This window comes from Salmo trutta, chromosome 22 (assembly GCF_901001165.1).
Source record: "Salmo trutta chromosome 22, fSalTru1.1, whole genome shotgun sequence".
NCBI classification, from domain to species: domain Eukaryota; kingdom Metazoa; phylum Chordata; class Actinopteri; order Salmoniformes; family Salmonidae; genus Salmo; species Salmo trutta.
The window spans coordinates 13798526-13926675 of record NC_042978.1 but is presented as its reverse complement, the minus strand read 5'-3'; the positions used below and the strand labels follow the sequence as shown (position 1 = coordinate 13926675).

Genomic DNA, 128150 nt, shown 5'->3' with positions numbered 1-128150 from the left:
TCAAATAGTATTGAGGGTATTTCAATTACTTTCAAATACATTTTTAAGTAGGCTTGGGCGGTATCCAGATTGTCATACCTTCATACCGACCTTGTTCATACAGATTACTGCATTCTTGGGAAAGAGCAAGAAAGGCATTTCACTGTACTTGTCCACGTGACAATAAATTTGTGCCATTCTGAGATATTCAGTAATACCGGCACTGAACACAAGTGGCGCTGTTTTCAATCCGAAGGTTAGCAATGCTAACAAGTACATGTCAAATGCTATAGTGAATGCTACCTAAATGATAATGAATGCGCGCTAACATGTTATACAGTCTTCGAGATAAACTATTTGCAGGACATTAAGTTATACAAGTCATGAAGTTATACAAGTAACAAAAAAAATGCTGCATGCACAAACCAAATATTAGACAGCAAGGCTCTTGATCAAGCAGGGGATTATGTTACCAATAGGAGCTTGACTGCAATAAACTAACCACTTATCTAGATACCTAGCTACTAAGTTAGCAAAGCAAATGCACAACTGCAGAGCATTTAGCATATTTTAGACAGTTCATAGTTATAAGATATCTAGCTGGCAAACATTTAGTTGGAATTCCATGCTGTAACTAGATCACCTGGTGTGTGCTGCACAACAGAGTGACTCAAGGCTCCAGTCTCTCTTCCTCTTCTTCTTCTTTAGGATTTGGTTTGGCGGATTGCATCCAATCTTTAGGGGCACACACCGCCACCTACTGTACTGGTGTGTGAGGCCATTCACACATTCAACACCATAGTGCCCTCAAAGCTCATCACTACGCTAAGGACCCTGGGACTAAACACCTCCCTCTGCAACTGAATCCTGGACTTCATGACGGGCCACCCCAGGTGGTAAGGGTAGGTAACAAAACATCCGCCACACTGATCCTCAACACGGGGGGCCCTCAGGGGTGCATGCTAGGCTAAATCTGGCGAGTGTAGAGAGTATAGGGAGATTGTTATCCACGTTGCTCTCCATGCCGTCCCAAGCAGGGCTGCGTCACGTCATGCAAGGCTTTTTTTCGCTATACCAGACTTGAGTGGGTTGAGTCACTGACGTGATCTTCCTGCCCGGTATTGCGCCCCCTTGGGCTCATGCGATGGCGTTATATCCTGCCTGGTTGGCCCTGTCCGGGGGTATCGTCCCCCGACCCCCCGTCTCAGCCCCCAGTATCTATGCTGCAATAGTCTTTGTGCCGAGGGGCTATGGTCAGTCTGTCCTATCTGGTGTAATTCTCCTGTCTTATCTGGTGTCGTGTGTGAACTTAAGTATGCTCACTCTAATTCTCCCATCTCTCTCTCTCTATCTCCCCTCCCAGAGGACCTGAGCCTTAGGACCATGCCTCAGAACTACCTGGCCTTATGACTCCTGGCTGTCCCTGTCCCCAGTCTCCCTGGTCGTGTTGCTGATCCAGTTTTTGCTGTTTTGCCTATTGTTATGGAACCCTGACCTTTTCACAGGACGTGCTACCTTGTCGTGCTGTTGCTCCAGTTTCAACTGTTCTGCTTGTGGCTATGGAACCCTGACCTTTCACAAGTCGTGCTACCCTGTCACCGAACCTGCTGTTTTTGACCCCCTCTCTCTCTCTCTACCACACCTGCTGTCTTGCTCGGCTATGAAAAGCCAACTGACAAATACAATCACTTTTTGGGCTTAGTTGTGGTCAATTTGCAGTGTATAAATTATTATAATTATGTTTCAGCCCCCCGGCAATCCACTCGTAAAATCAGCCCGCGGTTGAATCTAGTTGCCTACCCCTGGTTTAAGCTTTCAATACCAAACCAACTTTGAGAGGTTCAGACTGACCCAACTTAGATTGCTTTTATTCATATTTTTGATCATATTAATACTTTTTCAACTATAACGATTTAAAATCTGCTTAGATTAACATGGGTTTGAATGCTCCATGGACCTAAATGGGAAATACATCACGTTTCAGTCAGGCCAATCACATCAAGATTATGATCAGTGATTAGTTCATTGACTATGACTGCCTTGAAAGTGAGGGATCTAACATTAAGTAGCCCTATTTTGAGATGTGAGATATCACAATCTCTTTCAATAATGATTGGAATGGAGGATGTCTTTATTCCAGTGAGATTGCTAAGGCAAACACCACCATGTTTAGTTTTGCTCAACCTAGATCGAGGTATAGACACGGTCTCAATGGGGATAGCTGAGCTGACTACAGTACACTGAGTGTGCTAGTGGCAGACTCCACTAAGTGGCAGGCTGGCTAACATCCTGCTGCCTGGCCTGCACCTATCTCATTTTGGAGCTAGAGGAGTTAGAGCCTGGTCTATGTTGATAGATAAGATGAGAGCACCCCTCCAGCTAGGATGGAGTCTGTCACTCCTCAGGAGGTCAGGCTTGGTCCTGTTTGTGGGTGAGTCCCAGAAAGAGGGTAAATTATCTACAAATTCTATATTTTGGGAGGGGGAGAAAACAGTTTTCAACCAGCGATTGAAAACTACTCTGCTGTAGAGCTCATCACTCCCCCTAACTGGGAGGGCCCAGAGACAATTACTCATGCCGACACATCTTTCTAGCTAATTGACACACTTGGTGACCTCTGACTGTTTCACCCTAACATCGTTGGTACCGACGTGGATAACAATCTTCCTATACTCGCCAATTTTAGCCTAGCCAGTACCATCTTCAGATTAGCCTTTACATCGGTAGCCCTGCCCCCTGGTAAACAGTGTATGATCGCTGGATGATTCTTTTTAAGTCTAATATTGCGGGTACTGGAGTCGCCAATGACTATGGTTTTCAATTTGTCAGAGCTAATGGTGGGAGGCTTCAGCGGCTCAGACCCCGTAACGGGAGGAGTAGAGACCAGAGAAGGCTTGGCCTCTGACTGACTCGTTGCTTAGTGGGGAGAGCCGGTTGAACGATTCTGTCAACTGAATGAGCGACAGCATTTTTTTCCAGAAGCCTTGAGAAAATTCTCAGGCTGCGGGGACTGTGCGGAGGGGATTTAGACTGCTATCTGTACTTATTGGTGGCACAGACGCTGTTTCATCCTTTCCTACACTTAAATTGCCGTTGCCTAACGATTGCATCTGAAGCTGTGCTGCAACACGGCTATCCTCACTATAACACGGAACCCAAACCGGCTGTGCGCGTGCGCCATCGTGCATACATTTATTTTGTCCCCCCACACCAAACGCGATCACAACACGCAGATTAAAATATCAAAACAAACTCTGAACCAATTACATTAATTTGGGGACAGGTCGAAAAGCATTAAACATGTATGGCAATTTAGCTCACACATGCTAGCTAATTTGTCCTATTTAGCTAGCTTGCTGTTGCTAGCTAATTTGTCTTGGGATATAAACATTGAGTTGTTATTTTACCTGAAATGCCCAAGGTCCTCTACTAGGACAATGAATCCACACATAAAACGGTCAACCGAATCTTTTCTAGTAATCTCTCTTCCTTCCAAGCTTTTTCTTCTCTTGACTTTATATTGCGATTGGCAACTTTCATAAATTAGGTGCATTACCGCCACTGATCTCATTCGTCTTCAGTCACCCACGTGGGTATAACCAATGAGGAGATGGCACATGGGTACCTGCTTTTACAAAGCAATGAGGAGATGGGAGAGACAGGACTTGCAGCGCGATCTGCGTCAGAAATAGAACTGATTTCTATTTTAGCCCTTGGCAACGCAGACGCTCGTTGGCGCAATAATTGTATAACAGATTTCTAAATATATTTTGCAACGCTCACGTTACTACTTAGCTTTTCGGTTGGTGGAAGTCCTGTAGAACCATGTCCAGATAAAGCGTCCAGGTGAAAAAGTTGAATGAAAAAAGTTGAGTGACAAAAAACTAAGACTTTAGTAAATGCATTAAAAGTAAAAAGCAAAAAGTTTGGCAGATAGCCAAGTAGCAACAAACAGCACGTCATGATGTGTGATTTGTCCAATTTGTTTTATTTTTTGTCGCCGCAGGAGGCCTTTCTGGTAGGCCGTCATTGAAAATAAGTATTTGTTCTTAACTGACTTGCCTAGTTAAATAAAGGTTACATATTATTTTTTTAAGCACAGAGACAAGTCCGTAAGTTGAGGGTGGAGCTAGACTATTGACCATAACTACTGACCACAACCCAATGACTGTATATAAGAATGGACAAAGTCATCGATCACGTGACACCATTCATTCCTATGTGAAGACTCAATAGCACATTGAGGCCAAATGGAGTCGGTTAAGTTGGCGTCTCATGGAGACATAACATGTGCAGTTTGAGCTACTAGCTAGCTGCTAGCTCAGTGCTGCTTCTTCTTCTCATTGACTAACTCAGGTTGAAAGCCGGCCGGGGTACTGCAGGCAGCCATTACCAACTAAATTATCCTTATAACATCCACCTTCTATTATCCACATTCTTCTGTATACGATTTTAAAATAATCGGTTCAAGTATATACAGTTGAAGTCGGAAGTTTACATACACATTAGCCAAATAGATTTAAACTCAGTTTTTCACAATTCCTGACATTTAATCCTAGTAAAGATTCCCTATCTTAGGTCAGTTAGGATCAACACTTTATTTTCAGAATGTGAAATGTCAAAGTAATAGTTGAGAGAATTATTTATTTCAGCTTTAATTTATTTCATCACATTCCCAGTGGGTCAGAAGTTTACGTACACTCAATTAGTATTCTGTAACATTGCCTTAAAATTGTTTAACTTGGGTCAAACGTATCGGGTAGCCTTCCACAAGCTTCCCACAATAAGTTGTGTGAATTTTGGCCCATTCCTCCTGACAGAGCTGGTGTAACTGAGTCAAGTTTGTAGGCCTCCTTGCTCGCACACTCTTTTTCAGTTCTGCCCACAAATTTTCTATAGGATTGAGGTCAGGGCTTTGTGATGGCCACTCCAATACCTTGACTTTGATGTCCTGAAGACCAAGCTTTAACTTCCTGACTGATGTCTTGAGAGTTTGCTTCAATATATCCACATAATTTTCCATCCTTATGATGCCATCTATTTTGTGAAGTGCACCAGTCCCTCCTACAGCAAAGCACCCCCACAACATGATGCTGCCACCCCCGTGATTCACGGTTGGGATGGTGTTCTTCGGCTTGCAAGCCTCCTCCTTTTTCCTCCAAACATAACGATGGTCATTATGGCCAAGCAGTTCTATTTTTGTTTCATCAGACCAGAGGACATTTCTCCAAGAAGTACGATCTTTGTCCGCATGTGCAGTTGCAATCCGTAGTCCGGCTTTTTTATAGCGGTTTTGGAGCAGTGGCTTCTTCCTTGCTGAGCGGCCTTTCAGGTTATGTCGTTATAGAACTCATTTTACTGTGGATATAGATACTTTTGTCCCTGTTTCCTCTAGCATCTTCACAAGGTCCTTTGCTGTTGTTCTGGGATTGATTTGCACTTTTCGTGCCAAAGTACGTTCATCTCTAGGAGACAGAACACGTCTCCTTCCTGAGTGCTATGACGGCTGCGTGGTCCCATGGTGTTTATACTTGCGTACTATTGTTTGTACAGATGAATGTGGTACCTCCAGGCGTTTGGAAATTGCACCCAAGGATGAACCTGACTTGATTAACCTGGTTTTTTCTGAGGTCTTGGCTGATTCGTTTTGTCAAGCAAAGAGGCACTGAGTTTGAAGGTAGGCCTTGAAATACATCCACAGGTACACCTCCAATTGACTCAAATTGTGTAAATTAGTCTATCAGAAGCTTCTAAAGCCATGACATCATTTTCTGGAATTTTACAAGCTGTTTAAAGGCACAGTCAACTTAGTGTATGTAAACTTCTGACCCACTGGAATTGTGATACAGTGAATTATTGGGAAAATTACTTGTGTCATGCACAAAGTAGATGTCCTAACCGACTTGTCAAAACTATAGTTTGTTAACAAGAAATTTGTGGAGTGGTTGAAAAACGAGTTTTAATGACTCCGACCTAGTGTATGTAAACTTCCGACTTCAACGGTACATATTTATGTAGTTTGTAATTCTATAATGTTTCATGGAATTTTTGTGGTAAGAAAATATAATATATAATTTTCCAATTATGTTTTTAACAGCTCCATGTATTGTCAAATTGAAAAGAAATTGGGAGCGCCGCTCCTCCCGCGGTATGCCTTTACAAAAAAAGATAGCAGTTTTGAAACTGCAGTAGAAGTGCAGTAACTGCAGTCGACTGTGGTATTTTGGACGCAGTAATAGCAGAATAACTGTTATACTGCACTCTAACTGCAGTTACACTGCAAAATTAGTGCAGTAAAGAAAACAGTGTTATTTTGGATGCAGTATTTACAGTATACTGCAGTTATACTGCACTCTTACTGCAATCTTTTTTCGTAAGGGCGGCATCACTACATCCCTGCTACCGACCACAACCACACAACTACTGACCACTACTACTGACAACAAATACGGCTCTAGTCTGCACTACCTATGGTCTAGCTCTGTTCCTGGGCGTAGCTAGATTGTAGCTAGCTCTGGTTCACACTCTCTGGTAGAGGTCGACCGATTAATCGGAATGGCCGATTAATTAGGGCTGATTTCAAGTTTTCATAACAATTGGTAATCGGTATTTTTGGCCACCGATTTGCTGATTTAAAATTATTTTTTAAAATGTTTTTATACACCTTTATTTAACTAGGCAAGTCAGATTAAGAACACATTCTTATTTTCAATGACGTCCTAGGAATAGGGGTTAACTGCCTTGTTCAGGGGGGATTCGGGGATTTGTTTTTGCAACCTTCTGGTTACTAGTCCAACGCGCTAACCACCTGCCTTACATTGCACTCCACGAGGAGCCTGCATGGCAGGCTGACTACCTGTTACGCGAGGGCAGCAAGAAGCCAAGGTAAGTTGCTAGGTAGCATTAAACTAATCTTATAAAAAACTATCAATCTTAACATAATCACTAGTTAACTACACATGGTTGATGATATTACTAGTTTATCTAACGTGTCCTGCGTTGCATATAATCGATGCGGTGCCTGTTAATTTCTCATCGAATCACAGCCTACTTCGACAAACGGGTGATGATTTAACAAGCGCATTTGCGAAAAAAGCACTGTCGTTGCATCAATGTACCTAACCATAAACATCAATGCCTTTCTTTAAAATCAATACACAAGTATATATTTTTAAACCTGCATATTTAGTTAATATTGCCTGCTAACATGAAATTGTGTCACTGCTCTTGCGTTCATTGCCTGGCTCGTTGCGAACTAATTTGCCAGAATTTTACGTAATTATGACATACCATTGAAGGTTGTGCAATGTAACTGGAATATTTAGACTTAGGGATGCCACCCGTTAGATAAAATACAGACGGTTCAGTATTTCACTGAAAGAAAAAAACGTTCTGTTTTCGAGATGATAGTTTCCGGATTCGACCATATTAATGACCTATGGTTCGTATTTCTGTGTGTTTATTATATTATAATTAAGTCTATGATTTGATAGAGCAGTCTGACTGAGCGGTGGTAGGCACCAGCAGGCTCGTAAGCATTCATTCAAACAGCACTTTCGTGCTTTTTTCCAGCAGCTCTTCGCAATGTATTGCAATGTTTATGGCTTCAAGCCAGTCAACTCCCAAGATTAGGCTGGTGTAACCGATGTGAAATGGCTAGCTTGTTAGCGGGTGCGCGCTAATAGCGTTTTAAACGTCACTCGCTCTGAGATTTGGAGTAGTTGTTTCCCCTTGCTCTTCATGGGTAACGCTGCTTCGAGGGTGGCTGTTGTCGATGTGTTCCTGGTTCAAGCCCAGGTAGGAGCGAGGAGAGGGACGGAAGCTATACTGTTACACTGGCAATACTAAAGTGCCTATAAGAACATCCAATAGTCAAATGTATATGAAATACTAATCGTAAAGAGAGAAATAGTCCTATAATAACTACAACCTAAAACTTCTTACCTGGGAATATTGAAGACTCATGTTAAAACGAACCACCAGCTTTCATATGTTCCCATGTTCTGAGCAAGGCACTTAAACGTTAGCTTTCTTACATGGCACATATTGCACTTTTACTTTCTTCTTCCAACACTTTGTTTTTGCATTATTTAAACCAAATTGAACATGTTTCATTATTTATTTGTCACGTTCTGACCTGTAAAGGTGTTATTTGTTAGTATTTAGTTTGGTCAGGACGTGGCAGGGGGTATTTGTTTTATGTGGTTCAGGGTGGTTGTGTGTATGTGTCCATGTAGAGAGGGGTATTTGATTTATTAGTCCAGGGTTTTGGTTATTGTTCTATGTTAGTTTATTTCTATGTTCTGTCTAGTCATTTGTATTTCTATGTTTAGTTAATTGGTGTTGGGGCCTTCAGTTGGAGGCAGCTGTCTATCGTTGCCTCTGATTGAAGATCCTATAATTATGGGTGTGTTTGTATTGTGGATTGTGGGTAGTTGTATTCTGTTTTGCGCTTGTCACGTGACAGAACTGTTAGTGCCGTTTCCGTTAATTGTATACGTGTTTATTTTGTTTCTCTCTTCTTCTATATTAAAAAGAGAAGATGAGTATACACTTCCCTGTTGCGTCTTGGTCCACGACACACGTTACATTATTTGAGGCTAAATAGATTTTATTGATGTAGTAAATTAAGTTAAAATAAGTGTTCATTCGGTATTGTTGTAATTGTCATTATTACAAATAAATAAAATAAATGTAAAAACAATCGGCCGATTAATCGGTAGAGACTTTTTTTTTTGGGTCCTCCAATAATCGGTATCGGCGTTGAAAAATCATAATCGGTTGACCTCTAATCTCTGGTCTGCACTAACTAGCTGTGGTCCAGGGCATAGATAGTAGCTAGCTAGCTCTGGTCTGGACTAGCTGTGGTCTAGCTCTGGTCTGCACTAAGAAGTTCTGGGCCCGCTCGGGGCCAGGGTGTAGCTAATAGCTAGCTCTGGTCCACACTAGCATTGGTCTAGCGCTTATCTGCACTAGCTCTGATCCATGGCATTGTTAGCTAGCTCTATATACCATTAGCAGGATGTGAATGCGGGAAGTTTACCCTTCAATCTGTGCTGTGAATATGTTTAGTTAAATTGTGGGATTTGTTGAGCGTTCCCTCTGCATAAAACTCGCTCCCCTCCCCCGACTAAAGCATCACAATGCCAGGCATCCATTGTGAGTGTACCCATGAGTTAACCAGTAAAATTGACAGGTTTGAAATCACTGATACAACACTTTCAGAATGTTAAATTAGTACTGAATGCAGGTAAAGCTAAGTATATGTTGTTCTCTAGACCGCATAAAAATAAGTCTGATGATTTAAGCATATGTATTTTAGACGGTATCCATATTGATCATGTCCGTGCTTACAAATATCTGGGCAGCGACATCATCTATATGAACTCAGCTACCACTTCATTAAAAACGTTAAGATGCAATTTATCATAACGCACTGCGCTTTATTACGGGCGACAATTTTAGTACTCATCACTGCATTCTCTACCAGAAAGTTGGTCGGTCGTATTTGATGTCACATAGGTTGATATTCTGCTATGTTTTCATTTATAAAACCCTTTTACAAAAAGTCCCACTTTACCTAACATCATTACTAAACTTTAGACAAAGGCATTACCACACCCGGTCTCAGGGATGGCAAACTCTGGAAATTCCTTTGGTCTCTACTGAGTTAGGTAAATCAGCTTTTAGTTTTCTTGCACCTTATTTGTGGAACAATCTTCAAAATGTTCATAAATTTGATGTTCGGGTGCCTCTAGGGCAATTCAGAAAGCTGATTGAGGACCTTATTAATGATGAATGTGTTTGTTTTTTATGACCATGTTTTTGTTTTTGCTTGCATTTTGTATTTATATTTTGGTGTGTGAATCTTGCAGCCTGCCAACCCCTGCCAGGGTCACCGAGCTACCTTGTCTTTGGCACACTTCATCTAAATACATGGAAGCTTATCCAAGATGTGTGCTGAGCCTAGTGGCAGAGGCCTTTAAGCTTTCTCAATATCCATCTCCTCATGTCCAATTCACAAATGAAATTAAATCAAATTGTATTGGTCACATACAAGTTTTTAGCAGATGTTATTGCGGGTGTAGCTAAATGTTTGTGTTTCTAGCTCCAACAGTGCAGTAATATCTAACAAGTAATATCTAACAATTTCACAACATATACCCAATACACACAAATCTAAGTAAAGGAATGGAAGTAAGAATATATGAACAAGCAATGTCAGAGCAGCATAGACTAAGGTAGAGTAGAATATTATAGAATACAGTATATAGATATGAGATGAGTAATGCAAGATATATAAACATTGTTAAAGTGATTAGTGTTCCATTAAAGTGGCCAGTAATTTCAAGTCTATGAATATAGGCAGCAGCCTCTGTGTGCTAGTGATGGCTATTTAACAGTCTGATGGCCTTGAGATAGAAGCTGTTTTTCAGTCTCTCGGTCCCAGCTTTGATGCACCTGTGCTGACCTCGCCTTCTGGATGATAGCGGGGGGAACAGGCTGTGACTCAGGTGGTTGTTGTCCTTGATGATCTTTTTGGCCTTCCTGTGACATCGGGTGATGTAGGTGTCCTGGAGGGCAGGTAGTTTACCCCCGGTGATGTGTTGGGCAGACCGCACCACCCTCTGGAGAGCCCTGCGGTTGCGGGCGGTGCAGTTGCCGTACCAAGAGGTGATACAGCCCGACAGGAGTTAGTTCAGTTATCTTTGGTTTCTTGGGTACAGGAACTACGGTGCCCATCTTGAAGCTTGTGGGGACAGCAGACTGGGATAGGGAGCGATTGAATATGTCCGTAAACACACCAGCCAGCTGGTCAGCGCATGCTCTGAGGATGCGGCTAGGGATGCCGTCTGGGCCGGCAGCCTTGCGAGGGTTAACATGCTTAAATGTCTTACTCACGTCGGAGACGGAGAGCCCACAGTTCTTGGTAGCGGGCCGCATCGGTGGAACTGTGCTTTCCTCAAAGCAGGCGAAGAAGGTCATAACATTACACATCATTCACCATGTGTCCCCATGTATACAGAGACAGTATAATTTCCCTGCAGTTACATGTGCTGGTGCCTCTCAGGCAGTTTAAATTATTGACTGAGGACCTCTATGTAGTTGAATGTGATTGCTTTTATATAGTATGTTTATTATGTTATTGTGTGCTGAATTATATTGTTTTACACACATATATGTGTATGGTTCATTATTCTGTTTTTATTGTAATGTATACAGAGCTCTCTTGTAAAATATATTTCTTATCTCAATGTGACTCCCTGTTTGGATAAAGGTTAAATAAAAATGAATATGCAAATCTTTGCGAAACGCCGAAGTTGATTGGAGTCGTTAGGTGTCCTGGGACAGTGATTGGTCACTGTACAAACGACACAGATCTGAGCTCACGCGGGCGTACGTCTGCGTGACGCAAGTCACAGTTGTCTACAAATTGAGGGCTCGCGCCTCTTTATCAATGGAATAGTAAAGACAGCTGGGCTCTGCCACAACACTGGAGAAAAAACACCGAAACTTCAACAACTCCCTACCTCGTATTATTTGGGTTATTCATTGTGAGTGTCACTTTAGCTGGGACTAGGCGCAGAAGTTTCAAAGCCTACTCAAAATGAAATACGTTATAGGAATTGGCGGGTAAGTTAAGTTTTTATTTGTCTTTCGAAAATCTGTTTTATTATATAATACACATGTATATTTTGAGTAGAACATTTTATAAATTCATTAGTTGATTAAACGTAACATGGGTGTCAAAATATAAACACTAACACATGCCATGTTACTTAGCTAGCTAACGCGTTACGTTAGTTGGCAAGGGGGTAACCTACGTTAGTTACCTATCAACGTTGAATTTCTAGTCTAACATTGTTATTTATAAAAATGTAAAAAAAGTCACGTTAAGGATCCAGAAATTAATTTTTTTACTAGGGCAATTTATTAACGACAGGTAGTGTAGGTAGTTAACTGGGGATTTGGTCTTAGCAAATCGCCTGCCACATTTGTATGTTGTCGTAGTCGGGCGGGAGATTTAAAATTCCAGCGCGGACTTTCACATTGAACACATTGGAGGGAGTCTCAGTTTCGAAATTTGCAAACGTGAGCGCAATTCTCCTTGCTGGCAACTTGTGTTATACATGTTTATTAAGCATGAATATTGCTTTTTGCCAGCTATGTTTTACTATAATGTAAAAATTTGACTTGGCTGAATATCAGGCTAGCTAACGCTAAATGTAGGACTGGCAACGTTCCGCGTTGTTTTCAAAGCTTTTGACTAAATTCAGAGATCCACTTAGCAAACTTACCTAGCTCGTTATAAAACGTTTGCTTGCAAACGTATTCAGAGTAGTTAACATTTGTTGACCTTGCTATTTTAGGTAACCAGCTATGTGCCCTGTCCCGCCACAATGGTTAGGTTGCTAGCTACTGCAGATATTTAAGTAACTTACTGCAATAATACCTGCAAGGTATGCGGATGAGTGATGTATAGACCGCTCAGACTTTCAATACACGGACGCCTTGCTAAATCGCATGTCATGTTTATCTATTTTCAGTGTGACTAATGGTGGGAAAACCACTTTGACGAATAGGCTGATCAAGTCGCTACCTAACTGTTGTGTGGTGCATCAAGATGACTTTTTCAAGGTAAACTTGGTCTGCTAAAACGTCTCTATACAGTGTTGTATTTGCATGACCTTGTTAAGGGAAAATATCCCAAAGACTCACACATTAACCAATAGCCATGATGCATGCCGTCTATGGTCACCTGTTCTCCCTTTTATTAGATCTGCTAGTATGCTGTAAATTAACCTGGGACTGACATGATGCATAGCCTAAGACTCTGTCAGTTGTCTTTTCACACACATGCCTTGCTTATTGCCACCGTTTTTTTTTTATTAAACTGCATTAGCCTGTACAGAATCAGAACTTGTGCTGAGTAGCTCACTGCTCTTGTGCTTTGTTTCCTGTTTTATTGATGTCTCTGGTTATATATGGATTCTCAATGCTCTTGTGCATGTTATACCTGCATGCTTCAGCTAAGTGTGCACGTCTTGCAGTGTTCAGCATGTAATGGGATCTGCCCGTATTCAGATCAGCCTGTGCTTGCAGCAATGTTTTATTGGTGTTATTTCAGAAACCTGATCAGATAGAAGTCGGTGAGGACGGCTTTAGACAGTGGGATGGTAAGCCTGGATTTCACTGTAGGAGACTCATAACTGATCATTGTACTTGTCCATTAGTGTAACAAAGCATCCCTAAAAATGTCATATTTGATAGTACATGCATAAATATTAATACTACCCTAGAGCACAATTCCCATTAAACAAGACTGAATACATTTCTTCATCCAGGTGTGTCCCTTTTTGCTAAACTTCTTTCCCCTATGCCTTTCTTTGTTCTATGCAGTGCTCACAGCGTTGGACATGGATGCCATGGTGAACACGATTCGAGGCTGGAGTGAGAACCCAGTGAAGTTTGCACACTCCCACGGTGTCAACGTGTCCCCTTCCACAGAGGTTGCCGACCCAGAGCAGCAGATCCACATTCTGATCGTAGAGGGCTTCCTTCTGTACAACTACAAGTGAGTTCATCTGCACCACTGCTAACTGGAAATGTACTTGCTAATTGGGGGAGGAGAGTAATCAGCTGGTTTGTGCAACGTGTTCAAATAGCTTGTCCCTTATTCCTATGACAACTAATGCTTGCAAGCTCTCAAACTGTATTTGAAGAGTTATGAGGACAAATATTTGGACCAGTGTCTGTTCAAGTGACACGTGTGGGCTGGGTTGTCAGCTAGCTAGATTAAGTAAGAGAATTTCAACTGAATGGATGTGGTCTCCAGGAGTGCGATCTATATTATGGTACCTCAATTGTACGTTGGTGGAGAGTTGAGTAGAACTACAAGTTGTTCTTCCCTCCCCAGACCCCTGATGGACGTGTACAACAAGTGCTACTACATCTCCATTCCATACGAAGAGTGCAAAAGGAGGAGAAGGTGGGAATGGGGTGACTTCAGATCACTAATATTCATATGTAGCTATAGTAGGGTCATCGTTCTGGCCAGATAAATAATTGAAAGTTGTGCTAAATTCATAATTGTTTCCTTTTTTTAAAGTACAAGACAATACACTGTCCCTGACCCCCCTGGCCTGTTTGAAGGCCATGTGTGGCCCATGTACTTGAAGCACAGGAATGAGATGGTCAAGAGCTCTTTAGACATTGGTATATATACATGTTTGCCTCCTTTTCCATTTGTCGGTGAAGGTTATTAAATTTCAGCTTTGCAATTTGTTTTTTTGTAGGAATTTTGGTGCTAGTAGCTATGACTTCCCTTTGACAAATGTCCTGATCAATGTTTACACTTTGCTCTAGCATATCTGGATGGCTTGAAATCAGAAGAAGGGATCTACAGCCAGGTGTATGAGGACATCCAGAATACACTGTTGAATTGTTTATAGGTAAGAGGTGACACCGGTGTGTCTGACTTCTGTCTTTTAAGTGTCGATGCTAAATTGAGTAAACTTTACTTTTCTGTTTGTACAGCAGGAACTCCATCTCCAAACCTGTATAGACCTGTAAATAGCATCAAGACTGAAGATATTTTTTTTAATTAAAGCATTTTTTTCTTATTGTGTAAGTTATATTGAAGGAATGTTAACTTGTGTTTTACAGAATCATTTGTTTGTTTTCTTATCTAATCTGTTAGTCCATTACTTGTGTTAATCAAACCACTGCCTAGTATGTGAGGGAGAGGGACAAACTCTGACCCTATGTCAATTCAAATATTTTTGTAAGGAGGTCAATGTGAATGGGTATATTATGAAGGCACTGATATAACATGGCTGCACATGGCATTTTGATAACTTTGAGAAAAATAATTTCTTTATTGGAGTTGTGCCTCTGCCCTCTCATGGGCTAGAAGGGTCCCACCTGAACTGGCTGCTTACCTTCTATCTTTGAGGACATGTATTTCCTTTCAGATTAGAGCGGTCGCTTGACTATATAATACATCTGTTACTATATACTTGGCTTTGTTTGGCAAGTAAATTGTCCCTTTCAATTTAAAATGGGTTATTCATGTTTTTCAATATTACGCCTGTGTCCTGTCTTTATTTACAATTCTCAACTTAATTGTGGTATGAGTAAATTAAGTTTACATAGACCATAGCCAAATACATTTCAACTCAGTTTTCACAATTCCTGACATTTAATCCAAGTAGAAATTCCCTGTCTTATGTCAGTTAGGATCACCACTTTATTTTAAGAATGTGAAATGTCAGAATAATAGACTGATTTCTTTCATCACATTCCCTGTGGGTCAGAAGTTTACATACACTCAATTTGTTTTTTTAGTAGCATTGCCTTTAAATTGTTCAACTTGGGTCAAATGTTTCGGGTGGCCTTCCACAAGCTTCCCACAATAAGTTGTGGAGATTTTGGCCCATTCCGCCTGACATAGCTGGTGTAATTGAGTCAGGTTTGTAGGCCTCCTTGCTCGCACACAGTATTTCAGTTCTGCACATACATTTTCTATAGGATTGAGGTCAGGACTTTGTGATTACCACTTCAATACCTTGACTTTGTCCTTAAGCCATTTTGCCATAACTTTGCAACCAAGCTTTAACTTCCTGACTGATGTCTTGATGTTGCTTCAATATATCCACATAATTTTACTTTCTCATGATGCCATCTATTTTGTGAAGTGCACCAGTCCCTCCTGCAGCAAAGCACCCCCACAACATGATACTGCCACCCCTGTGCTTCACGGTTGGGATGGTGTTCTTCAGCTTGCAAGCCTCCCTTTTTCCTCCAAACATAACAATGGTCATTATGGCCAAACCGTTCTATTTTTGTTTCATCAGACCAGAGGGCGTTTCTCCAAAAAGTATGATCTTTGTCCCCATGTGCAGTTGCAAACCGTAGTCTGGTTTTTTTGTGGCAGTTTTGGAGCATTGGCTTCTTCCTTGCCGAGTGGCCTGGGTTATGTCTCGTTTTACTGTGGATATAGATAGTTTTGTACCTGTTTCCTCCAGTATCTTCACCAGGTCCTTTGCTGTTCTGGGATTGATTTGCACTTTTAGGACCAAAGTACGTTCATCTCTAGGAGACAGAAAGCGTCTCCTTCCTGGGCGGTATGGCGGCTGTGTGGTCTCATGGTATTTATACTTGTGTACTATTGTTTGTACAGATGAATGTGGTACCTTCAGGTGTTTGGAAATTGCTCCCAAGGATGAACCAGACTCGTAGAGGTCTATGATTTTTTTTCTGAGGGTTTGGTTGATTTTGATTTTCCCATTGCTTGTCAAGCAAAGAGGCACTGAGTTTGAAGGTAGGCCTTGAAATACATCTGCATGTACACCTCCAATTGACTCAAATTATGTCAGCCTATCAGGCTTCTAAAACCATGACATAATTTTCAAAGCTGTTTAAGGGCACAGTCAACTTAGGGTATGTAAACTTCTGACCCACTGGAATTGTGATACAGTGAAATTAAATCTTAACAATTGTTGGAAAAGTTACTTGTGTCATGCACAAAGTAGATGTCATAACCGACTTGCCAAAACTATAGTTTTGGAGTGGTTAAAAAAACGAGTTTTAATGACTCCAACTTAAGTGTTAGCTAACCCTTCTCCTAGCCCGACTTCAACTAATTATGTCACTGCCTGACCGATGGTGCTCCTCTCTGTGAGTGTTGTGCCTTGTGTCTACAGTCTTTCTCTTATCTGTTAAGCCCTTTTTGGAACAAATAATTGTATTTGTTTAAGGACTGATCCTAATTTACAGCTACTGAACTTGTCAACGATTATAACAGTCATTGCTATACCACAGTGAAGTACCAAAAGTCTTTCTGAACAAAATGCTCCAACTCCACCTTGTTTGAGATACATTTACAAAACTGGTTTACAGATGACAAGGGGGGTTATTTACATATAATATTAGCTGGTGCAATGAACATAAAAGATGGAAATAATTAAACTGATCAAAAATGTGAAATTGTTTGAAAAATACAATCATTTATGGTAGCTTAACACTTTACAACACAAAGTGGTAATAACACGGCAATATTATGGTTTCTCATAGCAACAACTGGCAGCTAACATAGTGACTTTTCAGAGTTCTACCTGCAATGTGACCTGTGCCCCATTGACCTTAAATAAATAAAACCTGTTGACATGGGGGAAGGGCTGTAGGAGACTGATATAGTAACCAGCCGTTGACACACATCCAGTTAACGCAGCCAGCTAACCTTGTAATGGTTGCCCTCTGAAAGACAGGCCCTCAAAGACACATTGCTAAAAGGCTCTGAGTGCTTGTGGACATAGACAGGCGGAGTGTTTATATTTAGCTGGGATTCCTGCAGTGTCAGGGGAGGACATATTGTACTTGTATAAAGATGGACACCCTCTAATCCACAGCATGACTAGCCTGTTGCCCATAGCTACCCTTCTGACTGACAGGCAGCTCCCTACCCTCAGCCTCCTCTCATAGACTAAACATAACATAGTAAATGTAAATCCGGGAAACTCAAATTGGTATGATATGTTACGTTTGGTATAGTTACATAAGACAAATGGTTACTTATGGGAAAAATGAAATGGTCAGGGTGGATAGGTGGGCGTGTAACACGAATGTCTAGCAACCCAAAGGTTGCGAGTCCAAATCTCATCACGGACAACTTCAGCATTTTAGCACCTTTTTAACTACTTACTACTTTATAGCTACTTTGCAACTACTGAGCATGCTAGCTAACCCTTCTCCTATCCCTTTTAGTGAACCTTAACCCTTTAACCTAACTCCTAAATTTAACCCTGAGCCTAGCTAACGTTAGCCACCTAGCCCGAATTCGTAACATAAATGTTTTGCAAATTCATAACATATAATACGAATTGTAATTCTTAACGTATACGAAAAGGGTGTTGGACTTCAACAAATTAGAACAGTACATACCATGCGAAATGTAACATATACCAAATGGAGTGTCCCAGATTTACGTACAGAAATATATGAAATGCTCTGAGACCAGGTTGCAGTCAACCTTGCTTCTCTTCCAGCAAAAGTACACAATGCATCAGAGGGGGACAAAGCAGGGGAACGGCGAGACCTGCTCTCTCAATCATGGGCTCTTATGAAGCCACTCTACACCCTCTCAATCACGTATATAATGAGTGGAAACAGAATGACGCACAATAAACCTCGTGCTTTACCACAGAAACCTACTGTCCCTATCCTCTGTCACCTTGAAACATAATGGCTGGACAACTGTTGCATCTAAGTTGCACTGGCACAGAACTGAGCTGTATATTTACTCTATTAAATCCAATGTATATGTTATAATGGTATACCACAGAAGTGGTCGTGGAGGCATTTTATGCACAGTATATGCAATAGCTTACATAATCTTCTGATCATACTATTCATAACATACAGGCATTCATACTCTACTGTATACTGCCATCGGACAGGGATAATTAGATCTCTTCAGTTACAGACTATTCTAAGGCTCCTGCACTGTAACAGATCGGACGTGAAGGCTTCATGTAACATATCTGACCAGGACCGTAACAAATCTGACCTGTTAGGTATCACATCTCTGAGGAAGGAATAGTTCACGCTGTTTGACAGCAGCCAAGACTTCCATAATGATTCTGTCCAATCATCAGAAACCATTAAGTGAGATACAGATCAGTTTCACGGTCTTATGTAACTATATAATTCATGTCTGGGTAATACTGGCAAAAAGTATTGCATGTTTGTTCTTCACTGCAGATGTATAAATGAGGGTTTATAAAATAAACCCTCATTTAGATGTCAACCTTGTCATCCATCATGGTGCTCTTGAAGTAAATTAAGTGTATACTCATATCATATTCATGTGTCCCATTATGGCTCTGTGATCACATGGATGGTGCCATTGAGGCAATCTCCATTTTGAAGTAGTACATTTTTTTCTATTACATGTACGAGTTGGCAAACAAACTGAAAGGGTGCATACTGCCACCTAGTGTTTGCTCATGAATATAATTCATTGGCAGATCCCTCCTGATGACCGGATGGAATCATGTGATTCTTCCTCAACCAATAGGAAGTCCCACCCAGTTGAAGCCTTCAGTGGCAGTCAATGTCCATGCCCAAAAAGGTTTTATCCATCTAGAGTCCTCTGTCTAACTCTATGACTGCTACCCTGTACGGAACAGCATAGGGTAAACCTGACAACAGGTCCTATGGCAGGCATTTTGTAGTCTTACTTAACCGAGTCAAGTGCACTACGTTTTTTAAACTCAGTAAATAAACAGGCTACCTTCCCTAGAGTTCCACTAGAGTTCCACTGCCATCTTGTGGCAAGGTTTATGTGGTGGTAATCGAGTTAGTAGATTAAAGAGAGTCAGAGAAACAGAACTCGATAACCCCTATTGTTATCCCTCAGCTGTATGGTATGCACTACAGTATTTCAGAGAGGTAGTGCGAGGTAACTCAAAGCCCACTGTGTGATTTTACCGTGTGGCATTTACCGTTCAAATAAACCGTGTGAATGGATCTCACAGAGCCATGCAGCCGCAGCGCGCGCCACCTGCCTGTGTGCTTATTTTCCTGACGCAAATAGCTCCTACTATGACACATTTTCTACTCAAGTATTATGAATGCTTTCAATTTAATCCACGTATAAAACGTATTGCTTATGATGACGATTAGTCACTTATGATGACGATTAGTCACACGATTAGTTCCCAATTAATGCCGAAAGGTGTGTCATGATATTTGACAAAAAAATGTATCAAATTTGGATGACCAATCAGGGACACAACTAAAATCACTTTATTTACTTTTAGATATCTTGCCTTTTCAGTACAAAATCTCAACGTGCATTGAGAAAGGGCTACCTACCACCTATACGCAAAGTGTAAATAGTTATATAGACTGACGGTTAAGTTAAACATGGCATTTGTAAAATAAGCCCTTGCTCCTGTCTGTGCATGCGTAGAAAAACTAATTCTATGAAAGTAGTGCCTACATTTCCACCTTCCAAGTAGTTATACCTGACATTCACTGTGGAGATGTGGTGCGCAACTGCATGACGGAATCAAGTGTGTGTACAAAACATCCCCCGTAACCCAGCATCACTTAGACTACATTTTTACAGAAGTTAATGTCACAGAGTTTGGTATAGTTCAAATAAGTTTAACCATGGAGAGGTTATTCTCTACCGTTCTGCCTGCTTTATGTTCGGGTTCGTTTAAGCACTGGACAGCTCCATTTAAGCACGCGAGACACAGAATCCAATGGGAGAAAAACGGTCGGGTGTATAGATTACACAGCACCGGGTCTGAATGTCACGCACCGGCCCAGGCGAGGAGACCACCTGCTGAGCTCTACCTGACCACCGAGAGGAATTTCAACAGTCATCACCCAACTTCTGCACTAAATAGATCCCCTAGAACAGGGCTCTCCAACCCTGTTCCTCGAGAGCTACCTTCCTGTAGGTTTTCGCTCCAACCCTAATCTACTTGATTATAATAATTAGCTGGTTGATAAACTGAATCAGGTTAGTTACAACTGGGGTTGAAAGGAAAACCTACGGTAGGGTATCTCTCCAGGAACAGGGTTGGAGAACCCTGCTCTATATAACTAGAACATTGCATCTTGAGGAAAGCATTCGATCGAAACCCAACATATGCTGAACAGTGAGTCAGACTTCTTGGTTCTGGGCTCCGATATTGGTCACTAGACCTTCGCCATAGGCCGCCAATGCACGAGCGCGGCCAGAAACATCCCCGAGGGCCATGGAGCCGGTGGCGGGATACCCAGGAGCGCGTCTGCCTCCCCAGGGAGGCACCGGCTCCACTTCCAACGGTACCGGTCTCGGGGCTCTCCAGGAGTTCTCAGGCAGTGGGATCCCGAGGGGAGGACGAAACCCTGCTCGGGATGATGTCAGCCTGCCGGTTCGACGACAAGTCTTTGCGTCACCAGTTAAGAGCGAGGAGATTACGCATGGTCGCGGCACAAACCAGGCGCGACACGAGAGACCAGAAGCAATAAGCATCAACCCAGGTACCCACATCTGGGTATGAATAATGCCGATGATGCAAACACTAGACAACGCGCCCAGCGCACTGCTCAAGCCTCCGATTCCATTTCCTCATCCAGACGCATTCCAGCTCCAGAATCAAATGCATCTCCAACTGCGCTGAGTGCGCTTTCTGACAATGGCGTGGACTCGCTCGCAGCCCCAGCAATGACTCGCTCGCAGCCCCAGCAACCAAGAACGATTGAAAGTAATAATATGATAGCTGATGATCCCACCGATCCAAATAAAAAACACCAAAATGCAGTTTCTATAACATGTACTCGTTTGGCTGGAGAAGCACAGCACCTGTGCGTCATCCACCGAGAACAGGCTGTGGCACCAGATTATTTCATAATGGTGATGTGACAATATACCTTATAGAGTATTTGCTTTGCATTATTTTTTACATCCATATAAAAGTACAGCATATTACAAATAATGTATAATACTCTCACAGTTCCATGGAAATCATACAACTAACATGGATGGCTTGTGATTTCTCTTCTCTGGTCTCCCAGACCTTGTTCCTGGCCCCTACTATAGCTGCTTATTATATCCAACGTGTACAGATGTATGCCCTGAGATGTGCTGGAGAGGAAAACGGTCTGTCATGGTAGGAGTTTATGTTTTATGATTGATTATGCACATCCGTTTAAGATCAATTGCGCTAAAACATTTACCTTGACATCATCTATGTATTACGTCACAAAGGACATCTACAGTTATTTGATTGATTAGGTAGAAATCAGACTGGTTGTATGGACCAGACTTGTTTGGCGTTGGCCGGCTCGGGAGTAATAGTATAATAATAGAGCGCCCATACAACCTAGCATCTGACCTAGATTTTCTCTCTCTGCTCTACCAAGTAAAATAAACTCCAAATGAAAGTCAAAAGTACCCTCCTCCTCAGTGTACTCTAAAGCATAATAGGTGAACTGATACTAACTTATTTTTATGTTGTTATTAAGTTGTCATCAATGATCATTCAAATGACTTAGTCATAATTGGGGCCAGGAGTTTTTTCTAACCAAGAAAGTTATGGTCAGGTCACACTGTCAGGAGAAACTCCTGGTCTTAGTCATTATGTAAAGTACATTATTTTGAGGTCAACATATCGACCAGGTGTCAAAGACTACAGGACGGAGGTTTTCCACAAAGGGTGAAGAACCAGGGGACAGCTGACTTCCTCCCAGTCAAACCCAGACACCAGTGTTAATGGAACAGCTGCCACCAGCACTACCACAGCATGGAGGCCTTCAGTAACTATGACCTGCTGGATGTCATCACAGGCAGGAAGGTGGCAGAAGGCCAGCTTCTGTCAGGACACCAGCTGTGACCCAAGAGTCCGCAGACGCTTGGCTTGCACCACGCACACACAAGCTCTGATCGTTTAATCGATCGATCAATCAACCAATCAATCAGTTTATGTGTTTTTCATCACATCTGCTTTTGCATGTGTTTGGTGCAGGGATTGGGTCCTGGTTGCTATGACACCTACAATGACAACAATGATTGACATCACAGATGTTCCACCTGGAAACAATATTATTTTTTTCATTTTTCCAAAATATATTGCCTAACTAGCAACATGTCATTGTCCTATCTTGCCTCATGATGTCATACCTGGTGATGGTGAACCCAACTATGCAAGTGCAGGAGTCGGATTTCTCAAACAACATAGTCTATGAACATTTGAACATCTTGGCCATGTTCTGTTATAATCTCCACCCGGCACAGCCAGAAGAAGACTGGCCACCCCTCATAGCCTGGTTCCTCTCTAGGTTTCTTCCTAGGTTCTGGCCTTTCTAGAGAGTTTTTCCTAGTCACCGTGCTTCTACACCTGCATTGCTTGCTGTTTGGGGTTTTAGGCTGGTTTTCTGTACAGCATTTTGTGACATCAGCTGATGTAAGAAGGGCTTTATAAATAAATTTGATTTGAAATTTGATTTGATAGTGAGGTGTGAGATCAGGTTCACAGGAACCTATGTCCACGCCAGGAACTGTAAGTCAGAGACTTTCCGTATATCATCTATGTACACATTTTATTTCTGGTACTGTGAAATATGTGTTTGTGTCATTGATTCCACAGGAGTTGATCCTAAATTGCTTTGATGGAGGGGGCCATTTTCTGCTACCATGCACTTGCCAATGATAACCAAGACAGACGAGTCTTGTTTACCATTTAAATGAGCCATACATACGGTTGAAGTCAGAAGTTTACATACACCTTAGCAAAATACGTTTAAACTCAGTTTATCACAATTCCTGACATTTAATCCTAGTAAAAATGCCCTGTCTTAGGTCAGTTAGGATCGCCACTTTATTTTAAAGAATGTGAAATGTCAGAATAATAGTAGAGAGAATTATTTATTTCAGCTTTTATTTCTTTCATCACATTCCCAGTAGGTCAGAAGTTTACATACACTCAATTAGTATATGGTAGCATTTCCTTTAAATTGTTTAACTTGGGTCAAACATTTCTGGTAGCCTTCCACAAGCTTCCCACAATAAGTTGGGTACATTTTGGCCCATTCCCCCTGACAGAGCTGGTGTAACTGAGTCAAGTTTGTAGGCCTCCTTGCTCGCACACGCTTTTTCAGTTCTGCCCACAAATTTTCTATAGGAGTGAGGTCAGGGCTTTGTGATGGCCACTCCAATACCTTGACTTTGTTGTCCTTAAGCCATTTTGCCACAACTTTGGAAGTATGCTTGGGGTCATTGTCCATTTGGAAGACCCATTTGCGACCAAGCTTTAACTTCCTGACTGATGTCTTGAGATGTTGCTTAAATATATCCACATAATTTACCTACCTCATGATGTCATCTATTTTGTGAAGTGCACCAGTCCCTCCTGCAGCAAAGCACCCCCACAACATGATGCTGTCACCCCGTGCTTCACGGTTAGGATGGTGTTCTTCAGCTTGCAAGCATCCCCCTTTTTCCTCCAAACATAACAATGGTCATTATGGCCAAACAGTTCTATTTTTGTTTCATCAGACCAGAGGACATTTCTCCAAGAAGTACGATCTTTGCCCCTATGTGCAGTTGCAAACCGTAGTCTGGCTTTTTAATGGCGGTTTTGGAGCAGTGGCTTCTTCCTTGCTGAGCAACCTTTCAGGTTATGTCAATATAGGACTCGTTTTACTGTGGATAAAGATACTTTTGTACCCATTTCTTCCAGCATCTTCAGAAGGTCATTTGCTGTTGTTCTGGGATTGATTTGCACTTCTCGCACCAAAGTACGTTCATCTCTAGGAGACAGAACGCATCTCCTTCCTGAGCGGTATGACGGCTGCGTGGTCCCATGGTGTTTATACTTGCGTACTATTGTTTGTACAGATGAACATGCTACCTTCAGGCGTTTGGAAATAGTTCCCAAGGATGAACCAGACTTGTGGAGGTCTACAATATTTTTTCTGAGGGGGATGTAGGCAGGGGGATGGAGCATTGGAAGTTAAGACCAGGTTTAGCCATTGTTCTCTCTCTTACGTCTGGCCTTCACAAGAGAAGGTCACTGTTGTTTTATTGGGTATCTTTCATTTATTTGGCGTGGGCTACGGCCAAACAGTAGCCTGTGTCAAGTTGGGTTAATAAACTGTAAATTCGTAAACTCAACGCTCTGTCTGGACAATTGTTCCTTTATGATCTAGCCAGGTCATTACAGTATCAGCAGCATAGCGTCTTGTTTCTTCTCTTTCCTGTTAGCCATGTGCGGAATGTCATTCACCTTTTTACCTTGAAGCTTATTAGCAGCGCACAATAAAGTCATATTGCATTCCGTCTTTGTTGTTCATTCAGTTAGCCTGTACTCAATTGAACTGTATTTATGAGATTATATGTACTATATATCCTTATGTATTGACATTTACATTTGTCATTTATCAGACGCTTTTATCCATTGCGACTTACAGTGCATTCGAAAAGTATTCAGACCCCTACCCCTTTTTGTTACAGCCTTATTCTAAAATGTATGAAATGTTTTTTTTCCTCATCAGTCCACACACACACAATACCACATAATGGCAAAGCGAAAAGTTTGTGTATGTGCAAATTTATAGAAAATTAAACAGAAATACCTTATTTACATAAGAATTGTAATGAATACTCAGGGAGAAAAAGGTGTAGGTTCACATGCAGAGTGCGGCAGGTGTTTATTTTGCCGTCGCAGAAGGCAGGAATCGTGATCACAGGCAGGCAATGGTCATACACAGGTAGGAAAACAGGCAGGTGAATCAAAACTAGGACTGAAAGCTATAACTGCTTCTCACAAACGAGCTAGGAAAAGGCTTAGTAGAGTCAAAACGAACAATACCTCACAAAGGCACAAACAGAATGAACTGAACTAAATAAGGAGCTGATGAGAGCAGGTGAGTAACTAACACAGGTGAAATCAATGAACAAAAATGAAAGAGAGGGCTGGGTTCAAGAACACAAAGAAACAGAACACAAGGACTACTAAACAAATAAATACAGAACCTTACAGGTATACAGACCGTTTACTATGAGACTCAATTTCTTTTATTTAACCTTTATTTAACTAGGCAAATCAGTTAAGAACAAATTCTTATTTACAATGACGGCCTACCGGGGAACAGTGGGTTAACTGCCCTTTTCAGGGGCAGAACAACAGATTTTTCCTTGTCAGGTTTAACTCAAGCTAAGCTCAAAACCATTTGGTTAATTTCTTAAATTATTTAAGATAACACGGCATGCCTCAGAGAAATGTATGAAATTATCTAACTTAGCACATTGTGTTTCTTTTGAAAGAGAAATTTAAGGATTGAGCATGGAAGTTGCCGTTTCTTGTGTTTTGCTAGTTTCTCTCCCAGTATGTCATTAAAACTGTCTCCCCTGGTGTCAACTCCATGTTGGATGTTTAGGAATTCTTGAACTGTGTTTACATTCAGCCGAAGTGTTAACCAGAGCCTCAGTGGTGGAAAGTACTTAACTAAAAATACTTGAAAGTACTACTTAAGTAGTTTTTGGGCGTATTTGTACTTTACATTACTATTTATATTTTTGACAACTTTTACTTCTACTGCATTACATTCCTAAAGAAAATAATGTGCTTTTTACTCCATACATTTTCCCTGACACCCACAAGTACTTGTTACATTTTCAATGCTTAGCAGGACAGGAAAATGGTCCAATTCACTCACTTATCAAGAGAACATCACTGGTCATCCCTACTGCGTCTTATCTGGCAGACTCACTAAACACAAATGCTTCATTTGTAAATTATGTCTGAGAGTTGGAGTGTGCCCCTGGCTATCCGTAAATAAATAAAACAAGAAAATTGAGCCGTCTGGTTTGCTTAATATAAGGAATTTTAAATGATTTATACTTGTAGTTTTACTTTTGATACTTAAGTATATTTTTGCAATTACACTTTTGATACATAAGTATATTTAAAACCATATACTTTTAGACTTTTATTCAAGTAGTATTTTATTGGGTGACTTTCACTTTTACTTGAGTAAGATTAAGGTATCTTTACTTTTACTCAAGTATGACAATTGGATACTTTTTCCACCATTGCAGAGCCTCTATCTCATGGTTCCCATTGCAAAATGGAAAACGTTAACTAGTCCAGAATACCCTTGAAATATTAATGACGGAAATTTGGGTGAAGTACTGTAACATGGTGGTGCCTGTTCTTGATTTTATGACAGGGAAATGCTGATCACGAGTTAAGTTGAAATGACTCCAAGTTAAGTACATTGCCTGATTTCCTGGTAATCTTACACATGCCATGGAAGTACAAGAGGCTCCTGTTTGATCAGCTGGATGGAGGTAATTCATTAAAGGCAAATGTCAAATTGGTCTATGGAATGACTCTGATGCTACTGCTTAAATTGCTCTATAAAAATACCTACTCCATGAAAAACCCTCAACACATCCCTTGACAAGAGGAAATACCTCTGGAGTATTTATGATAACCTTCTGCCGACTGGCGAGGAGGTCATGGAGTACAACCATCTCCCAAAATCATCAGTCAAACATTAAAAAGCTTGTTATTTTCATCATTAACCTTATTTTTCTACACACCATCTTTAATTTGATGTAGCAGCAAGACAGACACAAATAGGTAGAAGTGTGAAGAAGAACCATTCTGGATGGGAAAACAAGGAAACTAACTGTACACTGTTCTTGCCATAATATGGACTTGGTCTTTTACCAAATAGGGCTATTTTCTGTATACCACTCCTCCCTTGTCACAACACCACTGGTTGGCTCAAACACATTGAGAAGGAAAGACATTTCACAAATTAACTTTTAACAAAGCCCACCTGTTAATTGAAATGCATTCCAGGTGGTTACCTCATGATGCTGGTTGAGAGAATGCCAAGAGTGTGCAAAGTTGTCATGAAGGCAAAGGGTGGCTATTTTGAAGAATCTCAATTATAAAATATATTTTGATTTGTTTAACACTTTTTTGGTTACTACATGATTCCATATCTGTTATTTCATAGTTTTGAAGTCTTCACTATTATTCTACAATGTAGAAAATAGTAAAAATAAAGACAAACCCTGGAATGAGTAGCTGTGTCCCACACATCGACTCGGTATTGGTACCCCGTGTTTATAGCCAAGTTGTCATCACTCATTGTGTATTTATTATTACATGTTATTACTTTTCTCCCTCTCTGCATTGTTTACCAAGCATGTGACGAATAACATTTTATTTTATTTCCATGTGATGACACTCACACAAAAATTATTGTTGCTTTCACGACAACTGGGAACTCGAGGTCCGACTTTCCAACTGGGAACTTGGAGATCTCTGACTTCAGTGCGTTAATGACATCTAGGAACTTAGGGAAAAAACTAGCTCAGACTGAAAAATATCGTTTTGACCGGTCATCCAAGTAGGAATTTGTTATTCTAGAGCTCCAACTTTCCGACCCAGATCATTAACGCACTGAAGTCGGAGATATCCGAGTTCACAGTTATTTGTGCGCAGTTTATCTAGCAACCATCGATTTATATATACACTATACACTAGACAACTTTTAGGAGGAGCTGTATTGAATCCACCATGCCTCCATCTTAGCACTCCCTACAGCTGTAATCTTTTTTTTAGAAGCTATAGAAATGCATTTATTAATGTGTACATTATTTTTTACCACATGTATTATATTACAGACACCGTAATGCATACTTTTACATTGTATTATGTGAGCTAAACATAAAACATTAAAAATATATATAAAAACATATTCCTTAAGCATCATTTTTAGAGATAACTAATGTTACTATCCCCAGTAAAAAAAATAACTTAAATACTTGTAGTTGAAATTGAAATACTGTACAATTCCATTCATTCCTATGGAGGATCACAGCGGTTTGAGGCCCTGCATATCAGTGCTAGAGGCGTCACTACAGACCCTGGTTTGATTCCAGGCTGTATCACAACCGGCCATGATTGGCCCAGCGTCGTCATGGTTAGGTCGTCATTGTAAATAAGAACTTGTTCTTAACTGACTTGCCTAGTTAAATAAAGGTTAAATAAAAAATAAAATACTGGGGAGTGCCAATATGGCCGACTGGTGTCTTCAAATCCTCTCAAGGGCCAATACATAGCCTCTGTAATCCAGGGTTTATATACATCACTTCCAGCAAACCATTCAATATCAGTAGACCAAAATGGCCATCGTCAATAACTTGTCTTTTCTTGCTTTATTGTTTGTAACATTAATAGTTGCATTGGCTAGTGCCGATGACCGAACGAAAACGGTGGAATTCAACGTAAAACCCGGCGGAGAGGTGCACACGTTCTCCGAGAAAATGGTAAACGATATTAGCTAGTTAACGTTAGTTATGCTAGCTTGGTAGAGAGCTGTGATGCATGAAAGCTCGCAACAACATTCAGCTAGGAAACAGTACTGCTAGTCAGCTAGTGAAGTCGTGTATGCTGCATTGTGTGCTCAGTACAATTTTGTCGTCAAGGAGCTGTTTATCTTACTATTTATTAGATAATGTGTGTGGCACATATGCATACGAATTGACTGCTTAGCCAAAGAGGGTTAGCCAGCATGCTAACTTGCTGGATAATTCCCTGCAAGCTATCTTGTTGTGGAATATTCACATAGCTATGCTTGCTAATTAAAATAACAACCAGGCATATGATGGCACCACTCACAGTTTTCAATTAGAATTCATATCTAAAAACAACCAAGATTTTGAAAAGGCTTTGGTCGTCGCATGATGATGAGGAAACGACCTCTGATATGCTGACACGTCTCTACTAGAGTGCCACAAGGAGGCCATTCATTGGTCTAGAATTGAGCTATATTTCCCCCATGCTAATTTTCCAGAGTCAATAGCTGTGTTCGAATACTCATACTAACCGTACTATTTGACGTATATTGCTTATTGGTCATAGTATGGATATATTTTGTATTTTTATTTACAACAAATCAGTACAAAAGGGACGTTTTTTGAATAGATTTAACCTTTCTTTAACTAGGCAAGTCAGTTTATTTAATCTCTCTATATAATATATATTATCCAGTTTATTTTGTAACTCAATCAGTTCCATCTTCTCCTCCCCAAGAGGCTGGCTGGGGACCTCTGAGATGATCACCTTTTCCGCCTCAGCTCTTCTGGTCTGAGCAAGATGACTACCAGATTTCAAATGTTTATATATATCTTTTTTTTACCCCTTTTTCGTGGTATCCAGTTGGTAGTTAGTCTTATCTCATGGCTGCAACTCCCGTACGGACTCGGGAGAGGCGAAGGTCGAGAGCCGTGCGTCCGGCGAAACACAACCAACCAAGCCGCACTGCTTCTTGACACAATGCCCACTTAACCCGGAAGCCAGCCGCACCAATGTGTCGGAGGAAACACCGTACACCTGGCGACCGTGTCAGCGTGCATTGCGCCCGGCCCGCCACAGGAGTCGCTTGTGCGTGATGGGACAAGGACATCCCTGCCGGCCAAACCCTCCCCTAACCCGGACGACGCTGGGCCGATTGTGTGCCACCCCATAGGTTTCCCGGTTGCGGCCGGCTGTGACAGAGCCTGGACTCAAACCCAGAATCTCTAGTGGCACTGCGATGCAGTGCCTTAGACCACTGCCCCACTCGGGAGGCCGACTACCAGATTTTCTAAGGTCTTTGGCCACCTCAAATTGAAAGAGCTCCCAGTTCTAGCAATAAGATTTTTCTCCACAAGCCCTTTCCCAAAAGTGTGAGAGCAGATCTTTAACCTCACTTAACTATATAATTACTTAATACGGAGCAATTTAGCTTCCAGTAGTACAAATATTTGTAGTAACACACTATCAATACATTTGAATATAAGCCAAAAATCTATCCTGGATTGTCTGGAACCTGTTTTGTTACTCCAAGTCAATGATCCATCAGCCTGAAACCTCTCACCATATATCAGTAAGATCAAATTTTTCCATAAAAAGTATTAAACCAAATTCTGATAGATGGCCCCCAGGTAGGCCAACCAATCAGTTGAATTATCTATAGTAATGTTAAAGTCCCCTCCTATCAATAATAAGGAATTGGGACATTTAGATAACCAATGAAGTATGTGTTTCTCTACAGATTCAAGCAACTCATCATTCTCATGTTTGGTGTTATACCCGTAGAAGTTTACAGTAATGAGCGTAATGTCGTTGTAACTGATCACAAGACAAATCAAGTGATCAATGGGGTCACAGTCCGAGTGTAGAATATTACTACCAAAGGTATTTTTCATTGTAATGACTCCAGCAGAGCGTTCAGAGGCATGTGAAAGCCAAATACTGTTGCCCCACTGTGACTTCTAGAAGTTGGCATCAGCAGAAATTGAGTGTCTCTTTTTAATTTTTAATTTTTTTAAAGTTGTTTAGTAAATAGTATGGATATAGTTAGTATGCCTGAAGTTCCCGGATGTCGTACTACATTCGCCAAAATCCAAAGTATACAAGCAGTGGACACTTTCCGAGCTTTTGGACACTTTCCGTGGCTTCACAATATTTTCAGATTTGAAGAAAGTGGCGGAAAATATGCAGCCAAAGTCTGACGAAAGCAGATACAAATTAATTGCTTTAACTAATTATGATAAATGTCAAGGCAATGTAATAAAGTAATGCCTTTTCAAATAAGTTACGTTGCACGTTACGTTGTCTGACAATTTGTTAGCTTCGCTAGCCTTTACGAACCGCATAGCATATCATTACAGCAATTGCTTGTATGTACTGGTATGTTAGCTAGCTACCATCCTAACGCTAGTTGGCTACTAATACATCGAACTTGCCACTATATTAACTATATGCTATCTAACTACCATACGCTTATTGACGTGTATAATCAAGTCATTCTTAGCTTAGCTAAATGGTCTAGTTGTTGTGCATTCTCAATGGACATTGTTAATGAAGTAGTAAGATGTCTAACAAGCAAGCAAGTTGCATAGCCACAGCATCCACTCCCGGTAGACAGGTGAAGTGCTAGTACACTCAACTGAAAGGATACCGTTCGTTTACAAATGAATGTAGTATATACTCATTAAGTATGTTAGTATGGGTATTCGAACACAGCTAATGTTTTATGTTCAATCACAATTTTAAACTGAGTGGTTCGAGCCCTGAATGCTGATTGGCTGAAAGCTGCGGTACTGTATATACAAATAACTTGTACTGTTCTAATTACGTTGGTAACCTGTTTATAATAGCAATAAGGCACCTCAGGGGTTTGTGGTATATGGCCATATACCACACCTCATGTCTTATTACTTCATTTTAAACTGGGTAGTTTGGCTCCTGGATGCTGATTGGTTGAAAGCCGTGGTAAATGATGCCATGTTCAAAACAACTGGGAACTAGGAAATCTCCAACTTCTGACTTCAGTGCGTTTGACAACTGGGAACTTGGGGAAAAATAGTTTTGAACCGTCATCCAAGTCGGAAACTGGCATCTTTCTAGAGCTCCGACTTTCTGACGACTGACGTCATGATATGACCTAGTTTTTTTCCTCAAGTTCCCAGTTGTCTTAAAAGCACCATGAGACAATATGCCACGAGTATGATGCAAAACAACTTTATTGTTCTAATTACGTTGTTAACCTCTTCATAATAGCAATAGCGCACCTCAGGGGTTTGTGGTATTTAGCCAATATCACGTCTAAGGGCTGTATCCAGGCACCCCGTGCTGTGCTAAGAACAGCCCTTAGCCGTGGTGTATTGGCCATATACCACACCCCCTCGGACCTTATTGCTTAAATATACAATAGTAGCCTATACATTTGAAAATCAAGTGCCACTATTTATTACAAATTGGAGATCTTTGAAATAATGAGCTAATCAGCTACGGTAGCTGTAATTTCACTCCCAAACAATTAACACACATTCGTCTTGTCTATTAATTATGTTCATTCCTGGCTCCATTTAATCACCAAGAAAATGTAATTCATTTCTACAATTCCTACTTCTTTCAGAGAGAATATGAATGTTCATTTACTTATGCATCACAAGGGGGAACCAATGAGGTAAGTTGTATCCTAATCAAAGTCGAGGTTATTTCAACCTAATAAACAGGACATTTCATTCTAGTCTAGCGTTGAAACATAGGCTACCTGCTGTAAATGGATTAATAGCTTTCTAGTGTACAACTCAATTCGAAAATAAAACAGAAAGTACATTTCAACCTTTGTCATACTCCTCAGATATCTTAATATTCTAATAACATGTATTCATGTTGTGTTGTTTTAACAGCAATGGCTGATGAGTGTGGGCCTAAGCGATGATGACGGCCTGTTCTCCTGCTCAGTGTGGAGGTAAGCTGTAAATCAGAGGTTCCACTCTGAACAACAGACGTTAGGATGCAGAGATCCATGTACACTGAATTACTTACTCATTCAAGTGCTGCATGGTGGTTATTCACCACGAGATGTCCCAGGTCAATCAGTTCCAGTTTGTCATCTTGGCTTTGCCTAATAAATAACTAATAGCGGAATCAGACTTCTGTAGTGATTTAATCAGTCTTTTGATTTCTTCCTTTTTGCTGACAGACCCCAGGGGAAGTCCTACTTGTTTTTCACTCAGTTCAAGGCCGAGCTGAAAGGAGCCAAGATTGAATATGCCAGCGCATATGTAAGTATCCAACATACAGATGGGTAATCTAATTTGCTATCATATCTGCATCTCTACATAATAATGCATTGGAGCAGAAACATTGCGAACATGTCTTATTGTATAAAGAAGATAACATGTGTCCAATATCAGCATATCGTTGCTGTAGCATTGACTTGTCTTCCGGCTCAAGTGCACCATTTTCTGTCTGTGATAATGAGGTAAAACTGCACATCCCCATGGAAACACTTCTTCTGAGCTTCCAGTGTGTACCTACACATTGTCTGACTTCATATCCTGATTTACTGGCAAGCTAAATCAAAGCTAGTATAGGGTTTTATATGGGTAGAGATTATCAGAGAGATTTATGGCAAGCTAAATCAATGCTAGTATAGGGTTTTATATGGGTAGAGATTATCAGAGATTTATGGCAAGTCACATACTGTAGGTATGTGTTTATTTGGACAGTGAGGCTAAAACCTTTAATTTGGCTCTACATTCCAGCATTTTGGATTTGAGATCAAATGTTTGAGGCGACAGTACAGAACATCACCTTTTATTTGAGGGTATTTTCATACATATCTTTTACCGTTTAGAGATGAAAGCACTTTATGTATCTAGTCCCCCCATTTAAAAGGTGTCGTTAATTTAGAACTATTTTCGGCTGGCTGGCAGCCCAATTTTCAAACGCACACTTGTTTGCAATTCCGACCTGTCAGCGCTCTTCTGTTTTCAAACACTAGCACCAGGATTGGTAATTTACCTGAGCTCGCTTGCGCGGAGATGGGAGGGGTGGCAATATCTGAGGTGTGTCCTTAACATGCCAATTTCAGGCAGCGCTGGTGGGGATATTTTAAGACCAACCTAAAGCTGGTAACACGCATGGTTATGGCATGGATTTTGACAGCGGAAGCGCAGCCTATCCAGCCGTGACGCACATTCCCAACATGCACATCAAATGAGATTTTAGTGCACATAAACCTCATTTAGAAACATAATAAACTTATGTTCCCCCCCCCCCCCCCATTTAATTTGATTAAAAACCATAGCCTCCCCTTCTCTCAAAGGTTGTTTTTTTTGGGGGGGGGGGGTACCCAATGCGTTCACCAAGGAGCCGACACTATCATAAAGGGTTTGACTCATGCTTTATTAAAATATCAAGTTTGGGAGTTTATCCTTTTTACATTATTTTAGCCAGCTTATTATTTTGGATGTGCATAAAACCCCCTCCATGTAGGCTATATTCCCATAATGCAGTGGTGGAACAAGTACCCAATTGTCATACTTGACTGAAAAGTAAGAATACCTTGATTTAAAAATTTAAAAAAATACTTGAGTGGAAGTCACCCAATAAAATACTACTTGAGAAAGTCTAGAAGTATTTGGTTTTAAATATACTTAAGTATCAAAAGTAAATGTAATTACTAAAATATACTTTATAAAAATGTAAAAGTATAAATCATTTAAAATTCCTTTTATTAATCAAACCAGATGGCACCATGTTCTTGTTATTTTAATTTATGGATAGCCAGGGGCACACTCCAACACTCAGACATATTTAATTACAAACTAAGCATGTTAGTTTAGTCAGTCCGCCAGATCAGAGGCAGGAGGGATGACCAGTGTGCGAATTGGACCATTTTCCTGTCCTGTTAAGCATAAAAAACAGTAACAAGTACTTTTGGGTGTCAGGGAAAATGTATGGAATAAAAAGTACATAATGTTCTTTAGGAAGGTAGAAGTTGTAAAGTACAGATACCCCGAAAAACTACTTAAGTAGTACTTTAATAAACTGTATCAATCCACAATGGACTAGAAAAAATGTTCCGTGCCCCCAGCCGATTTGGAGTTGGTTGACAACACGAAGACATCAACAGAATTTGCGAAAATGGCAAGATGCCCATAAACTTCCTTCAAGTCATTGCGCTAACGCTATTTGGCATTGGCTCACGACACTACTAACTTCCTTCATACTGGACAGTGACATAAAAATGGTATCCATGACTTCATCTGACTCTGGGGAAGTACTGTATTTACAGGACCTCATTGCCAAAATCCCGAAGTATCCCTTTAAGCCATCAAAACCCAGCCCTTTCATTGAACTCATCATTCCTCCAGGGAAAAATAGCTACATTTTATAACCCTATCGTTAAGGTTTACATTGCATTAGGTTTGTTAAAAAAAGAGCCCTTAGTGTAGGCCTATTAAATCAATCATAGTAGCATCCACATTCATGTGGAAGTGTTCAGAAACATATTCTTATTTACAATAAGTTCTCAAATGACACGATACATTATTTACCATTCATTTCTATTGGGCACAACAAAATCTGAAACACGACCAAAACAAACTGCAAATGCATCCAACAAGTTTGTAGAGTCACAAGCCTGATGTAGTCATTGCATGCTAGGAATATGGGACAAAGTATTACATTTCACTAAATGTAACACTATGTGAATTAGTCCAAATAATTGACACCATCAAATGGGGGGGGGGACTAGATTGCCTACATAAGTGTTTTCATTTCTAAACGGTAAAACATATGAAAATACCCTCAAATGAAAGGTGACATTATGTATTGTCGCCTCATAGAAAAAACATTTTCTCAAATCCAAAATGCTGGAGTATAGAGTCAAATTAAAAGATGGAAAGAAATGTGAGTCGTATTCAGTATGTTTAGTAATTGCTTGCTTTTTTAAAGTCTACCAATATTGCCAGCAGGCATCCCAGCTAAAATAGACAAGCTAGCTACTCTAACTTAACTGATTGATTAAACAAGCTAGCTACTCTAACTTGATTGATTGATTAAACAAGCTAGCTACTCTAACTTGACTGATTGCCTGAAATGGCTTCTTGGTAGCTAGTTATGAGGTAGGGAGATTGGGAATATCTGGTCTAGGCAAAGCATATTTTATAACATTCCTAGGTGGCTAGTAGTATTAGAGAAACAACAAATGTAACAAAATAGTTTATTGGTTTTAAACAGGACAAATCTGAGGGGGAACATGCCCCTGTCCCCTGTTAAGGGCTCTGTAGGGGGGTGAATTTGAGAGAACTGTATATGTTGCAGTCAGAATACATTGTTAGCATGTTGCATGCAGATCTAACAATGTATTCTTCTCCAAAGTGAATGCTGCAGTGTTCAGAGTACAGGCATCGGTCTCAGATTAGTCGCGTCACATGTATGTTGCACACAGAGTTCTAAGGCAGTGATTCCCAAACCTGTTTGTGCTGCGACCCACCCATCGATCACCGTAAGCTTGTGATATCTCCCTCTGATTTACTAAGTAAACTAGACCAATGATTGTAGTCACGACCCAGTTTCTCACCACAACTCCACACGAATTAATGGCAACCCACCAGTGGTTTCCAAAACTCCATTCAGGGAAACGCTGTTCTGAAACGCTGTTCTGAGGAATCTGACAGGGGGAGGAGGCTTTGTACATCGCAGCACACACACACACCGCTCTACCACAGGGCTCTTGTTGAACAGCTGCCCTCGCAAGGACAAATCCCCAGACAGACGCTGTCATCAGAACAGCACTGTTCAACCTCTCCTCCTGCCGTCACTGTCCCCTGGGAAAAGACAGAAAGAAAAAAATGACTCACTAAACGTTGTGATGAAAATAACCAGCGCTCCTGAGAAGCAGATTAACTCCTCAACCTTGTCTCTCCACTAACTCTCCTTGCCTCTGCTGTGATGACTCTCTTTTTCCATCCACCCTCCCATTCCTTTGTTTGTTATTTATTTTCTCGTCAATCCCCTGCTGTCATCCTCTCCACAGTCCCAGACTGCAGCGGGAGGACAGAGGGATGTGACTTTGAGGGAAGATGAATTCACTGTGGGAGATTCTACAGGTGAGATGACTAGTCTGCTTACTGCTGATCTACTACACTCCATCTGTCTGTCACAGCAGCTCAAAACTGGATGGAATTGATGATGGATCTATAATTCTGCCATCATAGCTATGATATCCCAAACTGAAGATTTAATCTACAATTTATTGCAACAATCTACTGAATGTTGTTTTTGATTGGACGTTGTACTTGTTATGATGATGCGGTAACTCATTTCCTCTCCTGTCGCCCTTCCAGTGACCCACAAAGACGGGAAGTTCCGCGCTGAGCTCTCCAAACTGACCATTATTGGCCGGACACGACACGATGAGCTCTAATTGGCTGGAAATCTGAATGACTATTGTCATATCGTCCTATCGTGAGATCCAGGCGAGCTCTCAAGGCAGGCAATGTGCTCTACTGTCCACGACAGTGGCAAATGGATGGCATTTAAACAAAGGACAGCCTATCAGCTTGGTGGTCTACAACTTTACTGTTCAATAAATCTATATATTTTTGGGGAGTTTTTTTTTTTTTTTAGGAATATGGCTTTACTGTATGATAATGTATATGGGGATGTCTGATCTTGGCGGGTTTAGAAAGAAGTAGTCTCAGAGGATTTCTAAGTCTTATGCTAAGCCAGGGAAATGTGAGTAGTCTATTGTCTTCATCGTGCACACGTAAACACAATTATGGTTTTTCCAATCAGCTGCTTCTCTCTGCAAGTAAATGGTTAACCCAGACAGTAGGGCAGGGAGCCCAGTTTCTGTGTTTCTGATCTGCACGGAGCACCTGATTCAACCAACCAATCGTCATTCAATGCGGTTGATGACGTTTTACTCCTACCAACAGTCTTACTGAAGCTAGGTTGAGCTTTAGAACAGACACTCATTTGGCCCACCAGGATTAGAGATGTACTGTCTTGCCTTGATTTATGGGACAGGTAGCTAGCAGCACGTACCATATCCATCCAGGTTTATCCCTCTGTCCAGAGGAGGACCTTTGTGTTGATAGTGGAGTCCCCCTCCTCGCCAGCGAGAGTCCCTGGGGTCCCAACAGGAAATGCCACAAGGCGCTGACAGGCATCGAGAGACAAACAGAAAGTTAAATTTTTTTAAAAGTCTTTTCTACTGTGTTCTGATTCACAATGTGCAACGTATGCTCCAATAAAAGTCATGTCTGGGAATGTGAAATGTTTGTTCTCCTGTTTTGTTTTGACAGAGCTGTGCTTGATCAGAAAGTCCCTGCTGCGTGATGGTTGTCAGCTTGGATTACTTTCAGAAAAGTTGAGTGTGCTGATCTCATGCTCTTGTTTTACAGTGCACACATTGTCAGTTCAGCAGATTCCATAGCATTATATCCAGTGTAACTAGAATGTTCCACATAAGAATGGAGCTATTACGCTAAGTCATTCAAAAGGCTTAACGTTTTTGGACATCACAAATGTATGTGTGCACATCAGTCTTGGCAATACATTGTTTTCACTCTCTCCTCCAATGGCTCCTTTATTTGCCAATGTTTCACTTTTTCTGTTGGTTGAGTTGCATTCCATCTCAAACCAAACTATAAACACGTCATTACTATTGTCCATCTGTTACTACTCAAATGGTTTACTTTGAACTTTCCCGTGTCTATTTAAGCGTCAAAAAACATAGCCAGAGCCAACATTGTTTAAAATTGCATTGGCATGTATTCCTAATTAGAACCATGTTTCCAGTCCAAAAGCATCTGCTGAAGTCCATGTCAAGTCCACAAGAGGGCATCAAATTACACACATGATCTACAACATTCAATGGCACATTTAGATTGCTTCTGAACTACAGACACGATGATACGACCCAATGAGGGAGTCATGACGTCTCTCGCGTAAATGATCTCAGACAGTCTGGCCTGCATTTCCCTGTCTCTCTCTCTTCCTCTGTATCTCCTGACTGACATTTACAGGGAACAGATGGCGCTTGTGGAGGAGGGGGGGTCAAGCTAGAGGCAGTGGAAATGCAATTGCGTCACCACCACGGGCCCTTTGAAGGGTAGGACTAATGATCAGCTGTCCCCGTCTCCCCCCCCCCGACACACATCCAAGCACAGGGTAACCAAATCAGCCAAGAGACGTGACGCCAAAGAGACGTTCTCACTTCCTATTTGGCCCTGTCAATATCCTGCAATGTGAGCATCTGCATCGGGCCCTAGTCGTTACAAGTGCAGTGGAACCAGCTGTTTCCGTCTCTTATCCTCCTATTAAGATGTCAGAGCCAAGGCAGAAAGGGGGACATGGTGTCAGCACAAACGCAGCATGGCTTTGCTGACATATACTCACCCCGAGACGCCTCCCGTCGCCTTGGAAATTTGGTCTCTGCTCAATGTGGCGAGCCTTAAATCACCCTCTACTCCTGCAACTGTGGCTCTGTCCAGCCAACGGCCTCCCTCACACCGTGGTCGAGAGCAGTCTTCTTTTCACAGTGTATGGGGGAGCCTTCCTGGGATCCTTTCCTTTACTTGCCCGGTCAAAGTGTCCATTGTGCGGGTAAGGAGGAGGCTTGCGGCCCCTGGTCCCTGGAACTCTCCCTGGGCCGTGAGGGGCCATCTGGCCCTGGGTTAGCCCCAGTGATTTAGCAGATGTTGGCCTCAGCCCCTCCACCCTGGTCTGGGTCTCAGGGTCTCTGGGTGGTCTGACAGGGAGAGGCTCCACAATGGGTGGCCCTGCTTGGTTCGCTATGGTGACAGAAAGACCAAGGGCAGATGGGTGAGGAGGGGGACTACTTTTTTTTGGGGAAAGCCCAAGGTTGTGAAAGAGAGTAGGGTTGAGGGGGTAATGTAGACTGCTCTTTTGGGGGGAAGAAGCAGGGTTGTGTGGGTAATGCTGACTCTTGACTGAGGGAGCAGGGGTGTTGGGGTGAGGTGGGTTGGTACTGAGGGGGGAATGAGCAGGGGTGGGAGGGCGAACAGGGCTACTCCTATGAAGGCTGGGAGCAGGTTGGTGGGGGAGGCAGACCAGGCTGGAGGCAGGGTTGTGAGGCTGGAGTGAGTTAGTCCTGATGGGGGAAGACACAGCTGCCTCCTCCTGCCTGGCCTCCTCACCCCTGAGCCTCTGGTGGCTGCTGCCCTTTGCCACTCCACTGGAGCTGCTGTCGCTGGGCAGGCTGGGGCTGGCCTCCTCTTCACTCAGGTCAATGGACGAGGTCAGCAGCTCAATCTGCTGCACCACCTGTGAGAGGGATTAGGCTACATGGTCAGAGATGAGGCTGGAGAGACGGGGAGAAAATGAGACTGGAGAAAACGTTTGATCTGTGTGCTCGTGTTGTTGCTAGACTAATTGTTTTTCCCTCACTTAACTATTCAAGTTCTCTGGCGTCTTCCTTCAGGTCCCTGACCTGGTCTGCGAAGAGACTTTCCCTGGCCACACTGCAACAGCGTCGCAGGATGTTTCTCTACACATTAATACAACTTTGTAACGTTTGCAATACTCTCACTCTCGGGCTGTGCTTTCAGATGCAGCCAGATACTGTGAGGAGCCGATTTACGTGTCACTTTTACAGGATGAGGGGCAAGGTTCAGGCGGTTCAATAAATGGATTAAAAGCATGGTTCCAGCTGGTCCCCGGTCAGCATCTGGTGGTGGAAGGACTGGAGAGGAGACGGTACCCCTGCTGAGCATCACTTTCAACCATTGCATACATTAGGTAAATGGAGCATAGCGAACGCCACTTCCTACCTTTAAAAATTCAGTGAAATCTTCACCTCTGTGCTGTTTCATAGAAGGACTGTCACACTGTGGTGGATAGACACTTTGCAAGCAGTGATTCTGAATGCCAGTATTACAGTGTATATCAATGTAGACGCCTCTTTTTAATGATTGTAAAAGTAAAGTAGGGACTGGGATTATGCTCTTTCTGGGACGTGCAAAAATAGCCCACGGTACAACTGCTCTTCGCAGTCCCTTCAGGACCTGAAATAGCGTGATAATCTGTTTATACGAATATCAAAGGAACATCAAAAGATCCTAGCTGTAATATTTGTAGGCTATATGACAATACCAGGATCTCGCTCTCCCTCAGAAACAATTTAAAATCCTTCCATCAAAGACAGACCATAGCTGTAACTTATAGGCAAACATAAATGTCTTTACCTCCTTCATCTCCTGATGGATGTCCTTCAGGCCTCCTAGAACCTCCTCCAAGTTCTCCACCACTCTCCGGATCTGATCCCGGACAACCTTCTGGTGCTTCTTTGACCCAGTCAGGCCTGACCCACTCCTGGAGCCCTGGTCACCTCTGGGGGGCCTGGTTTGGATGTCCTCAGGGGCGGGACATGGCTTACTGGGACTCTGCTGGGGTCTGAGAGTGGGACCTCCCATATCTCTCTGAGGAATCTCTGTGGAGAAGATGACATGCAGAGAGCTGGGTCCATTGTAACCCTCCACAGGTCTAGTCAAGTCTTGCTGGTGTAGTTTGGTCTCTGGTCCGCTTACTGGTCTAGTCAAGTCTCTCTGACTGTTTTGGACATTCTTTTTGTTGGATCTCAAGGTGGAACTGAAACTCTGGTGTCTTGGTAAGCCCTGTGTGGCTGTAGCTGAATCCACCCAGCTGGATGTATGAAGGTCTCTCTGACAAGTCTGTCTGGAATAGCCCCAAAGCTGGTCCTCCAAACAAACAGGCACTTTACAGCCATCTTGACCTTTGAACTGTGTTGGCTGAGCGAGGACGGGGGCCTTCACGTACTTCCTGACTGAAGGGTGTAGTAAAGTCTGGCGGGCGTTCCCAACAAAGGAGCGTTCTGTGTAGTGGTCCCTGACAGACGCCCTGTGTCTCAGGCCTGGTGCTGGAGACTGGCCATGGCTCCACCTGGAAGGACTGCCCTCTTGGCTGCTCAAATCTGGCTGCACACGATGCTCCCACAAGCCGAAGCGCAGACTCCTAGCCTCTAGACCCAGTTCATTCAAATGGGGACCCGTCCTTTCCTTCCCATGTATGTTGTCCAACACCTCTTGTGATGTAAAGCCTACCTTCTTGACTCTGTTGGGATAGGTAAGGTTGGCGTCAGCCCGCCTGCACTGCCCATTGAGACCCATTTCACTGTGGTGGGCCCTGAGTCCATTGTGAAGCCAGAGGTTGAGATGAGGGTTGCTGTGTTGAAAGCCTCTGTGCTCCCCAGGAACTCTGGTGTCTGAGAACATGATAGAAGCAGTCCAGCAAGCCGTCACAGAGGAAGACTCCTTAAAGAATGAGCTTTTCCTCCAGCTTCCCGCCCTTGCCATTCACATGGAATGTTTTTCTCATTGACTTCTCTCTCCTGCTCTTTCCCTCTTTCTCCCCCCCAAAAATGTATTCCGATTATTTCTTCTTAGACCCCCACCCACTTGCTCTCTTTTCCTGTCCAAGCCTGTGTCTGCCTCTCACTCGCTTTCCCTCCCTGCATCTCTGGCTCAGTTGCTGTGGCACGCTTCCTGTCTCTCCCCCTCTCTCCCTGGCTCTCACTCATTCCCCCTCCCGCCCGCACTGCGCTGGCTCCCCTTCTCGCTCTTTCTTCCTCCCACTCTTTCTCACTGCTGTACCTCCCTCTCCCTCTGTACCTCTCTCTTTCTCCCTCTGTCACTCTCTCTCTCTCCCTCTGTCTCTCGCCCCTTTATATCCCGCTTGCGGAGGGAGACTAGTGGAACTTCAATCAAGATTCCTGTTTTTTAATCCCTGGTAGACGCTGTGTCTCCATGTGAGCCTCCCCACTCCAGCTCTCATCTGATTACTCCGGTTCTGGCTCAGCAGTCCATAGCAACACTGCACCCATAGCATACAGCAGTTAGTTACACAAGCATAAAAAACCCTGACCAGGTACAAGCTGTAACACACCTCCCCCAGCCTGTCAGCTAAAGGACTGCCACCAATGGAGCCGAGGCACCTCTTGTTGTTTCATCTTATTTTCTGCTTCTCTGACTTCTATTTGTTCCAATTATGCAGTGGCAGCTGCTATTTGCAGCTCATCTTGGCTTGCCAACTGTCTGGTTTAGTTGGCATGTGTCTGACAAGCCCAGAGATGCCTCCCAGGTGTCTGTTCACTCACTGTGCAACTCCCTCCTTGGATGCACCCTAAATGAGACAATGACAGCCACGGAGAACCCTGACAGTGGCCACGAGCTTCCTCAGCACAACAAACTACTCACGCGGAACCCCTTTAATGGCAAAAGGAAAATGAATGGAGAAATACTGCAGAAAGACAATGACATAGTCTGATAAATACATGTACTCAGTGATGGGGGGGGTCATTCCAGGGTAAGAAGATTCCTTCTCAAAACATGAGCGCCTGTCCTTAGTTGTTATCCACACAGCAGTGGTCAACTAACTCTGGGAGTAATAGAGGCTGTATTAATCCCTCAAACTCTGCTTAAACATAGCTCCCATTCCCCAACTGCTTCCAAATGACTGTTTCCTTTGTTTCAGTGAACAACTCTGGTGCACAACCACTCCATTCCCCATTGTTCACAAGGTCACTCATGTGAACGTAAACAGATACCAAAAAAAACACACACCTGGATTGTAGTGCTCTCATGTGCCGGGCTTTAGTCATCATGTAGCTACCTCTGATTTCAACCAATCACCCTCCCACTGTGTGCGGACCATAAATAACATCCCGGCTGCTAAATGCACAATGGTAGCACATTGTAAAGTCAATGTGGAATAATAAGTACGTGTCACGGTTGCTCGTCTCACAGCAGTTGACGTACGGTGGAGCCCAGTTCGAGACCTTCACTCCATCCACAGCATTATGGTACTGTGTGTTCTTATAGAGCCACCACAACTTCACAGGACTACACAGTAACAGAGCCACCACAACTTCACAGGACTGCACAGTAACAGAGCCACCACAACTTCACAGGACTACACAGTAACAGAGCCACCACAACTTCACAGGACTACACAGTAACAGAGCCACCACAACTTCACAGGACTACACAGTAACAGAGCCACCACAACTTCACAGGACTACACAGTAACAGAGCCACCACAACTTCACAGGACTACACAGTAACAGAGCCACCACAACTTTACAGGACTACACAGTAACAGAGCCACCACAACTTCACAGGACTACACAGTAACAGAGCCACCACAACTTCACAGGACTACACAGTAACAGAGCCACCACAACGTCACAGGACTACACAGTAACAGAGCCACCACAACTTCACAGGACTACACAGTAACAGAGCCACCACAACTTCACAGGACTACACAGTAACAGAGCCACCACAACTTCACAGGACTACACAGTAACAGAGCCACCACAACTTCACAGGACTACACAGTAACAGAGCCACCACAACTTCACAGGACTACACAGTAACAGAGCCACCACAACTTTACAGGACTACACAGTAACAGCGCCACCACAACTTTACAGGACTACACAGTAACAGAGCCACCACAACTTCACAGGACTACACAGTAACAGAGCCACCACAACTTTACAGGACTACACAGTAACAGAGCCACCACAACTTCACAGGACTACACAGTAACAGAGCCACCACAACTTCACAGGACTACACAGTAACAGAGCCACCACAACTTTACAGGACTACACAGTAACAGAGCCACCACAACTTTACAGGACTACACAGTAACAGAGCCACCACAACTTCACAGGACTACACAGTAACAGAGCCACCACAACTTCACAGGACTACACAGTAACAGAGCCACCACAACTTCACAGGACTACACAGTAACAGAGCCACCACAACTTTACAGGACTACACAGTAACAGCGCCATAGTAGACTACCTACAGTGCATTCGGAAAGTATGCAGACACCTTTTCTTTTTCCACATTTATTTGTTAAAGCCTTATTCTAAAATGGATGAAATAAATAAATCCTAATCTACACACAATACCCCTAAATGACAATGCTAAAACAGGTTTAGACATTTTTGCAAATGTATTAAAAATAAAAAACAGATACCTTATTCAGACCGTTTGCTATGAGACTCAATTGAGCTCAGGTGCATCCTGTTACCATGGATCATCCTTGTTTCTAGAACTTGATTGGAGTCCACCTGTGGTAAATTCAATTGATTGGACATGATTTGGAAGGATTGTCCGTAGAGCTGTGAGACAGGATTGTGTCGAGGCACAGATCTGGGGAAGAGTACCAAAAAATGTCTGCCTCATTGAAGTTCCCCAAGAACACAAAAGGCCTCCATCATTCTTAAATGGAAGACGTTTGGAACCACCAAGACTCTTCCTAGAGCTGGCCGCCCAGCCAAAATGAGCAAATCAGGGAAGGGCCTAGGTCAGGGAGGTGACCAAGAACCTTATGATCACTCTGACAGAGCTCCAGAGTTCCTCTGTGTAGATGGGAGAACCTTCCAGAAGGACAACCATCACAGCAGCAATCCACTAAATCGGGCCTTTATGGTAGTGGCCGGACAGAAGCCACTCCTCAGTAAAAGACACATGCCAGCTTGCTTGGAGTTTGCCAAAAGGCTCCTAAATGACTCTCAGACCATGAGAAACAAGATTATCTGGTTTGATAAAACCAAGATTGAACTCTTTGGCCTGAATGCCAAGCCTCACATCTGAAGGAAACCTGGCACCATGAAGCATGGCAGTGGCAGCACCATGCTGTGGGGATGTTTTTCAGTGGCGGGGACTGGGAGACTAGTCCGGATCGAAGGAAAGATGAACGGCGCAGAGTACAGAAAGATCCTTGATGAAAGCCTGCTCCAGAGCACTCAGGACTTCAGACTGGGGTGAAGGTTCACCTTTCAACAGGACAACGACCCTAAGCACACACAGCCAAGACAACGCAGGAGTGGCTTCGGGACAAGTCTCTGAATGTCATTGAGAGGCCCAGCCAGAGCCTGGACTTGACCCCGATTGAACATCTTTGGAGAGACGTGAACATTTCTGTGCAGCGATGCTCCCCATCCAACCTGACAGAGCTTGAGAGGATATGCAGAGAATGGGAGAAACTCACCAAATACAGTTGTGCCAAGCTTGTAGTGTCATACCTAAGACTCAAGGCTGTAATCACTGCCAAAGGTGCTTCAACAAAGTACAGAGTAATGGGTCTGAATACTGTAAATGTGATATTTCAGTTTATTTTTAATAAATGAGCAAAAAAAATGACCAGTTTTGCTTTGTCATTATAGGGTATTGGGTGTAGATTGACAATTTAAACAATTTTAGAATAAGGCTGTAACTTAACAAAATGTGGAGAGGTCTGAATACTTTTCCGAAGGCACTGTATATCCTGGTGGAGCTTCTGTCTCTGTATACAAGGCACAGAGAAATCAGAGAGAAGCAGGGTTATGTAAGAGTGTGGTTGAGACATTCCTCTAGACAGACCCCACATGTTTCGTCAAAGTGGTGAAAAAAGGGTTTCAGTCAGTCTGAAGCCCCCAAGGGCATGTTGGTAACTTTATATAGGCACTTGGACAGCAGAGATGATTCAAGTGCAACACAGTATAGCAACTTTAGTTGTTGCTGTCTCAGAAAATGACTCATTACATTTAGAAAAAAATGCTGTATTTTTCTGAGTATGCCTTAGTGACTGAATTCCCTCAGTTCTTATACAAGCACTGTCATTCCCGAGTCCAGCAGGAGGTCTTACCGCTGTGTAAAAGAACATGTTTGTCGGTTCCTGTTTATTTTTAACATTGTTTTTCTTTGGATGTCTCCCGGCTTACATCTTTGAAACAACCCGTCAGTCAGGTGCACTCAGAGGATGCACTAGAGCAGGAGAAAAAGAAGACGGAGGGTTTGAAAGACTGACTTCCAAGTACCAAGTAACTGTCATAACTCAACTTGTCAGAGGGGAGAGACTTTAAGCATAAAGGATGAGGCAAAGAGTTCACAAAATAAAAGCAAACATAGCCATTTTCTAACCCTGGATCTACAGTTGAAGTCGGAAGTTTACATACACTTAGGTTGGCGTCATTAAAACTAGTTTTTCAACCACTCCACAAATTTCTTGTTAACAAACTATTGTTTTGGCAAGTCGGTTAGGACATCTACTTTGTGCATGACACAAGTAATTTTTCCAACAATTGTTTACAGACAGATTATTTCACTGTATAACAATTCCAGTGGGTCAGAAGTTTATATACACTAAGTTGACGGCGCCTTTAAAACAACTTGGAAAATTCCAGAAAGTATCATAGCTTTAGAAGCTTCTGATAGGCTAATTGACATCATTTGAGTCAATTGGAGGTGTACCTGTGGATGTATTTCAAGGCCAACCTTCAAACTCAGTGCCTCTTTGCTTGACATCATGGGAAAATCAAAAGAAGTAAGCCAACACCTTAGAAAAAAATTGTAGACCTCCACAAGTCTGGTTCATCCTTGGGAACAATTTCCAAACGCCTGAAGGTACCACGTTCATCTGTACAAACAATAGTACGCAAGTATAAACACCATGGGACCACGCAGCCGTCACACCACTCAGGAAGGAGACGCGTTCTGTCTCCTAGAGATGAACGTACTTTGGTGCGAAAAGTGCAAATCAATCCCAGAACAACAGCAAAGGACCTTCTGAAGATGCTGGAGGAAACAGGTACAAAAGTATCTATATTCACAGTAAAACGAGTCCTATATCGACAAAACCTGAAAGGCCGCTGAGCAAGGAAGAAGCCACTGCTCCAAAACCGGCATAAAAAAGCCAGACTACGGTGGCCATCACAAAGCCTTGACCTCAATCCTATAGAAAATTTGTGGGCAGAACTGAAAAAGCGTGTGCAAGCAAGGAGGCCTACAAACCTAACACAGTTACACCAGCTCTGTCAGGAGGAATGGGCCAAAATTCACCCAACTTATTGTGGGAAGCTTGTGGAAGGCTACCCGAAACACTTGACCCAAGTTAAACAATTTAAAGGCAATGCTACCAAATACAAATTGAGTGTATGCAAACTTTTGACCCACTGGGAATGTGATGAAAGAAATAAAAGCTGAAATAAAATCATTCTCTCTTCTATTATTCTGACATCTCACATTCTTAAAATAAAGGGGTGATCTTTACTGACCTAAGACAGGGAATTTTTACTTGGATTAAATGTCAGGAATTGTGAAAAGCTCAATTTAAAAGTATTTGGCTAAGGTGTATGTAAATTTCCAACTTCAACTGTACATAGAAAAGAACCTCAAGCATGTATGAAACTCAATAACAATTCAGCATATGAACTGGAATGTAGTGCTGTGTACTTCATACATCAAGTAAAAGTGCTCTGTGGATTTCTGAGATTTGCTTGTATATAAGACAATACTGCAGGTGCATTACCCTTTCAGGACATTAAAATGATTGGAGCTACACAGTGGATGGCGTGGGACTCATGCCATTCAACCATTTTAGAGGTCTGAAAATATCCGCCAAAATTATTTTGGAGTGATCTATCCCTTTAAAAATCATCTCTATGGATGCAGTTGATTAGGATGCCAAGCTGTGATGTGTCTGGTACAGGGTTGGGGTGGATACTCATTCCATACAGTATAGTTAAACACATGACCTAAGTGAATGTGAGTGGACTGACTAATGAGGCCTGCACGGTTCAGCTGCCTCCCTTCTTAAGATGCACGACTTCTCCTTTGTAGTTGGTTCATTATGTACAAATTATAATCATGCCTTAATGGAAGGAAGCTTCATACCAAAATGTATTAAAGTTCACATTAATATCCACTTTGATAATCAAGTCAAGGACTGGCAGGTCCAAAGTTCAATTTTCAGCCTGACTATTGAAGCAAGTCAAACTGGGGAGAAAAACAGAATAAATGATTGGACAATTACCAGTACCCTTTCAAGTCTATACAATCATTCCTTTACAAGTAGGAACTAAATACATGTAAAAAATGCCTTGAGTGGCTAATCTAGCCTGACACGGTCTTTTGTAAATGATCAAAACCAATAGCTACGAATTAATTCACACAGCTGGCATTGGAGCTAAATGATAAAAGCTCTTCCCATTCACAAGCTGATAGAAAATATATTTCCTGAATCCTGACCAGGGTAGAATTACTGTAGCCGTATCACTGCTAAGGGGAAAGCTTCATTTCCGCTCCATTGGCCTCCAGCTTTACCTTTGACCTGGCTACGTCCGTTTGGAAATTAATTAAGAGGGAAAAAAGGACCCAAAACAACATTTTTGTCAGATAGGAAGGTTTGTGTTTAGTTTGGGAACATGGCTAACAATGTCCTGACCGGGCGGAAGGGATTTGCCTGACCCAATTCAGGTCAGACGCACACAGATTATGTTCTGATCTAGCTTCTGAAACAGCATTACGATGGAAAATAAGTGGTGCTTTATCAAGAAAAGACAAACAATTTATTTAAAAATAGGAGTAATCATGTATATTCGTCATGTCTAGTATCGAGAAGGCACACTAAAACAAACATATGTACAACAGCGTATAACAAATACAGAAAATATTTCACTATCCATTGGTAGAAATACAACATTACTTAAAATAATGTATCTTTTGTGAGCTAATGTCAAATGTATGAAGCAGATAAATTGGTCCGTATTTAATCCTCCAACATTGGGTCCAACACTAGTAAGTGTGTCATGAGCACAAGCTCTGAGACTTAAACCTGAGAACTGTTGTGATTGGAAAGAACAGCATCTTTGACATTTAAGAACTAAGCCATCTCAAGTATACTGGGACTTCAATTTTCTAGTCCTGTGAGCGTTCAGTTAATACAAATCCCCCAGATGTAGGAGGATGAAGTCAAATTGAGACCACGTCTTGAAATAAAACGGAGGGAATAACAAAAAAAAAACAATTTAAATTTGAAAACAATCATCAAGTGCATACCGATTACCCTAATGTTCCTTTGGAAAAGGTCCTTCTCGCGATTGCCGAGATTGCTTATCTCTCCCTTTCCTTTCTTTGGCAGAATTGCTACAGTACAAACCAGGGAGGTTTCTGTGACATTGAAGAGAGAGAGAGAGAGAGAGAGACAGCAGATCCTGGAGAACACAGCACTCATTACAACTCTCTGCTGCAGCTCCTCACAGGTATACGCTGTCACTGAGAATACTAAATGAGGCCACAGCGCAAAACAGTCTCCTAGACAGGCTCAGCCATACAAAAATACACAGATAGTCCTAGAAAATAAAATAACATCCATTATGTGCAGGGTAGTACTATATAACAAACTAAACAACAATCTAAATTGTTCATTAAAAAACAACTTCACTCCCAAATAGGACGTGCACCAAGCAAAGATGTGATCTCAATCCCATTAAATGGATGCTGGGGTGTTGGAATGGATTAGCTGTAGGTAGGCTATTATTGGCCTGGAGTGAGGGAATAATTAATAGAATAATGGAAGGAACAATCCGGTATTGTTTTAGTCTCTGCTCTAATCCATAATACTATGCTACGTGACGAAACAGCCTGGGCCTCACCAACAAAGGCAACCTACTTCCCTTTCCCATATCCTCCAGTCATTAACATGACTGTATATGGAGTCGGTCTCGGCTGCGCAGAAATCAAAGTGTTTGCTGGGTAGGGGTTTCGGTACAGCTCAGATGAAGTTAAAGAGCTGATGAGTCAGCAGCTCGGTGACAATTAGGTTGCACAGCACAATCAACTTCCTCCATGTTTATAGCCCCCATGACCCAAATTATACGCTCTTTGGTGTGATTGTAATAAAAACAGGTAATTAGGGCCAAAGCAGGAAAAAGGTATTTTGATCCAAACAAAGTGTAGACTTATTTAGGATATGGAGTGTAAATGTGATGCTGAAACTGGATTATTGGTCTGTTACGTGAATTATTGCAAAACAATTAGTGCTGTTTTAACCTCAAGTGGCACTCCTGTCTAACAACAGAGTCCCTTATGGTTGTCCTGAAGTAGGTTAACATCTACCATTGTCCTCTTCGCTCTAAAAACATTTCAGCCCATTCAATTGACTACTCGTACATATGATCTTAAGGCTGTGGTTGGGAGACCTTCCAGGAGACGGACAGCCATTGAAGAAAAGACAGTTCCAAGGCATTGGTGAAGTCCTATGTCCGGAAATGATTGACAAAAGCTTGTATTATAAATTCACTGAATATGTCCATGATGTTCCTTTATATAAAGAGGCGTAGAAGAAACTTTGGACTAACTAGCCTGGAACATCCTTCAGTGTTGTACAGTAATGTCGGAGGGGCAAAATGTCAAATGTCCACTATGCATAATGTTTGTCTATAAAATAAAATAAAAAAGCCAAGAAGGCAACCATGTGGTGAATGTCACACCACCAGGTAAGGCCTCAAAGGTCAAAGGGAAGGGGTCAAAAGGTCCTGTGGGGGGGGGGGGGGGGGGGTTAAAGGTTGCCCTCGTCCAGCATCTTATTGACACCGTCGCAAATCCTCTGCAGGTGGTTGCGGTACACCTCAGAGGGGCCGTAGAGAGCTGCCAGGAAGTCACAGTCTGCGAATTGGTTGAACACGTGGTTGACCCGCGAGTGGCTCTTGGCTGTCAGGTGGCGGTTGATGGCCTGGTGCAGCAGCTCACGGCACTCGTTCAGGATGGCGCTCATCACACGCCGGTCGAATGTGAACTCGATCTGGTGGAAGCTGACAGCTGTCATGGCCAGTGTGTGGACCTTCTTCCTGGAAAGGAGACGGTGGCCATTGTTGTTATGCATGAATCCTTAGGTACAGTAAAGGGCAAAGGACATCCCATTTCTCAGAGGGCCACAGTTTTTTTTCTCTCAGCCCAACACAATGATTGCTTTCATTAGGGCTGGAATAAAACCCTGTGCAAATTACAGCCCTCAACAACCAGGGTTGGTAACCCTAATCAAAGACTATTATACTCCTATTAAAGATGCACTCCAGGATCTTAAGCATAACAAATTTGTAACATAGTAAAAATTGGATGAAGTAGTACACAATTGGATGACTTAGTACACAAAAAAAAAAAACAGGGCCCCTTTTGCCTCATGAGCACCACTTTCAAAATCACTGGCTGAAATTATACAACAGTTTGAGAGTGCATCTTTAATGCTATCTACAGCCATAATGATTAAATACATCAATCATAAATCAACCTGAAGCCCTCGACCAGCACCAGCTCCTCCCCACTGAACTGGTTGTTGCGGTAGAGGACGCCCAGCTTCACCACCATCTTGATGAGGTTCTTGATGATCTTCTGGGCCTCCTTGCGGTTGCGTGTGTACTCCTTGGTGACGCGGTAGAGCTCGTCCAGCACCTCGCTGCTGGTGTCATCAATGAACAGGTTGGCCACGCTCTTGGTGGCCATCTTGCTCATCAGCTTCTTCTGGGCCTGAAGGGCCAGGCTCTTAGTACTGAAGGAGTCCATGATGACGTCTGGAGAGAGAGAGAGAGGTCATACAGATGGACACTCACTGGGTGACCCAGGTTTATTCGGCAAAAGCAATGTCGCAAAAAACAAATCTTTGCGACATGTGTAATGGAGAAATTTTCCAAAGATCGACAACATTTTTATCTGTTCGATTGTGGTGGTTTTGTCTTGTCAAACATTCTTTATTGCGACAAATGATGGAAACTGTGTCAAATAATGATTGGCGAATCATTTTGAAGAAGGTATGCGGCGCACGTGGTGTCATCACATAACTAGAAAAGCTCCACTCCCACATTTAATTCTAAATGCCTAAATCTGTTTTTTCCACTATAACAATTATGCTTTTTTGCAGGACAAGGATGGTCCCGACTTTCAAGAATGCCTGAATTGATTCGCCTTACTTTTATGGTTGGCTGGCAAGCTTCACCATCCAATTATTTCAGATCTACAGGAGTGCAAGTATGACCATGTCACGGACCGCGGCGATACGTTGGCACATGATAATTAGTAGAATATGGCAAATTAGTCAATTATTGCATTCTATCCATGCTGGCTTTCGCGGGCTACCTGAGACATGAAACAGATAGGTGGGATGGCATACACGCTGTCAACAATTTATTTTTGCGTGCAATTTGCCTAAATTGGTAATGGAAACACTTCAACCACCTAATTTTTATTCTACACTGTAGGTTTTTAGAGAAAAGGTGTATGTTTTTTTTTTTATTTTTTTAGGTATGACGTCATTATGTCCAGCTGTTTTTTTCATTGACACAAGATAGTTCAAAGGAAATGTACCGTAGCAGGCAATTGTCACATCTATTTTCAATGCCAACTTTTTAAATGTCTACAAAAAAAAATAAAAAAAATCACTGGACAAGTTAATGGAAACATACTGAAACCTGAAGGTGTATTTTCTTAATTTTGAATTACATACTTAGAGGAAATAACAGATGTTTATCTGGGATGCATTCATGACAAGATATGGGAAACATCTTTGCCTCTTGCATTTTTGGCCCCAGCAGATGATCCAAAATAATGTAAAAAAAAGAGGAAACATACTGCAGACAGACAATGAACAACTGTTTTATGCAAATGATCCCATGTGATCATTTCCTTTTCTCATCTGGATGAAGGCATTGAAGAGTCTTGCTATGGGTTCTGCACTACTAGCATCCATTCCGATAACTATGATGTCATGGGACATGAAAAACCAGTCCCTACAAAAGCTAGGCTAATCACAGAGATACCAGTGACATGATACAATAATGACATAATCAGATACATTATTTGACCGTATTAGTGATTTAAATACTTGGATGGCTCACAACTTCCTCCAGCTAAATCAAGACAAGACCGTGGTACTTATTGTTGGAGCCAAAGCACAGAGAGAGAATCTGGCCGCACATTTTAATTCATGGGCAATAAAGATAAAACACAGGTAAAAAAACCTAGGTGTCATTTTAGATTCTGAACTCAATTTCGAATCACACATTAGGAATGTGACCAAAATAGCTTTTTACCACATGAGGAACATTGCCAAGGTGTGGCCGTTTCTCTCTCAGGCTAGTACACAGAGAGACTAATCCATGCTTTTATTACAAGCAGGCTTGACTACTGTAATTATCTCCTGTCTGGTCTACCCAAGAAAGCTATTGGTCAACTGAAAAACATACAGAATGCTGCAGCACGGGTACTGACCAAGACCTGATGGAGAGCAAACATTACACCGGTTTTAAAAGCTCTGCACTGGCTGAATTTTAAGATTCTTCGATTCGTTTTAAAATCAATCCACGACTGTGCACCCCAATACATGTCAGACATGCTTTTAAGTTATGTACCCAGTAGGTCTCTCAGGTCCTCTGGCACTGGCCTTAACTATCCCAAAGCCTAGGACCAAGAGGCATGGAGAGGCAGCCTTTAGTTATTATGCCCTCGGCCTCTGGAATAGCCTGCCAGAGAATCTGAGGGGGGCCGACACTTTGGACATATTTAAAAGAGATGCTATAACAACTTTTTAGCTTTGCTTTTCCTCAGGGTGCTTTTTTATTCTCCGTTTTTATTGTTATTCTTTTGTTTTTGATCCTTGTATGTTTCTTGTGTAGTAAAACAATTATTATAAAAATATATATATTCTGTGAAGTGCATTGCATCCATGTCAGAAATGTGCAATATACATACAGCTTGATTTGAAGTTCTGCAAAGCAGCCAATGATAGGACTATCTCTTACTACTGGCTGAATACCCATTTAGAACACAACATCGTTTTTTGTGTGAGAATTGCAAAGGGAACAACTGAATGCATTCAACCGAAATGTGTCTTCTGCATTTAACCAAACCCCTCTGAATCAGAGAGGTGCGGGGGGGCCGCCTTAATCAACGTCATCGGTGCCCGGGGAGCAGTTGTTGATGTTGTGGGCAGGACAGCATGTTTTTTTTCTACCTTGCCAGCTCGGGGATTCGAACCGGCAACCTTTCGGTTACTGGCCCAACGCTCTTAACCACTAGGCTACCTGCTGCCTCCGCTAGGCTACCTGCTATAACGTATGCGTATTTGTGAAGAGACTAGCTCCGAGCTCTGTGTGTGTGTGCGCGTTTGTGTCTGTGTTACCTACCAAATGGCAATGACTCAGAGGAAGCCTCAACACACTGTGGCAGCTCATAAACAATGGGTCAGGAGGCCACAGGCTTTCACATCTTGTGCATTTCCCCGGCCAGATGAGCCCGGGCCCCAGACATTACATCAGCAGCGCCGCAACAACAGGAACAACAGGTTCAGGTTCAGCCTGCCTCAGCCCCTAATGAAGTAGGATGAGGTTAAACCTAGATACAGCTCTAACGTCAGGGTCTCATTTTATGGTTATAAGTTATGGAAGGTAAGCTGAGCCTAGATCTGTACCCATCTCTAGCATGCCACACGTCAGTATTTATGCCCGTTAAAGAGAAACATTCCATGCTACTTTAGTATCACCTCTAATATATGCCAGTATCCTAGCAATCTTTACTCCCTCTAAGATGAAAACGTCCAACATTTATTAAAATCCTAAAATGTGATCGGATACTAACCTGAGTGCTCATATTCACAAACAGCAATATTTGCAATGTGTTATTTAAGCAATAAGGCCTGAGGGGGTGTGGTATTTGGCCAATATAGCACGGCTAAGGGCTGTTATTACACACGACACAACACAGAGTGTCTGGACACAACCCTTAGCCGTGGTATATTGGCCATATAACACAAACCCCCGAGGTACCTTATTGCTACTATAAACTGGTTACCAACGTAATTAGAGCAGTAAAAATAAATGTTTTGGCATACCCCTGGTATACGGTCTGATATACCACGGCTGTCAGCCAATCAGCATTCAGGGCTCAAACCACCCAGTTTATAATACTGTATAGCAGCTGACCGACTGCAGAATGAAATGTGCCTGCTATGTGACTTGTGTGATTTCCACTCTTTTCAAGAATAACATTCGGTCTCCTTTGAGTGTCAGCGGGAGGCTTTTTCTTCCAAGGGAGTACCCATGTTACAAACCCGACAAGCTCTCCCTGCAACACTGTCAGAGAGAGGGATACTATGCCCCTCTATCAGTGCCTGCCACATTCAATCACAATGTGTCAATGACAATCTGAACAGGGATGCTTTGAGGTTAGCGACAGTACATCGCACGACACACAAAGAAAAGCTAAAGTTCACGTCTCTCTCTGCTGGAATGATGAAAAAAACATTCTGTTTTTTATTTTTATTTTTTTAAATACACCTTTCAGAGCCTGGAGAGTGATTTTCAGGGGGCTCATTAAATGTCTCTCCCATCAGAGAGAGAAGAACTGTCATGTAGTCAGTGGCTGATGACTAATACCTTAATGAAGAAGTTAAAAAAAAAGAAAAAAGCCTGTATTTGTCTTCCACCGCGGTCATTCCAAACACTTAACTTCAGATGTGATGGATACTCAAGACCATCTGAAGTTTTACTCAAAGCAAAAGAATGACACAACAAATTCTTCCCGGAGCTGGCAATCAGAAATGCAGGGAGATCCTCTCTCTCTCTCGATGTCTCTCTTTTTCATGAAAGGATCCTCTTGGGACAAGTGTTTAGAACGATGAAACGATTTTCTATCAAGAATTCCTGCCTTGGAACTGTGCAGTGTGAGTTATGGCCATATATAAGCTGCTGTGTGAACTGGGCCCAGACAGAGAAAGCTTGGCCAAGCTTGACTCCCATCTCAGCACTATTTATACAGGCAATGCTTTAATGGATTCAAAACAGAACAAGACGTGACAGCGACAACATTACTGTGTGTTCAGGCAAAATATACACCACCACCAACAACAGCGTAATTAATACTGGTTTTGTGGGAGCTGGACAGGCACTCTGGAATGAGAGACAAAATGATGCTTGCTTATCAACTGGATTTACAGTTTATCCAGAGAGCACTTAAACCAGTTAAAAACAACAACCAAGACCTTAGTCAAAGCAGAACAGGCAGGCAAACATGTCAACATGTACGGCTAAAAGGCACACATGACTCATAGAAATGAAACACTACCCTGGGCCTCTTTGGCAGCCAGGGATCCGGCCAGGCCAGCGTGCCCAGAAACACTCACCCTTCTGCAGGTGAAAAGTGTTCTCCACAGGCTCCATGCTGGGTGTGGTGAGAGGCTCAGAGAGGGTCTGTGGAGGGCCAAGCATGTGGCCCAAGCTCTGAACGTCTGTCTACTTACTGGTCTACCTGTCTAAAGTAGCGGAGCGTGGGGAACAAAAACAAAATATCTAAAATAAATTAAATTTAAAAAAAATTAAAAATCATAAATAAATGTAAAAGAAAATTTAAAAAAATAAATAAAATCGCTGGGGAAGACATATTGCAACCTGTGTGTTGTAATAATTGCGTTCTCTATAACCTGTTAATTTATATTCATTGCAACCGTGATATATAGACCTAAGGCAGAGACGATAAGACACAGTGGCAGAATAAATTCAACCACACCTTTGTTTTATCACAAACCAGATATCAACCTCTGTCCAGTGAAGTCCACAAAGCATACTGCATGTTCAGTAACAGACAGTTACATGACCTACAGCATGGTCAAGCAAGATAATGTTTCCGAACACTAAACAACTATTGATTTAGAACCAGCGTTACCGCAAGTCACAAAGAAAACAGGACCTGCCTCCACTATTCCAGCACCATTTCAACACCATCTCTGCTTAGTCTACTACAGTGACAACTAAAAGATACAAAAAACTAATACATTGCTCAGAGAAAGAAATGTTTAACAAGTAATATGTTTTTCTTCCTCAAAAAGATACACCCTTGTTTTCAATACCTTTCCATACCTCACCATGCGAGGATAGTGGCACTGAGCCTTTTTCGAAAAAAATAAAAATGTATAAGATTGGCAAACCATAATTTTTGGACTCCACTGTCTACATGCAAGACCCTACGATCTGTGAATCGTACAGACAACATCTTGGTATCTTTATAGTGTGCTCTAAAATATAGAGTATGGCTATATTCTGAAGAAAAAAATGTTTGCATTAATTTATTCAACAAATATTAGAAATATTTCAAAAGTACCCTTTGTGATTGGGCTCATTTTTTTGGACATTTTATGGAACAATGTACTCTTCAAACACATCAAATTTCTAGGGTAGGCTCTCTGCTACTTTTGATGAAATTATCTATTTTTGTACATACAAATTGACATTATTGGTGATTACACAAATCAAAGCCCTCCAAATAACTAGCAGAGGGAGTTCCCTTTGAATCCATTTTCCCCATTTACTGTGTTGGTGGTGCTCATAAAATGTATCAAAAATCGTAAAAGTAGCAGAGAGCACACACTGGAAATTGTATATACAGGTGCGTTCGGAAAGTATTCAGACCCCTTCACCTTTCGTTACAGCCTTATTCTAAAATGTATTAAATTGTATTTTTTCACTCATCAATCTACACACAACACCCCATAATGACAAAGAAAAAAGAGGTTTAGAAATTTTTGCAAATGTATTCTAAATTTAAAAAAACTGAAATATGACATTTACATAAGTATTCAGACCCTCGGTACCTTGTTGAAGCAACTTTGGCAGCGATTACAGCCTTGAGTCTTCTTGGGTATGACGCTACAAGCTTGGCACACCTGTATATGGGGAGTTCCTCCCAATATTCTCTGCAGATTGGATGGGGAGTGTCGCAGCACAGTTATTTCCAGGTCTCTCCAGAGATGTTCGATCGTGTTCAAGTCCATGCTCTGGCTGGGCCACTCAAGGACATTCACAGACTTGTCCCGAGGCAACTCCTGCGTTGTCTTGGCTGTGTGCTTATGGTCGTTGTCCTGTTGGAAGGTGAACCTTCGCCCCAGTCTGAGCGCTCTGGAGAAGGTTTTCATCAAAGATCTCTGTACTTTGCTCTATTCATCTTTCCCTGGATCCTGACTAGTCTCCCAGTCCCTGCCACTGAAGAACATCCCCACAGTAGGATGCTGACACCACCATGCTTCACCGTAGGGATGGTATTGGCCAGGTGATAAGCGGTGCCTAGTTTCCTCCAGACGTGAAGCTTGGCATTCAGGCCAAAGAGCTCAATCTTGCTTTCATCACACCAGAGAATGTTGTTTCTCATGGTCGGTGAATCTTTAGGTGCCTGTTGGCAAACTCAAAGCGGGCTGTCATGTGCCTTTTACTGAGGAGTGGCTTCCATCTAGCCACTCTACCATAAAGGCCTGATTGGTGGAGTGCTGCAGAGATGGTTGTCCTTCTGGAAAGTTCTCCCATCTCCACAGAGAAACTCTGGAGCTCTGTCAGAGTGACCATCGGGTTCTTGGTCACCTCCCTGACCAAGGCCCTTCTCCCCCAATTGCTCAGTTTGGCTGGGCGGCCAGCTCTAGGAAGAGTCTTGTTGGTTCCAAACTGCTTCCATTTAAGAATGATGGAGGCCACTGTGTTCTTGGGGACCTTCAATGCTGCAGACATTTTTTGGTACTCTTCCCCAGATCTGTGCCGACACAATCGTGTCTTAGAGCTCTATGGACAAATCCTTTAACTTCATTGCTTGGTTTTTGCTCTGACATGCACTGTCAACCTTTCCAAATCGTGTCCAATCAGTTAAATTACCACAGGCAGACTCCAATCAAGTTGTAGAAACATCTCAAGGATGATCAATGGAAACAGGATGCACCTGAGCTCAATTTCAAGTCCCATAGAAAAGGGTCTTAATACTTATGTAAATAAGGTAATGTTTTTTTTAACTTATAATACATTTGCAAAAATGCCTAAAAACCTGTTTTTGCATTGTCATTATGGGTATTGTGTGTAGATTGATGAGGGGCAAAAATTCTTTAATCCATTTTAGAATGAGGCTGTAACTTAACAAAATGTGGAGAAAGTGAAGGGGTCTGAAGACTTTGAATGCACTGAACTTGTAGAGTATATTGTTAAAAAAAATTTTTTTAAATGAACTAAATCAAAAAGGGTACTTTTGACATATTAACAAATTAATCTACTAAATTGTATTTCAGAATTTAGCGATACTCCTAATAGTGTGCTCTAAAATATGGAGTATGACGACACTAAGGGGGTTTTCACATATGAAATTCAGTACCCTGGTGGGGTTTCCTGGAGCGTTATTAGCAAAACACACATTGTACATGACGTTAGCGAGCTAGCTTGTTTACAACGGAGAAAACCGTTCCACGCGACTCGCGCTGCTGCGTCACAATACCTGGTACTCTGGTCCTGGATCTTGGACCCGCTACTCACGCAGGTCCAGGATTCATTTCAGCCAGAGTTCACATGTTGAGTCTGAACTGATCACCTCACAATCAGCTATTCACATGAAACATTTCCACTGTCTGGTAATGAATTAGGATTACTGGCTGCTGCATATGCATCCTGCATATGCATCTTTCGTCAAGTTTTTCCCTGTCCTCTCCTCTTGAGCTGTTGCATAAAAGTGGAGGTGCTAATGAGTGCTGGAAACTCAGTTTTGTATGGCTGTATGTGTGTGTGTGGTGCATGCATACATGGTTGTGCAGGTATATATACAGTGAGGGAAAAAAGTATTTGATCCACTGCTGATTTTGTACGTTTGCCCACTGACAAAGAAATGATCAGTCTCTAATTTTAATGGTAGGTTTATTTGAACAGTGAGAGACAGAATAACAGCAAAAAAATCCAGAAAAACGCATGTCAAAAATGTTATAAATTGATTTGCATTTTAACGAGGGAAATAAGTATTTGACCCCCTCTCAATCAGAAAGATTTCTGGCTCCCAGGTGTCTTTTATACAGGTAACGAGCTGAGATTAGGAGCACACTCTTAAAGAGAGTGCTCCTAATTTCAGCTTGTTCCCTGTATAAAAGACACCTGTCCACAGAAGCAATCAATCAATCAGATTCCAAACTCTCCACCATGGCCAAGACCAAAGAGCTCTCCAAGGATGTCAGGGACAAGATTGTAGACCTACACAAGTCTGGAAAGGGCTACAAGACCATCGCCAAGCAGCTTGGTGAGAAGGTGACAACAGTTGCTGCGACTATTCACAAATGGAAGAAACACTCCCTCGGCCTGGGGCTCCATGCAAGATCTCACCTCGTGGAGTTGCAATGGTCATGAGAACGGTGAGGAATCAGCCCAGAACTACACGGGAGGATCTTGTCAATGATCTCAAGGCAGCTGGGACCATAGTCACCAAGAAAATAATTGGTAACACACTACGCCGTGAAGGACTGCAATGCTGCAGCGCCCGCAAGGTCCCCCTGCTCAAGAAAGCACATATACATACCCGTCTGAAGTTTGCCAATGAACATCTGAATGATTCAGAGGACAACTGGGTGAAAGTGTTGTGGTCAGATGAGACCAAAATGGAGCTCTTTGGCATCAACTCAACTCGCCGTGTTTGGAGGAGGAGGAATGCTGCCTATGACCCTAAGAACACCATCCCCACCGTCAAACATGGAGGTGAAAACATTATGCTTTGGGGGTGTTTTTCTGCTAAGGGGACAGGACAACTTCACCGCATCAAAGGGACGATGGACGGGGCCATGTACCTTCAAATCTTGGGTGAGAACCTCCTTCACTCAGCCAGTGCATTGAAAATGGGTCGTGGATGGGTATTCCAGCATGACAATGACCCAAAACACACGGCCAAGGCAACAAAGGAGTGGCCCAAGAAGAAGCACATTAAGGTCCTGGAGTGGCCTAGCCAGTCTCCAGACCTTAATCACATAGAAAATCTGTGGAGGGAGCTGAAAGTTCGAGTTGCCAAACGTCAGCCTCGAAACCTTAATGACTTGCAGAAGATCTGCAAAGAGGAGTGGGACAAAATCCCTCCTGAGATGTGAGCAAACCTGGTGGCCAACTACAAGAAACATCTGACCTCTGTGACTGCCAACAAGGGTTTTGCCACCAAGTACTAAGTCATGTTTTGCAGAGGGGTCAAATACTTATTTCCCTCATTAAAATGCAAATCAATTTATAACATTTTTGACATGCGTTTTTCTGGATTTTTTTGTTGTTATTCTGTCTCTCACTGTTCAAATAAACCTACCATTAAAATGATAGACTGATCATTTCTTTGTCAGTGGGCAAACGTAAAAAATCAGCAGGGGATCAAATATGTTATTCCCTCACTGTAGTGTTTGAGTGGGTCTATTTGGTGTGTGTGTGAGCGAGCACAGTATGTACCACGGTATGTTTCAAATTTTAATGTCACATGCACAAGTACAGTGAAATAGCTTTGCGAGTGTGCCATCGCTCTCTCATCCTCCCACACTGTATCAAGGGTTGTGCACAGTGCCTAATAGGGAGACAGTGCCTAATAGGGAGACAGTGCCTTCACTCACAAACCATCCTTTTTTACAGTCTTCTCAGATCTAAAAGAGCCTGCTGCTGTTTAATAATGAACGTGGCTTCATAAAATGTATCACAGATTAATAATTGATACAACCAATTTAAAAAATAGACCAGGGTAAGAAGTTTGCCGTGATGCCACAGGTGAACCAGGAACAGGGCTGAGGGGCCAAACTCAAACAACATCAGGGACAAATGGTGGACAATAATATATGAAGAATGTGAATGAATAAGGTGGGCAACTAGGAAATGAAATGTGCAGGTGTGATGCAGCAGTGATATCCATGTCATAAGTCCGTAAAGGTTGAAAGTAAATACAAGCCAAAACCTGGGTAAGACAATAGCCTCATAAAGGTAGATAACTTATAAATGAACAACTCGCCTGTCGCGCTCACACACACACACACACACTCTTAATATGTTAGAATCTGTAGGACCAAGGGACATTATTGTATATTTGGATTTTTTTTATATATAGATATTTTAAGTGTGTTCTATTATAACATTGTAATGATGTTGATTGTTTTTTGCCCAGGGACTACAGATGAAAATTAGCTCTCTAGCTAAATCTGGTGCAATGGCATGTTTTAATTACAATTTTATATAACCAGGCAAGTCAGTTAAGAACAAATTCTCATTTACAATGACGGCCTACCCCGGCCAAACCCGGACGACGCTGGGCCAATTGTGCGCAGCCCTTTGCACCCTGACAAATAAAGATAAATAAAAAATAACGAGAAACAATGTCCAAAATCTATGTCATTTGTCTCTAGTCTGTCTTATATGGTCTACTTTCTAGGTAGGATAGGGAGGATTCACTGCCCTTCCAAGGGGATGTGGACAGACTGTTTTAAGTTTCCTATGTAACAGCTGAAGCTGCCTGGCCAACTGAACTTTGCAGGCTTGTAAACAGGTGAAACATCTCTGTGCTGCTTTTGTCAATGAGTTAACTTCCATCGCCACAGGAATAATCACACATTTCCAGCAGCGCTTGAGTGGCAGAAATCATGACAAACAGGTTCAACATCAATTCATGTTAAGGAAATTAAGCTGGCTTCCTGACCAAAGTAGACCTCAGTTGTCAGTTAGCTGAGCAACCAAACTGTAGCAGTAACTGACCTACTTGGTTGTCAGCCATAGCCAGCAAGGGTAGCAACGTACATACAGTACATACACAGTGGGGTAGCAACAATAAATTATTTCTGGTTAAAGCTGCAAAAGGCAACTCATTCAAGGCCGCAATTTATGCAAACGTTCATATTCTCCTTTTACTAGTGAGATGAACATAGTTAGTGCTGTATGATAAATTGTACTACCTGCCAGAAAATACACAGAGAGGGTATTCATACACATACTTCAAAGAGAATGAATGGCTTGTGCAGGAAAGAACATTTGGAGCATGTCAATTCAGCATAGTTTACCTCAAAACTATGGGAGTTGAATTATGTTTATATAGGCCTACTATGTGATAGGGGAGTTTGAAAATTCAAGAAAGAAATATGACAAACACTAAGTTAGTTACACCATTCATCGGGATTTGTTTTATAGATAAAAAAAAAAAAAGTTAATTTCATATTGTAAAGCTGTCATTCAAAACTCATACTGTATATTAATATTAATCAAACATAAAGGAAATAAAAATCGAATTCTAAATCTATATATTCTACAATATCGTATACTAATTATTGAAAATCTAATGATATTACACCCCTATTCAGGTTGTGGGCTAGCTGGGCACCCCTTCCTTGACCCAATTCTTCCACCTCCCCCACCCCTCCATTATATAGTTTCAAAGGACTAGATAGCAAACAATACTATGTGTTTCTCAAAGACTTAAATCTTTATCATTCAGTAAAATACCATTCATTTACCTTTCCTTCAAATCAAACCGGATGCGGGGCATGAGTCAAGACACCGCGGAGTAGTTACACTGCTACAATTTGACAATTTAATCTAAGATAAATCTCGAGTCTTCATCATGGCAATCCATAGCAAGTCCATGTACAGCTCCATGAATCGGACCTTCGTCTTTCCTCGAGAAAAAGGCTCTTCTCAGTCGACTTAATGTAAATGTATGTTGTATTAGGTACTATTGTGTAAATAATTGAGTGTTTTCTTCTCTCCCTGTTGTAACCCGACTCCTACTAACAAAAAGTTTCAAACATGAAGGACTTCGAAAGTTCAAGATTGATGGTATTATGGACCAATGGAAGAGCCTAGTAAGATTGACCAAACCAATCATACTGTGGGAAAAGCCATTTATAGGGTCAACATTCCTTGCCCCCCTCCCATCCCCCCTCCCCTCCCCCTCCCTCCCCATTCGGTTTCCAGTAATTATCCTCATCTATCTCCGAAATCCAAGGTTGAGATTTTCCAAATAAATTTGCATTAAGGGAACAATGAGCAGGAACTATGGGGAGTTGGTTAATGTTATAAACAAAAAGTCCAGTGGACTACACAATTATTTAATCATAACTCATGAAGATGAATATTTGACCTTATTAAAGGAAAATATTACCTCAGTAGCTGAGTTGGGTAACTTTATTAATCACAAACGGATTTATGTAGAACACACACACAGAGAGAGAGAGAGAGATTGTAAATCCAGACATTAGGTGTTTAACAGCAGATGTTTTATGGAAAGGACAGCACAGTTTTTCCCCAGGTCTATGAAGTGATGGGTTTAGCAGGAATTCCGGAGGTTATGTTGTTCATTGTGAAGAGCATGTTTTAAACAATCAACAAGCTCTTTTTTTCTGTTATGGACCTGATAAAAACGAATATAAATAACTCATAAACATTCAAACCATAGTAAATAGGGCTATTTCAAACAGATATTGTAGGTTACATGCATAATCGTAATCTTATTTATAGAATATCACCACATTCATATAGTTAGTTCACAGGCTACTCTGCAATCCAGTCATCCATAATATTATTGATTGTTATGCTTATTGTCATCCTTATCACAGATTCCTGCATCCGCGTGGTGCATTGGGTTGAATTAATTCGATGAGAAGCTTGTTCAGGAGCGCCATTTAGTGGAGTGTTTGGATATTGCCACTTTCTAACCAATGATATACTGTAGCAAACTGATATACTGTAAGCTCATCTTTGAGCCGCACTATAACCATTGAGATACACACTCTATTCATGTTTCTTAAATTGTAATGTATCCTACATAGAAATGTAACAGTGTAGGTTCCGTCCCTCTCTAAACTTGATTACATACATGTTCTCTGTGATTACTTGGCAAAAGACAAAAAAAAATGTTTTAGTGTATACAGAAACCAATGGACACACATTAGCATGAGCTATGTCATTTTAAGATACGTAATTTACATAAATAAACTAATGTAATCAAATTTGGTAAAAAGACATCATTTCAACTGCATTTCCCATGCGCCTCAGCAATGCCGTGTTCCAGACCCCTCGGAACTCGGAAACTTAGAAATTTCCGACTTGGAAACTCATTGTGGAAAAATGAAGTTCCCACTTGGAAAGTATCAGAATCAACCAATGTATATATGAATGGACAAATCCATAGATCACGAGACACCATTCATTCCAATGCTCTTGCCACAGATTTCCTACTCGGGAACTCTGCAGGCCTCTTTCTAGAGCTCCGACTTTCCGACCTGAAGATCACTAATGTCATGATTTGACCTCGTATTTTCAGAGTTCCCAGTTGTCTTCAACGCACCATAAATCGCGCATTGAAGCCAAATAAAGTTGGTTAAGTGACGTTGCAGGCTAGCTCAGTGATGCCCCTCTCATTGAGTAATGCCGTTTTCAAAACAATTGGGAACTCAAAAAAATACGAGGTCAAATCATGACATCAGTGATCTTCAGGTCGGAAAGTCGGAGCTCTATAAAGAGGCAAGAGTTCCCTAGTTGGAATTCCGAGTTGGATGACCGTTCAAATCAATTTTCCCCAGTCGGAACTCATTTTTTCCTGAGATTCCAGTTGTTCTGAACGCGGTATTACTCAAATTGAAGGCCAGCCGCGGTAGTGCAGGCTTCCATTAGCAACTAAACTATCCTTCAAATCAAATTTTATTTGTCAGAGATAAAAGTAACAAATAATTGAAGAGCAGCCGTAAATAACAATTGCGAGGCTACTGTATACACAGGGGGTACCAGTAAAGAGTCAATGTGCAGGGGCACCGGTGTCGATGTTAATGAGGTAATATGTACAGTGAGGGAAAAAAGTATTTGATCCCCTGCTGATTTTGTACGTTTGCCCACTGACAAAGAAATGATCAGTCTATAATTTTAATGGTAGGTTTATTTGAACAGTGAGAGACAGAATAACAACAAAAAAATCCAGAAAAACTCATGTCAAAAATTTTATAAAAATGATTTGCATTTTAATGAGGGAAATAAGTATTTGACCCCCTCTCAATCAGAAAGATTTCTGGCTCCCAGGTGTCTTTTATACAGGTAACGAGCTGAGATTAGGAGCACACTCATCTGCAAACTTAATGATGGTGTTGGAGTCGTGCCTGGCCGTGCAGTCATGAGTGAACAGGGCGTAATGAGTGCGCACCCCTGAGGGGCCTACGTATTGAGGATCAGCGTGGCGGTTCTTACCTACACTTACCACCTGGGGGCGGCACCGTCAGGAAGCCCAGGATCCAGTTGTTAAGGGAGGTGGTTAGTCCCAGGGTCCTTATCTTATTGATGAGCTTTGAGGGCACTATGGTGTTGAATGCTGAACTGTAGTCAATGATTAGCATTCTCACATAGGTGTTCCTTTTGTCCAGGTGGGAAAGGGCAGTGTGGAGTGCAATAGAGATTGCAACATCTGTGGATCTGTTGGGGCGGTATGCAAATAGGAGTGGGTCTAGGGTTTCTGGGATAATGGTGTTGCTGTGAGACATGACCAGCCTTTCAAAGCACTTCATGGCTACAGACGTGAGTGCTACGGATCGGTAGTCATTTAGGCAGGTTACCTTAGTGTTCTTGGGCACAGGGACTATGGTGATCTGCTTGAAACATGTTGGTATTACAGACTCAGACAGGAAGAGGTTGAAAATGTCAGTGAAGACACTTGCCAGTTGGTCAGTGCATGCTTGGCGTACACGTCCTGGTAATCCTTCTGGCCCTGCAGCCTTGTGAATGTTGACCTGTTTAAAGGTCTTACTCACATCGACTGAAGAGAGCGTGATCATACAGTTGTCCGGAACAGCTTATGCTCTCCTACATGTTTCAGTGTTACTTGCCTCGAAGCGAGCAAGTTATTTAGCTCGTCTGGTAGGCTCATGTCACTAGGCAGCTCTCGGCTGTGCTTCCCTTTGTAGTCTGTAATAGTTTGCCCTGCCTCATCCGACGAGCGTCGGAGCCGGTGTAGTACGATTGGATCTTAGTCCTGTATTGACGCTTTGCCTGTTTGATGGTTCGTCGGAGGGCATAGCGGGATTTTTTTACAAGCTTCCGGGTTAGAGTCCTGCACCTTGAAAACGGCAGCTCTACCATTTAGCTCAGTGCGAATGTTGCCTGTAATCCATGGCTTCTGGTTGGGGAATGTACGTAGTCACTATGGGGACGACATCATTGATGCACTTATTGATGAAGCAAGTGACTGATTGGGTGTCATTGGAAGAATCCTGGAACATTTTCCAGTCTGTGCTAGCAAAACAGTCCTGTAGTTTAGCATCTGCTTCATCTGACCACTTTTTTTATAGACCGAATCACTGGTGCTTCCTGCTTTAATTTTTGCTTGTAAGCAGGAATCAGGAAGATAGAGTTATGGTCAGATTTGCCAAATGGAGGGTGAGCTTTGTACTCGTCTCTGTGTGTGGAGTAAAGGTGATCTATAGTTTTTCCCCTCTTGTTTCACATTTAACATGCTGATACAAATTAGGTAAAACTGATTACGTTTCTCTGCAGCAGTAAAGGACATGCATCTGGTGGGTTAGAAGCAATTATTTGTACGATGATTGTCGTTCTCCCCAGGAATCAACCAATAGGAAGCTCTATGCAAAAATAGTATGCACATTTTAACTCGGGGGTCTGAGTTTCCGAGCAGTGCTGCCAACTTAGTGACTTCGTTGCTATATTTCGCGAGTATTCTGACCCCTCTAACAACACATTTTTTAAAAAGCGACTAGCGACAAATCTAGCGACTTTTCTGGTGTTATTGGAGACTTTTGGAGACTCTGACATGAAAGCACGTATCGTTCTTATTCTTCTCAATGAGCAGTGGGTGCTGCCGTGGGCCCCACCCCCGTCCCAAAGCACTCACAGGCGGCCCAGTCCTCGCACAGAAGTCCCTCCCAGCTGCAGTCAGAGCAGGAGATGTTCACCCCTCCTCATCCAAACTGCAAATGAATTGCGCATGCGGGAAGCCGCCGCTGGCTGATCCCGCCCTAACTTACATAAAAAAACAATTAACCTGAATTAGGGCCAGACTAGTTACCATAATTTTCTCACATTGCCATTGACAGTTTTTTCTATTGTCTCTTTTTGGTTCATTTAGATTGTTAATGGAGATTGTATACAAAAGAATGTAAAAAATGTTATGGTTAAAAATGTTCATGTTTTACTGTGACTTGTTGTAGGCTCCTAAGTGGACCATAAGGTTAAAAACCAAACCAAATTAAGAAAAGTAAACTAAAAAACAAAAAAATGAAATAAAAACTAAAATAAAAACTAACTAACTCCGCCAGAGTGTCTCTTTAGGGTCACTTTTGCCGGTCCTAAGCCCCTCACTAGCTTTAAGCACCAGCTGTCAGAGCAGCTCACAGATCACAGATCACTGCACCTGTACATAGCCCATCTATAATTTAGCCCATACAACTACCTCTTCCCCTACTGTATTTATTTATTTTGCTCCTTTGCACCCCATTATTTCTATTTCTACTTTGCACTTTCTTCCACTGCAAATCTACCATTCCAGTGTTTTACTTGCTATATTGTATTTACTTTGCCACCATGGCCTTTTTTGCCTTTACCTCCCTTATCTCACCTCATTTGCTCACATTGTATATAGACTTCTTTTTCTACTGTATTATTGACTGTATGTTTGTTTTACTCCATGTGTAACTCTGTGTTGTTGTATGTGTCGAACTGCTTTGCTTTATCTTGGCCAGGTCGCAATTGTAAATGAGAACTTGTTCTCAACTTGCCTACCTGGTTAAATAAAGGTGAAATAAATAAAAATAAAGGCGGAGGGTTGGAATTGTGACATTAAAAAAAACAAGAATCGACAGAAGAAAGTTCATTTGTAGTTTTAAACATATTTAGGGTGTTTTGTAATCACCTTTTGTCTCTCCCACAACGTTATTCCTCTCTGCTACTGCATCCATCACAATTACATGCACATGGTCAGTTATGCAAATTAGGCGATGACGTCATGTAGCGACTTCTAGCGACTTTTAGGACAGCCAATAGCTACTTTCCTTACTGAGGAGTTGGCAACACTGTTTCCGAGTTGTCTTGAACGTGTTCAATACGTTGTGTGATGACGCGTTGGTGCTACGTGTCTAGGAAGTAATCCAGTCAACATGGCGACGCAACAAGGAGATGTTGATGAACTCTTCGATGTGAAAAATGCTTATTACATTGGCAGTTATCAACAATGTATCAATGAAGCTCAGAAAGTTAAGGTAATTATCTGCTGATAAACCGTTTGTGCAACATGGCTAATAGCTAGTCTTTCTGTAGTCTCGATGTAAAACGTTTGAACTGGCTAGCTAATCAGCTAACGTTAGTACTAGCCGCTAACGTTAACAACTCTGTTATAAAAGCAATTCAATGAATTAATAGATGATGTTAAATCAAAAACATCACCTACTTGCTATTTTCCTCTTTACAGCCATCAACACCTGAGAAGGAGGTTGAGAGAGACATGTTTCTGTACAGAGCCTATATTGCCCAGGTAACGTCATAATTGCACAGATGGCGATATATTTATTAGAACGTCAAATGACGCGAGTGTAACGTTAGTGTCACTGTGCAATAAATTACTATATTGCTTTTACTGTCTAATCTTGAACTATAACTTTATCATCTGAAGATGCCTCCATTTTAAGTGCCATTAAGACACTGCCTGTAAATATTGTATCAGTTTTCATCTCCTGTATAATTTCAGAGGAAGTATGCTGTGGTGATGGATGACATCAAGGCCAGCTCCTCGCCAGAACTCCAGGCTGTCAAGATGTTTGCTGAGTATCGTGCCAATGAGGGCAAAAGGTTTTATTCCATTAAACAGTCAATATAACAACCCACCTGTGTAATTAAAGTGAAATGCTTTTTGTCGACTCCTTTGGTGGTGTAAAAATATTGCTGTCTTTGTTGCTTGTGCAGGGATGCCATTGTGGCTGAACTTGACAAGAAGATGAGCAAGAATGTAGATGTGGCCAACACAACCTTCCTGCTCATGGCTGCGTCCATTTACTACCATGAGATGAACTCGGATGCTGCCTTGAGGACCCTGCACCAGGGAGAAAGTCTGGAGTGGTAAGGACGATCACAGGATACTATTCACGTTTGTAGCACCTGTTATTATGTGTTATGCGATATGTGAATGTCCCTCTTTTTTTTCAGCATGGCAATGACCATTCAGGTGCTGCTGAGTTTAGACCGTGTTGATTTGGCAAGGTATGTCCACTTAACACACACCATCTGATTAAGTAACTTTTTAAGTACTTTTAAGTAAATTTAGTTATAAAAGGATTCAGCAAATTGAGCATATGATTGTGTTGGTCATATATGGTGTTGTTTACCTATTTTGACACGAAGGAAAGAGCTGAAGAAGATGCAGGAGCAGGACGAGGATGCCACACTGACCCAACTGTCCACGGCTTGGGTCAACATCGCTGTTGTGAGTGTCAGCCCATAGCGAAGATCCCTACATGCTATAATGCATCATTGGAGCGGGCCTCATTGCCCCTCACCTGAAAGAAATGGGCTTTTGACAGAGCACCACTCTCAATGGAAAAGTAGTCATCAATTTAGGACTGAAGTCCACTCAATTTCTGTCTGTCTTCTGATCAACAGAAGAAGAAAAAAAAGGACTTGACTTTACCTTTTTTTTCAGGGAGGAGAGAAGCTGCAGGATGCTTACTACATCTTCCAGGAGATGTCGGATAAGTACTCCCCCACTTTGCTTCTGCTGAATGGCCAGGCTGCCTGCCATATGGCCCAGAACAAGTGGGAGGAGGCAGAGGGGGTTCTCCAGGAGGCACTAGACAAGGTCATTACTTACCTCAAATGTACTCTTATCTTAATCAACTGTAGACATATTTCAGAGATTAATTTGTAGATGTGTAGAGGGGTGTTTAAATATAGATGAACACTATTTGATAGCGTAACATTATAGGGTGTTACAGTGAAGACATTGTAATAGAACAATTTGAATTAGTTAAACCAATTAGTGGTGTCTGTCTTATCCAAACACATCAATACAAGTTTAGTATCTTCATAAGCAAAATACTTGCAATTTTAGCAATTGACCAGTAGGTGAAAGAAATACACTAGTAATGCAGTTGTATTCATATTTCAGAAAATGTGATGGAACATGTACGAATGAAGCGGGATAACGAGCGAGGTCATACAGTGCATCGAGACATTTCTGTGAGGAAAAAGAGGGTGTTTTCCAACCTCTTATAGTCTGTTTTTCCCCTAACAGGACAGCAGCCACCCTGAGACTTTGATCAACCTGATTGTGCTGACCCAGCACTTAGGCAAAGCTCCTGAGGTGAGACTTTGTATCAGTTTTGCCACAGATACTGAGAAATGTTTGTTGGACATGATCAAAGCTTTGGAATGACAAAAGGGGGTTTATTGAATTTGCAGATATCTTGCACATTAGTGTCCTTCTCCTTGAATAGCAATAAACTTCAAAGACAAAGGTCTAGGGATAAAGCCCCCCCCAAACAAATCTGCTTGTGCCAGATCGAGGTGATAGTGAGTAAATAATCAATAGAATCTTGACTATCTACAGAACGCTTTCTTCAATGGGGGTCAAAGTAATCACTGATTACCCATCAAGGTTATTTAACTCACCTGAGGTGTATATAGATAAGACCTTGTTCTAATGATTTATGATCAATGTTTTTATAGGCATGAATTTCCTTAGCATCAATCTGTTTTGTATCTGTTTGCAGGTAACCAACAGGTATCTCTCTCAACTGAAAGATGCCCATAGAGCTCACCCCTTCCTTAAAGACTACCTGACCAAGGTACGTTGATTACATTTGCCCTTGCACAGTTCTACTTCATCTTGAAACAATGCATTCTTCCTTGTTACAGCTGTTGGTCAACCTTAGCTTTCTTGGAAGTAAATTAAATTATTTGATTGGTGAGCACTGCAGCATATCTAGTCTAAGCATTTAAAACTAGTTTTGACTTTAATTTCATAGACTTCACGACACATAATTCCCCAATAAAAATGTTTTAATCAACATTGAAAATTCAGGTTGAATCATTCGTTAGACCAGTTTATTTCTGTCCACAACAGTGTTGCTAGTTAAACATTTTCTACCGTGTGTTAAATGCTTCTCCTTTTTTACCTCAGGAGAATGAATTTGACAGACTGACGATGCAGTATGCTCCCACTGCAACTGCGTGAGACAATGGAGACATCTGTTCTGACCCCAAAACATTATTAATACTGGACACACAACTGATTGCTCCATATCTTTTTGTCTATCAATATGGGAAATGCTAAACTGTATAGATTAAAATTGACATGCACGTTTAGAAATTTGAAGAATAAAAAAGATTGAATAATAATATTATTACCTTACACATATTTTCTTTATACTCACACGTACAGGTATTTGTAGTACATGAAATGTCCCTTCTGATAATGTCTCTTTGATGTTTAACATCTGCATTTCTCTCATTGAGAAATGCCTCCTGTCACTGTTTGCTTTTAGCATTCCACTAACATGTACAATAAATGTTTTATGACCCGGTTTACACCCAGTGTGTGTCAGTCAGTGGGTTAAAAATACTTGAAAGTACTACTTAAGTAGTTTTTGGGGGTGTCTGTACTGTACAACTTTTACTTCACTACATTCCTAAAGAAAATGATGTACTTTCTACTCCATGCATTTTCCCTGACACCCAAAAGTACTCGTTACATTTTGAATGCTTAGCAGGACAGGAAAATGGTCTAATCCACACACTTATCAAGTGAACATTCCTGGTCATCCCTGCGGACTCACTAAATGCCAAAATAAGGAAATGGTGCCATCTGATAAGGAATTTGAAATGATTTATACTTTCGATTCTTAAGTATATTTTAACCCAAATACTTTTAGACTTGGTAACTCAAGTAGGATTTTACTGGGTTACTTTTACTTGAGGCATTTTCTATTAAGGTATATTTACTTTTACTAAGGTATGATAATTGGGTACTTTTTCCACTGGTGTCAGTGTGAAACCAGTGGTGGAGGGTACACACAGTTGATCAATTATTATTTAGCCTAATAGTTTATCCACCTTTTGCGGAAGAATGTATAGGGAGCGTTACTTTTTTCCCGCGATCAGTCTACTCGCCTTTTCTTTTTTTAACGTTCTATTGAAATTCATGGCTTATGGCCCGACGAGACCTCGCTAGGGGTAGACAATGTTTCCCCCTTTATGTGTTTGAAATTATAGCTTTTGTAAATGAGTGGGCCATTCAATTCATGAAAACCCTGCAACGTTGCAGTTCTTGGTTCTTGACAGACTCAAACCGGTGTGTCTGGCACCCTACTACCATACCCCGTTCAAAAGCACTTAAATATTTTGTCTTGCCCATTCCATCAGAATACCACACATACACAATCCATGTCTCAAGGTTTAAAAATCCTTATTTAACCTGTCTCCTCCCCTTCATCTACACTGATTGAACATGGAGTAAATGCATTTCATAGTATTTGAATGTGTTTTCTGGAACAGTCGACATCGTGTTGATGTGCGTCGTTCTGCTGTTACATGTTGCGCTGTCGCTTTAAATTATCTCCGTTTTTTTTTAATCCCAGTCGTTGAAAGTAGTGGGCCATAATTACGTCACAGCTCCTCTGCTTTTTCTTCATTCAATTAGTTAGAATGGTTTTAGGTGCGGGTGCTGAACATTATAGTCGTGCCGGTAAAAACGTTTACTAGCAGTACTTTTAATATGGTAACCAGAGAGGTTTCAAGTGCCGTGAGGAATCATGTTCTTCATTGATTCCCATTAAAACAGCACGCATTTTTCTGTCACTTGTCAAGACGCAGCATCACAGACACCGCATCACAGACACCGCAGGACACGACTAGCAGCCGAACGACAGAGGAAGGCGAACATTTGTGAGGATATCTGGACTTTTATCGGCGTTACTGGTTATTTTCTTAGTATTAGAAATGTTTCAGGACCACTGGTTTGGTATCTGGTAGGAATAGGTTATTCTAGCTGATGAAATGACGAAGATATGTTATATAAGGCGAATAACGGAGATCAGACAGAATTTAACGTTGGCCTCACAAGAATCGCATGTGATACCTCGACTGTACCGCTCTCTAGTATGGCACAGCTTTAGTTTAGGTAGCTATCCAGATAGCTAATAATACTTACTGGATTTGCTTTTCTTGGAACACGGACGTGATTTTACAGTTACATCTAATCTCTGATAGATTCAACTAACGTTAGCTAGTTTGGTAGCCGTTTTAAATGCTGGTCTATCCGGTATTGTGCACATTTAATTTAGCGAGCTAGGCGGCCAACAAGCTAACGTTAGCTACATTTTGATGTAGTATGCGTAAAAGAAAAATTGTCAAAATTCTGCCCAATGTTTACTAGGTCATAGAATACAGTAGCTTGTAATTCTAATAATTATAGCTAGGTAATTAACGTTGGCTATTAAATAAATCCAGCCGGTTTACCCATGGTTTTTGTAGGTTTATAATCCAATCAGACATAAATTGTCTTCATGTGAAATGAGCCCACGTCCTAATTTAGAAAACAAATAATTAACATTAGGCCACTTGAGACTAGGTTAAGCTGCTTAAAGTTTGTCCGAGTTTTTAGTTTAGCTATATAACTAGCTAGATACAGTAGTTTGGAAGCGTCGGGATCTTGCCTGGCCACCTCCTGTAAGGAGAAAACACTGTCTGTGTCAGTATTCCAAATCGCCGTTTTCCGTGCCGCCACAATGGACAGTCACACCGATGATGACAGTATGAGAGTCGGGGAGGTGGAACCCATGCCTGGCTATACGGGTCTCGTAACGAGAGCGTCTACTGTGATGCTCAGTGCCTTGAGAGACTGCAGTGCGTGCGGTCTAGAGCTCTCTAAAAGGACGCTCCTGGATAACGCTTATATTACATGGACCGAAATCGGGCTTTTCTTCATGTGCGCCGTTATGTGGACGCAGATACGACGGGGACTAACAGAATGTCTGTTCAAGGTAGATACACCCACCATACTCAGCTTTCCCCTCAATTTTGCATACTATAACATTCACATACACTTTTCTCCACGAAATACATCAATTCCCTCTTTACTTCAAGAACCATGAACCTTATTCTCGTTCCCTAATTACAGGAGCCTTCTATCAGAGTTCAGCCTTCATTGGGTGTTTATAAAGGCATTCATGTCACATGTTTCATATACCTTGCAGTATTAGTGAAATAAGATAACCATTGTATTTCAATTATGATGAATTACATTTCACTTTTCAAGCCCACAACAGGTGATGTGAAACACTGGTCCGTTTCTCTCTGGTATAAAAACATAAATTATTCTCCTTGTTGAATTCAACAATTGTTGTCTACTGTACTGGAGGCTTGTCCTCCTGACAAGTTAATCATGATGCCCATCAAATTGAAGCATATGAGGAATACCTTCATTCTGAGGAAGGCCTACACGCTACACTCATATACCTTTAGTGTCTCAGTGTGTGTCGACTTGTAGTTCCCAACCAGGGGTTCTAGGAACAAGGGCTACTTGAGAACACTAATGAGACCAACATTCACTGTTATAACCAAAATCAAGATCAGATACCAGGAAACTGATTCAGCAAGACTACGGAAACCCTTCACCTCAGCTAATGACTCTGCAATAAAATATGAACTCCCAGGTTACAAAGACCAGAGCAGAGATGTGGCAAGCAAGCTTTGCTGAGGAGATTAAGGACACATACATGGAAACCACAGACCACCCTTTTTTCTAAGAGTGTAGGCTATCTAGAACCTCAAAGGGTTCTTCGGCTGTCCCCATAGGATAACCCTTTGAAGAATGCTTTTTGATCCAGGTAGAACCTTTTTGGCTTCCACGTAAAACCCTTTCCACAGAGGGTTCTATCTGGAACCCAAAAGGGTTCTATCTGGAACCCAAAAGGGTGCTATTATGGGGACAGCCGAAGAATCCCTTTGGAACTCCTTTTTCTAAGAGTGTATAGCCTCCCTAATCATTGGTGATTGACTTAAGGCCGTAGACTGATGAGGAAATGAATGCATGTGAGATCTACTACTACAGTAGCATTATCTCTCAAGCTACTGTCACAGCACTAACACAAGCGGGCTAAAACAGTGGTTTCCTGGTGCGTGTTCAAACTATCATCAAAAAAGCAATATTCAGCAATTCTAGGTTGTTTTGTCATTTATTTTCGAGTAGCCTAGTAGCTAGGGTCTCTTATTTTTTCCCCACACACATTCAGTCAGTTATCCATCAATGAATGTGTTACACACCATTAGCATATCTTTGCCTATCAATGAATGAATACATTCATAATCCTCCCAGCTTTTGGCTCCATGACAGTAGTAGGGGACTCAAAGCTCTGCTGAGAGATACACAGACTCTGACTCTCCCTCCAGGGGCATCATTTCAGCAAAACCAAGAGTATGGCAAAGTGACAGGGGAAAGGGTTTTGTATTCAGACCCCTTGACTTTTTCCACATTTTCTTACGTTACAATCTTATTCTAAAATTGATTAAATAAATGTTTTTCCTCATCAATCTGCACACAATATCCCATAATGACAGAGCAAAAACAGGTTTTTAGAAAAATGATTACTTAAAAAAATAAAAAATACCTTATTTACATAAGTATTCAGACCCTTTGCTATGAGACTCGAAATTGAGCTCAGGTGCATCCTGTTTCCAGTTTGGAAACACCAAGACTATTCCTAGAGCTGGCCACCCGGGCAAACTGAGCAATCGGGGGAGAAGAGCTTGGTCAGGGAGGTGACCGAGAACCCGATGGTCACTCTGACAGAATTCCTTTATGGAGATGGAAGAACCTTCCAGAAGGACAACCATCTCTGCAGCACTCCACCAATCAGAGTGGCCAGACAGAAGCCACTCCTCAGTAAAATACATGTGACAGGCTGCTTGGAGTTTACCAAAAGGCACCTAAAGGACTCTCACACCATGAGAAACAAGATTCTTTGATTTGATGAAACCAAGATTGAACTTGTTGGCCTGAATGCCAAGCATCACGTCTGGAGGAAACCTGGCACCATCCCTATAGTGAAGCATGGTGCTGGCAGCATCATACTGTGGGGGTGTTTTTCAGCGGCAATGACTGGGAGACTAGTCAGGATCGAGGGAAATATGAACAGAGCAAAGTACAGAGAGATCCTGGATGAAAACCTGCGCAGGACTTCAGACTGGGGTAAAGGTTCACCTTCCAACAGGACAACAGCCCTAAGCACACAGCCAAGACAACGCAGGAGTGGCTTCGGGACAAGTCTCTGAATGTCCTTGAGTGGCCCAACCAGAGCCCGGACTTGAGCCCGATCTAACATCTCTGGAGAGACCTGAAAATAGCTGTGCAGCGATGCTCCCCATCCAACCTGACAGCGCTTGAGAGGATCTGCAGAGAAGAATGGGAGAAATAGTTATGTAAATGTGATATTTCATTTTTTTATACATTTGCCAACATTTCTAAAAACCTGTTTTTGCTTTGTCATTATGGGGTATTGTGTGTAGATTGATGAGGGGAAAATATTATTTAATCAATTTTAGAATAAGGCTGTAACGTAACAAAATGTGGAAAAAGTCAAGGGATCTGAATACTTTCCGAATGCACTGTATGTCGATTATCACGTTGAAATCAATAGCTCGGTAGGGGGAGATGAGGTTGCGTGTCCTGTTCAAACTAACACAGCTCAATAACCACACAGAATATAGGAATCATTTTTACATCACTGGTTAGAGGACAGTTTGTAGAAGACATCCAGCTACATTTTGAAGTGATGCATTTTGATTCAAGTGGGTCGCCAACGTGGTAAGTGTAGCGCAACACTTTTTGGTTAATCACTTCCATCGATATCACGCTGAAATCAATAGAACAGGAGGCAAACGTTTTGGAGTGTAGCACTTCTTAAACTAACGCTATTCAAAGGCTACACGGAAACTTGAAATAACCTGGTTGTCTTTTGGAATGTTGGATGTTGATTTCGGGAGGCTGCCATCACGGGAAAGGGAACAGACCACTATTTCTGTTAGTTAACGTAAACCCAGGGATGGGCAACTTTAATGTAAAACATTGCGAGCAAAACATTTTCGTGGCCCCCCTCTTGACAGCAGAGATTTTGTAGTTTTTGTTTCAGAGTAAATTTTGTGTAATTCTATACATTTTATCTTGGGGTGTAGAGAAAATGTTGCAGTTTTAAAGCAAGTTTGCTGCAATTCTACACATTTTGCCATGGGGCGGAGAGGAAAATGAACTGTTTTACACTTAAATTTCCTGCAATTCTACACATTTTGCCAAAGGATGGAGAGAAATGGTTGCTGTTTTTGATATGATATCTGAGTGAGACTGACTAACAAAATCATTGGGGATCCCTCATCCAGTAATTTGACCATGATACGTTTAGATAGTTTAGCGGCCAGTCAATTTAGCGGCCAGTCAATTTAGCAATCTAAAAGATGTCAGCTGACATGGGCTAATTGAGTGTCTATCAGTGACTGACATAACAAGAGTAAAACTGCTGATGCACAACCAAATTTTGAAATTGCACCTTGTGTATTCTACTATTCTAACTCGCAACAGTAAGTTGAGACCCCGACTGAGTAAAAAAAGAAAAAGAAAATAGGGGTGGCCACCAGTTGCCCATCCCTGACTTAAATGAATCATGACGAGGCATAGGATATCAACAGTGTAAACAGTTGGCCGCTATTTAAGTGATAGTTTGTCAAATCCATGTATTGGTGTGTGGCCAGCGACTTTTATAGAGAGACCGCATCAAATTTGTTGTGCCATTTCATAAGTCCTGCGCATCCCAGCGTGTGACAAAATCAACAGTAACAAACCAAAGATATTGATCTATTTTAAGCAATCAGTCTTATGTCATCATGATGACTATAAACCTTTATAATAATATCACCAATTTGAGGTAAAAAGGATGTGTAATTCCACTCAATTCGTTGAGGTGAAAATGTAAGTTTGTGTAAGGTAGTAACAGAAACGGTCCAATTTCCAGGGAAATTAGTGGAATATACAATACTTTAATATGGCAAAATAATTCTACGTCAATTTAAAGTCATAGTATATGTTGCCCACTCAAACTATTTCACACTCATTTAACCATTTACAGAGTAAAAAAATGCTCTCAAACACAATTTAACCGGGTACTCTAGACGAGCCTCTCCATAGTGTCTGTGCTGGACAGTAAAATAACGTTGATTTATAAACCAATAGAACATGCAATAAATGCTGGTTCCAATGGCATGAAATTAATATAATTTGTAAGGTTTTATTTTTCACTAAGCTAGGCTACTTTGAAACAAGTTAAGACATGCTTCATAAAATGACATAAAACGTACAGGTTTTAAACAATTATGTTTATGGTTAAATAGTTTCTAAATGCTGACCGCCTCCGCTCAGATTCAAGGTGGGTGATGTGTGCAACAGGCACGGTCCTTCACTCTCAGGTCTCGTGACCATTTGATCTGCACGAACTGTGCCTGAAGTATGTCGACAGAATAAAGCCTTTCGACGTTAATGTTATTTAAACTTCATTATATTTGTCAAACATGACTATATTAAAGTTTAGGCTATATTAAAGTTTGGCAATTTTTTGTTGGCGACTCCCTCATGTCCCCATCGAGTTGGACATGAGGCTGTATGCATATCACCTACACTTTGACTTGTAGGCTTTTTTATTTACAGTGCCTTGGAAAAGTATTCATCCCCTTTGGTGTTTTTCCTATTTTGTTGCATTACAACCTGTAATATAAATTGATTTTAATTTGGATTTCATGTAATGGATATACACAAAATAGTCCAAATTGGTGAAGTGAAATGAAAAAAAGAACTTGTTTCAAAAAAATAAAAAAACTGAAAAGTGATGCGTGCATATGTATTCACCCCTTTGCTATGAAGCACCTAAATAAGATCTGGTGCAACCAATTACCTTCAGATGTTACATAATTAGTTAAATAAAGTCCACCTGTGTTCAATCTAAGTGTCACATGATCTCAGTATATATACACCTGTTCTGAAAGTCCCCAGAGTCTGCAACACTACTAAGCAAGGGGCACCACCAAGCAAGCGGCACCCTGAAGACCAAGGAGCTCTACAGATCAGGGTTGGGTTATAAAAAAATATCAGAAACTTTGAACATCTCACAGAGCACCATTAAATCCATTATTAAAAAATGGAAAGAATGTAGTACCACAACAAACCTGCCAAGAGAGGGCCGCCCACCAAAACTCACGGACCAGGCAAGGAGGGCATTAATCAAAGAGGCAACAAAGAGACCAAAGATAACCCTGAAGGAGCTGCAAAGCTCCACAGCGTAGATTGGAGTATCTGTCCATAGGACCACTTTAAGCCGTACACTCCACAGAGCTGGGCTTTACGGAAGTGGCCAGAAAAAAGCCATTGCTTAAAGAAAAAAATAAGCAAACACGTTTGGTGTTCGCCAAAAGGCATGTGGGAGACTCCTCAAACATATGGAAGAAGGTACTCTGTCAGATGAGACTAAAATGTAGCTTTTTGGTCATCAAGGAAAACGCTATGTCTGGCGCAAACCCAACACCTCTCATCACCTCGAGAACACCATCCCCACAGTGAAGCATGGTGGTGGCAGCATCATGCTGTGGGGATGTTTTTCATCGGCAGGGACTGGGAAACTGGTCAGAATTGAAGGAATGATGGATGGGGCTAAATACAGGGATATACTTGAGGGAAACCTGTTTCAGTCTTCCAGAGATTTGAGACTGGGACGGAGGTTCACCTTCCAGCAGAACAATGACCCTAAGCATACTGCTGAAGCAACACTCGAGTGGTTTAAGGGAAAACATTTAAATGCCTTGGAATGGCCTAGTCAAAGCCTAGACCTCAATCCCAATTGAGAATCTGTGGTATGACTTAAAGATTGCTGTACACCAGCGGAACCCATCCAACTTGAAGGAGCTGGAGCAGTTTTGCCTTGAAGAATGAGACATATCCCAAGAGACTTGCAGTTGTAGTTGCAGCAAAAGGTATTGACTTTGCGGGGGGTGAATAGTTATGCACGCTCAAGTTTTCATTTTTTTGTCTTCTTGTTCGTTTCACAATAAAAAAATATTTAGCATCTTCAAATTGGTAGGCATGTTGTGTAAATCAAATGATACAACCCCCCCAAAAAATCAATTTTAATTCCAGGCTGTAAGGCAACAGAATAGGAAAAATGCCAAGGGGGGTGAATACTTTCGCAAGCCACTGTATGTACATGAAAAATGTATTTGAATATTATTCAAATGTTGGCTTTTGATACAATTCTGATCGGTGCAATTGTTTGATATTGTGATTTTAGCGTGATTTCTTTTTTTCTTGTCCATTCGGACAACTTAAATCTATATTCTTCTTGTCCAACAATTATTTTTGTAACTTGTCCCGGACAAGAGTACAAGCGTTAATGTTGAGCCCTGATGTCAAGTCAAACAGCAGTTGCCTAGCCCAAGCCATCTACTACAGCCAACTTTACCACTGCACTGTTTTGAGAAAAAGCCAAGTTGTTCCCTGCAGCTACGTCGATGTGCTCTCCAAAAAAACAGCCAGCCATACAAACAGCCTTCGGTCTCGCTTCCATGCGTCTGCATGGTCCTAACGTAAGCCCGCGAATCCCGCTAAACTGCATTTGCCTTTAATCAGAATTTGAATGATTTTAGTAGCCTATTCTAAATTGTTGGTGTTGAGCGAGGTTATGACGACTGCCATACCCTGCCATGGCGCCCCTGTCTCTCGCACTGTTGGGGTTGACTGGGAGGTGCTCCAATGTCCGTCCCAACAGATGTGGCTCACAGCTCATTATTAATTTGGACATTTGGCTGGGTTAGGAGTAAAGCTAAATGCTATGTCATTGGCCCCATATATTGGCTCAGATGTGGTCAGGGAATGGGTTGTTTTTCCTTTTAGTCACAACTACTATGGACAGACCCTGGATGAGAAATGGCCAGGCCTTTCATATTTAATTACACTGGTACAATCTGACGCAACGCTATTGGGGTATTTCTCGAATTACGTGTTTTGTGTGTATTACGTAAGACGCACCCAAACAGTGATTGAGAAATGGGTTCAGTGCCATGTAAATCATGTTAACGAAAATGAGCATCCAGTGATGCATTGAGGCTAAACTATCTAGCTTTCATCTGAGGAATGGGTGTCACCGTGTACTCCAATATAGCCGAACAACTTCAGCCTCTCGTAGAATTAAGGGACGCCATAAATAAAACACAAGGCATCCGATTGAATTCTCCTGGGTGCTCCTGTTCTACTACTCCCATAAATATTTGAAGCTATCAGGGGACTATTCCCACAACCTCTGTCTCTGTGGCAGCGTGGGTATATAAAGAAGCGTCTGAGATGGAGGGGGAGTAGAGAGAGACAGGACCTACAGTGAACCCACTGACTGACTGACTGACTGACTGACTGACTGACCCTCATGCAGCAACAATAGTCTCTCTCTAATACTACTAACCCCCGACCACACTGTAAAAACTCTAGTTACCTATAGACTATAACTAGGACTTTTTTTTTGTTCTTCCTGTGCACATGGTCAGGAAAAACTCCTTACCCTGAGAGTATGATATTGTGTCTGACATTGTGGTCATGTGGTACATGTCTTCACATAAGATGGCCTCTCTGACTTTACTGTGAAAAGCGCCTTTTAGGGACTTTCTATTTGGAGGATACAGACGCACACTGTTGAGCTCTGATGTGCAGATGGCTCAGAGCTGTCAGTCACCTTCAGGCTTTGTAGTTACTGTTGTTATTACACTGTCTTAACTCGGCCACTGCACTGCACCGAGGGCAGAGGTGTCGGCTAAGAAGACTTGGGCTCAGACAAACTGTAGGGCCCTAAAGGCTCTCTGGATCAGTGTTTGCCATGTGTAAAACATTGGCATGCTGTTTATGATTAACAGTACCTCCAAGTGTAAGTGTTAGTTATTTTATTGCTATACACCTGCCTATATGACAAGGAGGTCAGTGTATGACTGTGCTGGTGTGTGCGTGTCTGCCTTGACCGTCTCTATATTTATTAGTGAGTGTGGGTGTGAAAGTGCACGATGCCTGACTTCCACTTCCTGCTGCTATAGTGCTGCAACTGGGGCCAGGGCTCGGCTAAGCTGACGTAGCATACCCAGCTCTTATTAACGGGGCCAATTTCGGCACTGATACATGGCCTGTCTGCCTACCAGCTTCTCCAGAGCCTCTCAGGATCCGGGCAAACGTGCCAAGCCTAACTGAAACGCACTCAGCAGCAGTTTATAACCCCTCTTATCAATCCCTCCCTCCCGCTCGCAGCAAATACATGTACTTGACAGTGTTAGCCTGGTTTTAGGGCTTATCAGCATTGGGCTATGTTTCAAAACCACTTGAGGTAGAAGGTGCCCTCAACCACAGGTTCTGGATCAGATCCTAATGTAAACCATTTGGGGGATGGGAAAATAATATAATCTGACCCTGTATCAGTGGTTAGGGGCAGCTACCTACTGACTCTGTCAACATCCCCCCCTGACTAACTAACTTCCTGGTTATTCTAATTTCTAAAACCGTCTGACATGAGCCATCACAAGTCACAAGTCATACAGGCTTAACGACTACTGTTATCAAACTGTAGTAGTGTAGTAAAACTATTTGTCTTGATTAAAAGTCCCAGCAGCCCTCAATTAAAGAGATGATCCTTACATCCTCTCATATAAATATTGATTTAGTGTAGCCGGTCTCTATATAACTGGCTTTAACAAAATAGCGTATGAAGAAGCAGACAGGAACTCATTTTCCCTGGCAAGTTAGAATGCACAGCCTTGACCCCAACAACAAAACATGTCCCTCTGTAGAGAAACAGCACATTGTGGCTGTCAAACTTGGCAGAGCTCTGCAACCCCAACAACAAGGCTACTCTATGACAATACGATTGAGAGGGAAAAGGAAATCTGAGCTCATTGTCTCCTCAGCACAACATAGCGCCGGAGAGCCCAGGGTCTGAGAGAGTTGTGGTAGGACCATTCATTAGTAGTAGGATAGAATAGATATCCAGGCTGTTGACAAGGAGTTTCCCACTTTCCATGCTTTTTAAAGGTAGGACCGTAGTTTAATACTTTTCAGTGGTTTTTGAACAGGATTTAGGCCTACATGGAAGTTTCTCGTTAGGCAGTTGAAGGGCTAGTGTACATCCGCACATTTATAATTGTAGGAAAATAGCACATTTTTCTGTAATTTCCACCTGGTGGTGGTGTTGTCCGTCTCCTCCTCCCCCTCTCGCAACGCTGTCACACGAAACCCAAACCAGCTGCACGCGTGCGCCATCGTGCATACATTTATTTTGTCCTCCTACACCAAACGCGATCACGACACGCAGGTTAAAATATCAAAACAAACTCTGTGTCACAAGCGTCGTATTGAATAGACCAAGGCGCAGCGTGGCTAGTGCTCATTCTTAATTCTTTAATGAAGAACACTTTACAAAAATAACAAAAACGACCAACAGTTCCGTCAGGTACAACAACTAAACAGAAAATAACCACCCACAAAACCCAAAGGAAAACAGGCTGCCTAAGTATGGCTTCCAATCAAAGACAACGAAAGACACCTGCCTCTGATTGGAAACCATACTCGGCCAAACATGGAAAACGAAACATAGAAATAGAAAACTAGAACAAATTCCCCTAGAAACAAACAAACCCCAAAACACACAAAACAAGACCCTGCCACGCCCTGACCATTCTACTATGGCAAATGACCCTTTTCACTGGTCAGGATGTGACACTCTGAACCAATTACATAAATTTGGGGACAGGTCAAAAAGCATTAAACATTTATGGCAATTTAGCTAGTTAGGTTGCACTTGCTAGCAAATTTGTCCTATTTAGCTAGCTTGCTGTTGCTAGCTAATTTGTCCTGGGAAATAAACATTGAGTTGTGCATTTCAGGTAAAATAACAAGCTCCTCTACTCCGCCAATGAATCCACACATAAAACGGTCAACCGAATCTTTTCTAGTAATCTCTCTTCCTTCCAGGCCTTTTCTTCTCTTGACTTCATATTGCGATTGGCAACTTTCATAAATTAGGTGCATTACTGCCACTGACCTCGTTCGTCTTTCAGTCACCCACGTGGGTATAACCAATGAGGAGATGGCACGTGGGTACCTGCTTCTATAAACCAATGAGGAGATGGGAGAGGCAGGACTTGCAGTGCGATCTGCGTCAGAAATAGAAAGGACTTCTATTTTAGCCCTTGGCAACGCAGAAGCGCTTTGGCGCGCGGGTGCAATAATTGAATAACATAGACTTCTACATTTATTTTGCAACGCTTGCGCACACGACGCGAGCGGTGTGGTCAGCCTGTTAGACCAGCCTCTGCCAGAGCCTGTTGGTTAGCATAGCAACAGGATAGTTAGCCCCACATGAGCTACACATCTGGGAGATCGTAACCAAAGATAGACCACAGCTTGTTGTTTCCAATGGGAACAAATGAGTCAGAGTGGGCAGAACAAGCAAGGAGGTGGGCAGAGCCAAGCATGAGCTAGTGAGATCCTATTAGCTCGTTCTAGCATACATCTGCATATTTCCGTTTGGGAACGCCTACTCTGTGAAGTGCGCGTTTGCAATAACTCAATTCGCCTTTGCACTCCTAAACAACGCAATTTTGTATAACTTGGGCAAAGGTTAAAGTCTACAAAATGTAGTCCACTCTGTTCATAACAGATTCTAGTTTTGGAAACAGAAAACTGTATTGAGATCAAATGTTTCATCAATGACAAAATATGCAAAATGTCAGCCAAAATCCATCTGCTTCCATCTTCTCCCACTGCTGGCTACTTGGCTTCCTATCACTGCCATCATTTGCTAGTGAGTGTAAACACCAACCGCATGCTTCACATTTATACATCCGGTGAAATATGTCTCATTGTTCTATCTGTGGTGTAACAGTGACTGTTTTACAACGACAGCCTAGGTGTTACTCTGTTAGCCCAAACACAAGGGCAGCTGAGCTGACACTACCAGGCTTGTTTGAGCTGAACCCACTGTCGTTCGACCTCCTCCTCCCCCACCTCCTTCTCATCGCTAAGCCTCCTCCATCTTGTCAAAGATTTATCCAGTGGATGCAAGTCTATATAGTTCCTGACTCATCCCTGTAGTGTCATACGGTCTAAGCGTCGTTAATAAAATTAACACTAATCAGCTAGCCTGTCCTTTAGTTCCTACTATATGACCCCCTGGCTCGGCCCGGCAGGCAGTGACGTGGTTATTACAGTGACCTCATAAACCACAGACTCCTGGCTTTATGCACCCTCTTAGTGTTGCCAATTTCATGCCTGTTGCATTATGGATGATGCCCATATGCCCACACGTACACATGCGGGGAGAACTGAACAGCTTGTGTGAATAATAGTTCATTTTTGTCTTGCTGCAAATGGCAGGAAATGACCAACCACTCTCTCTCTCTTAGTGATGCAACATTCGGTCAATTTTGCTGCCGACTAACCAACCCCCATTAACGGTTAACAAGCGGTTAAATTTGTTCCAATCAGTAAAATGACATGACCAACAGAAAACACCATGCATGGAAGGAACGGAAATGTTTTCCTCTAAGACTTTAAAAACATGCGACAGTAGCGAGCCTATCCTCCCATATTATTGAACATGCAACTACTGTAATGAAGCAACGAATGTAATACATAATTTTTAAACATTTGCCAAATTGCAGATTGTGGGAAAGCACTGTTCTTAAAGACACACGAGCCGTTTCAAGTGACAGAGTTTAACATCTCCATTAGAAACTTGTGTTCGTAAATGCAATCTGGAGTACCAGGTGTAGACCTTACAGTGAAATGCTTACTTACGAACCCCAAACCAACGATGCAGTTTAAAAAAAAAATATGGATGAGAATAAGATATAAAAGTAACAAGTAATTAAAAAGCAGCAGTAAAATAACAATAGCGAGACTATATACAGGGGGGTACTGGTACAGAGTCAATGTGCGGGGGCACCGGTTAGTTGAGGTAATATGTGCATGTAGGTAGAGTTATTAAAGTGACTATGCATAGATGATAACAACAGAGAGTAGCAGCGGTGTAAAAGTGGGGAATCAGAAGAAAATAATTATGGTCAGATTTGCCAAATGGAGGGCGAGCTTTCAGGGCTCTACGCTAACTTTTTTCCCAAGGAGTACATGTGCTCCTAAATGAAAAAATGTAGGAGCACAGTGAACAATGTTCAAGTAACACAGAGTTTATTAACAAACAATTTATTACATACATATTTATACTCCGTGTGTGTGCGTGTACTAAGGGATAAACATCTGTGCAACAGCACATACCACCAAAATCACACATTGACCCATGCCTACTAGATGCAAAGGATATCAGTTGTCCAGCTGCTTTTGTATGTTGGCCTTCTGGCACGCTTAGAGGTCAGCCAGCGGTCCACGGCAGGAGTGGGATTGAACTCCTCGACAGAAGGCCCCTCCAGGCTGATCCTCATCAGGTCTTCGGTGGTGGAGACCCCAAGGCAGCTTCTTGTCGAAGTCTTAATCCGGTTCTGCGCAGAGAAGCCTCGCTCACACTGGACGGCTGAAATGGGCAGCACCAGCATAAGCTGCACCAACTCCAGTATGTTCTAGGGAAAAGATTATATCTTTCAATTTCATTTAAACTCTTACCATTAACTTATCAAAATCAACCATAGAAGGATACCATACATAACCACTCAGGACTGCTAGTCTACCTTGTAATCGTGCCTGTAGGGGTCCTTTGTCAACAAGGCCTCCCACAGGCCACTGTAGGACTTGTCCTTGAAATTGTGGCTGACCAGGCTTTTCAGCCCCTGCCACTCATCTTGGATTGCAGCCATGTTGCACCCCTATCTGCAGGATTGAACAGAGCAAGTGAGTTTGCAAATATGCAAACATAACATTGTCTCATATGGCAATGCAGTGTCAAATAAATTCTTACCTCTCTAGAGGCTCCTTGAAATGCCTCATCAGGTCTGCCACACCATCATCGCCAAAGGTGAGAAGGCTGGCCTGGTCTTCTGGCCATGTGTCTGGGTTTAGCACTCTGAAAGACTCCACTGGGGTCTGGACACCCTCATCCTTCAGCAAACCACCAAACCTGGCTTTGAGATCATCCACGCCGATGTTGATGGCTACCTCCATGTGCTGCTGGAGATTGGTGAGGTCCGTGAAGCCTTTCAGATTCCCCTTCAGTGTTATTCCCTTTAACAGAAATAACACACACACACACACACACACACACACACACACACACACACACACACACAAAACAACACACAATGAAATGTCTGGCCATTTGTCGGTCTCCCATAAAACGTTTTTAAAGACTTCTCCACTGCATTTCCCTCCTTATCCTCAAATTGTTCTATTGGGCAACGAATACATTGATTCTCACACAGAGAATTTGTCTTAATCATTGATTTTAATCCTCGATTTTCTCTTACATCCTAACAAGCTCTCATCCTAACACACCTTTGCCCTAAGCTTTAGAGCTTCCAGTCTGGTCACTGTTTTCAAATCTCACTTGGCTTGGGGGAGGATCAGGTCATTCCTTTTCAGGGTGAGGCTAAGTGAGGATAGCTCCTCAAACATGTCTGAGGGAAAATGGCAGAATAAACTGTCACCTGTCAATTACTTGATTCTGAAAGTTAATTTGAGTCTTGAACCTATTTTTTAAAACTAGTGTGGTATTACATTTCCTGTGTAAAACTGACCTTCTTTGCCCGCCCTTGAACTTCCGCTGTTCTTGATGCTACGGCCAGGTGCTGCAGAACAACGGAGTACTGGCCTTCGTCAGTGGCAAGGTCCTTGTCTTGTCCATGCCACAGGAATACTTTGAGGGCTCTGTGGACATGGGGGACTCAGCGAGTTCCCTTGACACTAGACGGTGTGCAAATATCCACACCGAGTTCTTGCCCGAAAACAGAGCTCTCGTTTGGATTTTCCGCTGAAGTGGTACGTCTTCCATATCAGATTCAGAAGATCGTACACGACAGACACCTTTGGCTCTTTCTTCTGAATGGTCAGTATGGCCAGCTCTAGCCTGTGAAAGCCAGAACAGAATCTTCCAAAGAATTCACCGTCCCAGTCCCCCCTCCCTCGTATCTTGTGCCAACAGAAAACAATAATTCTGTGGTATTTACCATTCCAGCACTTAGTGCACGCACACAGTATTGTTTATAATTCTCTGCTAGCAAATGAATCAAAATCATAGAGAATGTATTAGTTACAAACCTATGTGGTATACAGTGGATTGGGATTATATGCCCCCCCTGCCTCTCTCTGCAGGTGGGCAATCACTCCCCCACGGTGGCCCATGTTCACGGAGGCACCATCTGCCCAGAAGGAGATACACTTCATCCATGACCCTCCATCCTCCTCTGGGCAAACAGCAAGAAATGCGGCCTTGGTGGCATCCTAAACACCTCGAATGACAACACAAAAAAACAATTATACAAAAGTATTTCTGACAAACTAAATTCTATCTCCATTACGAATAATGATGAAACTTTACACAAGAATAAAGCCTATGAAGAGAATCAACGTACCAATTGCATGGGAGTGCTCAAGGGTCTGTTGTCCGACCAGGAGATTGCCCGATACAATATTTTCATAACATGACGTTGTTTTCTAACTCTAGCCATGGGAACATTTTGAGCCAATTCGCTTTGAATCTACAGTTGAAGTCCGAAGTTTACATACACCGTAGCTAAATACATTTAAACTCAGTTTCACAATTCCTGACATTTAATCCTAGTAAAAATTCCTTGTCTTAGGTCAGTTAGGATCACCACTTTATTTTAAGAATGTGAAATGTCAGAATAATAGTAGAGAGAGATTTATTTCAGCTTTTATTTCTTTCATCACATTCCCAGTGGGTCAGAAGTTTACGTACACTCAGTTAGTATTTGGTAGCATTGTCTTTTAAATTGTTTAACTTGGGTCAAATGTTTCGGGTAGCCTTCCACAAGCTTCCCACAATAAGTTGTGTGAATTTTGGCCCATTCCTCCTGACAGAGCTGGTGTAACTTAGTCATGTTTGTAGGCCTCCTTGCTCGCATCCGCTTTTTCAGTTCTGCCCACATATTTTCTATAGGATTGAGGTCAGGGCTTTGTGATTACCACTCCAATACCTTGACTTTGTTGTCCTTAAGCCATTTTGCTACAACTGTGGAAGTATGCTTGGGGTCATTGTCCATTTGGAAGACTCATTTGCGACCAAGCTTTAACTCCTGACTGATGTCTTGAGATGTTGCTTCAATATATCCACATAATTTTCCTGCCTCATGATGCCATCTATTTTGTGAAGTGCCCCAGTCCCTCCTGCAGCAAAACACCCCCACAACATGAGGCTGCCACCCCCATGCTTCACGGTTGGGATGGTGTTCTTAGGCTTGCAAGCCTCCCCCTTTTTCCTCCAAACATAACGATGGTCATTATGGCCAACAGTTCTATTTTTGTTTCATCAGACCAGAGGACATTTCTCAAAAAAGTGTGATCTTTGTCCCCATGTGCAGTTGCAAACCGCAGTCTGGCTTTTTTTAATGGAGGTTTTGGAGCAGTGGCTTCTTCCTTGCTGAGCGGCCTTTCAGGTTATGTCGATACAGGACTTGTTTTACTGTGGATATAGGTACTTTTGTACCTGTTTCCTCCAGCATCTTTACAAGGTCCTTTGCTGTTGTTCTGGGATTGATTTGCACTTTTCGCACCAAAGTACGTTCATCTCTAGGAGACAGAAGGCGTCTTCGTCCTGAGCATTATGACGGCTGCGTGGTCCCATGGTGTTTATACTTGCGTACTGTTGTTTGTACAGATAAACATGGTACCTTCAGGCGATTGGAAATTGCTCCCAAGGATGAACCAGACTTGTGGAGGATCTTAGCTGATTGCTTTTGATTTTCCCATGATGTCAAGTAAAGAGGCACTGAGTTTGAAGGTAGGCCTTGAAATACATCCACAGGTACACCTCCAATTGACTCAAATTATGTCAATTAGCCTATCAGAAGCTTCTAAAGCCATGACATAATTTTCTGGAATTTTCCAAGCTGTTTAAAGGCACAGTCAACTTAGTGTATGTAAACTTCTGACCCACTGGAATTGTGATACAGTGAATTAAAAGTGAAATAATCTGTCTAAACAATTGTTGGAAAAATTACTTGTGTTATGCACAAAGTAGATGTCCTAACCGACTTGCCAAAACTATAGTTTGTTAACAAGAAATTTGTGGAGTGGTTGAAAAACGAGTTTTAATGACTCCAACCTAAGTGTATGTAAACTTCCGACTTCAACTGTATATATTCTCCTTCCGCCAGCTACAGTGGATATTGACGTGACAGCAAAGGTCACGGTATCTTCACTAATGTTGTTCTCAGCAGGTTCGCTAATGTTCTCAGCATCCCTAACGTTAGCCACCATGTCAACGTTAGCCGCCTCAGGTAAACCATGTGAGAGGCTTCATTAGTTGAAACTTGCGAATCCCCCTCACCAGATTCCTCTTTCTCCTCGTCACCTTTTCGCTTAAAATAAAATTGAATGGGCTTCATTTTTAGCGATGTCTGCACGTTATTAACTTATTTTTGTATACTGATATTTTTTCCAGTGTTCGCCTTTCTCTCACTCCGACTGGACTGCGTCATCACATAAAACTCTGTGGTTGGCGCATGGCGCTTGTGGAATGTGGGACTTGTAGTTTTTAAACAATTAGCAGCGGGGGAAAAATAGATTACGGTAGATTGTAATCTTTACTCGCACAATGCTCGTAAATAATTTTCGCACATATCTATTTTTAGGGGCAAATGCGAGTGAAATAATCGCACTGTAGAGCCCTTGCTTTGTATGCGTCTCTGTTTGTGGAGTAAAGGTGGTCCAGAGTTTTTTTCCCCCCTCTGGTTGTACATTTAACATGTTGATAGAAATTTGGTAAAACGGATTTAAGTTTCCCTGCATTAAAGTCCCCAGGTACTAGGAGCGCCGCCTCTGGGTGAGCGTTTTCTTGTTTGCTTATGGCGGAATACAGCTCATTCAATGTTGTCTTTGTGCCAGCCTCAGTCTGTGGTTGTATGTAGACAGCTACAAAAAATACAGATAACTCTCTAGATAGATAGTGTGGTCTACAGCTTATCATGAGATACTCTACCTCAGGCGAGCAATAGCTCGAGACTTCCTTAGATATCATGCACCAGCTGTTATTTACAAAAATACATAGTCTGCTGCCCCTTGTCTTACCAGACGCTGCTGTTCTATCCTGCAGGTACAGCATATAACCAGCCAGCTGTTCGTTGATTGTGTCGTGTTCAGCCACGACTCCTTAATGCATAAGATATTACAGTTTTGAATGTCCCGTTGGTAGTTTAATCTCCTGCGTAGGTCATCGATTTTATTCTCCAAAGATTGCACATTTGCTATCAAAATGGAAGGAAGTGGGGTTTTATTCGATCGCCTACGAATTCTCAGAAGGCAGACCACCCTCTGGCCCATTTTTCTCCACCTTCTCTTCACGCAAATCACAGGGATCTGTGCCTGTTCCCGAGAAAGCAGTATATCATTCGGTCAGACTCATTAAAGGGAAAGAATTATTTGGAGAAAAAAAAACACAATCGGTTGGGACACGTAAAACGTCAGCCTTCTTCTCCGGCGCAATTTGTATTATTTTTGTATTATTCGTTTTGGACATTCGGAAATTCAGAGCGTTGTCAGATTGTCTGTTCATAAATTCAGAGCGTTTCGTCCTCGGGGCATTCAGAGCGCCCGTCACTGGACGCTCCGGCCAAGGAGTAGGGTTGATCTGACCGTTATGACCTCAACGGCAGTCAATCACCCAAGCTAACGTTGGCTAGCTTGCTAGCTACTTAAAATCAAATGAAATTGTATTTGTCACATGCTCCAAATATTTCACCTTAGTGAAATGCTTACTTACAAGCCCTTAACCAACGATGCAGTTAAGAAATTACCTAAAAAAAAAGTAAAAAAATATTAAGAGGTAACAAAAACAAATAATTAAAGAGCAGCAGTAAATAACAATAGCGGGGCTATATACAGGGGGTACCGGTACAAAGTCAATGTGTCAATGTGCGGGGGCACCGGTGTTGAGGTAATTGAGATAATTATGTACATTAAAGTGGCTATGCATAGATAATAACAGAGAGTAGTAGCAGCGTAGGAGGGGTGCAAATAGTCTGGGTAGCCATTTAATTAGCTGTTCAGGAGTCTTATGGCTTGGGGGTAGAAGCTGTTTAGAAGCCTCTTGGACCGAGACTTGGTGCTTCGGTACCGCTTGCCGTTTATTAGCAGAGAGAACAGTCTATGACTAGGGTGGCTGGAGTCTCTGACACTGCCTGGTATAGAGGTCCTGGATGGCAGGAAGCTTGGCCGAGGTGATGTACTGGGCCGTACGCACCACCCTCTGTAGTGCCTTGCGGTCGGAGGCCGAGCAGTTGCCATACCAGGCAGTGATGCAACCCGTCATGATGCTCTCAATGGTGCAGCTGTAAAATCTTTTGAGGATCTGAGGACCCATGCCAAATCTTTTCAGTCTTCTGAGGGGGAATAGGTTTTGTCGTGCCCTCTTCTTTGTTGTTGATGATGGACACACAGGAACTTGAAGCTCTCAACTTGCTCCACTACAGCCCCGTCAATGAGAATGGGGGCGTGCTCGGTCCTCTTTTTGCTGTAGTTCACAATCATCTCCTTTGTCTTGATCACATTGAGGGAGAGGTTGTTGTCCTTGCACCACATGGTCAGGTCTCTGACATCCTCCCTATAGGCTGTCTCATCGTTGTCGATGATCAGCCTACCACTGTTGTGTCATCAGCAAACTTAATGATGGTGTTTGAGTTGTGCCTGGCCGTGCAGTCATGAGTGAACAGGGAGTATAGGAGGGGACTGAGCATGCACCCCTGAGGGGCCCCCGTGTTGAGGATCAGCATGGCGGAAGTGTGATCTAACCTTACCACCTGTGGGCAGCCCGGCAGGAAGTCTAGGATCCAGTTGCAGAGGGAGCTGTTTAGTCCCAGGGTCCTTAGTTTAGTGATGAGTTTTGAGGGCACTATGGTGTTGAACACTGAGCTGTAGTCAATGAATAGCATTCTCACATTGGTGTTCCTTTTGTCCAGGTGGGAAAGGTTAGTGTGGAGTGCAATAGAGATTGCATCATCTGTGGATCTGTTGGTGCGGTATGCAAATTGGAGTGGGTCTAGGGTTTCTGGGATAATGGTGTTGATGTGAGCCATGACCAGCCTTTCAAAGCATTTAATCGCTACAGACGTGAGTGCTACCGGTCGGTAGTCATTTAGGCAAGTTACCTTAGTGATCTTAGGCACAGGGACTATGGTGGTCTGCTTGAAATATGTTGGTATTACAGACTCAGACAGGGAGAGGTTGAAAATGTCAGTGAAGACACTTGCCAGTTGGTCAGTGCATGCTCAGAGTACACGTCCTGGTAATCCGTCTGGCCCAGCGGCCTTGTGAATGTTGACCTGTTTAAAGGTCTTACGCACATCGGCTGCGGAGAGCGTGATCACACAGTCATCCAGTACAGTCGATGCTCTAATGCATGTTTCAGTGTTTCTTGCCTCGTTGTGAGCATATTAGTTATTTAGCTCGTCTGGTAGGCTTTTGTCACTGGGCAGCTCTCGGCTGTGCTTCTGTAATATTTTGCAAGCCCTGCCACATCCGACAAGCGATTGGATCTTAGTCCTGTATTGATGCTTTGCCTGTTTGATGGTTCATCGGATGACATAGCGGGATTTCTTAAGTGTACGGGTTAGAGTCCCGCTCCTTGAAAGCGGCAGCTCTACCCTTTAGCTCCGTGTGGATGTTGCCTGTAATCCATGGCTTCTGGTTGGGGTATGTACATAGTCACTGTGGGACGACATCCTCAATGCACTTATTGATAAAGCCAGTGACTGATGTGGTGTACTCCTCAATGCAATTGGAAGAATCCCGGAACATATTCCAGTCTGTGCTAGCAAAACAGTCCTGTAGTTAGGCATCTGCTTCATCTGACCAGTTTTTTATAGACCAAGTCACTGGTGCTTCCTGCTTTAATTTTTGCTTCTAAGCAGGAATCAGGAGGATAGAGTTATGGTCAGATTTGCCAAATGTAGGGCGAGGGCGAACTTTGTACACTTCTCTGTGTTTGGAGGAGACGTGGTCTAGATTTCTTTTACCTCTGGTTGCACATTTAACATGTTGATAGAAATTCGGTAAAACTGATTAAGTTTCCCTGCATTAAAGTCACCGGCCACTAGGAACGCCGCCTCTGGATTAACATTTTACAGTTTAAGGCGGAATACAGCTCATTTAGTGCGGATGTCGTTCCAACCTCGTTATGTGGTGGTATATAGACAGCTACGAAAAAAACAGATAAACTCTTTGGGCAAATAGTGAGGTCTGTGTTTCAGTATGATATGTTGGATAAAAGAATAAAGACAGACACCAATGTCAAGTTCAATAGCCTTGTTCAAGCATTGTACAAATCCCTACACGCTGAGTCCGGGGAACAGTCCGGCTAGTCGATTACCTATCAACTAGACTCCGTAACAGTCTGCAGCTTATCATAATATACTCCACCTCAGGCGAGCAAAACTTTGAGACTTCCGTAGATATCGTGCACCAACTGTTTACATAAATGCATAGGCCCTGTGTTATACCAGAGGCTGCTGTTCTGTCTTGCCGATAGTGTACAACCCGCCAGCTCTATGTTCTTAATGTCGTCGTTCAGCCACGACACGGTGAAGCATAAAATATTACAGTTTTTAATGTCCCGTTGGTAGGATATCAATGCTTTCAGCTCATCCCATTTATTTTCTAGCGATTGAACGTTAGCTAGCAGAACGGAGGGCAAGGGCAGATTAGCCACTCGTCGCCTGGTCCTCACAAAGCACCCTGATCTTTTGCCTCGAAATCTACGTTTCCTTCACCAGCGAATCACTGGGATCGGGTGCCTGGTCGGGTGTCAACAGTATATCCCTCCCGTCAGACTCATTGAAGAAAAACTCTTCGTCCAGTTTGAGGTGAGCAATCCCAGTTCTGATGTTTAGAAGCTCCTATCGGTCATAGGAGAAGGTAGCAGCAACATTATGTACAAAGCAAGTTAGGAACAAGGCGAAAAAACTAACAAAATAGCGAAAAAACTAACAAAATAGCATGATTGGTTGAGGGCCATCATCTCAATTCCAGACATAAATGACAGAACACCTCACTCGACCTAGCAGAGCTTCTTAGGCTGTTTTCATGTTATCCAGAGCGTAGCTGTTACATTGGCAACAATTGAATTACGTTTTTTTGCCGACGTTTGCTGACACCGGCCATATTCAACGGGTGTTGAGCGTTCATAAATTAATTAGTTATTCTGCGCTCTGGCACAGTCCCGACATAAATATGCAACTAGAATGGGTTGTTAATATGACTAGGATTGTGCCTTTGGCTTCTAGACAACGAAAGAAAGTTCATATGAAAACCAGTAGAACAGGAGAGAAATGCTATGAAACCTTTTGGGTGGCAAGCCTAGCAGCTGTTAAGTGCTTCGTGCTGTTTCTCTCTCTCCCAGTGCTACTCCCTACAGCTTGTGTTTGAGTTGCCTAGCAACGAGTCTACGCTCTATTTTGGTCGCGGCTTGCTCTAAACTCACTGTACATGACTATTTTCGGCAAGCCTAAAAAAGAAGTGCTGCTCATCGATAACTGGCATCCAATTTGTCTTCTTAATAATGACTATAAGATATTAGCCTTACTACTTGCAAAAATAATTAAAGAAGTCCTGGATGAAATCATTGATGAAACATTGAGGAACAGACATATTTCTAACAATGTCAGATAAGTATTAGACATACATGACTACTCAGACCTAATAACCAAGGATAGCTTCATATTATTGTTGATTTTTATAAAGCATTTGACATAGTAGAGTATCAGTTCCTCTTCCACTCCCTTGAGAGACTTCTCTTTGGGGATTTTTTCTATAAGGCTATTAAGAATATCTATACAAATGGTAACAGCTCTATCAAATTGAAATATGGCACCTCACCTAGATTTGAGTTAAAGAGAGGAATTAGGCAAGGTTGTCCTATCTCTCCGTACCTGTTTTTATTAATCACCCAACTTCTTACAAATTCTTTAAATAATAGTCCTGTACAAGGCTGGGAAAGAAATGATTATAAACCAGCTGGCTGACGATACTACACTTTTTCTGAAAGATGCTAACCAAATTCCCATATCGATCAATGTGATACAAACCTTTTCCAAAGCGTCTGGTCTATATCTTAACATTAATAAATGTGAACTCATGGCTGTCAAAGATTGTGTGACACCTTCATATTATGGTATTCCAGTAAAAGAAGAACTTACATATTTAGGCATAATCATTACAAAGGATCAGAAGTCGAGAGGCTTGCTAAATTTTAACCATCTTATTAAAAAAAACAGAAGAAGCTAAATCAATGGCTTCAGAGGGACTTATCTTTAAAAGGAAGAGTCCTAATAACCAAGGCTGAAGGTAACTCTAGACTAACATATGGTGCTCTATCTTTATATCTTGACAGTAAAATAAGCAAGGAGATAGACTAGATGCTTTTCAACTTTCTGTGGAGAAACCGTACCCATTATATTAGGAAAACTGTTGTAATGAACACTTATGAGAATGGTGGGCTGAATTTTCTGGACTTTACGACCTTAAATAATACTTTTAAGATCAATTGGATAAAACAATTCCTAAGAAGACACACTTCTATGTGGAATTTTATTCCTCATCATGTCTTCTCTACTTTTGGTGGCCTTAACTTCATGTTGGTTTGCAATTATAATATTGACAAAGTTCCAGTGAAACTTTCTGCTTTTCATCGGCAGGTTTTCTTGTCATGGTCCATCATTTATAAGCATAATTTTTCTCCACACAGATATTATATATGGAATAATCGGGATATATTGTATAAAAATACTTCTTTGATTTTAGAATATTGGTTCCGAAATAATATCCTATTGGTGAGCCAACTGGTAAATGCAGAGGGTCTTTTACTCAGTTATAAGGAATTCTTATCACTTTACAAGGTCCCTGTAACACCTAAAATTTTTGCAACTGTTTTAGATGCCATTCCCTCAGGTGTTGCTTTATTATTCAGGAACGTGTCAAGACCTGACCCTCAGAGCCAACCTTCCGTTGACCCTGTTGACTCATCAGTAGGAAAAATGTGTTTCTCTTTTGGTCCATTCAACAACAGAGCGATATGAACCTTGTTTCAGCAGGACGTTTTATGTCATGCCTTATGTCATGCCTTATTGGAATGGAATTATTGATAATATCTGTTGGGAAAAAGTTTGGATGTTGCCACACACATACCTACTTGTCAACAAAATTAAGGAAGTTTCCTTTAAAATTATTCATAAATATTATCCTGCCAACCACTACATGGAGAAGTTTAAGGAAAACATGAACTCAAATTGCTCCTTTTGTAATGACCACCCAGAAACAGTGTTGCATCTTTTTTGGCATTGTATTCATGTAAGAAAACTGTGGCAAGACATCAGTAGATTTATAATTGAACACATTTATGAAGATCCTACACTATTGTGGAGAGAGGACATCAACAGCAGAGGACATCAACAGCTATAAGACAATGCTTTGTATTTTTGTTTTGTAGAGCAGCCCTTTAATGCTAGGTCGTATGACCACAGATTACAAGCTGGCTGTAAACAATTGCCAATATTGTTAACATAAAACATGGTCATAAATAAAGCTGTTATGTTACTGTATAGATGAGCACTGTCCATCCCCTGGATAAATCTTTGACAAGATGGAGTAGAATGACTCAGAGATGGGGGTTCAGGGCGGTCAGTTGACAATACAAAGTGCTATCCTCCACAAACAAGGGCAAATGTAGGCCTATTAGTTGGCCCTACTACTTGGCCCTCAATATGCAGACTCATTTCAGTGTGAGAAACTAAAGTTAGGCTACCTCTTGAATGCCCTTCAATTGAAAATGTATGGAAGGAAACATTTCCCATGAAACAAGGACATTACAAAATGACAGTAATGAATTGAAATGATCCAAAAATGAAGTCTCGCAGCGGTATCAGTGACACTGAGTGGACCAACTTCTCTCCAGAGGAGCAAACAATTAGTAGCCAGGACAAACATATTTTCACGATTTCATTATCATAAAAATCTGTAAATCATAGCACGTTTTGGGGCTTATTCAATAGTTAACTGATAAGGTAGAATCCTAAAGAAAAATAATGTTAAAAGTACAATTTTATATTCCTTAAACATAAATACAAAATAATTGTCATGGCTTTTTGATTAATGGCCAAGTGTCAAAACACCAGTTTTAAATGTCCAAAATCATAATCAATATGCCAAAATAAGTTGTGATATTTTGAAGACCAATACATAAAATGTAATACGTACACACGCATAGTCACGCTTCTGTTCAGATTAATTTGTATTTTGCTAAATTTGTACCTTCTATAGTGCACATGCACCGATATTTACCAAGCGGTCACTCAAGACTGGAATTGATTAGCTTGTTCTATGGAAATCAATAGTGCACACAAATGAATCACTCACATCGATATTGTATTGAAATTAATGAAACTGGGACAATAACCGCGGCGGCATGTACCATTTGCGCTCTTCTGACAGACAAACCTCAGTGGACTTGGGTATACTACATATATCTGTCGATAGATATCTACCTGTCGTAGCCCTTTATCAATTTACAGAGCCAACATTTCCATGTGGGGCCCATATGGATTAATGAAGGGCTGTTCCACAGGCCCCATGAGGGAAACTTTGTGGCGCAGTGGTCTAAGGCACTGCCTCTCAGTGCAAAAGGCTTCATTATAGTACCTGGTTCGAATCCAGGCTATATCACATCCGGCTGTGATTGGGAGTCCCATAGGGTGGTGCACAATTGGCCCAGCGTCATCCGGATTTGGCTGGAGAAGGCCATCATTGTAAATAAGAATTTGTTCTGAACAAAATACTACAATAAATTATTTTTTTTAAACATCCCTTTCATAGCACCTACCACTCCATTCGGGAAATCTGTGTTGAGTAACTTTTTCTCCATCACCTCAATACCCTGGATAGTATTCATAATGAAATCAGCCCCCTTGGGTAGTGCTGCTGTCGGCTGTGTTGCCACTCTTCTTCATCCATGTCTGAGTCCATCTGCAGATCAAAAGTCTCCTGTCTTTTTAAGTTTGATCCGGGCCTTTTCATAGGTAGCTGTGAAAATAAAATGTTTTTTAAGTATTTAGACTACTGATCTAGTGCAACATTTCAGTCTTTATCCTCTAAATGGCCATCTTAGCTGGTACCTAGATAGGTTAACCTTTTGGGCCAGACATGGACAAACCCATGTGGGCCACAAAATCTGAGTCAAGTTTCTAATTTGTGTTTCGTTTCCATTTTTTACGAAACTATAACAACCTTTTATAAAAAACGTTTTTATCAATTCCACAAAAAATACTTAAGTCCTTAAATTGATTCCACTCAAAAAAGACAAAGAATAAATTCCCAACATGCTGTATTACCGCATGTGAATCGCAAATAATTTCTCAAGCGAATCCTGATCAATTCGTCAATATTCTACGACCAAAATGCCAGCATTTAACACAGTCCTGTCAAATTGAAACTTGGACCGAGTAGTCAAACAGCTGATAATTACAGCGAGGGCTGTATAATTATCTATTGATTAATGTATCCTCAAAGAACGACAAAATTAACTCCGAAACACACGTGTTTCCTTTACTACTAACGCAAGCTTGTTCAACAAGCAAACCATTTTGCTAACGTTAGCTCCAATGCAAAACAAGCTAGCTATCTAGCCAACGTTAGCTCGATAGCGCAACAAGGCCGACTATAGTTTGTGTGTGACTGACACTGCTAGCTAACTCGACAACACACGTCCTATCGCTCAACAGCAAGTCAAGGTCTAGTTTGTTCGTTAGGCGGCTAGATAACAAGGAAAATCTCTGGGTAAATGTGACACCTCTGGAAAGGTGAGACTGAAAAATGTCAGTACGATTCTTCTGAGATGTCCTCAGCAATTGTTTTCTGTGCTAAGCTACATTTGTAAAATTTAGGGATTGGCTGTTCTCGTTACCAAAATTGGTAAAGGGCCCAATTGGGACCCATGTTATAGCCCACATGCACCACTGTGCAAAAAATACCACACATTTGTGAATCGTTGCATTAATCAAGTGTGCAACATTATGTACAATATGGTTTAGATGAGAAGCTCCTGTATAGTTTGAATTGCTATCCTTATTTTGTCTATATACTATGGTATTTACGGTATGCTAATAGGTGCACACACACACACGATGCAGGAATGTGGCTTTGGCCACACCACATCCAAGGCTAAAGTAAGTATAGTGTAAACAGAAAAGGTGCAAATCTGATGTTGAAGAGAGCGATCTTACTACACATATTTTACTAATGTAAATCCACCCTTAATCTCACACCTAAAGGCAATTAGCAGGCGGATGACGGGGTCAATCTCTCCTCTGAGAACAGGTAATATCCGCTCTCTGGTTGAGAGCTGTGGTTGCCTACTCAGCACAACACACACACACACACACACACCACATAGAGCGAGAGGAAGAGAGAGATACTCAGCATATCTCCACAAGTGTATGCTGTTTGTCTGTTCTCTTGGGTATGGTTTGTTTTGTATCATGTGTATGTATGCTGTGATTCTGGTGTGTATTCTCTCTTGTGTGCGTGTACAGTATTTCTCTTTTCGAGCATGGTGTTGGTGTATAATGTTTCTCGGGAATGTACAGGCTATGTAGGGTAAGTGTACCTATTAAGCCCACCAAAATCTAAGTTTACACATTTCTAACCTAAATGATACTGTAACCTATACTCTAACCTTTAATTTTGTTAAAATTGTAAAATAAAAATAAATATCATCACGAAATAATGATTTTATTCAAAAACATGCGTGTCACAATTATTGGCACCCCTGTATTTAGTACTTTGTGCACCCTCCCTTTGCAAAGATAACAGCTCTGAGTCATCTCCTATAATGTTTGATGAGGTGGGAGAACACAGGAAGGGATTTCAGACCATTCCTCCATACAGAACTGTAGTTTTTGTGTGTTTTAATCAATTGAAATTCGTACAAAAAACGTTTATGCTTATGTTCATTGAATATTAGGGATATCAACACACAATCCCATGTGTTTCAATGCAAACCGGGCTTAATTGGAACAGCAGCGATTTATGGTGAAAAGACAGAATAGCAAAGCCCACTCATAAAATATTTAGAAACCAATGGTTTGGGGTATAAATATGCAAAATGGACTGCAATATTATGCGAAGTTAGTATTGATCATATTGAACAATATTTATTCATTGTCATTTACATTCTGTATAGAGGTGGTGTGTTTTGTATAGCTGTACTCTTTAAGCCCACCTGAGAAAAATGTAGAATTTACAAAAATGGCATCTACAGTTGAAGTCTGAAGTTTACATACACTTAGGTTAGAGTCATTAGAACTCGTTTTTCAACCACCACTAATTTCTTGTTAACAAACTATAGTTTTGGAAAGTCGGTTAGGACATCTACTTTGTGCATGACACAAGTAATTTTTCCAATAATTGTTTACAGACAGATTATTTCACTTATAATTCACTGTATCACAATTCCAGTGGGTCAGAAGTTTACATACACAAAGTTGACTGTGCCTTTAAACAGCTTGGACAATTCCAGAAAATGATGTCATGGCTTTAGAAGCTTCTGATAGGCTAATTGACATAATTTGAGTCAATTGGAGGTGTACCTGTGGATGTTTCAAGGCCTACCTTCAAACTCAGTGCCTCTTTGCTTGACATCATGGAAAAATCAAAAGAAATCAGCTAAGACCTCAGAAAAAGAATTGTAGACCTCTACAGGTCTGGTTCATTCTTGGGAGCAATTTCCAAACGCCTGAAGGTACCACGTTCATGTGTAAACACCATGGGACCACGCAGCCGTCATACCGCTCAGGAAGGAGACGCGTTCTGTCTCCTAGAGATTAATGTATTTTGGTGCGAAAAGTGCAAATCAATCCCAGAACAGCAGCAAAGAACCTTGTGAAGATGCTGGAGGAAACAGGTTCAAAAGTATCTACATCCACAGAAAAAATGAGTCCTATATCGACATAACCTGAACGGCCGCTCAGCAAGGAAGAAGCCACTGCTCTAAAACGGCCATTAAAAAGCCAGACTACGGTTTGCAACTGCACATGGGGACAAAGATCCTACCTTTTGGAGAAATGTCCTCTGGTCTGATGAAACAAAAATAGAACTGTTTGGCCATAATGGCCATAGTTATGTTTGGAGGAAAAAGGGGGAGGCTTGCAAGCCTAAGAACGCCATCCCAACCGTGAAGCATGGGGGTGGCAGCATCATGTTGTGGGGGTGCTTTGCTGCAGGAGGGACTGGTGCACTTCACAAAATAGATGGCATCATGAGGAAGGAAAATTATGTGGATATGTTGAAGCAACATCTCAAGACATCAGTCAGGAAGTTAAAGCTTGGTCGCAAATGGGTCTTCAAAATGGACCATGACCCCAAGCATACTTCCAAAGTTGTGGCAAAATGGCTTAAGGACAACAAAGTCAAGGTATTGGAGTGGCCATCACAAAGCCCAGACCTTAATCCTATAGAAAATGTGTGGGCAGAACTGAAAAAGCATGTGCGAGCAAGGAGGCCTACAAACCTGACTCAGTTACACCAGCTCTGTCAGGAGGAATGAGCCAAAATTCACACAACTTATTGTGGGAAGCTTGTGGAAGGATACCTGAAACGTTTGACCCAAGTTAAACAATTTAAAGGCAATGCTATCAAATACTAATTGAGTGTATGTAAACTTCTGACCTACTGGGAATGTGATGAAAGAAATAAAAGCTGAAATAAATCATTCTCTCTACTATTATTCTGACATTTCACATTCTTAAAATAAAGTGGTGATCCTAACTGACCTAAAACAGGGAATTGTTACTAGGATTAAATGTCAGGAATTGTGAAATACTGAGTTTAAATGTATTTGGCTAAGGTGTATGTAAACTTCCAACTTCAACTGTATGTATAACAATGCAAGGTTCATTTAACAAAATAAGACTAAATGCATTTAGAAATGTAAGCTGTGAATGCCTGAAATCTATTATCACCAAGTTATGATGCTACTGTGTGACTGACATCCAGGCACGACTGCTAGCATGAAAAACTCATATTTTCCATTGGTAAGAAATAGCAATTAATCCCCACAAAGTAAGTTATCATGTGCATATATCAGCACATTAATCTCTTAATTTTACAGAAAGTATAATTACTTATCTGAGAAGGTACTAAAAATGAAATGTTTTTTTTTGCAGATTTGAAATTGGCCACTAGTGGGAACTTACACAGAATTGTCAATAACAATAATAGAATCAAAACATGTTTTATTTATTTTACCTTTATTTAATTAGGCAAGCCAGTTAAAAACGAATTCTTATTTTCAATGACGGCCTAGAAACAGTGGGTTACCTGCCTTGTTCAGGGGCAGAATGACAGATTCAGCTCAGGGATTCGATCTTGCATCCTTTCGGTTACTAGTTCAATGCTCTATCCACTAGGCTACCCTGCCGCCCCAGAACTGTTATGGATGTAACAACCAGATTAATTAGTTAAATCCAAAGATGGAAGTGGGCTTAATGGGTATGTGGGCTTAATAGTTACGTTTACATTTTTGTGTTTAAGTGTGTCCTTTGTAATGGAATACACTACATGACCAAAAGTATGTGGACACCTGCTCTTCGAACATATCATTCCAAAATCATGGGCATTAATATGGAGTTGGTCCCCCCCTTTGCTGCTATAAAAGCCTCCACTCTTCTGGGAAGGATTTCCACTAGATGTTGGAACATTGCTGCAGGGACTTGCTTCCATTCAGCCACAAGCATTATTGAGGTCGGGTACTGATGTTGGGCGATTAGGCCTGCAGTCGCCATTCCAATTCATCCCAAAGGTGTTCGATGGAGTTGAGGTCAGGACTCTGTGCAGGCCAGTGAAGTTCTTCCACACCGATCTCGACAAACAATTTCTGTATGGACCTCGCTTTGTGCACAGGGGCATTGTCGTGCTGAAACAGGAAAGGTCCTTTCCCGAACTGTTGCCTCAGCTACCAAAAAAGGTAGTTGTATAGTTAAGAACAGTATCTTGCAGGATTCAATAGGTGGGATTATAGAGTTGTTGCCGGTCCCTTTCTTTGCGATCGTCATTCTAATGAAATCCAGAAAGAACAAAACCCTGTCCTCAAACATTTAGTGTATGTAGTCTTTATAATCATCATCATCCTTCATCAATTTTGGATTTTTTCCTTTTTTTCCTTTTTCTGTGTATTTCGTTCAGAATATCATTGTATGCTGTTGCATTAAGACTTCCCTTCACTGGAACTAAGGGCCCTAGCACGAACCATGAAAAACAACCCCAGACCATTATTCTTCCCCCTCCAAACTTTACAGTTGACACTGCATTCGTGCAGGTAGCGTTCTCCTGGCATCCGCCAAACCCAGATTCGTCCATCGGACTGCCAGATGGTGAAGTGTGATTTATGACTGTAGAGAATGTGTTTCCACTGCTCCAGAGTCCAATGGTGGCGAGCATAACACCATTCCGGCCGACGCTTGGCATTGCGCATGGTAATCTTAGGCTTGTGTGCTGCTGCTCGGCCTTGGAAGCCCGTTTTTATGAAGCTCCTGGCGAACAGTTATTGTGCTGACGTTTCTTCCAAAGGCAGTTTGGAACTCAGTAATGAGTGTTGCAACCGAGGACAGACGATTGTTACGCACTACGCGCTTCAGCACTCGGCTGTCCCGTTCTGTGAGCTTGTGTGGCCTACCACTTTGCGGCTGAGCCGTTGTTGCTCCTTGACGTTTCCACATCACAATAACAGCACTTACAGTCGACCGGGGCAGCTCTAGCAGGGCAGAAATTTGACGAACTGACCTGTTGGAAAGGTGGCATCCTCTGACGGTGCCACGTTGAATGTCACTGAGCTCTTCAGTAAGGCCATTCTACAGCCAATATTTGTCTATGGAGATTGCATGGCTGTGTGCTCGATTTTATACACCTGTCAGCAATGGGTGTGGATGAAATAGCCGAATCCACTCGTTTGAAGGGGTGTCCACATACTTTTGTATATATAGTGTATGTGCTCGACTATGCAACAGCCATGCTGTGTGTTAAAAGCACCTGACTCGCTCTGGTCTGTGTGGTATGGGGTGATGATAAGGCCTGATTGTGTGGCAGTCACACTAGCATCGGAGCAGACAGGCTCGCAGTGGAGTAGACGACTGGTGGGTTTGAGGAGGGGGGTGACTGCACTGACAGTGGGCCTCTTTAAATAAATGTTGCAGGCATGGGGTGGGGGGAGGAGGAGGGAGGGATGTGGAGGCAGGGGATATCCTGCTGTCTGCGGCATACATGACTCACTAAACACATGCTGTGCGGGCCTATCAGGGGTGAGGATATAGGTCACGTGACGCAGTGTGTCGCTCTGGCAACGTGATCACATAGGACCTCTCTCGGTCTTCCTCTTTCGTTCTCGCTCGCTCGCTCGCTCTGTCTCTCTCTTTCTTTCTCTTTCCAGCTCGTCACTGTCCCTGCAAATCTGGGACATCGGAAATAGAGGGAATGGAGAAAGATAGAAAGAGAACTAGTCCCTCCTTGCTGCACTAAGCACACTGGCACGATGGAGGACCAAGGCCTGTTCCTGGGCCAGCTGCTAACTAGTGACAAGTGATTGAGATGTATCAGCAAATGGACCCCTTTCATTTTTTTATCTCTGGTTACACTGGAGCCGGAGGTGTGCTCGGCATGGGCCGGCTGGTCGCCTAGAGAGGCACAGCTCTTCTGTCATGGGGAAAGATAAGGAGCGGGGGTTTGGTTTCTCATCCGGCACGGCGGCCAACGGATCGTCTTTGAGCCCAGCGGCTAGGGTTCCTCTGGTTTATCAGGACACAGGGAGGAAGGGGGGAGAGAGGGGTTACTGTTAAGCTACGGCGTGGCTCTCGGGGAATGGGCCTCTTCTCTGAAGAAGAGGTTATCAGTTCACAGACAGACAGACACACACAAACACACAGCACTTCAGGAAGAATCTCGCTGACTTCCTGTATTTTCTGTTTGTTTAACAAGCCATAAATAGACATGGGGTGATTTGCACACGACATTTCTGCCAAATGATGTGTTTGCACCCACCATGTGATTCACGGCAGCAAAACAGCCCCATTTACTTTATCAACGTGCACACATAATGTATAACACCAATACATACATAACATTACATTGAGTGTTATCTGAAAGCGGAGTGTCCCCACTCACACACTTGAACAATAGCCAAGTGTCCTGTGATTGTGTGTTGCAGCCGTTTGCACAATGGTGTCGTCTCCACCCCAAAGATACTGCCAAGATGCCAGAGAGCGCGTGGAAGCTGGTCTTCTACACCATGTCCTGGTCCTACAGCACCTACCTGCTCTTCTTCACCAACTACACCTTCTTCCACGACCCGCCCTCCGTATTCTATGGTAAGATGTAGTACATGAAACAAAGTTAATAAAAAGAAGCTGTGCACTTGATGTATTGTTAGGTAGACCTAAAATAGTCAGTACTCTCTTTTTCTACTAATAACTACAGTTAAAGCAATGACAACACAAGCATAGGTCTGCTTTCTTCAAAGTGATCTTTTAACCTGCCTCTTTTTATACTAATAACTGCAGTTATTCAGCTATAATAACTTAAAAACAAAAGCATCTGTAACTAAAGCATTTAAACCTTCAAAGCCTGGCCCCAAAGATTCCTCGGGGGGTTATTTAAGAAGAGAAAAAGAGGAGGTCTGCACTCTTCCAAGTTACTTCCCTTCTTCTACTAATAACTCCAGTTAAGCAACGATAGCAAACTCAAGAACTAATGCTAAAGGAACTGTAACCAAAGCATTGTCCTATAGAACCCTCCAGATGCTTCTTTTACAAGTATTCAAATAGAAGCCACATTTGTATTTTATATTTGCATTTTGTGTCTGAACTGACCACATGGCGTGTCTACTCTCTAACCATTACCCTGAACAATCCGCCTTCATTCTTTTATCTATCATTTATGGCATTCCTTCCTTCCAATTCCATCAGACTTTCAGGTGTCAGTCGGTGCTTGGGTTCGTTTCAATCTCCCTTTCCTCGATTGAGGCGATCAGTTGTTCTTTAAAAGGCCCTCCACTTTTCTAATAGCTGTCACGCACATTGAGAGTAGTCACTCAACCTGCTCAGGCTAATGTGGCTGTGCTTTTAGTTCTCCGAGAGAGCGAGGCTTTAGCTCTTGTAGAAAGAGAGCGAGGGGAAGGGGGAGAGAGAGAGGGGAAGGGGGAGAGAGAGGGGAAGGGGGAGAGAGAGAGGGGGGAGGGGGAGAGGGGAAGGGGGAGAGAGAGAGAGAGAGGGGGGAAGGGGGAGAGAGAGAGGGGGGAAGGGGGAGAGAGAGAGAGGGGAAGGGGGAGAGAGAGAGGGGAAGGGGGAGAGAGAGAGGGGAAGGGGGAGAGAGAGAGAGGCTCCTATTCCTGTAGCACTCTAATATCTCTTGACACCATGTTTTCAATGTTTAATGATGGAACGTCCGATCAATAAACATTACGGCCTGTAACCTCATCTCATGGAGTCAAAAGTTGCAGCAAACGTTCCGAGAAAAAGTTTCCGTTTACAATACCCTTAAGGCCTTAAGGGAGCGATGATGATGATGGCTCCTGGTCCTCACTTGCCTGGAAAACCTGACACCCCTGCAGCTCCCACCTCAGGTATTCCTCTGGAAGTCACCTAGTATAACCAAACAGAACAGCTGCCCCCTGCAGAACCAAAAACAAACACTTCTTGTAAACTTCTACCAGTTAGACTGTATGTACAGCACCAGTCAAAAGTTTGGACAAACCTTCTCATTCAAGGGTTTTTCTTTATTTTTACTATTTTCTACATTGTAGAATAATAGTGAATACATCAAAACTATGAAATAACACATATGGAATCATGTAGTAACCTAAAAAGTTTTAAACAAATCAAAATATATTTTATATTTGTGATTCTTCAAAGTAGCCACCCTTTGCCTTGATGACAGCTTTGTACAGTCCTGGCATTCTCTCAACCAGCTTCACTTGGAATGATTTTCCAACAGTCTTGAAGGAGTTCCCACATATGCTGAGCATTTGTTGGCTGCTTTTCCTTCACTCTACGGGGTCAACTCATCCCAAACCATCTCAATTGGGTTGAGGTCGGGTGACTGTGGATGCCAGGTCATCTGATGCAGCACTCCATCACTCTCCTTCTAGGTCAAATAGCCCTTACACAGCCTGGAGGTGTGTTGGGTCATTGTCCTGTTGAAAAACAACTGACAGTCCCATTAAGCGCAAACCAGATGGAATGGTGTATCGCTGCAGAATGCTGCGGTAGCTATGCTGGTGAAGTGTGCCTTGAATTCTAAATAAATCACAGTGTCACCAGAAAAGCACACCCACACCATCACACCTCCTCCTCCATGCTTCAAGGTGAGAACCACACATGCGATGTTCATCCGTTGACCTACTCTGCGCAGTTGGAACCAAAAAACTCAAATTTGGACTCATCAGACCAAAGTACAGACTTCCATCGGTCTAATGTCCATTGCTTGTGTTTCTTGGCCCAAGCAAGTTTCTTCTTCTTATTGATGTTCTTTAGTAGTGGTTTCTTTGCAGCAATTCGACCACGAAGGCCTGATTTACGCAGTCTCCTCTGAATAGTTGATGTTGAGATGTGTCTGTTACTTGAACTCTGAAGCATTTATTTGGGCTACAATTTCTGAAGCTGGTTAACTCTAATGAACTTGTCCTCTGCAGCAGAGGTAACTCTGGGTCTTCCTTTCTTGTGGCGGTCCTCATGAGAGCCAGCTTCATCATAGCCCTTGATGGTTTTTGCAACCGCACTTGAAGAAACTTACAAAGTTCTCAAAATTTTCAGAATTGACTGACCTTCATGTCTTAAAGTAATGATGGCCTGTTGTTTCTCTTTGCTTATTTGAGCTGTTCTTGCCATAATATGGACATGGTCATTTACCAAATAGGGCTATCTTCTGTATACCACCCCTACCTTGTCAAAAAAAAATTAAGCTGGTTGAGAGAATGCCAAGAGTGTGCAAAGCTGTCATCAAGGCAAAGGCTAGCTACTTTGAAGAATCTCAAATATAAAATATATTTTGATTTGTTGAACCATTTTTTGGGTTACTACATGATTCCATATGTGTTAATTCATAGTTTTGATGTCTTCACTATTATTCTACAATGTAGAAAATAGTAAAAAAAATAAAGAAAAATCCTTGAATGAGTAGGTGTGTCCAAACTTTTGACTGGTGCTGTAGGTCAATAACGTTTTATCTTGTTTGATTACCTTACATGGAGGATTTGGCTCCCTCTCTTTATATTGTCGTTAACCAAATGGGATGTAGCTAGAGAGGGTGTGTGTGTTCAGGTGCAAATGTGTACATGCCTGCTTCTATGATTGTGCCTTGATGCTTGTGGGTGTGTGTGTGTGTGTGTGTGTCGATGGGTGGGTGGGTGTATCGATGGGTGGGTGGGTGTGTGTGTTGATGGGTGGGTGGGTGTGTGTGTCGGTGGGTGGGTGTGTGTGTCGATGGGTGGGTGGGTGGGTGGGTGTGTGTGTTGATGGGTGGGTGTGTGTGTCGGTGGGTGGGTGGGTGTGTGTGTCGGTGGGTGGGTGGGTGGGTGTGTCGATGGGTGGGTGGGTGTGTCGGTGGGTGTGTGGGTGTGTGTGTGTGACGATGGGTGGGTGGGTGTGTGGGTGGGTGTGTGTGTGTGTCGATGGGTGTGTCGATGGGTGGGTGGGTGCATATGTATGTGTACATGTTTGCCAGTGTGCTAATTGTGTTTGTCTGTGCCAGCATGCATGTTTGTGTGTGTGAGCGAGCATGTTTTTGTCTGTGCCAGTGTGCATATTCATGTCAGTGTGTGTCAGTGTGCGTGTGTGTCAACATGCACATGTTGGTGTGTATACAGTATGTGTGTATTGGTTCCTATGTAGTTCCGCCAGGCCTCTCCTCTAACCCTCAGTGTCTCTCGCTCTCTCTCGCTCTCTATGTCTTCTCCCCCTTCCAGACTGGAAGAGTGGCATGACGGTGCCCACGGACATCGCCGTCGCCTACCTGATCCAGGGCAGTTTCTACGGACACTCCATCTACGCCACGGTCTACATGGATGACTGGAGGAAGGATTCTACCGTCATGGTGGTGCACCACGTTGTCACTCTGGCCCTCATCACCTTCTCCTACGCTTTCAGGTAGCTCACCACACCCTGCCTGGTGGCCCCAAGTTTGGGAAACGCTGCCGTAATGTGATGCTGTGTAATCTAAAATGGATTGAATACTGGATACATTTCCACGTAGCAATAGTTGTAAATGATAGATGTAGGTTAAGGTTTATTTTTATGTTATGTCAATTTGTGGAATCAGAACAGTGATTTGTCATAGTGTAAAAAGGCTCTAGGTTATTTGATGTTGGAAACATGTTTTCAGTGTTCTTTGATGACCGTTAGACTGTTCCTCTGTTTCAAACTGTATTTGTTTTAAAGTCAGTCTGTGTCATTGACTAAGTCTCACCCCCTGGCTGTCACATTGTATGGTCTAGCTAACCGTACAGCTGTGTTCTTGGCTAATATTGTTTGTGTACCGATGTTGTGCTCCCCACTGCTCTCTCCTTTCAGATTCCACAACATTGGGTTACTGGTGCTGTTCCTCCACGACATCAATGACATCCAGCTGGAGTTCACCAAGCTCAACGTCTACTTCAAGACCCGAGGAGGGGACTACTACCTCGTCCACGACATCTTGTCCAACATGGGCTCTGTCAGCTTCAGCATCACCTGGTGAGGAGAGAGAAGACACACGCAGACAAGCACACACGCATGCATGAAAACATACTACAGTTTACTAGAGAATACTACAGTACTTAGTATAGAATTCTATAGTAAACTGTAGTATACTGTAGAATCCTATACTACGCACAGTAGTATCCCTGGATCAGGTGTAGTGCTTGTAGTATACTGTAGTAAATTCTACAGAATTATCTGCAAAAAAAAAAAATACTACAGTAATTTCCTCAAAAACACTACAGTCCGTAAAAGCCCTTTTTTAAGTAAAGTAAATAATACAGTATTTCATTTTCATATACCCTGCCCATTCCCCTCCCCCATATTGCAATTTGTGCCACAGTATATACTACACATTTATTTTACTACAGTATTTATACTATAAAGTTCACTTTAAATTGTACACTATACTAGAGTAAATACAGTCTGCAAAAACACTACAGTGAATACTATAGTATTTACGGTGCATTCGGAAAGTATTCAGACCCCCTTTGTCACGGTTGTCGTAGGTTAGAGACCAAGACGCAGTGGGAAAATATATACTCATCTTCTTTTTATTTGGTGAAGAAGGGAAACACAAAAACGTATACAAAACACTAACGAACTGGACAGTCTTGTCAGGCACACAGCTAAACAAGCACAATCTCCCACAAACTAACAGGTGAAAACAGGCGACCTAAGTATGACTCTCAATCAGCAACAACGATGTACAGCTGTTCCTGATTGAGAGCCACACCAGGCCAACACAGAAATACAACACTAGACCAGCTCCCTAGAAATACAATACAAGAACATACCCAACAACCCGGAACACCTAAATCAAACACCCCATCTTACATAACTACATATCTAATAAACCCGAACCACTTAAATCAAATACCCTTTCTACATAGATACACCACTAAACGTAGAAACACTCTACACAAAATAACCCTCTATATAAACACATAACCAAAAACATGTACAACAAATACCCTCTGCCACGTCCTGACCAAACTACAATAACAAATAGGCCCTTTACTGGTCAGGACGTGACACCCTTGACTTTTTCCACATTTTGTTACATTACAGCCGTATTCTAAAATTGATTAAATTAATGTTTTTCCTCATCAATCTACACACAATACCACATAATGACAAAGTGAACACAGGTTTGTGGAAATGTTTGCAAATGTATACAACTTTTAAACAGAAATGCCTTATTTACATAGGTATTCAGACCCTTTGCTATGAGACTCGAAATTTTCATTTCCGTTGATCATCCTTAGTATGTTTCTACAACTTGATTGGAGTCAATTCAATTGATTGGACATGATTTGGAAAGGCACACACTATATAAGGTCCAACAGTTGACAGTGCATGTCAAAGCAAAAACCAAGCCATGAGTTCAAAGGATTGTCCGTAGAGCTGTGAGACAGGATTGTGTCGAGGCACAGATCTGGGGAAGGGCACCAAAACATTTCTGCCCCATTGAAGGTCCCCAAGAACACAGTGGCCTCCATCATTCTTAAATGGAAGAAGTTTGGAACCAACCAAACCACCGGGCAGCCAGCTCTTCCTAGAGCTGGCTGCCCGACCAAACTGAGCAATTGGGGGAGAAGGGCCTTTGTCAGGGAGGTGATCAAGAACCGATAGAGCTCCAGAGTTCCTCTGTGGAGATGGGAGAACCTTCCAGAAGGACAACCATCGCTGCAGCACTCCACCAATCAGGCCTTTATGGTAGAGGGGCCAGACAGAAGCCACTCCTCAGTAAAAGGCACGACAGCCCGCTTAGAGTTTGCCATGATAAATGATAAACAAGATTTTCTTGTCTAATGAAACCAAGATTGAACTCTTTGGCCTGAATGCCAAGCGTCATGTCTTGTGAAAACCTGCCACCATTCCTACAGTGAAGCGTGGTGGCAGGATCATGCTGTGGGGATGTTTTTCAGCGGCAGGGACTGGGAGACTAATCAGGATCGAGGGAAAGATGAACGGAGCAAAGTACAGAGAGATCCTGGATGAAAACCTGCTCAGGACCTCAGACTGGGGTGAAGGTTCACCTTTCAACAGGACAACAGCCCTAAGCACACAGCCAAGACAACACAGGAGTGGCTTCGGGACAACTCTCTGAATGTCCTTGAGTGGCCCAGCCAAAGCCCAGACTTGAACCCGATCGAACATCTCTGGAGAGACCTGAAAATAGCTCTGCAGCGACGCTCCCCATCCAACCTGACAGAGCTTGAGAGGATCTGCAGAGAAGAATGGGAGAAACTCCCCAAATCAGGTGTGCCAAGTTTGTAGCATCATACCCAAGAAGACTCAAGGCTGTAATCGCTGCCAAAGGTGCTTCAACAAAGTTCTGAGTAAAGGGTCTGAATACTTATGTCAATGTGATATTTCAGTATAATTTTTTTTTTTTTATACATTTCAAAAAAATTCTAAACCTGTTTTTGCTTTGTCATTATGGGGTATTGTGTGTAGATTGATGACTGAGGAAAAAACAATATAATCAATTTTAGAATAAGGCTGTAACAAAATGTGGAAAAAGTCAAGGGGTCTGACTACTTTCCGAATGCACTGTATACCATAGCAGACTATAGTATTTTTTCATGTGGGACACACACACACACATACACACACACACCTGTCCTGAGAGGTCACAAGGGTGTTTGAAGCCCTGGACAATGCTAGTCTTTGTCCCCTAAAGCATCAGAGTAATACAGCTCCTCTGTGTCCCCCCTCTGTGCAGGTTTTGGTTCCGTCTCTACTGGTTCCCTCTGAAGGTTCTGTACGCCACCTGTGTGTCCAGCCTCCAGTCCGTCCCAAACATACCCTTCTATTTCTTCTTCAACAGCCTCCTCTTGACACTCCTCTGCATGAATATCTACTGGTTTTTGGCAAGTACTGGACCTCCATCTGCAGCAGGTCACAGATCGCACACTGTACTGATGCTCATTTGTCAGATGCTTGGTTAAACAAGCCTAATCTAATTCAGAGAGGGTAATCACTCAGAGATCCATGTTCCCAAGAGATGAATGGCATGACAGTTCTATGACCATTGCCTGGTCTTCTTCGTTCCTATTAGCCTCTGTCAGGGGTTGATACAAGCATTAGAACAAAACTGTACTATGTGACATCAGACCTCTCTCCCTTCTTTAACCCCGGACCCCCCCCCCCCCCCCTTCTCTCTGCCCACAGTTCATAGTGGCGTTTGTAGCGAAGGTCCTGACGGGGCAGATGAAGGATGTGAAAGACCTGAGGGAGTACGAGGGTGAGGAGGGAGCTGCAGCCCTGCTCAAGGCCCAGCAGCGGCTGCAGAGTGAAGATGCAGGACATCTCAACAACTCTGCTGAAGGGTGAGGAGACACAAAGTTAAACACACTACTTCACCACGTTGCATTTAACCAGTGTATGTGAATCACCAAATTGTATGTATTATAGTAAACATTACCATGAACGTTTTACCGTACTGAAGTAATGTTACAACCATACACTATACAGAAACTTCATCTCCAGGTGACGATCATTTCAAAAACATCCAGAGAGAAGGTTTTTGTCAGGCAAACATTAAGAGAGAAAGGCCCCTTGGCCTCAGATGACTCAGTAAATGAAATGACTCACGCTGGGGTATCTCAGCTCAAAATTCATTGAACCCCATGTGTGTCCATAGCCATCCCAAACCACAATGCCTAATCCCTACTGATTTACCAAAGCAAACCACACCAAGCCAAAAATCCTCTGCTGAGCCAGCCCTCACAACAACTGCTTAATCCCACTATTTACTACAGCCCGGTCCAACCAAAAATAATACGTTAATCTCTTCCCCTCGCTCCGGTCCCTTCGTATCTGGATTCTGCAACATATAAGGGCAAGAGGCTAGGCTCGGGGAAGTACGGGTTGTTGGACTAGCTCGACGTGTATACTTAGAAAAAGGCTTCCAAAAGGGTTTTACCTGGAACCAAAAATTGTTCTTCAAAGGGTTTTCCTATGCGGACAGGCGAAGAACCCTTTTCGAGTGTAGACAACCATTCATCACACTGTAAACCTCATGCCTAAAACAAACCCTTTCCAAACAACCCCTACGCCCTTCAGTGCATGCAGATCTGAACTAACCGGCTACAGTATGTGTGATCAATATGGCAGACTACAGTCGAAAAAAAAGCGTCCTCTTTCGTAATGAACGAGCCCCATGCAAAGATGAACATTGTGGTTCTGGTACATCCTTGGGTGTAGCTGTCCTCTTTCTTCTTCTTGGGATTCTACTTAATATTCCTCTAAGCCCGATTGGAGGCTGAGGTGGTGGCATCCTTATTGCTATCTGGTTGTGAAGATTCCCATCCACCACACCCATGTTAAATCTTATATCACACCACGCTCCAATGAGCTCTCCCCTTGAGGAAGTGCCTCTGCTATGGCGTGGCATACGTGGATCTGTTCCCAGTCCTCTTGTAACCCCAGTAACCTGTGCTCTGTCAGACCACCCAGTATGACCTCAGAGCTGCAGCGAAGTAGCCTTGTCTTGTGTAACATACAGATAGACAGGATCAAAGCGCTGTACTTACTGATGTGTGATTATGTGGTTTCAGCCTGACCCAGCCCTTATCTGGCGCCCTTGAACACCGGTGATATCCTTTTGGTTTTACCATGCGTATAAATAGCTGATCACCTTTCCGCTGGCTGACAGTTGGTCCTTTTTTTCCCTTCTCTCCTCTCCTTTCTTCTCACAGGAAGCACGTGCAGAACGGGATCACCAAGGAGAAGCATCTATAAAGGCCTCTCTAGTTCCACCTCCTGGCACGACCTAGATTGTTTCAGACTTAGGTCTAAGTGACTCTAGGGGTCTCGCGAAAAGGATGAAAAAACAATTGATCATTTTTATTTCGTTTTTTTTTTTCATCGTGTTCTATATATTTTTTTTATTATTATATCACTGTGAATGTTATTTCAGGTGACATATGTCTTATATTAACATTACGTTTGAAGAAAAAAAAAAAGGTGTGAGTTTCGGGAATGTTTTCTCGTGTAGCCTACCAGGACGTTTAGAATTGGTGTTAGCTCTAACAAACACTCGCCAGACAAGGTTGAGCTACTGATGTTTAGGCCTCTAGTCTAGACCTATACAAACTAGATAACGTGCAGACGTTAGAGGACTAAAGCGTTCACACAGTAACCATGTCAAAGGTCATCTCTAGTAGAGAGAGACCTGTCTTTTTAAAGAGCATTCCTCTTAAAAGCGTAGTGGCGTTTTTAGTTTCTACCTCCTCTTATTCCAGGTGTGAAGGCGAAAATACTAAAGGGAAGTATTGCATCATGTCACTACCGCGGGTGTGCGAGAGAGCATGTAATAGGATGGCTTTGTTTTACCAACGTGTATTGATTTTCATATCATTGCACAGGTCGATAGTGAACACAGACGTTACCACAGCCTGACCTGCATTATTTGAAGAGCCACGTCAGTGTAGTATTGATGTGTCTTGCAAATGTGAATTACTCGTGTTCAGATTTTTAAGGGAAACATAAACCTTTCAACTTTTTTATTTGTTAGTTTTTTTGCCGTCGATAAATATGCATAAGAAATATTGCTTGCATTCCTGTATCGGAAATGTATTGTCACATTTTCCGTTTTTATAGCATCTGTTGTTGCACTGAAATGAAGGCATACAAGCTGATAGCTGGTTAATGACAGCTGATATACAGTACCAGTCAAAAGTTTGGACACACTTACTCATTCCAGGTTTTTTCTTTTTGTAAAATCATAGTGAAGACATCAAAATTATGAAAAAACAGATATGGAATCATGTAGTAACCAAAAAGGTGTTAAACATATTTTATATTTGAGATTCTTTAAAGTAGCCACCCTTTGCCTTGATGACAGTTTTGCACACTATTGGCAGTCTCTCAACCAGCTTCATGAGGTAGTCACCTGGAATGTATTTCAATTAACAGGTGTGCCTTGTTAAATGTACATTTGTGGAATTTCTTTCCTTCTTAATGCGTTTGAGCCATTCAGTGACAAGGTAGGGGTGATATATAGAAGATAGCCCTATTTGGTAAAAGACAAAGTCCATATTTTGGCAAGAACAGCTCAAATAAGCAAAGAGAAACAACAGTCCATCATTACTGACATGGTCTGTCAATCTGGAAAATTTCAAGAACTTTGAAAGTTTCTTCAAATGCAGTTTTTAATAACCATTAAGCGCTATGATGAAACTGGAGCTCATGAGGACCGCCACAGGAAAGGAAGACCCAGAGTTTCCTCTGCTGCAGAGGATAAGTTCATTAGAGTTACCAGCCTCAGAAATTGCAGCCCAAATAAATGCTTCACAGAGTTCAAGTAACAGACACATCTCAACATCAACTGTTCAGAGACCGTGTGAATCAGGCTTTCATGGTCTAATTGCTGCAAAGAAACCACCATCAAAGGACACCAATAAGAAGAGACTTGCTTGGGCCAAGAAACACAAGCAATGGACATTAGCCTGTGCTTTGGTCTGATGAGTCCAAATTTGAGATTTTTGGTTCCAACCGCTGTCTTTGTAAGACGCAGAATAGGTGAACGGATGATCTCTGCATGTGTGGTTCTCATCGTGAAGCATGGAGGAGGAGGTGTGATGGCATGGGGGTGCTTTTCTGGTGACACTGTCTGATTTATTTAGAATTCAAGGGACACTTAACCAGCATGGCTACCGCAGCATTCTGCAGCGATACACCATCCCATCTGGTTTGTGCTTAGTGGGACTGTCATTTGTTTTTCAACAGGACAATGACCCAACACAATTGCAGGCTGTGTAAGGGCTATTTGAGCAAGAAGGAGAGTGATGAAGTGCTGCATCAAATGACCTGGCCTCCACAATCACTTGACCTCAATCCAATTGAGATGGTTTGGGATGAGTTGGGCTGCAGACTGAAGGAAAAGCAGCCAACAAGTGCCGAGCATATGTGGGAACTCCTTCAAGACTGTTGGAAAAGCATTCCAGGTGAAGCTGGTTGAGAGAATGCCAAGAGTGTGGAAAGCTGTCATCAAAGGGTAGCAACTTCGAAGAATCTCAATATATTTTGAGTAACACTTTTTTGGTTACTACATGATTCCATGTGTTATTTCATAGTTTTGATGTCTTCTCTATTATTCTACCATGTAGAAAATAGTAAAAATTAAAAAAAACCTTTGAATGAGTAGGTGTGTCCAAACTTTTGACTGGTACTGTAGCTGAAATCGATTGATTGGGTTGAGCATCAACCTTATGATTTCGTTAAAGAAATGGATTTGACTCATCTTGATAACCAATATGTTGGCAGTTCACAGAAAGCAAAGGGCCCTTGTGTAAAAGAAGATAAAAATCTAATGTAAAAAAACATATATGCACATATGATTTTCAGGAATGCATGACACTGGAATGGCTTTTGGAATGTGCTATGAAGTCATTTTTTAAAAACACAAATGAAGAAAGAACTACATAATCGTATCCTTTATCAATGTGCAGAACTCATCTTTAAAAAAGTGAAGTCATTCAAGCAGACACCACCACACAGTCCAAATGGTTTGGTATCCTCTTTGCATTTGAATGTGCTCCTGGTTGTGTGTGCCGGTGTGCTGCGACTCTCCAGGTTTTTCTTTGCTGTGACTTAGAGGGGGGTGCTGTCCTTTACGATCAAATTCAAGCTCTTTCGTTATGATGAACAGCATGCTTGTGCTGGAACAGTCCACAGATGTGGCCAGGTAGTAGTGTTCATAGTTGTGGTATTTCAGTACCCAGCTACCACTAGTGCCAAGTGCCCAGGATAACATAGCTTTTGATTTTACATTCAAACATTGTCATTATTATTCTACTTTTTTTGTTGTTGAATCGCTGCTGTTTCTGAGAACACTTTTGTAATCTAGTCGTGCCCCTTTTCCTGTGTATGGGTGTGCTAATTGTTTGGTACAAATGATGAGGTGCCCTGATTTCTCCCATGGTACTGTCCACGAAGACGTGCTCACTTTCCCTCCACCTCGGCCCAGCTCTCTCCCGGTCTGTCCTCTCCACCGCAGACCAAAAAAACACCAAAAACCTGATTGGCTTTGTGAGGTAAAACTGCTCACAGCAAATTCACTCCAAAAAATAAGTAATAGGTTATAGAGTAGCAGTCAGTCATTTGAAGTTTAATTTTGAGGCAGATTTCACTGTTCTTTTTGACCAGCATTGAATATAAAAAGTCCATCCACGGTTCAGGATGAAACCTTCCACCTTTGCGGAAGAAGTATTATTCTATGCATTTCCTTTGATAGTTTAATGCTTTAAGAATGTGCCAAAAATATTGATCTTTAGCACCGAGAAGTGTTCTGATGAGAGGCCTGGTTGAGACCTGAGTGGCTAGAGGAGAAAGAGGGAGGTTGAGGTGAATGTGAAGGGCTTACACCCCACAGGTGTTTCTTACAAATTGCACTGTCATTTATGTTGTTTATTAGGGGGAACAAAAATTCAGGGAGAATTATCATTTGTAAGAAATCTGGGCACTTAAAGTTTCAATCTGACCACTTTCTAAATCTGACCACTTGGGAATGACAGGTACTTACTCTTTTGTAATACATTTTTTAAATAATTCCATTCAACCAGTGTTATTGTATCATGTTTTCCCTTACAATAAAACATGTCAATTAAAAAAAGAAACCTGCGTCTGACTTATTTCAACAAATTAATTTATTCTGTCATTTTCATCGCAAGAATCAAGTTTACGTGGACCAGGTAAAACAGTCGAGACAGAAAGGTAAATGTAGGTGTTGGACAAAAAGAGTCTTGAGAGTTCAAGTCAGTGCACAGTTTAGCAGTCTGCTTCAATAAATAAAAAGTGTAAATCTATGTACCACACAGTTTTTTACCTCGTTGATAGGTGAATCTCGCCAGTCTATTTTCTCTCACTGACTGCGGGAGCGACATGGGATTCTTACGTGTGATACTGCATGCCAACTACAGCACACAAGCGTTGTCTCCTCGCTTAACTCAAGATCAAAGACCGTATGGGATAGAGACGAAGACAAGTGACAACACATTGACATTACCAGACTCCCTCCAAAAAGGTCCAATTTGATCTACCAACATCCTGCCTTAAGACTAGTTGATGAGAGCAAGGGGGGATTTCAACGTGCTGTGTCTGCACGTCGATGTGGAGCTCACCGTGTTGCAATAGACATGTCCAGATAGAATCGTGTTGGGAGACTGTGACCTTATTGCAACACTGCATGCATCTCTGATTAACATATTTGTGGGAGGGGAGGGTCTAATGTTTTCACATTTTAAAAAGGGCATTTGTAATCAAAACTAAGTCACATAGTAACACTAGTAAACTAGTCTACAAAGGGGTGAAACCGAAAAAAAGAGAATTATAACCGTACTTACTCACTCTACTGATGGCAATGGGTAACAATTTATCAATCTAAATGCATGTTCTTATTCATACATAGTGCCTTCAGAAAGTATTCACACCCCTTGACTTTTTCCATATTGTTGTGTTACAGCCTGAATAAAACATTTATTAAATTGAGATTTTGTGTCACTGGCCTACACACAATACCCCATAATGTCAAAGTGGAATTATGTTTTTAGATATTTTTACAAATGAATTACAAATGAAAAGCTGAAATGTCTTGAGTCGGTAAGTATTCAACCCCTGTGTTATGGCAAGCCTAAATAAGTTCAGGAGTAAAAATGTGCTTATTAGCAAGTCACATAAATTGCATGGATTCACTCTGAGGTCCCTCAGTCGAGCAGTGAATTTCAACCACAAAGGCCAGGGAGGCTTTCCAAGGCCTAGCAAAGGGCACCTAGGGGTAAAAATAAAAAAGCAGACATTGCCTTTGAGCATGGTGAAATTATTAATTACACTTTGTATGGTGTATCAATACACCCAGTCACGACAAAGATAAAAGTATTCTTCCTAACTTAGTTACCAGAGAGGAAGGAAACGGCTCAGGGATTTCAACATGAGGCCAATGGTGACTTTAAAACAGTTACAGAGTTTAATGGCTGTGATAGGAGAAAACTGAGCATGGATCAACAACATTGTAGTTACTCCACAATACTAATCTCAATGACAGAGTGAAAAAAAAGGAAGCCTGTACAGAATAAAAATATTCCAAAACATGTATCCTGTTTGCAATAAGGCACTAAAGTAATACTGCAAAAAAATTTGAGAAAGAAATTAACTTTATGTCCTGAATACAAAGCGCTTATGTTTGGGGCAAATCCAACACGTCACTGAGTACCACTCTTCATATTTTCAAGCATGGTGGTGGCTGCATCATGTTATGGGTATGCTTGTCATCCGCAAGGACTAGGGAGTTTTTTAGGATAAAAATAAACAGAATAAAGCTAGGCACAGAAAATCCTAGAGGAAAACCTGGTTCAGTCTGCTTTCCAACAGACACTGGGAGTCACAGGGCCAAATATACACGAGTTGCTTACCAAGACGACATTGAATGTTCCTGAGTTGCCTAGTTACAGTTTTGACTTAAAGTCATCTTGAAAATCTATGGCAAGACTTGAAAATCGCTGTCTAGTAATGATCAACAATCATCTTGACAGAGCTTGAAGAATTTTATAAAGAATAATGTGCAAATGTTGTACAATCCAGGTGTGTAAAACTCACAGCTGTATTCGCTGTCAAAGGTGATTCTAACATCTATTGACTCAGGGTTGTGCAAAAAAATTGCTACAAAATGTAAAAACATTTTTTCACTTTGTCATTATGGAGTATTGTGTGTAGATGGGTGAGAAAAAAACAATTTAATCCATTTTGAATTCAGGCTGTAACACAACAAAAATATGGAATAACTCAAGGTGTATGAATACTTTCTGAAGGCACTATTTAATTAGTTTATCGGGGTAAAAAAGAAACAAAATCCTATAGAATAATAAATCTAGTCAGGTTGACTAAATATATCAACCATCCATCCAAACAACATTACCAAGTCTCACTGCTACTCCATAGCTGCCCAAGAAGACGACCCATTGTAGTTTGGCACTGAGGAGTGAGCTGTGGGTATAGAAATGCCCAATCCCACAACAACCCCTAGTACCTACTCCTTATGGATAGGTGTAAGCAAACTGGTGAAAATGTCACCCAGCATATCTGAGCACAAGTTAATGCTATTACCATATTTCTTACACCTATCAAATTCTCTCAGATCATAGGGGAAAGTAGGGGTTAGGGACTAGGAGTTGATGAGGGATTGGGCGTACGAGGAAATGTTTGACATCTGATTTCACGGGGACAGGAAGACCAGAGTGCATTCTGACTTGACAGCCATTGAAGGAACTGACTAGATGGCTAAACTTGGCAGAGAGAAATGATTCAACACAATTCATTTCCAAAGAGGAACAAAGGAGATAGATTGGGTGGTAAAAAAAAAAGATTAGCTGCTTGGTCCGCCCCCGTTTTGTTACTGGCTAGAGCTCGTTGTCGGTGTGAGGAGTCTGAATGAGAGGAAGAGGAGTGGCTTAATGCTGCTTGGTCTTGGGCGTTGTGATTCTGCGCACCACACTGTAGAGAACCACAAAGTGCTGAAGAGAGAGAAAAAAAGTGAGAAAGACATTACCCAGCTAGCACATAATGTTCTGAGAACCATATATTTCTTAGAGCTTGGTGAGAGCGTAGTTGTCCTATGGTTATTTTGCATACAACCTTCCCACAACCTTCTGGGAATGGTGCAGGATACCGAGCTAGCACATAACGTTAAACACAGAACCATATGTTTCTTAGGTGGGAATTTCAATACTTCAGCATAACGTTTGGTTGGTTCTATTTAAAGTAATGTTCTGAAATTGTTCAGAGAACGTTAAAAAACAACGTTCTTCTGTGGGAATTTCAGTACTTACTATAAAACGTTGAAAGAACGTTCTAAGAATGTTATTTAACACCATACATTCCATTCTCAGTGTCAACAAAACACGCTATCCTCTATCTTGTTAAGTGTGGTCAGGTGTGTTGGCCATGCCCACAAATTGGCCACACCTGATCTTAATGAGTGCTGTTTTCCTTTGAAGTGGGTTTGTTTAAATAGACAAAAATGAACAGCTGGCTCCATCTTGGTGGCGCAGTGCTCTAATTCCATGGACAGAGAACAGAAGATCATAGGTTCGAATCTCCAGGACACCGTGCCACAAAAAGAAATGCGTTTGCATGATTAATGCCTAAGCAAATACATTTCCATATGTCTTATCTGTGCTTGGAGTTCAACAGTTATACCAAAATAAGCTTGCAGTGTTATTAAAAGTCTTATTGAAACAATTTATCAGAACGTTATTTAAATTACCTATAATTTCCATTTTCAGGGAACCACAGTAAAACATTCTCAAAACCTAAAAAGTAACGTCCCCAGAACAGCCAGATGTTACTGGTCAGGAAACTTAATGCTTCGTTCCTAGAACCAATGGGAAACCAAAACGTATGTTTCAATAACTTCCGTGGAACCAAATGTGCTAGCTGGGTATTGTTAACCTCTTAAATAACCAGGTAAACCGAACTGAGAAGACAGCATTCATCTGATTTACAGCAATGACCGGGGTAGGAGTTGCAGGGTTAGTCTAGGTCAACAGACTAATGACCAGACATCAAAATAAAATGAGTAGCCATCAGAATGCGGATGTTGTATCGATACATACCTGGATGGACAGATATATCACTCCGAGGTAAGCTGCGATGCAGAATGCCAGAAGCAGGTCAAAGATGGCTGGTTTCACCCTGTTAGGAAAGTGGGTATATAAAATGACAAGAGTGTAAAAGGGAGAGAAAAACAGATACAAAAGGAAGCTGAAGAGGTTTGAAATGAAAATCAATAGAGCATGCACTAAAGCTCAGCACTCTGAGGGCTAAATACAGGAGGCAGCCATAGAGCATGCACTAAAGCTCAGCACTCTGAGGGCTAAATACAGGAGGCAGCCATAGAGCATGCACTAAAGCTCAGCACTCTGAGGGCTAAATACAGGAGGCAGCCATAGAGCATGCACTAAAGCTCAGCACTCTGAGGGCTAAATACAGGAGGCAGCCATAGAGCATGCACTAAAGCTCAGCACTCTGAGGGCTAAATACAGGAGGCAGCCATAGAGCATGCACTAAAGCTCAGCACTCTGAGGGCTAAATACAGGAGGCAGCCATAGAGCATGCACTAAAGCTCAGCACTCTGAGGGCTAAATACAGGAGGCAGCCATAGAGCATGCACTAAAGCTCAGCACTCTGAGGGCTAAATACAGGAGGCAGCCATAGAGCATGCACTAAAGCTCAGCACTCTGAGGGCTAAATACAGGAGGCAGCCATAGAGCATGCACTAAAGCTCAGCACTCTGAGGGCTAAATACAGGAGGCAGCCATAGAGCATGCACTAAAGCTCAGCACTCTGAGGGCTAAATACAGGAGGCAGCCATAGAGCATGCACTAAAGCTCAGCACTCTGAGGGCTAAATACAGGAGGCAGCCATAGAGCATGCACTAAAGCTCAGCACTCTGAGGGCTAAATACAGGAGGCAGCCATAGAGCATGCACTAAAGCTCAGCACTCTGAGGGCTAAATACAGGAGGCAGCCATAGAGCATGCACTAAAGCTCAGCACTCTGAGGGCTAAATACAGGAGGCAGCCATAGAGCATGCACTAAAGCTCAGCACTCTGAGGGCTAAATACAGGAGGCAGCCATAGAGCATGCACTAAAGCTCAGCACTCTGAGGGCTAAATACAGGAGGCAGCCATAGAGCATGCACTAAAGCTCAGCACTCTGAGGGCTAAATACAGGAGGCAGCCATAGAGCATGCACTAAAGCTCAGCACTCTGAGGGCTAAATACAGGAGGCAGCCATAGAGCATGCACTAAAGCTCAGCACTCTGAGGGCTAAATACAGGAGGCAGCCATAGAGCATGCACTAAAGCTCAGCACTCTGAGGGCTAAATACAGGAGGCAGCCATAGAGCATGCACTAAAGCTCAGCACTCTGAGGGCTAAATACAGGAGGCAGCCATAGAGCATGCACTAAAGCTCAGCACTCTGAGGGCTAAATACAGGAGGCAGCCATAGAGCATGCACTAAAGCTCAGCACTCTGAGGGCTAAATACAGGAGGCAGCCATAGAGCATGCACTAAAGCTCAGCACTCTGAGGGCTAAATACAGGAGGCAGCCATAGAGCATGCACTAAAGCTCAGCACTCTGAGGGCTAAATACAGGAGGCAGCCATAGAGCATGCACTAAAGCTCAGCACTCTGAGGGCTAAATACAGGAGGCAGCCATAGAGCATGCACTAAAGCTCAGCACTCTGAGGGCTAAATACAGGAGGCAGCCATAGAGCATGCACTAAAGCTCAGCACTCTGAGGGCTAAATACAGGAGGCAGCCATAGAGCATGCACTAAAGCTCAGCACTCTGAGGGCTAAATACAGGAGGCAGCCATAGAGCATGCACTAAAGCTCAGCACTCTGAGGGCTAAATACAGGAGGCAGCCATAGAGCATGCACTAAAGCTCAGCACTCTGAGGGCTAAATACAGGAGGCAGCCATAGAGCATGCACTAAAGCTCAGCACTCTGAGGGCTAAATACAGGAGGCAGCCATAGAGCATGCACTAAAGCTCAGCACTCTGAGGGCTAAATACAGGAGGCAGCCATAGAGCATGCACTAAAGCTCAGCACTCTGAGGGCTAAATACAGGAGGCAGCCATAGAGCATGCACTAAAGCTCAGCACTCTGAGGGCTAAATACAGGAGGCAGCCATAGAGCATGCACTAAAGCTCAGCACTCTGAGGGCTAAATACAGGAGGCAGCCATAGAGCATGCACTAAAGCTCAGCACTCTGAGGGCTAAATACAGGAGGCAGCCATAGAGCATGCACTAAAGCTCAGCACTCTGAGGGCTAAATACAGGAGGCAGCCATAGAGCATGCACTAAAGCTCAGCACTCTGAGGGCTAAATACAGGAGGCAGCCATAGAGCATGCACTAAAGCTCAGCACTCTGAGGGCTAAATACAGGAGGCAGCCATAACGTCTACCTGTAAGCATTCATGGTCTGTTTGAGCTGATCGTAGAAGACAAACTCTGGGTCTCTGGGGGGGGAGAAAAAAGATTGCGTTTGTCACTGTAACATCATCCATTTCTAAACCATACAGGTCATTTGTTCAATGAACAACAGTAAATAGAAATACTGTAAAAAAAAAAAAATCACATCCGTCCCAGACTATTTGATCCTTACAAATGATCTTCTACAATAAAAGGAGTGATTCTGTCACAGTTTTTGACCACTACGAGTGCTCTTAGAAGTTCTGTGATTCCTCCACGGCAGAACCACTAGCTGTGGCCAGTCCAGAGGACCATTAACACCTTGTATTAGCCGTAACGCAGAGGTCAGTGACTGGTCACCTCTTGTCAGCCTTGACGTAGTGCCTGCGGACGTCCTTCAGGTACCGTCCCAGGTGGTACTCCAGGGTGCTGACCACGCTGCTGTCCTTGTCCACCAGCTGGGCAGCCCGCGGCTGGGCTGTCAGCCAGTCCACCACCGACGACAGCTGCTCCTCCTGCATCTGCTGGCCGTGCAGGCAACACACACAGACACACATACTCATAATCAGTGGCGTATAGTACACACCTTGACACACACTTGTCTTGTTAAGCACACACACACATCGTGACCCCGACTAACTGTCTATGCTATAACAGCTACACACTAACACTAGTCTAAGGGGACCACTGGTTGCCCACTGCTCAGGCCAAGCCTCAGGTCAAAGTCCTGGTGTG

General features: G+C 42.2%; 7 protein-coding genes and 1 long non-coding RNA gene across 20 annotated transcripts in view; 4 read left to right on the top strand and 4 right to left on the bottom strand.

The window, feature by feature from the left end:
• Window positions 1–11407: 11407 nt before the first annotated feature.
• Window positions 11408–15067, top strand: LOC115158145 (nicotinamide riboside kinase 2). Of its 3 annotated transcripts, none has more exons than XM_029706732.1 (8): window positions 11408–11613; window positions 12528–12618; window positions 13109–13157; window positions 13381–13555; window positions 13898–13969; window positions 14090–14196; window positions 14347–14432; window positions 14521–15067. In XM_029706732.1, exons 1-7 carry the CDS (start codon window positions 11588–11590, stop codon window positions 14430–14432), a joined length of 606 nt encoding a protein of 201 aa, XP_029562592.1. In that variant the 5' UTR covers window positions 11408–11587; the 3' UTR covers window positions 14521–15067. The 3 variants fall into 3 exon arrangements, with proteins under 3 accessions (XP_029562592.1, XP_029562591.1, XP_029562593.1); XM_029706731.1 differs by having other exon boundaries at window positions 11410–11613; window positions 14518–15067; XM_029706733.1 differs by lacking the exon at window positions 13109–13157 and having other exon boundaries at window positions 11410–11613; window positions 14518–15067.
• Window positions 15068–28630: 13563 nt separating this feature from the next.
• LOC115158144 (myeloid-derived growth factor) lies at window positions 28631–38130 on the top strand. The gene is made up of 6 exons (XM_029706730.1): window positions 28631–28828; window positions 32467–32517; window positions 32744–32805; window positions 33040–33121; window positions 36886–36958; window positions 37196–38130. Exons 1-6 carry the CDS (start codon window positions 28685–28687, stop codon window positions 37273–37275), a joined length of 492 nt encoding a protein of 163 aa, XP_029562590.1. The 5' UTR covers window positions 28631–28684; the 3' UTR covers window positions 37276–38130.
• Window positions 38131–38888: 758 nt separating this feature from the next.
• LOC115158993 (uncharacterized) lies at window positions 38889–42320 on the bottom strand. The gene is made up of 2 exons (XM_029708410.1): window positions 41063–42320; window positions 38889–40142 (listed from the first exon to the last, which is right to left on the bottom strand). The coding sequence occupies exons 1-2, from the start codon at window positions 42188–42190 to the stop codon at window positions 39363–39365; spliced, it is 1908 nt and encodes a 635-aa protein (XP_029564270.1). The 5' UTR covers window positions 42191–42320; the 3' UTR covers window positions 38889–39362.
• An 8900-nt stretch (window positions 42321–51220) lies between these two features.
• Window positions 51221–64296, bottom strand: LOC115158143 (tumor necrosis factor alpha-induced protein 8-like protein 1). Its single transcript, XM_029706729.1, has 3 exons — window positions 63960–64296; window positions 51963–52242; window positions 51221–51522 (listed from the first exon to the last, which is right to left on the bottom strand). Exons 2-3 carry the CDS (start codon window positions 52232–52234, stop codon window positions 51234–51236), a joined length of 561 nt encoding a protein of 186 aa, XP_029562589.1. The 5' UTR covers window positions 52235–52242; window positions 63960–64296; the 3' UTR covers window positions 51221–51233.
• Window positions 64297–69541: 5245 nt separating this feature from the next.
• On the top strand, window positions 69542–73017 carry cope (COPI coat complex subunit epsilon). Its single transcript, XM_029706728.1, has 10 exons — window positions 69542–69698; window positions 69908–69970; window positions 70184–70284; window positions 70399–70551; window positions 70639–70692; window positions 70834–70915; window positions 71132–71287; window positions 71723–71791; window positions 72201–72275; window positions 72611–73017. Exons 1-10 carry the CDS (start codon window positions 69597–69599, stop codon window positions 72662–72664), a joined length of 909 nt encoding a protein of 302 aa, XP_029562588.1. The 5' UTR covers window positions 69542–69596; the 3' UTR covers window positions 72665–73017.
• Window positions 73018–73937: 920 nt separating this feature from the next.
• Window positions 73938–117407, top strand: LOC115158140 (ceramide synthase 1). 2 transcript variants are annotated; one of them, XM_029706725.1, is made up of 7 exons: window positions 73938–75470; window positions 107910–108069; window positions 111663–111843; window positions 112267–112428; window positions 115163–115310; window positions 115612–115769; window positions 117141–117407. In XM_029706725.1, exons 1-7 carry the CDS (start codon window positions 75216–75218, stop codon window positions 117181–117183), a joined length of 1107 nt encoding a protein of 368 aa, XP_029562585.1. In that variant the 5' UTR covers window positions 73938–75215; the 3' UTR covers window positions 117184–117407. The 2 variants fall into 2 exon arrangements, with proteins under 2 accessions (XP_029562585.1, XP_029562586.1); XM_029706726.1 differs by lacking the exon at window positions 73938–75470 and adding an exon at window positions 107019–107587.
• On the bottom strand, window positions 87717–103807 carry LOC115158141 (uncharacterized). 7 transcript variants are annotated; one of them, XR_003868630.1, is made up of 8 exons: window positions 103325–103366; window positions 100539–100738; window positions 89750–89940; window positions 89230–89558; window positions 88988–89109; window positions 88455–88717; window positions 88228–88366; window positions 87717–88119 (listed from the first exon to the last, which is right to left on the bottom strand). It is a non-coding gene; the product is annotated as an uncharacterized LOC115158141 (long non-coding RNA). The 7 variants fall into 7 exon arrangements; XR_003868631.1 differs by lacking the exons at window positions 100539–100738; window positions 103325–103366 and adding an exon at window positions 103766–103807; XR_003868626.1 differs by lacking the exon at window positions 103325–103366 and having other exon boundaries at window positions 100539–103039.
• Window positions 117408–123232: 5825 nt separating the features above from the next.
• LOC115158139 (nicalin-1) overlaps window positions 123233–128150 on the bottom strand; it is a 19593-nt gene continuing 14675 nt past the window's right edge. For 2 of the 4 annotated variants that reach the window (XM_029706720.1, XM_029706723.1), the window contains exons 12-15: window positions 127776–127939; window positions 127409–127462; window positions 125052–125130; window positions 123233–123950 (exon numbers count right to left, since the gene is read on the bottom strand). In XM_029706720.1, the coding sequence (XP_029562580.1) occupies window positions 123888–123950; window positions 125052–125130; window positions 127409–127462; window positions 127776–127939 (360 nt within the window). In that variant the 3' untranslated portion in view covers window positions 123233–123887. The remainder of the gene's footprint in view (window positions 123951–125051; window positions 125131–127408; window positions 127463–127775; window positions 127940–128150) is intronic. The other 2 variants (XM_029706722.1, XM_029706724.1) reach the window with 1 other exon arrangement.

Excerpts from the sequence above, each read along its gene's own strand:
- LOC115158145 (XM_029706732.1), top strand. The coding sequence starts at position 11,588 with ATGAAATACGTTATAGGAATTGGCGG. Across the intron at positions 13,556-13,897 it reads TTCCTTCTGTACAACTACAA|ACCCCTGATGGACGTGTACA; the intron begins GTGAGTTCATCT and ends TTCCCTCCCCAG. Across the intron at positions 13,970-14,089 it reads GAGTGCAAAAGGAGGAGAAG|TACAAGACAATACACTGTCC; the intron begins GTGGGAATGGGG and ends CTTTTTTTAAAG.
- LOC115158140 (XM_029706725.1), top strand. The coding sequence starts at position 75,216 with ATGGACAGTCACACCGATGATGACAGTATGAGAGTCGGGGAGGTGGAA. Across the intron at positions 75,471-107,909 it reads TAACAGAATGTCTGTTCAAG|CCGTTTGCACAATGGTGTCG; the intron begins GTAGATACACCC and ends TGTGTGTTGCAG. Across the intron at positions 112,429-115,162 it reads GTCAGCTTCAGCATCACCTG|GTTTTGGTTCCGTCTCTACT; the intron begins GTGAGGAGAGAG and ends CCCTCTGTGCAG.
- LOC115158144 (XM_029706730.1), top strand. The coding sequence starts at position 28,685 with ATGGCCATCGTCAATAACTTGTCTTTTCTTGCTTTATTGTTTGTAACA. Across the intron at positions 28,829-32,466 it reads ACACGTTCTCCGAGAAAATG|AGAGAATATGAATGTTCATT; the intron begins GTAAACGATATT and ends TACTTCTTTCAG. Across the intron at positions 36,959-37,195 it reads CACTGTGGGAGATTCTACAG|TGACCCACAAAGACGGGAAG; the intron begins GTGAGATGACTA and ends TCGCCCTTCCAG.
- LOC115158143 (XM_029706729.1), bottom strand. The coding sequence starts at position 52,234 with ATGGACTCCTTCAGTACTAAGAGCCTGGCCCTTCAGGCCCAGAAGAAG. Across the intron at positions 51,523-51,962 it reads GTGCTGGTCGAGGGCTTCAG|GAAGAAGGTCCACACACTGG; the intron begins GTTGATTTATGA and ends TCTCCTTTCCAG.
- LOC115158993 (XM_029708410.1), bottom strand. The coding sequence starts at position 42,190 with ATGGCAAGGGCGGGAAGCTGGAGGAAAAGCTCATTCTTTAAGGAGTCT. Across the intron at positions 40,143-41,062 it reads TCCATCAGGAGATGAAGGAG|GTGGTGCAGCAGATTGAGCT; the intron begins GTAAAGACATTT and ends TCCCTCTCACAG.
- cope (XM_029706728.1), top strand. The coding sequence starts at position 69,597 with ATGGCGACGCAACAAGGAGATGTTGATGAACTCTTCGATGTGAAAAAT. Across the intron at positions 69,699-69,907 it reads ATGAAGCTCAGAAAGTTAAG|CCATCAACACCTGAGAAGGA; the intron begins GTAATTATCTGC and ends TCCTCTTTACAG. Across the intron at positions 70,693-70,833 it reads GACCGTGTTGATTTGGCAAG|GAAAGAGCTGAAGAAGATGC; the intron begins GTATGTCCACTT and ends TTTGACACGAAG.